The sequence below is a fragment of the Pecten maximus genome, chromosome 4 (genome assembly GCF_902652985.1).
Source record: "Pecten maximus chromosome 4, xPecMax1.1, whole genome shotgun sequence".
NCBI classification, from domain to species: domain Eukaryota; kingdom Metazoa; phylum Mollusca; class Bivalvia; order Pectinida; family Pectinidae; genus Pecten; species Pecten maximus.
In genome coordinates this window covers 16,459,265-16,565,108 of record NC_047018.1, presented here as the reverse complement: position 1 = coordinate 16,565,108, position 105,844 = coordinate 16,459,265, and the positions used below count along the sequence as shown (strand labels likewise).

Genomic DNA, 105,844 nt, shown 5'->3' with positions numbered 1-105,844 from the left:
CCATCTCGGTGCATATCAATAATTTTCTGTATTATTATTTGTAATGGAACTTCACATGCGTGTCTCCTTAATCCAAGTCTTAATTTCATTCTTTTCAGTGTTGACGTACTTATGAGAACTCCATGAACAAACAAAAGAAAACCGCATATTTCGCGTGAATTATACAAAAGTCCGAAGTAGTATCTGACTAGGTCTTCAACTTGTGCATTATCGCCTGGGTATGGAATAACAGCCTCTGACCGCATTAAACAACACAGAAATATCAGGTACTGAAAATAGAACCACATTATTTTGATATATATAAGCACCTTTATAAGCTTAGTACACATACAGCTATAAATAATGCACGATATACACAAAGAAAACCTCATTTTAAGTTATGGAGATAAGCCTCAAACTGTGTAATATGTGTGAGAATGAACAGTATCCGTCAGGGCCGAGATTTGTTCATTCTCACACATATTTCACAGTTTGAGGCTTATTTCTAACTTAAAACATAGCCATCCTTTGTGTTAATATAGAACACATATACGTTTAATTTAAACCAGAAATGCAGCCTTTTGTTTATTAACTTTCTAAAACAATGCAAACTCTAGAGCAACATACTAGTAATATATGCAGGTGCATTTTGTGCAAGTTAACAAGTTTTGTTCTCATTCAATTTTCCCCTATTTTGCTTTGAAATACAGAAAATGTGACCTTTTGTTTGTTGCTTAATGCGAATACAAGGGGATTATGACGATATTACCTTTTACTTTGTTATATGTTACTGTGTTATATTAGAGTCACATATAAGACGGTAAAAGGTAACATTTAGAACAGGAAAATAATTTTGCATATGTAGATATTTCTTTCTTTTTTTTTAACAAATCAAGAATTTATCGATCTTCAATATAAATAGACAAACAAAAACAATAAAGCTTAGTTATAGTAATTCACTCATATTGTTTTCATCAAATACATTGTATTTTCATTACGTTCATGATAATAAAATCCTTGGCAAACTATGTAAATTACTTGTATCATGCATATACTTATTTGTACTGCATTAACAGTGTTGAACCTACCTTTGATAATTCCATCTTTATTATCAGCGTCGCCAACATCCAGCTATACACTCATGCATGGACATCACCAATGATGACTGTACACGAAGGAAGTTACCAAGTGATTTCACAACAAGACAACATCATGATGTCGACTTCTTTATGTTTCAAAGACAAGTCAATTTGATCATGTCGACATGGTGTTATAACTTTTGTTATACGGGCGACTTTATTAAGTCGTCTTTATGTCTAGATCGGTACAAGTCGATTTTGCACTAAGTCGTCTGTCGACTTTCGAAACAATTATCGCGATGGTTCATCTCGACATTCTGTGTTCTTTACTGCCAAGTCGAACAAAACATATCGCCAAGTCATGATAAATGCTCGTCATGTCGTTTTATTTAAGTCAATTTAAGTAAGTTTTATCACACCAAAAGAAGGTCCAAATACGTTTCCATACAACACAGTCATCGTCATGTGTCGATATAGGGGACCGACCAGTCATCGCCATGTGTCGATATAGGGAACCGACCAGTCATCGTCTTGTGTCGATGTAGGGGACAACACAGTCATCGTCATGTGTCGATATAGGGGACCGACCAGTCATCGCCATGTGTCGATATAGGGAACCGACCAGTCATCGTCTTGTGTCGATGTAGGGGACAACACAGTCATCGTCATGTGTCGATATAGGGAACCGACCTGTCATCGTCATGTGTCGATGCAGGGGACCGATCAGTCATCGTCATGTGTCGATATAAGGAACCAACCAGTCATCGTCATGTGTCGATATAAGGAACCAACCAGTCATCGCCATGTGTCGATATATAGGGAACAGACCAGTCATCGTCATGTCGATATAGGGAACAGACCAGTCATCGACATGTATCGATATAGGGGACAACACAGTCATCGTCATGTGTCGATATAGGGGACCGACCAGTCATCGCCATGTGTCGATATAGGGAACCGACCAGTCATCGTCTTGTGTCGATGTAGGGGACAACACAGTCATCGTCATGTGTCGATATAGGGAACCGACCTGTCATCGTCATGTGTCGATGCAGGGGACCGATCAGTCATCGTCATGTGTCGATATAAGGAACCAACCAGTCATCGCCATGTGTCGATATAAGGAACCAACCAGTCATCGCCATGTGTCGATATATAGGGAACAGACCAGTCATCGTCATGTCGATATAGGGAACCGACCAGTCATCGTCATGTATCGATATAGGGGACAACACAGTCATCGTCATGTGTCGATATAGGGGACCGACCAGTCATCGCCATGTGTCGATATAGGGACCCGACCAGTCATCGTCATGTGTCGATGTAGGGGACCGATCAGTCATCGTCATGTGTCAATATAGGGAACCGACCAGTCATCGTCATGTGTCGACGTAGGGGACAACACAGTCATCGTCATGTGTCGATATAGGGAACCGACCAGTCATCGTCATGTGTCGATATAGGGAACCGACCAGTCATCGTCTTGTGTCGATGTAGGGGACAACACAGTCATCGTCATGTGTCGATATAGGGAACCGACCTGTCATCGTCATGTGTCGATGCAGGGGACCGATCAGTCATCGTCATGTGTCGATATAGGGGACCGACCAGTCATCGTAACGTGTCGATATAGGGTACAGACTTGTCATCGTCATGTGTCGATATAGGTAACCGACCAGTCATCGTCATGTGTCGATATAGAGAACCAACCAGTCATTGCCATGTGTCGATATAGTGACCAAACCAGTCATCGTCATGTGTCGATGTAGGGAACAGACCAGTCATCGCCATGTGTCGATAAAGGGAACCGACCAGTCATCGTCATGTGTCGATGTAGGAACAGACCTGTCATCGCCATGTGTCGATATAGCGAACCGACCAGTCATCGTCATTTGTCGATATAGGGAACCAACCAGTCATCGTCATGTGTCGATATAGGGAACCGATCAGTCATCGCCATGTATCGATGTAGGGAACAGACTTGTCATCGTCATATGTCGATAAAGGGAATAGACCTGTCATCGTCATGTGTCGATATAGGGAATAGACCAGTCATCGTCATGTGTCGTTATAGGGAACAGACCTGTCATCGTCATGTGTCGATAAAGGGAACCGATCAGTCATCGTCATGTGTCGATATAGGGAACCGATCAGTCCTGTAAGTATGTGTGATGCAGTGTTATATTCATTGTTCAGTAATACGTATGTACTATTTTGTGATAGCTGGCTTTCAACATATTGAAAATCATTTACAGGGAGATCACTCCTAAGAAAACATATACCTAATGATACGTATAAATCTGTATTATACAGTTGTTTCGTCCTTCTATGTCTTGTCATCGATGACTTAGGCATTGGCAACGAGTTTAGAATTTCACCTTCTCCATCTAGATCTAAAAGGACAATGGTTAAGAAGACGCATACGACATGTCACACGTATCTCATACTGATTATATCTGTAGCGGAACTGGACCGGGTCGATCGTCGGCGACCAGGTAGCTCAATCGGTAGAGTATCCGGCTAGTGTTCGGAGGTCCCGGGTTCGAACCCCGGTCTGGCCGTGCATTTTTCCACTCCTACTACATTTGGTGCCTGTGACCAAACCTTGTTTCAAGTAAGGTGAATACTTGACAAGGGGATACCCGAACATGGGTTGTGAGTTGTGAAGTCTTCGGGTCGAAGACTTAAAAAAAAGGGAGGGAAGAGTGTAGCGGAACTGGACCGGGTCGATCGTCGGCGACCAGGTAGCTCAATCGGTAGAGTATCCGGCTAGTGTTCGGAGGTCCCGGGTTCGAACCCCGGTCTGGCCGTGCATTTTTCCACTCCTACTACATATCTACCCTGTCTGATATCCTCAATTTATTTATTTTTCTGCATTTTGTATGTTTCATTGTATCTTTAATTTCCTGTCTGATATCTACAATGTATTTAGTTTTCTGTATTTTGTATGTATCATTGTATCTTTGTTACCCTGTCTGCTATCTATAATGTATTTAGTTTTCTATATTTTGTATGTATCATTTTATCTTTATTACACTATCTGATATCTACAATGTATCTAGTTTTCTATATTGACGTCTTGTTACACACATGCGTGTGTCCATTGAAATCTTAGCATGCATCAGGTGAAAACAACATAAGGTCATTGACCGGTTTTAAGCGGGAGATGTCCCCCTCCCCCTCCCCCAGCCCCTGACATCTCGATCATTCACCCTTTTAAGTTGTTTACAATAAGATGTCACAGCAATATAAGTAATCAGACAAACAGGATCTGACGTTTGACAGCTAATGAAGAAACTAGGAATCGTTATCCACTTATTTCCTCCTGTCTGTTGACAGAAGGGCTGTGTTTATATCTGTAACATTGATCTTGCCACCAGCAGACGTACCGGTAATGTTGCTGCTCAAGGGGGGTCTTTGTAGGCTAAACAAATAACAGTACTTTTTGACTGTATGAAGACCTTGTTTAGTCCTGCCATAGATATGGTATCCGTTCCATATTTATACGAAAACGATTATTTTTTCGACCCTTTTAGGCAACTAAAACATTTTGGAATACCAATTGTTCAGGGTAATGGGGGAAAAAGTTACAGAGAATACAGATACAATTATTTTATTATTTACCTCGTGGCCAGTTAGGCTCGAGTTCGCTGTAGCATAGAGACAAGACCAGTACAAGTCACCAAATCGACATAGAGACCAGTACAAGTCGTCAAAACGTCCAGTACAAGTCGTCAAATCGACATAGAGACCAGTACAAGTCGCCAAATCGACATAGAGACCAGTACAAGTCGTCAAATCGACATACAGGCCAGTACAAGTCGCCAAATCGACATACAGACCAGTACAAGTCGTCAAATCGACATAAAGAACATTACAAGTCGCCAAATCGACATACAGACCAGTACAAGTCGTCAAATCGACATAAAGAACATTACAAGTCGTCAAATCGACATACAGACCAGTACAAGTCGTCAAATCGACCTACAGACCAGTACAAGTCGCCAAATCGACATACAGACCAGTACAAGTCGTCAAATCGACATAAAGAACATTACAAGTCGCCAAATCGACATACAGACCAGTACAAGTCGTCAAATCGACATAGAGAACAGTACAAGTCGTCAAATCGACATAAAGAACATTACAAGTCGTCAAATCGACATACAGACCAGTACAAGTCGTCAAATCGACATACAGACCAGTACAAGTCGCCAAATCGACATACAGACCAGTACAAGTCGTCAAATCGACATACAGACCAGTACAAGTCGTCAAATCGACATACAGACCAGTACAAGTCGTCAAATCGACCTACAGACCAGTACAAGTCGCCAAATCGACATACAGACCAGTACAAGTCGTCAAATCGACATACAGACCAGTACAAGTCGCCAAATCGACATACAGACCAGTACAAGTCGCCAAATCGACATACAGACCAGTACAAGTCGTCAAATCGACATAGAGAACAGTACAAGTCGTCAAATCGACATACAGACCAGTACAAGTCGTCAAATCGACATAAAGAACAGTACAAGTCGTCAAATCGACATACAGACCAGTACAAGTCGCCAAATCGACATACAGACCAGTACAAGTCGTCAAATCGACATACAGACCAGTAAAAGTCGTCAAATCGACATAAAGAACAGTACAAGTCGTCAAATTACGGAAGCGTATAGGGGACACGACATACTTATTTATAATACATTATGTATAGTTATCATATCCCGTTTTACACACATATTTACTGTTATCTTGAGATAGATATGTCGACATAACATACTTTATCTTCACATTTTACAGTTAAATAATCTAACTTATACATATAAAATCATCTATCTAGAGTAAACATATGTCGATATACATAATGTCATTATAAGTCCTTATAACACTATCTTGACTTGTTGCATTATATCTATTATGTTAATTTTACCGAAATCGACTTGTATATATATTTTCCCTGAAGTTGAATCTTTTTATCGAGTTTTCGTGACATATTTAGTTTTATCAAGATGTGTAATGTCGATAAATCGTCTTGCAATATGGCTATTCGAGTTACGTGGAATCGTTTTTACAACAACTATATCAACAATTCGAGTTTGACATTTCGAGAAATTCTACAACATCATGACAAGTTGAGTTGACGTAAGTCAAATTCATTAAACAAACACAAAAATTTGACATAAAATAATGCGAGAATAATATATGTACTGTAATGTATGTCGAAAAGATTACCTGGCGTTCTATAGATACATTTGAAGGAAAATGATGTGGACCCTTCGAGAAAAGGGGTAAAATTGGAGAAATCTTTTCATGAACCAACAGTCCAATTGACTTCATTATTGACATCTAGAGTCCAAAGGAACAAGGCTTCAAAGTTTGTAAACAAAACGGGGGGAAACCTAGGGGTATTGAAATAGTGCAAAATGTGGGAGGAAGCATCCCCATGTGAAAATATTACATTTATGTATCATAAAAGGTAGTTGTGCTCACATTTGCGTAACATGGGGGCAAAATAGGGGTAAATGGTCAAATGGTTTTCTATATCACTTTAAAGAACCGATTAGCCCAATTCAATAATGTTTGGTGGGAAGTATCCTTCTGTAAAACTGCACATAGTTTGCAGCCAATATATTTTTGACATTTTGCAGTCATTATATCTGCACATTGACAAGTGGTTACTCAAAGCAATATGTGATATTTTATGACAAACGTTTTGTGATATTACACTACCAGATGCTTGTTTATAAAAAAAAAACCTACTGAGTATATTTATGCATATTTTTTTCTGATTGTTTTGTGTATACCCGGTAATATGAAGGGTCTATTATGCCTTGTAAGTTCTTTCATATTGTATACCAAATATTGTTTCCCTTGCAACAAGGTTGAGGGAATGTAGATTTGTGCTCGTCCATCTGTCCTAAGGTACACAGTTTGGTTGGTATGTTTGCTTGGTGTCTAAATGTGTGTTACAGGCATATTCTTGACCTACTTTTTATGCTTCATTTAACCATGTCGTTTGACTTGTTGATATGTTGTCACATATGCTGAACGTTATTGCTGCTGATTTAGAACATTCACTAGGTGTGACACAGGTCTCAATTGCTTCTTTTACTGTTATTCTTAGTTAAAGGGTACGAGGGTCAGTATGATTCCAATTGTTTTGAGGTGTTCTTGTCTTATTGTGATTGAGAAGCATGCTAATTTTTTTTCAAATAGAATATTTGTTGATATATATTCTCTTATGTTATGTTTTCATATCCAGTTTTCATCAGTTATATCGAGAAACTCATGCATCCTATCCTTACATTACATACATTGTTATTAATCTGTATCTAATATGGTGACGATTTATACCTGTTGAAGTATACAGTAACTGAGTACAATGTATACAAAAAACTGTGCATGTGCTGAACACTAAATATGATATAATGCAAGATACAAAATGTACATGGAATACAGTTATGAACCAAGGTTGTGTTCCTTGTGAGATTGGGTCGCTGCGATATCGTAGCTCTAACGACGGACGGACGATTTCTGACAGATGGTCGTCGTTAGAGCATAGTGTAGGGAGCGTATGAATATTCGTACTAGAGATTGGGTAGTTCCTTGAACGTACACATTTTTAGAACAATTAATAAGTAGAAATATCAAAGGGAGGGTATTTTACAGTTTGTATTATAACTGTTACATGCGCTATATATGTGCTTACCGGAGATATTTGATATGTATATGTTATGGAGATAAGTCTCTAACTTAAAACATAGCCATCCTTTGTGTTAATATAGAACACCTTTATTTTTAGCCCGCCATCATCAAAAATCGAACAAAAACGTACACTACTTCGTCGACGACATCCATCATGCAAATCTTGGTCACATTCAAGTAAAGGTCACATCCTTCAAATCAGAACCAAGGCATAAACAACATGACAACACTGGGCATGAATAATCAAACGATAAAACGTCCACTTTCAAATCAAACAAGGAGACCGAATATTCCATGATGAGATGAAAGTGGCGACCGTAAAACTTGCCCAAAGTTTTCATCAACCAGAATCTCTCAAGTATTTTTAGTCAGCAGCCGAAATATATCAAGGAAATGAGCTTTAAAAAACTGAATCAACTGCAACATGTAAATATCTTTGGATCGAGAAGCAGGAATGATGCTGTCGAGAAAGGGAAATTTACGACCGGAAGGTCAAAATCGTCACGTTTAGGACCTATTGTATAGCTTTGTGGTTAGCTGTCCATGTTGATCATAATTGTGAGTAAAGTCTGTAGTTTCCGGAATGAGCATACTCAAAATCTTATCCCTTCAAATAACGAAATGGTATAGAAAATTTCCAAATAAGATGAAGAGCCCAGCAATACAACATATCAATTTAATTACAGTGAAACATCGGTATTCAAACCTCATTAGAGACTTGACAGAATTGGTAATAGTGAGTGTGACCATGCGGACAGGTCTTTCCAGTTGCTATTTTTCAGTATATTTTCATTATTATTTAATTAGCAAGTGGGCTTCATTATATTAAACAGTAGTTGCTTAAGCATTGAACTGCATTCAGTTGCAATTAATGGGTATATGAATGCCAACTAAACAAAGGCAAATATTTACAATTTTTGCAATATGTTCATCACATAAAAAATCACTGCATTATTATTTTTTTATCATTTGTGATTGTGCAGTTAGAACAGCCATCGTCCATCAGGTTATGTGGTCTCCAACGTTACAATTATAACGTCGTAATAATGATGATGTCAACTATAGGTCCATGATAGCTATTGAGTTTGGCAATGATATATCAGTCTATGATGAGGTCCATATAGTGTTATACCGACCTAGTAGAATGAAATATTAGCCGAGAGCGAAGCCCGAAGTCAATATTTTAGATATCAAAATATCGACATCTACATGACTAGGATTTAGCCAATGAGAATTGAGGAAAATCGGAGCATATCAATATTGTATGCATTTAGGTTTATGTTTTACATATCCGGCGGACCCGTATATCAGTGCAAAAGCCTTCCTGCGATAGTGTTTTAGTGTGGTATTTTTTATCTTTAATGATATATTGAAAAAATATGTATGATCTAACCATATCATTGTTTTTTAACATTAACCATCTTGAGCAGTTTATTACCCTGTGCATGGGCTCTGCTTCAAAAGTATCCATTCACATCAGCATATCGGCTATAAGATATGTACAATGCAACAATGATGAATTTTTAGAAAACGTAATGATTTCATCAGGGTGATTTTTGGACAAAGTGTGTGTGTTTTATTGTCGTTATAATATGATAATTATAATAAAGATTTGCGGTTTTCTTTAAATTCATTTTTCTCAGTGATTATTTAAAGGATAATTTAGGTCGATAAGCCAAATATCTTGCTCACATGCGGCGTCAGATCAGTCAATAGCGGCGACGAACATTGATGTACAATGTTATTGAAATATTCGTTTCTATATTATTAACCAAAGGTGAAATTAGGCAGTACATTTGTACCTACTGTTAAGATTTTCAAATCAGGCGTTAACAAAGATATTTTCAGCAGAATGGTCAAAGCACAATGTTAAAAACAACACCGCATTTGAAACAGACTTTATTTTATTTCATTTTAATGCAATATACACAATGTATACAAGTAATCACTCTGTAGTACTAAAAAGTATCGCGACATTGTACTTATTCGTCTACTAGTATGTATAAATAGTCACTCGTTACCACAGTTTCATTAGTCTAGACTTTGGGAGACAACATTACTTCAAAACGTCTAGTAAAGCTGTAAACATTCTTATTGCTTCATTGGCCGTCCTTGGTTGCACAAGCTCGTCGCGATTTGTATCTGAAAGTAATTCCACAATTTGCAGAAAATCGTCATTGCAGTCAAACTTTGGAAATGGGACGGTATAAATATCAGCAACACGTTCCACGTCTTGTTGTTCAAAGGGAACAGGGAGAGAATAGTTAATTGTACCACATAATTCTGGTTGGAAATACAGTACATTTGGTATTCCACAGTAACAGTCACTTAAATGCTGTCGTCGTATGCGGTGCCTGTTCCACATGTATCTAAACACATCTAGTTGTCTCTGTATTGCGTCAATAAAACAGAATCTTACGCACTCAATATGAATAGGGTCTGTATCTTGCAGTATCCCAGAATCCCTCAGGTCTTTGAAAAGTGACTTCTAAAACTGTATTACATGTCTGTTAAGCAAACCCCAAAACTTTTCGATCCTTTGAATGGCTGTGGAACGTCCTTTCAGAAATACGGGCTGGCCTGCTACTGCATCCGGATGACGTGATCGCAGAGTTTTATGCAAGTCTTCGATTGTTACATTTTCTGTACCGTTATCAGAACGAATACATCTAGGAACAGTCATGGTTCGTAAAACCTCATCTATATAAAATCGTGCAACATATCGTGGGTTGTTGTTGGTGAAACCAGCTTTCAACCAAACAATTCGTCGATTGAACCATGTATCGCAATACCGTAAGGTTTAAGCTTATCGAATCCATCGATGTGCATCAGGAAATTCGGTCCCTTATTGTAGTATAACCGTCTCCGTAGTCTGTGACTTCTGCGATTATTTACGCCTTCATTGTCAATTAGTCGTAGTGCATGTCGAGTCATTAACTGTGCAACGCAATCCACACCTAGTATTCAGCAGTTTCCATACCGTTCTGTACCCGACGTCAATTAGACCTGCATCCCGGAGTATTCGGATTCCCCGTATAACATCTCGAGCCGGGGCTCCTGCGTTATAACGACGCAGTCGTTGTCTACGAAGTATTCTTTTCAGCTGCCGTCAACTCAAAACAACATCATAATGGATCAAAAGAAATCCAATGATTTCATTATACGTATAACCATCATTGAAGTAAAACGTGACCATTTCGTCCAGAGTTGAATCATCATTTATGAATATGTCAGGGTCATCTGAGCCGTTTACTGCCACCACAAGGAATATTGACAACATCAGTACAATCTGTAAAATACAAAATGACCACAATAATATCTCAAATAACAATTGGTGTAAACATGTTTCGCAATAGATCTTCTTGAAAACTTCAAAATCTCGGTAAAAGACACTTATTGTTCTTATTATTTATAATAACATTCCAGTAAGTTTTCTTTATTTAGAATAATTAAAATTGATACCAATGTCTATGCATTGGATATGCATTACGGAAAATAATTCATTAGCAGTTCTCGATTATACAAATAAATTTAATGCAATTGAAGGAAATTTCGCCCCCTGTTATTTTCGCTCTCGGCCATTAAAATCCTTTTTTCCCCAGTCTTAGATTTGCCCTTGAGTCAGCCGGTCTTTTGTATGATACCATCTATTTTAGCCGACTTTTCATTTTCACCCATTAACTAAGAGGCCAAACCGGTATATGATTCAGCAACTCTGTTGTTTAGTCTCAATTTGGTCCTCTAACTTCTAAGATTGTTCAGAGGTTATCCAAGGCAGAATCATGTGCCGTGATAATTTAAAAAATATGATAATTATTGCTTATTATATTTACCTGCTTCAGTGGCAGCATATTCCAAAATTATTGTTGTACGTCCACACTCAATAGTAGCAGCTCTCCCTTCTTCAAACGCAATGCAAATGCCCTTGTATATTATTAATTTTATTGTGCTTTTGTAGAGGAAAACATTAACAGTACTAAATCGAAATACATCATTATGAGATATTGTAATAACCAGACAAATCGTTTTACGACAATTAAGCAATTAAGATTTAACTTGCCAAGTCGAGAAGTTTACCTAAATGTAGCCGGGTATAAGTTAATATCTCAACAACACCTACGTCGAACACGAACTTTCAAACTTAGAATTCGAGATAATATAAATCGTGTTCAAATGTTATACCTTATTCTTACCGGTTTTTTTTCTTGGGATGGAAAGATATATTTCGCAAACACGAGTTATAGTATTTTGAGATATGAAAAAAACTATAAAAAAAACCCACAAACATTAAGTTAAAATGTGAAAGTACAAGGCTCTAATACAACAAATTAGATATTGAAATAACTAAGTATATGGATAATTCAAGATAGTGTTATAAGGACTTATAATGACATTATGTATATCGACATATGTTTACTCTAGATAGATGACTTTATATGTATAAGTTAGATTATTTAACTGTAAAATGTGAAGATAAAGTATGTTATGTCGACATCTCTATCTCAAGATAACAGTAAATATGTGTGTAAAACGGGATATGATAACTATACATAATGTATTATAAATAAGTATGTCGTGTCCCCTATACGCTTCCGTATCAAATCGACATACAGACCAGTACAAGTCGTCAAATCGACATACAGACAAGTTAGACGAAGGACGTTAGAAGCTATTGTACTCATTCGGAAATATACCGATAAAACATATTGTCTATGTGCTTGCCAGTTTAAGACCGATATATCAAGTATCCGAGACGTAATGTAGCATGAGGAATGGCTCTCTAATGATTGCATTTTGATCAATTCAAGGTTCATAGAAACTCTCACATTGATTGATGCTGCCCCATGAAGAAGAGAAATGTGGTCTTGGAATGTTTAAATCCTGTTATGTTTTTAAAATTGAACTCACGCGAATATTACAGATCAACTTACATTGTAGGTATATAGGTAACGACCGAACTCATTCTCATCTCTGGTGAGCTGAGGATTCGAGTTGATTCGCATTGCAGTTTTAAAATTCTATGAGAGTGTTGTCAATGCAATCTTACCTCCCGGTACTGTCCCCGAGGTTAACATTGCGCGATGAAATACCTATGAATATTGGCACCAGCGTTCAGGTACATTTTTATTTCACTGACTTCCATCTGGAATTTTATTTACATTTTTCGACCCCTAGCATGCGTCAATGACGAGTCCTAGAAGGACGGCACAGCTGTATGGTGTCCCTGACATCAGTGGCGAGTCCTAGAAGGACAAAACAACTGTATGGTGTCCCTGACATCACTGACAAGTCCTAGAAGGACGACACAGCTGTATGGTGTCCCTGACATCTGTGGCGAGTCCTAGAAGGACGACACAGCTGTATGGTGTCCCTGACATCAGTGACGAGTCTTAGAAGTATAAAGCAGCTGTATGGTAGATCCCTGACATCAGTGACGAGTCCTAGAAGGACAAAACAGCTGTATGGTGTCCCTGACATCAGTAACGAGTCCTAGAAGGATGAAACAACTGTATGGTGTCCCTGACATCTGTGGCGAGTCCTAGAAGGACGACAAAGCTGTATGGTGTCCCTGACATCAGTGGCGAGTCCTAGAAGGATAAAGCAGCTGTATGGTGTCCCTGACATCAGTGACGAGTCCTAGAAGGACGAAGCAGATGTATGATGTGCCTGATGTCACTGACTAGTCATAGGAGGGCGAAGCAGCTGTTTGATGTGCCTGGCGTCACTGACGAGTCCTTGGAGGGCGAAGCAGCTGTATGATGTCCCTAACATCAGCTGTATGATCAATTTGTGTAAAAACCACCAACTTAAAACGTAAACTCGCCTATCACACGACAGTTGAAGTATAGATTTGGAACTAAAAATAGCAAAAATCGCTTAGACAGTAAAATTTGTAATAAATTATTTAAAAGGCGATTTAATTCATAAGGTAAATAATATTTTACTAAAGACGCTTACTGAAAGCGTTAGCTACTTATAAACTTGATGCTACGTCGGAAGCATTGCATTAATTTTTCTTACTTTCCAACGTGCAAATGAATTTTATTTTGCATTTTTATGATTTTTCGTGACTAAATATATGCGACTTGGACGAAACAAATTTTAAAAAAAGATTGGATTTTGGCTATTTTAAGTAACAAAGCTATACCTCAAAAGGTTTGTGGTTTCCCCCTAACTTGATGATGTCCCTCTAGCATCACTGACGAGTTCTAGAGGGACTAAATAGCTGTGTGGTGTCACAGACATCACTGATGAATCGTAGAAGGACAAAATAGTTGTATGGTGTCACAGACATCACTGATGAATCGTAGAGGGATGAAACAGCTGTGTGGTGTCACTGATGATCGTAGAAGGACAAAATAGCTATGTGGTGTCACAGACATCACTGATGAATCGTAGAAGGACAAAATAGTTGTATGGTGTCACAGACATCACTGACGATCGTAGAGGGATGAAACAGCTGTGTGGTGTCACTGATGAATCGTAGAAGGACAAAATAGCTATGTGGTGTCACAGACATCACTGACGAATCGTAGAAGGACGTAACCGCTGTATGGTGTCACCGACATCACTGACGAATCGTAGAAGGACGTAACCGCTGTACGGTGTCACCGACATCACGGATGAATCGTAGAGGGATGAAACCGCTGTATGATTATTCTGATATTCGTGATTTTACAAGGCTGCCCTGTAGGTAGGGCGTAAAAATTGTACCTGCTGCCCCCATTACATGATCGTAAGAGGCGACTGAATTTGGGATATTATCTTTTCTCTTCTTTCTTACAAACTTTCTTCTTCCTAATGTCTCCCTTGACAATGCCTCACTTTTGGCCTTTAGTTGAGCGTTCACCCCTGTGAGGAAGGCTTTGGGTTCTGTCCCCTGGCCGAGACATACCAGAGTCTTTAAAAATGGTAGTTGCTACTCCTGCTTAGCGCTCAGCATATTAAGAGTGGGACGACTGGTTCACCCGTTGTCAGTATAATGTGACCGGGTGGGGTGTGCTGCTGGGTGTCTTCGGCAGTATGCTCCAGTGAGGTAACACTATAATCGGCAAAAGTCCCGGCCTACCACAAGGAGACTTCACACAAACATACCGCAGCCTCCCAAAACACACATACGCACTCACCACACGCATACATGTCGCACGCACGGGAGGCCGTCCTTAAATGACCTTAGCTGTTAATAGGACGTTAAACAAAATAAACCAAACCAAATTTTACAAGGTCCCTATGTCTTTTACTAGACTCATATCTGATCAATCATAACCGAAATAGCTTTATGATTTTATATTTCTATGTATATTTGGGTCTTTTAAAAGTAAAGGATATCGGTTTAAGAATAAGGTCATATATTAATCGTCTATTACATTAGTTGTGGAATTGGTCTTCATAAACTAAGGGAGCGATGACGTCATCTGCAAATGACCGTACATGTACTTTGTGTCTCGTGCGCGACAATACTTGTTGACTCCAAACTGTCCCATTTGCCGATTATCACTCCCGATCTTCCAATTCTCTGTACTTTGATTTAATGACCAAAATAAAGCCGTGTTTTATCGGTCACTTCCATTTTGATTCCTGACAGATAAACCTTTGAGTTGTTGCTGTCGAGAGACGCGAAACAAGGCTGGCAATAAAGCAGCTATGTAAGCGTCAGGTCTACACTAGTAATTATAACCAATCACTAGAGGGCTTATTGGGGGCAATCCCCGGGATCGTATAAACGAGACCTGGGACACAATAACAACACGGACGATGAAACATACCTAGTCAACACATTTGTGTGATGAAACACTAAGCGACAAACAGTCGTCCCCGGGGTGACGCTTTGTATATGTAATCGGAACCAATGTGCTGTTTTGACGACGCCATGTTATTAGTTTTGTCTCCATCGTATGCAGAGGTCAATTAGATTTACATTACAATCAAATATCTACATAACTCAGGCGTAAAGGTATGACAAACACATCCGGTACAGAAAGGACGAAACATTGGTGGTACTGGAGCGAACCAAACAAGATGATCAAACATCTGTCACGGCGTATTTCTTATCCTTTGACGAGCGGGAGTAATATTGATGTAACGTGTCGTTGTCTGTGGTACATGGTAAAATCTTGTCTTTGTCAATTTAATTCCACGATCAATAATGAGAAGACGCGCGTTGGCCTAGTTCTGGTATCCATTAAGTCAACACGGCGTTACATGACAAGTTCTTACCCATCAAGCTTCAGGGTTTCAATTAACCCATTTAATTAAGAAAATGCAAAAGTTTGATAAAAAAATATATAATGGTTGATGGATCTAACATAAATCCAAGGAATAATAATGGCAGGTTCCCCTCGTTTGTTTCAGTTTCCAAGAGTCCTTAAGAGCACTAACCGGCGTGTTGCAGTACATCAAATTCCTGATGGCGTTTTTGTGTTGTCTTGCCCTTCAGGTTGTTCGGAGATCGTCAGCATTACTTTCTCTAAAGTACACGAATTAAAGCGACATCAATAGTGGCCGAGATTTCACCCTTTCACTCTACTCCCATTGATCGGCAGGGTTTTACAGTAATTGGTGATATCCATCTTTGAACGGGCCGTGGAGGAAGTATGTAATCGTGTAAGTAATTTAGTGTCTACCAGCGCGCTGTACAGTGTCGGCCACGACGGGTGTCTGTAATCATCACAGCTGCTCAAGAAACTGCAAATCAGCCAATTACCATGGGACGATATTTAGGCGATTACAATGTGGAGTATACCGTTTTTGTTATTAGAATATTTTAACATTTTTAATTCTACGCGGAATTATTCCTACGAGGACTCATTTGAAATAAAACGTCAATGCAGAGTTTTGTTGAAAACGGATTTTTTTCTTCTTTTATAATCGAAAGGATCGATGATTAAACATGACGGGGTCTGGACTTTTGTAGGCCATAAACAACCCGAGGGCATGCTGCATTGGATTCGCTTCCGGGGGAAATTAAATCCACTGGGTCTACCATCATTAAAAAGAAATAGCAATGAAAACAAAACACAATCGTGTGTTTCTTGATCCCAATGTCCAGACAACACTTAAGATCTGAATCAAAGGCACATACATGGTGAAAGGGGGAAGCATCTAATAACTTTGTCTTATACAAACAATTAAAATACCTGTTTAAAAAAAGTTTAAGCCATAAAAAAATCCTACAATTACTTTATCAATTTTCCCAGAGACGAAACATTACGTAACTACGCCTCAGCATTAAACTCTTCCAAGATGTTCATACATTTCAAAAATGCCATTAAAAAACATTACCGCTGACTCAGCTACTAGTTCAACCAACCGTTTATCAAGCCTTCATAGTTCCATCCTTAGTACAACCAGAGCTTTAATCGTGTCGTGGTTCCCTATACCCTCACCGAGAAGGGAGCCTGAAGTTGGTTCCGAGTTCCGTTTAAGTAAAACGGAACTACTATGTATAAGCTTTACTTGACTTGGTCCAAGTTCCCAGCTCCGTTTAAGAAAATCGAAACCAGGAACTAGTTTCCAGTTCCGTTTAAGAAAAACGGAACTAGATTCTAGCAAGTATAAGCTTTACGGAACTTGGTCCAAGTTCCGAGTTCCGTTTAAGAAAAACTTCCTAGTTCCGAGTTCTGTTTATGATAAACGGAAATACCATGTATAAGCTTTACGGGACTTGGTCCCAGTTCCGTTTGAGAAAAAATGGAACTCGGAACTAGTTCCTGGTTCCGTTTTTCTTAAACGGAACTCGGAACTGGTTCCTAGTTCCGTTTTACTTAAACGGAACTCGGAACTCGGAACAAACTTCGACCTCCCCACGGAGAAATGGTGTATAGATCTTGAAAGGGGAAAACAAACTTTAAAGATATTTTTTATCAATCTTGAATAATTAAAGAATTGATTTTTAAATCTGCGTTACCATGCTTACGCCTCTGTCCTCTGGTGATACTAGTTTCATTGTCTTAGTAAGGGGAACAATATGTTACACCAGGGCCAAGATTAACTGAACTGAAAACCAGTGTGAATGATTGGATTATCATTGTTGAGTTTTGAGGCCAGACTTTCAAGATTATAGGCATACCTTAGGGAGTCTCTTGGTGGAATTTCATAAGAGACTGAATCCATTGAAGAGCTACTCAAAACAAGTAAAAGGTACCCATGTCTTTCAATTTCACCATACTTAATAACCATTTGTCGGGAATACCCTAAAGATGTTAAAACTAATGACACTACAGACTCTTCTACAGCAGCTGCTAACCTCAATCTTACGTACACTGTGCAAACGTAACCAACAAAGACAGTTTACAACTGAGCTGTATGATAGGCTTGATGATTTCAATTAGTGACATACATGGTTCCCCAAGCTACAACATTTACATGTAAGGGTGGATTTGATATTCATGGTTTTGTCTTCAATATTTTGTGATAGGTGTCGAATCTTGGCGTAAAACCTTGTAAGGTTTTGAGATATACAAATTATTATAATGTAGTTAGGTTGAGGATGAAAATGAGAAGCAGCATTATTACTATCATGACCATTTTGGGGTAATTGTGTATTGCCTACGTGAAGTAAAGAATGAGAAGGCCAATGGTCGTTGTGTTTTTCCGGTAGATTCATTCACTATCCTGATATTCACGGTGAGAATGTGACATTACATGATTTTTTCCTAGATTTACATGTGTTAACGAGTCAGAAGACGCTTACACTTCCGGGACACTTAGTCTGCTCGAGGGTTTTTTTCAACGGTATAAATGTATGTCCACCTTTTGTTTATATTTTGCCTTGGTTTGATTTGTTTCCACATTAGTATTGTCTTGATGTTTTCTGTGGCTCGTTTACTTGTTTTAACAACCAGGGTCATTTAAGGACGTGAACGATTTTGGAGGTGGAGGAAAGACGGAGTACCCTGAGAAAAAAAAAACCCACAGACCTACGGTCAGTACCTGTCAACTGCCCCACGCAGGTTTCGAACCCGCAACCCAGAGGTGGAGGGCTAGTGATAAAGTGTCGGGATACCATAACCACTCTGCCACCGCGAAGACCACGGGATATTGTTATGGTCGGTAACATATTCTCATTCAGAAATTGTATTTCCTTGTGCAATGGTATGACGTACGACTTGTTTGTGGTCCGCCCAAATCGATCCAATAAAACCTAATTAAACAATGTTTGAAAGACCCACTGCATCCAAATTGCGGTTGGTGGTATCAATGTGAAAGACTTCAGAAATATTAGTAGGCGATATTACAAATTCCATGCAAGTGAACATAATGGATGGATCTTTACAACAAGGAAGAAGTTCTAGTGGCAAAAGTAGAAGCAGTTTTCTTTTGACCTAGGTCAAAGGTCAAAATGTAGTTCAGAGTGCCTTATTTTTAGTTCATGACATGGTACACCGCCTTACCTAGGTGACCCCAATATTAATTTCGTTCTTTTGATATCAGACAAAATGATACATTCAAACTTTTAAAACCCCTATTGCCCATCTCCATATCAGCGCATCATAATTTGATACTGTAGAAAGTTTGGCCTTCTGTAAGGGCCATAGGTGATGTACTTTTGACAGTGTATTCCAGGTTCTATACCATTTTAAACCTCTATAATGTGCATCTACATTTCATTGAATCACCAGGTGAAATTTCACAAAGTTTGACTTCGGAATGGGCCCTTATATGATGTATTTTTCGCAGTATTTACTATTATATTTTTGGTATTAGTTACATTAACTTTAACCTTAGAAAATTTTTCAAACCCCACATCAGTGAATTTGTGTTGGAACCGATCCAACATACTGACTGTTTTGATGACCCAGCGAATTCAAATTCCGGTTGTGGTATCAATGTGAATGAATTCAGAAATATTACTGATCTTAGTAGGCGATATCAGAAGTTAATTGATAGTGAACCTCAAATAAGATGAACCAATACCTAAGATTTAAATATGATGTGCACATCTGCACATCACAGTTTATTATATTAAGTTCGAGAAAGTTTGGCTTTCTGGATTCTGAGATTATCTTTGGAGACTTGTGCTGATGTACAGACACAGTAATTACTATAGGACACTCAACGTGTGGGCACTTATATATCAATTCTTAGTATTGTCATTGCCTTCAGCAAGATGAGTATGACTGTAAGGAGTTAGAGTATAATGTGTGTGGATGAGGTGTTATGCTACCACATCCAGGTAATGACCTATGATAATGCTATTAAACAATCCCCGAGTTGCCCAATTAGATGCAGTCTTCATATGACATTATTTGCTTCCATGACGTAAATTAATTGTCAAAATCCAAGATGGTCACATGTTGGCCATTTTGTTTTCCTATCAAAATCAAAGTAATCAAATTAACACAACTAGGGACCAAGGGGAACTTCCATGTGAAGTTTGTGCAATAACCCTCCAAACCTTTTTAAGAAATAGCAATAACAAGAATTGTTTACGGATGGATGGACCATAGACATTTGGAAATTTGAATAACCAACCATCTGGTACACAACAAAATAATTGTCTAATTATGTCGCTCAGGAAGTCACTACTAGTTATCATAACAATAGACAATAGTTAATGTATGAGAAAGACTTTGAAGTAACAGAACTATCGGTTAATTAGTGATCTGATAATAAGTAAATGAAGTTTCAGGACAATCTGATATAATCAATGAAGCTGGTAGAGCAAGGATTTGGATAATTAGTTATGATCTTATTAATGTATCCATATATCCCTTCAGCAAATCATACCTGGAAGATGATTAGTCACAAATGAAATATCAGCTGGCTTAAAACTTGCATAAAATAATCACAACGAAAAATCTTTAATGCATATTTATTTAATATGATTATCACATCCACATGTCATCTTTACATGAGCAAGCTTTTGAAAATTAACAAATGAGTTCACGTAACAACCTGGTCCATTAATTGTTTACATGGGGAGTACACATTGTATAAGTTCCCAAAGCGACGACAATACTTACAAAGGATGATTCTGATACACCTAAGTTGTTTTAATGCGATGATGACAATATCTATAGCCACTTTGAAATTCAAGTTTAAATTTTTTTAAACACATGGATGGCAAAAATTGAAGTTTGACAAATAACAGCAGATAAATTGGATGCTGACTAATATTTCAATATTCCACATATGGAATAATGTTAGCACTTGGAATAACATATAGCACTTATTTGGTTAGATAGACTGTAAAGAAGTCAATATGGGAAACAGAACAGCTTATAGTACAAATGATTGTAAACGTCCCCATGTGTGTTATGTAAAACAACTGATCACATCTTTCAAGAAATAATGTTCCCCAAAGAAGGGTAGATACTTTGATAAACTCAATTTCTTCCAGCAACAGAAGTATATACTGTCCTATGCCTATAGGTGTTTCATAGAAAAGTAGACAAAGAGATTATCAACCAACTCCAGAGCTTGTAGAGTTTATCAACCAACTCCAGAGCTTGTAGATTTTGTCAACCAACTCCAGAACTTGTTGATTTTGTCTACCAACTCAAGAGCATGTAGATATTGTCAACCAAATCCAGAGCTTGTTGATTTTGTCAACCAACTCCAGAACTTGTTGATTTTGTCAACCAACTCCAAAGCTTGTTGATTTTGTCAACCAACTCCAGCGCTTGTAGATTTTGTCAACCAACTCCAGAGCTTGTTGATTTTGTCAACCAACTCCAAAGCTTGTTGATTTTGTCAACCAACTCCAGCGCTTGTTATTTTTGTCAACCAAGTCCAGAACTTGTCGATTTTGTCTACCAAATTCAGAGCTTGTTGAGGATTTGTAGATTTTCTCCGGAGAAGTTTGAGTTAGGAATAGGGGACTTTGTCGACATCAACATAGGTAACTACTGGCTATTGTGTCCAGGCAGCTCTTCTCATGGACAACATATGTAACTGCCAATATGGCCAAATTCTTCATTATCCACTACGATTCCATTGGTGTTTCCTCCTCAACTTTATCCTCTTTCACCAGAACCCGGGGTCCATACAGCAGAACATAAGCACAATGCCAATCACCTGGAACCCAACAAAACATCATTACTGATGATAGACATGTTCCTCTTTTTATCTCTTGTTCTACTGAAAATTATTTGTGCACTTCAAGAGGATAAGATGTTACAGGATACAAAATAATCAAGGCAGTTCATTCCTCATTTATATCCACCATTTAGAGACAGGTGTAACATAAAACGTAACCAAACATGTAATTAATTTATTTACAGACAGAGACCTTACAAAGAACAGGACTAAAGATGTCATTAATTTATTAACAGACAGAAACCTAACGTAGAACAGGACAAATGTCATCAATTGTTTTCATCTATAAGATACTGAGAAGATTTCATGCCTAGCTTCCTTCATCTGAACTGTGATAAGCGCAACTACTTACCGCCTCCTGATAGTTTTAACACGTCCTCAGATGCCACTGCAGTCACATGGTCATCATCGTACATGAACCACTGATCTGAACAAAAAAAAACAAAAACAACAACAGTACAATTAATATACAGAGTCTAGATCTTCTGCATCCCTTATTTCCAGATTCACTGGATCATAAATTTGCAACGATATTCCAAAAATGTGAAAAGTGGAATGTTTCACCTTTGCAACTTTTCACTGCAGGCGAGACAGAAACTGATAAGTTGCTATTTTACTGTGGCAGTTTCTAGTATGATGGCAATTCTCAAAAGGTAACAAAAATTTCCTCACAAATATGTATCTGGCTAATTTCGTTGTATTAGGTTAATTTCACCACAATTATAAATCAATTTCATCCAAAATGTGTATGCAGTAAAGTTCCTTTCATTTACTTCATATTAAGTTACAATGCAAGTCAACAGAAGAATTAGATAATCAAAGTGATAATATAATGTTAACTTGCTCAAATTAAATATTGGTCCGAGCCAGAACATACCGCTTGATAAATCATATCTCAGAATTCAGTGTACAAAGGGAGCTAATCCTCGTTCTAAAATGGTAGTTCCTATTCAGTCAAAAAAAAATGGTTTCAAATTATTTTAATGGCTGATCAGCAAAGTAACTCTACCATGTACCCATTAGGGAATGCTTTCTTCAAGATGGTAAACAAAGATGATCACAGAAGGAAGGTGTGCACTTTAAGCTACGTAAGATCATTTAATTATTAGTATACTCTGACCGAGATAAGTCTAACTTAGAAATAGTTGAAATTCATGATGCAATATTTATCTGTGGCTATTTAGTTCATAAGCAACTGTGAACCATTAAAATGTTAAACTTGAGGCATAAATTGCCATGAGTTTCTGCTCATATTGAATGATGAAAACAGCCTTATGTTAATGTTCATTGTCAGAAAGACTCCCCAATGACATCTGCTTTAAAGCAATATGATGTTTATGCTCACAGCCCTATATAAAAAAGATTTGTTCATTTAGGATTTGCCTTTAAAAATTTGTAGCAAGCTCAGCAGTAAAAGTTTTGGTTATGAATTGGTCGCCACCTTCGTAAATGACAAAATGACAAAAATTATATACAATGTAATATCTTTAGTTGAGTGTTGGGATCTCAGAAGCATGATTAATATGCAGATCATACAGTCGAATGCGTACATAATGGATGATCGAAATAAAGTGTATGCATTAGCTATCATGGATGTTGTAATCATATAATTTGTACATGTGATGTGTGTAGTATGTGCTTGCAATTGGTACATTGTGTGATCCCCCAACTTAACCTTTTTTTTTATATGTCAGTTTGAAATCCTTCATTTGCCACAATGTAGCTTTATAAAATAAGTATCTTCTAATATAAATTTAAACAGTCTTAACATTGTAAAAGATTTTGGTTTTCAATGCTTACTTGTACATATTTCCAAATTTTTGTCTTATAAATCAGAATGCATATTCAAAGTGTCTGGGCATCACTTTTTGGAACCGTCCTTACTATTTTCTGCAGGACTTACAACAAATTTTGGAAGACCAATATGTAACATAAACAAAATGAATTTCCTTTTAAAACTGATATCATCCAGGAGTCTTTCTGAAAATGATGATAAACATAAAGCTGTTTTAATAATTTAATATGAGCAAACACTCACAGTAATTAACAACTTTGCAAAGGATTCACAGTTATGAATTAAACAGCAGTAGACAGATGTTGCAACATGAATTTGAACTATTTCTGAGTTAGACTTTGTACTTGTAGCTTAAAGTGCACACCTACGAAGTTGTGAGCCTTGTATTGAAGGAGGTACTCAAGGATGTTCTTTTTAAGTCCTACTATACTCTGACTATATAGGGCCATGTACCCAAAGACTGGTCTTATTTGGTTAGTTTATATCGCCGAGGTACATATGTAGCACTCTAAAGTAAACAAGACAAGCAGCTTTTGCAAAATGGACAAAATTGGTTAGGGTTAGGGTGAAAAAGTCTATCATTGCCATATCTGCCATTCATGACTGTGCCTTTCATCTAGTTCCAAAACTGAAAACAGCTATTTCAGACAACCTATCCCTAAGCCTAACCCTAATATGCAGTGGATGACTTTCTGAACAGCCAAGAAAAGGAGTTCTATAAAAGTGGCATTGAGGCCCTTAAACACCGCTGGCAAAAATGTATAGATGATGAATGAGATTATGTTGAAAAATAATACTATATGTCCAGTATAATTTAAATCCTTCAATATGCGGCTCACAACTTGTCAATCAGCCCTCATCGGTTTTATGAACATCTTGATCTGTCATCTTGAACAGACCATTCCCTAACAGATGAACACTGAGTAAGGTAACTAAGAATGAAAAAAAGAGCTTGTTCATTGCAGTTTGCGCTACAGAACCTTACTCACCTTCTTTCCGCTTGACCCATGCAACATAATGGCCACTGGAACTGGACCTTCCCTTGTGTGTTAGGACAGCATTTAATTCATAGTAACCACTGTTGTTAGATCCGGGATCTAGGTAAAACAAATATAAACATGCCAGTTAGAACTGCATTGTTACAGCTCTTAATTCATAGTAACCACTACTGTTAGATCTGGGATCTAGGCCAAACAAATAAATAGAGGATATTGAATGGTTTCCTATTTAATATAATGTATATTTCACGAGTATGACAGAATATCAATATTTTCACTAGTACAAAATATTGAAATAATCTGTCATACGAGTGAAATATTATTATATTTAACAGGAAACCATTCAATTTTCTATTTTTTGGATTTCATATACGGTACTTAAAAAACAAAATTGAAAACATAAAAAAAAAATAGTGTCAAAAAGTGCGGGAATCAGTAATGACATTATCTCTTGTGATGTTATACTCCACGTCAACTTGACGGCGCCATTTTGAAAGGACTGAATATTTCAGAATTACAGCAAAATAACCAATTTATCTATCTTCGCTTCGACTGGGAAAATCAGCAAGTTTCTATGAGGTTAATACAAAGGTTAGCTCTGATTTGTCAAAAACGAAAAACTTATATTTTCATTGCAAAATCTTATATTTCCACTGCTCATGGCTGCAGTGAAAATATAAGTTTTATTGGTTTGATTAATTCCTATATTTCACTGGCAAAAATGCAATAAAAACAGTTAACTTGTATGTTAGGACAGGTTTTCCTTCACAGTAACCACTGTTTAGATCTAGGCCAAACAAATATAAACTTGTGTCTAAGGACAGCTTTCCATTCATAGTAATCACACTCAAGTAAAATGATATAACACTTTTATATGTTAAAAGGAAAATGAGTCCCTTCTTACTTTCAAATGATACAAATATGCAAAAAAATATTATGCTCACCATTTTCAAATTCATAGGGTTCTGTTGGTCTTTGATCAGATTCCTTTTTAACAGGAAGTGCTTTACCTTCTTCTTTTGCCTGTACGTGAAAGAAAAAAAAGCTATTTTGAATGAAGAATCTAGGAGTTATTTTACAATACATTTATGTTAAACCTGGTAAAGCTTGAGTACTTTGACCAAGGACACCAGTCAGTGTTAAGGGTATCCACAATACCTGTCAAAGTCAAGGGTACCAACAATACCTGTCAGCATTAAGGGTATCTAGGATAATAGTTAGATATCAACAAGGTGTAACACTTGAAGATCAGACAATGCATTGACTGTGGAACAGAAGTAGGCTATTGATTGGTTGAGTATTGTTTATAGAGCTGACGATCCGTCAGATTGTCCCTTGCATGCCACTCCTAAATATACAGACTAGAGCTGTCGACCAATCAGATTGCCCCTTGCATACCACTCTTAAATATACAGACTACTTCGTTACACAGTCAATGCATCGTTGGCTATGACGACCGCTTTTAATCTATTTTCTCATCTTTATATCATCACACGACAAAAGAATAACATGCATTGATATTTAGGGATTCTAAATCAAGGTACATTACTGAAGTTTGTGTACATTTGATACTTCAGTTGGATTGAACTTAAATTCAAAATGAATCGAAGCTCACCCCCGACTTCCGACTTTTCAAGTGTCCCACCTTGTTGATATAGTAGGAGTAGGGGCCCACATTTTTTTTCTGTCAATATTGGCCAGAAGCAGATACCTGTGATACACCTATGCTTAACAGGCAAGTAACGCGAAGGTGATTCACAACATCTTAAGACATCACATAGGAATGAAGGCATGTTTATCTTAAAGTCTCAAGATGTCACAAGTACAGTTAAGTGGACTTTTTCACATTTTACTGGAGTACTTTTTAAAATCTGCAACTGATAGATAAATAATTTGTTAGGTATGATATAAACCAACACAAACCTTTTGCATCTTTTCTGCTTCCCTGTCCTCCATTTCCTTAAACTTATCTCTAGCTGTTGCCAACCTTTCCTGTAGTTCTGGTGTACACAGTTCATATGTGTCAAGACTGAGGGGAAACTTTACATCCTATAGAGAAAAACTCATCATTACAATCAAAACTAAACAAAGTGTATACCTATCAGATCTCTGTGGGATCTGCAACATGACAAAGGAGACCGCTAATTAGCAGCAGATGAAATTTACTACCCTACATTTGAACACTTTCTGTGTTTCCAATTAAAAATCTCGAGACAAAAATCTAAAATTCAGTCTCTTGCTGATATATGTACCATATGTAATTTATTGAATCTGAAAGTAAGAAATTTGTATTATAAAAATTCAGACTTTTATTTATAACAAAATTACAGCTAACAATTTTTATTTCCACAGAATATACATAATTCCCTTGTACTTCAATTGTCTATATGAAAACCTAATATCTCTATGAGAACTTTAATTTTATGTACATGTATTTAATTGTTGTCTGAGGCTAGAACTTACCTTTAAGATTTTTGCATTAATGTTGTCTTTTTCTTTGTAATAGAATCGCACAAATTGAATAGCTAGGTAACCAGGTAACCTGCCTATTTTACTCTGAAAGAAGATTAAGACATACTTTTTTTTTATTCACGTTTTATCATGATATGAAACAAAACCATTTTCACATTTTAACATATATCATGAAAAAAACATGTAAATTTCAAGTTTATGCACATAAAGACTCTTCATAAGTCATTTGTTTAATTGATTACATAATATATATCTATTTTGATATTTGATCAGATCCCAAAGAAGTAGTGAACATTTAGTGAGACACTTCAAACCTTCATTTATGTTTAAGGCATTGAAATGATAACAGTTTTTTAAGTACAATCTCAAGGTTAGTATCCAAGTGCATATTTCTGGAAAAAAAACCTGTTTACTCTTTAATAATGACATTATCTTCACTTAAAAAATGTTGATACTTACACTTTTCTTGTAAACTGCATCTCTACCTAATGTTGGGGAATGCTTAGTTATACTTTCTTCAAGTCTCTACAACATAACAAATGAAAAATCGGCATAAATTCCTCAGCACAACTCTTTTGTATTATATAAGATGTTAGATCTTTTCTTCTTAATCATCTTCTAATCTATATATGTCTACTCAGTGATTGTTTATGGATGAGGGGCAAACTGACCATCATCAAAGCGTGAACAGATTCAGGAGAATTAAGAGAGAGATATGGAGATATGGCTGCAGGTAAAACTGGTAAATACATTTACAAGGAGCTACAACTTACACCACTTCATTCACTGAGGTGCTGGTAATGTATGCTATTTAAGTCCAACTTAAGTATTTCTATGACTTTGTCTTCCTTTGCTTCTCTTTGAACATGAATAGGTTCTGTTACTCATAAAGTGGAATATTTTTTTTATAAATCTGTTTTTGCATTGTGTAATACATGACTATTGTATAAACTTACATTCCGCAATCCACTGTGCATATATTTCACCTCTGAAAAGAAAAAAAATAATGATAAATTTAGCAGAAAGATAAGCAGATCTCAATTCAGATTATCATTGCCAACTAAACTGTTAAAGAGTTTCTCTATATAGGCTTGCATTGATAGAGAGTATTTTTACCTACCTTTCTCTATGAAGCAGCTAAGCTGGTAGAGCTTCTCTATAGACTTTGAAGAAGGTTCATCGTCTGCCTCTTGACACTGCAGGGTAACCTCAGAGTCGATGCCCATATATTTATCTATAAATGAGGCACCTGACATAGCTCCACCTTCTGCCCCCTGTAGATTCAAAAATTTGATTCCCTATAAATCAATCCTGTCAGTTCTACATATCAGGGATTGACACTAACAGTGGCCAAGCAACCCTGATCTGCCAGGATGCCACAGTTTAGTGGGCTGCTACTGATTTCACTCATATGTATGATGTTCATTTTGTTTCAAAAATTAAAACTGATTGCTATATGAAGTCGTTTCTCCACACAAAGTCAGGTATTTTGATTCTAAAATGAAAGTAGAATACTTGTGATTGACTCTGATGTAATTACTTTCAATATTCTCTGGATTTACACAAATAAAGACCAAAAGTGATCTCAAATTAAAAAGTCTTCTGCGAGCCATGACATAATCATCAGAAGGGTCATTTGTGTGAATTATAAAATTAATCAAAAATATCACCTTTTCCCACTACCTGTATGAACACTTGTGCACTTGACTACAAATTAATTGCAACATTGCAACAGACAATATAAGATAAAATAGATATAACAACAAGTATTTTCCATAAAACTAACAGAAATGCAATACTCATTTGTTAGTTTTGTTTTATTTCAATTAAAAAATATCTCCAATCAAAAGCCAGGGCTGAAGTCAGAGACCCACTTTGTTTTTTAACCTTTGGACTCAAATGACCTTGACCTTAAATCCAGTGATGGGCTGTGTTAGCTCAGTCAGTGAGAATGCCAGCCACATAATGCAGGTGAAAATATGAGTTAAGTGGTTTGACACTCCCTACCCATGGCAGTTTGTATTTATTGTGTTTTGAGAAGTGAAGAAATGGACTGATCTGTGCTAACTTTTTTGTACCACATTACCCTAATTTTTCAGGAAGACATGAGACGGGCCTCGGGATGTCATTTGGTGAAGTAACTAATAATTACTCCAAACAGATCCCTGTCTCAAAATGAAACTGGCTGTTTGCCAGGTGATTAACCCAACAAACAAACTTTGATCCAGTGACCTTGATCTTTGGTCTGCTGATTTATCCTTTGATTCAGATCAATTTAGCTTCATAATGTCATACTAAACCTTACTGACCTTGATGTCTGACACAGTGACCTTGAGTTTAGGTCATTCGACTTCTTGTTAAAATCCAAATAACACTACTTCAGTGTCATAAAATGTTCATCAATGAAAAGATACTGTACAAAATTTGACCTTGACCTCTGACTCGATGACCTTGACATTTGATCATTTAAAATATTTGTTTAAATCTGACAAAAGTTTTTAAAAAATGACCATGACCTTTGACCTTTACCTCTGAACAAATAACCTTGATATTTGGTCAATTAACTCCTTGCTAAATTCAGAACTTTAATTATCATGTCATAACTAAATGTTCATCAGAGAAGAGCTGCAAAAATTGACCTTGACCCTTGAACCTGATGCTCTTGACCTTTACTTCTCATATCCATGGGTATTGCCAGGAACATAATTTGTAGACGGACGAACAGACAAACTATCAAACTGATTACTGTAGGGCACTCAATCTCTGATGTAGGGCCTTAATGAAAATTGTCTGATAATATCAAATCATTATTTTATGTAGAATCTTACCTCGATTGCTGGCATTTTCACCTTTTGTTGTAAGCACCTGACTATTTCAGTCCAACATTCATTGGCGTCCTGTAAAGATGTAACAAGGACACTGTTAGTCATCCTATTTGATTACAAATTTAAACTGAAATTTCAAAAATGACCAGGTCAATCCTTCATCTAGCGAATAATGGACATGTCTATATCATCTCAGAATGAAGTGAACATGCAACGTAACAAAGATATGAAGTGAAAGAATTAATCTCCAGTCAAACAAAGGATTCATTCTAATGGTTATTGATGCCAAGTAAATGTCAGACTGGATGGATTACCCAAGTTCTACTGTTACAGATTTTCAAGTTAGCAAAGCTTTATTTTGGAGGTAAGGTAAACTCTGTTGAAAGCTAGAGCCAATCAGCCCCAGCCTGACAATGTATAACATGTGATATCAGTCCTCATGCTGTATGGCAAACTAAGAAATCATCCGTATATTATCAAATACAGTATTATCTAGTTAAGAATTTTTAAGAATTTTGATAATTTCATTGCGACTTGACCTCTCTTAATTATTGCCAATGAAGGTATTACCTGCACCCTCATGCTAGGTAGACAGGCAACGAGAGGTGTCACTCATGTTATAGTTGAAAGGATCGAGTGACATGATAAGCACTCATAAGCAGCCTAAACAAGACACAGATGTCCCTATTAGCGATCAGCATTTTTGAAGGTGTCAAGTAAGTTTGGTAGATATTAGCTATAGGACAATTTAAAATCAGACATGATGATCTGACTTAATTTTGCTAATATATATAGACCTTTATTTGCAGTAGCACCTTCGTAAAATCAACAGGTTGTGTAGACTGTGTTTTCAATATAATGAACAGATCATTCATTATGAAATAGAATATACAATATAACTTCTGATTCAAATAAAACATGCAATCATGTAATCTAACTTTTATGTCACAAATGAAACATGTACTGTTTAGGGGCCTATAGGTACACAATGGCCAAGCTGCCATGTACCAAATTTGAAGGGTATGAGGTGTATACTTTTGGACTTAGAAGCTTTCCAAAAACTGATCCCAAAAACTTTAAAGTGGGGTGGGACGCCGACACCGACGCTAACGTACCGCTACTGCTACTCGTAACCGATGAGCTAATAACAACCATAATTATCATGAAATGAAGAAAGTGTAACGATCAATTAACATTGAATAAATAAAAAATTAAATCATTTTACCTATTTATAAATGCCCCATTATTCACCCCATTATTGTTACATATTGGCCTTACAATTGGATATGCCAGGTTTATGCTTGTTTTACTGTACATGTTTGCCTGAGATTTTTTGCCGATATCAACTAGGATAGTTCGAACTCACTTATTTCTAAAGCATAATTTTGCATAATTCAAACAGGTTCATCAACATTAATTTAATTTTGCTTGAACTGACCGAAGGTTTACCATATGTCCATATAGCATAGCTCATAAGAAAATAAATTAGAGAGGATTTTGTGCAGACTTACTGCCCTATCCAGTACTCTGATGTGGGGACTAATAAATTGTATACAGCATTATGAGTAGAGAATTAGTTATTTATGGAGAGTGGGTTAATGATACAGACCTGTTGAGCATAGCCTCCGTGTTCTGACTTTTCAGCAAATTGAGGGTAGGCCATGTGTAGTACTTGGAGGAAGATGATAGGAGGAATGGCTGATCCTGACTTCTCTACAGAGACACACAGGTCCCTCATGGCTACAACAGTTAATTGTTTAAGATTAAAAAGGGTTTATAACATCTTACATATTCTCTCCTGAATAAATATGTAATCATAGCTGCTACCAAATAAGCAAAACGAAAGGACTCATCCAGTATCATTAATAGCAGTTCAGGGTTTTCAATTAATTCTAGAGAGTATGTTTTTGACCCTCTAGAATCAATTGTGCCTCTTACTTGTCGAATGTTTGGAGGACATGTCCATATGACATCATTTTAACTCGAGATTTGAAATTTAATTTCTAAAATCAATAAATGTCAACGGTCAACTGAAAGTGCCATAGTAGGTATCATAAATTTCAAGTTAACTAGTAGATATAAAACGACATTCTTACTCCCAGAGCAGGTCTCAGAAAGTCACTAGTCAATATAAAACAACATTTTTATCCAAAATACTCCCATAGCAGGTCTCAGAAAATAATTAGTCAATATAAAACAACATTCTTAGACAAAACACTGTACCCGAGGTGATATATCTTGATACTATGAACAGGATTGCATTAATGTACAGATCAAATTATCTCAAATGGAAAATTGTAAAAAGCTATGGAGTCTCTGCTCACTCTAGGCCTAAAAATCCTTTAGCAAAAGTTGCTAAAATACCTTTTTTCTCTTTAGCAAATAAGAAATGGTTTTAGCAAGACAATGTTATTGCTTAGAATTTAATAACTAAATATAGCACACGCATATTTGTTTGATATATATATATATATATATTAATACAATGTGTTTAACTATTTTATTAGTAAAGGCAGGCATTAAAAGTGTTCATTATTTAAGAATTTATAAATTACAAAATACTGCCAAATATCATGTATTACCTCAGCGTAAACAAAAAATATTCAACCAACTAAAAAAGCATTGTATCACACCAAAACAGTTGTGTTTTAGCTGCTATTATTTTCATATTGAACAAGAGATCCCAGAGGGATCTTGGCGCCCACCATTGAATGATCTTTATAGGTTCCATGTCAGATTGATCTTTTCCCTACTTTTCCCTTCCTCTAAGTCTTACTTATCTGTGTAAATTCAGAAACAGCCCTCTAGTACTTTTCAAACAAGGGGAACCTATATACAGAATTTAAGATTTAGCTATAATGGCTGTCTGTCGGCCATGTTGTTTTCGTATTGGTCCCAATATGCAAAACTAGGCACTGAGGGGAACCTACATATGAAATTTGAAAAAGATCCCTTCAGTACTTTCACAGAAATAGCGATAACAAACTTCAATTGTCAAAATCCGAAATGGCTGCCTGTCGGCCATGTTGTTTTCTGATTAGTCTCAAAATGCAATATGCATAACTAGGCACCGACGGGAACATGCATATGAAATTTTAGAAAGATCCCTTCATTACTTTCTGAGAAATAGCGATAACAAACTTCAATTGTCAAAATCCAAGACGGCTGCCTGTCAGCCATGTTGTTTTCTGATTGGTCTCAAAATGCAATATGCATAACTAGGCACTGAGGGGAACCTGCATATGAAATTTGAGAAAGATCCCTTCATTACTTTCTGAGAAATAGCGATAACAAATTTAAATTGTCAAAATCCAAGATGGCTGCCTGTCAGCAATGTTGTTTTCCTATTGGTCTCAAAATGCAATATGCATAAGTAGGCATCAAGGGGAACCTACATATGAAATTTGAGAAAGATCCCTTCAGTTCTTTCACAGAAAAAGCGATAACAAATTTCAATTGTCAAAATCCAAGATGGCTGCCTGTTGGCCATGTTGTTTTCCGATTGGTCTCAAAATGCAATATGCATAACTAGGCACTGAGGGGAACCTGCATATGAAATTTCAGAAAGATCTCTTCATTACTTTCACAGAAATAGCGATAACAAACTTCAATTGTCAAAATCCAAGATGGCTGCCTGTCGGCCATTTTGTTTTCCGATTGGTCCCAAAATGCAATATGCATAACTAGGCACCAAAGGGAACCTACATATGAAATTTGAGAAAGATCCCTTTAATACTTTCTCAGAAATAGCGATAACAAACTTCAATTGTCAAAATCCAAGATGGCTGCCTGTCAGCCATGTTGTTTTCAAATTAGTCTCAAAATGCAATATGCATAACCAGGCACAAAGAGAAACCTGCATATGAAATTTGAGAAAGATCCCTTCAGTACTTTCACAGAAATAGCGATAACAAACTTCAATTGTCAAAATCCAAGATGGCTGCCTGTTGGCCATGTTGTTTTCCGATTGGTCTCAAAATGCAATATGCATAACTAGGTACTGAGGGGAACCTGCATATGAAATTTCAGAAAGATCCCTTCATTACTTTCACAGAAATAGCGATAACAAACTTCAATTGTCAAAATCCAAGATGGCTGCCTGTCGGCCATTTTGTTTTCCGATTGGTCCCAAAATGCAATATGCATAACTAGGCACCAAAGGGAACCTACATATGAAATTTGAGAAAGATCCCTTCAGTACTTCCTCAGAAATAGCAATAACAAACTCCAATTGTCAAAATCCAAGATGGCTGCCTGTCGGCCATGTTGTTTTCTGATCGGTCCCAAAATGCAATATGCATATCTAGACACCAAGAGGAACCTACATATGAAATTTGAGAAAGATCCCTTTAATACTTTCTCAGAAATAGAGATAACAAACTTCAATTGTCAAAATCCAAGATGGCTGCCTGTCAGCCATGTTGTTTTCAAATTAGTCTCAAAATGCAATATGCATAACCAGGCACAAAGAGAAACCTGCATATGAAATTTGAGAAAGATCCCTTCAGTACTTTCACAGAAATAGCGATAACAAACTTCAATTGTCACAAGAGATCCCAGAGGGATCTTGGCGCCCACCATTGAATGTTCTTCATAGGTTCCATGTCAGATTGATCTTTTCTCTACTTTTCTCTTCTTCTAAGTCTTACTAGTCTGTGTAAATTCAGAAGAAACCTCTAGTACTTTTCAAACAAGGGAAACCTATATTTGAAATTTAAGATTTAGGCACCAAGGGGAACCTTTATATGGAATTTGAGAAAGATTCCTTCAGTACTTTCTGAGAAATAGCGATAACAAACTTCAATTGTCAAAATCCAAGATGGCTGCCTGTCGGCCATGTTGTTTCCTGATTGGTCTCAAAATGCAATATGCATAACTAGGCACCAAGGGAAACCTACATATGAAATTTGAGAATGATCCCTTCAGTACTTCCTCAGAAATAGTGATAACAAACTTCATTTGTCAAAATCAAAGATGGCTGCCTGTCGGCCATCTTGTTTTCTGATTGGTCTCAAAATGCAATATGCATAACTAGGCACCAAGGGGAACCTACATATGAAATTTGAGGAAGATCCCTTCTGTACTTTCTCAGAAATAGCGATAACAAACTTCAATGGTCAAAATCCAAGATGGCTGCCTGTCGGCCATCTTGTTTTCCGATCGGTCCCAAAATGCAATATGCATAACTAGGCACCAAGGGAAACCTACATATGAAATTTGAGAATGATCCCTTCAGTACTTCCTCAGAAATAGTGATAACAAACTTCATTTGTCAAAATCAAAGATGGCTGCCTGTCGGCCATCTTGTTTTCTGATTGGTCTCAAAATGCAATATGCATAACTAGGCACCAAGGGGAACCTACATATGAAATTTGAGGAAGATCCCTTCTGTACTTTCTCAGAAATAGCGATAACAAACTTCAATGGTCAAAATCCAAGATGGCTGCCTGTCGGCCATCTTGTTTTCCGATCGGTCCCAAAATGCAATATGCATAACTAGGCACCAAGGGAAACCTACATATGAAATTTGAGAATGATCCCTTCAGTACTTCCTCAGAAATAGTGATAACAAACTTCATTTGTCAAAATCAAAGATGGCTGCCTGTCGGCCATCTTGTTTTCTGATTGGTCTCAAAATGCAATATGCATAACTAGGGGAACCTACATATGAAATTTGAGAAAGATCCCTTCTGTACTTTCTCAGAAATAGCGATAACAAACTTCAATGGTCAAAATCAAAGATGGCTGCCTGTCGGCCATCTTGTTTTCTGATTGGTCTCAAAATGCAATATGCATAACTAGGCACCAAGGGGAACCTACATATGAAATTTGAGAAGCTCCCTTCAGTACTTTCTCAGAAATAGCGATAACAAACTTCAATGGTCAAAATCCAAGATGGCTGCCTGTCGGCCATCTTGTTTTTCGATCGGTCCCAACATGCAATATGCATAACTAGGCACCAAGGGGAACCTACATATGAAATTTGAGAAAGATCCCTTCTGTACTTTCTCAGAAATAGCGATAACAAACTTCAATGGTCAAAATCCAAGATGGCTGCCTGTCGGCCATCTTGTTTTCCGATCGGTCCCAAAATGCAATATGCATAACTAGGCACCAAGGGGAACCTACATATGAAATTTGAGAAAGATCCCTTCTGTACTTTCTCAGAAATAGCGATAACAAACTTCAATGGTCAAAATCCAAGATGGCTGCCTGTCGGCCATGTTGTTTTCCGATCGGTCCCAAAATGCAATATGCATAACTAGGCACCAAGGGGAACCTACATATGAAATTTGAGAAAGATCCCTTCAGTACTTTCTCAGAAATAGCGATAACAAACTTCAATTGTCAAAATCCAAGATGGCTGCCTGTCGGCCATGTTGTTTTTTGATCGGTCCCAAAATGCAATATGCATAACTAGGCACCAAGGGGAACCTACATATGAAGTTTGAGAAAGATCTCTTCAGTACTTTCTGAGGATTAGCGATAACAAGAATTGTTTACGGACGGACGGAGGGACGGACGGACGGAGGGACGGACGGACGGACGGACGACGGACCACGGACGCAGGGCGATTTGAATAGCCCACCATCTGATGATGGTGGGCTAAAAAGAACACACTTGAGATTACACTGAAATAATGTTATTTTCAACTTGATTTTCAAACCACAACTTATGTTTTAATCTTATCGTTCCCGGGACTTTTTTTTTTTTTTTTGCGAAAATTGAATTGACTGTTCCTATTCCTTTAGATCATATTGGTGATAATTATAAGTTATTGGATTTGGAGAATATCTGCTGCATAACCCATTCACAGCATTTCCAAACAGATGCATTTCCAAATAGATGCTTCATACATAAATCACCCTGAACAAATAATTTTGCAGCCCTGTCACAACGTGGAGTTTACCGTGAATTGTACCTTATGTAATGTTCGTGATACAAGACATTGAATAATACATACTTGTGAAATACTAAATAATAATGTACATACAATTAATGAAAGTTGAAATAACATTGAACAGACAATTGTCATTTTGTTTTTAGAGCAATGTAAGCTTGCGGCACAGCCAGAACATTCGTCTGCCATAGGGTCACAGCTGCCATGTTTTTGCCCAAGTTATCTAAACGCTTTACAAAGCATTGCCCATCAAACAAACGCTCAAATGATTCAGATTTATTTAAGTACTTCCATTTCCTGACATACATGACATGTGCTAATCATGTAGTTCGATCACAGGATAAGTTAGATGCAATGACATCGTAATTAGTGAAAATGTAAGTGGTTGAATTAAAGATTGAAGACAGGGGGATATTTATGCAGTCTATATATATTATGTCTTAGGTTAAAAACAGTTTCGCAAAAGTTGCGAAAATACTTAATTATATTTTCGCAATTAGTGATTACATTTCGCGAAATGCGCAAAATGCGATCGATAGCGTGAGCACAGGGAGTGTATAGACAGAATGGAGCAGTGATTCAGTATGGAATGGGTCAAATCAATAAATAATTACATTATCTACTGATATATGTTATGCAGGTATTATATTATTGCAGATCTACTTTGTCTGCACACAAAACTTTTGTGCTACGCTCAGTGTCCCAGAATTTCACAAGCTCTATATACAAAGCTCTATATACAAAGGTATTCCAAAAACACAAGATTCCTGTTTCTCAAAACTTGTACCAAACATAATCTATTCTTAATGTGACTTATAAGTGAAGTTGTTTAGGCACAAGGCATACAGTTTTGAGTAGATATCCATGACATTGGCTTCTATATTTCATCCTTTGGGTTTGTTTGACAGCATACATACCTCATACCTAGGACGGAGTCAAATCACACAAAATGGTGTTTAGACTAATATCAGGATTACCTGCAGTAATGGAATCAGCAGGAGCAATGGCTCCACCCATGGTTATGTCCCCTTTATACCTGTAAGTTATCAGGTGTAAACACTTATTATATAGGACTGTTACTGTCACACAGATTACCTAAAATCACAGGTATTGTTAAGTCACACAATAAACTAATGGACACCAACCAAACTTAAACATTGGACACTTTTGTTAAATATTGTATTAATACACTAAATTAACAATGACAATTTCACAAACTGATAAATAGTTTTTAATTGGTTGTATGTGTGTAAAACACATCCTTACATAGAAAGCAAAGTAAGCAGATCAATGGCTCACATAGATATACTGCACTGGCCAAATCCCCACTTAAAAGTTGGCATTAATTTTTACCCTCAACCTTGACCAATGACAACCAAAATCTTATCTGGTGTATCATGTATAATTTGATAGTGATATTATGAAGTGAAGACATAAATATATCCAGGGATTCATGAAATATCTTACCAACAAACTTTGCACAGATGGATGGCAAGTTAAAAGTTAACCCAATCAGCTATATATAAGTGGAGGTATAAATTAAACAATGAAGATGAAAAATATGTATCATTTACTTTTTCAGGGCCTCTGTGAGTTCTGGAATTGATCGTAGACACTGGATGGTAGCATTCATATAGCAGGTGTTTCCTAGATTGGTTAAACCACTAGGAAGCTCAAGCTGAAAAATATGATGTTATATTACTGGTAAAAGAGATAAAGCATTTGGTATCTGAACAAATGATGGCACCTTTTTATAGACTTAATTCATACATACTGATACCTAATACTGAACAGTATGTTTCTATTAATGATACAGGGGACAATCATGTCCCACTTCTTTATCATTCAAAGTTAATTTCCTTATTAGAATTTTTTCCCTGACCTTAAAAATTTGCCTACAAGCAAGTAAAAATTCTCTAAATGACTGGTTCATTTTTCCTCATGAAAAGAATTTTTTTAATCAATTATTTTACCAAATTGAATATTCTTCAGTTCTGACAACTTCACTAGTATCTTTTTCTTTCAAACAGATTAGATAAATACCAAATCATCAAATTTAATTTGCATGCCTGGATCATGTATGCTAACAATGCAGAAAATAAATGGCAAGCACTTATAAACACATTTCACTGGTTGGGAAATAGACTCCCTGGCCTTGACAGAGTTATCAAGACTACCCCCAATCTAACTACAGTACTTACTGCTGTCGCCAGCTGCTCCTCACTCATATCCTCCATAAACACTGTCTTCTCTACTGGCTCCTGGGGCAGCTCCTCAGCTGTTCCCATCATCAGGAATGTAGCACCCTGATCAGATAAGAAAAGTTTGTCAAGGATTTGTTTACCTCAATATCAGCAGTCAAACTTCTTTTGACAAATAATAGCAAATCACAAGAATCACATGTAACGATATGTCTTGTGTGTCCTACTTTGTACTAAGTTAGAAGTAAACTCCACTAAACTTTCAGTATTTTTGCCTAAAATATTAACAACCAAAAAACAACCTCCACTTAATAATATGGAAGTACCTTGTATGCATTGATATTACAGACATTTGTAAATATTGATGCATTACAAAATCACTAATTCTCAAATTCAACAAAACATGTCAGTTTAACCCCAAAAATAACTCTCTCTGAAAAATGTGGAGAATTCCAATTAAATCAAATCACCAATGATTAAATTGTTTTCCCGAAAAGAATTATGATTCAACAATGTTGAATCAAAGTTCTTTGACAAACGAAAAAGTTAACTCTTGATGGACAGGTATTAATACTCTCGTCAAATTTGACAAGCCTATTGTATAAAAACAAAAACACAAAAAACGAACGTAAATCCAGATTTACAGTTTTCCAGTTTAGCCAATTACTATACTGTGTACACCATGTGCTTGCCAGTTGCGTTCTGTAAGATTTGCTTATGGTTGTTTCATTATGTAACTAAAACAATTATGACAGACATAAATATGGCTTTGCCCCTCTTTTGTTGATTTATTTTAATGATGATTTAATTATCAACTGACCATGCTTGTTATCTATGCCTTGGTTGATTGGCTAGCTATAGCTATCACCTGTGGTGTTCAGTTTAACAAACACCTTTGCTGATCACTGCCAATTGTTAGACATTAGTGAGGTGTCCTCTATATATATAATAGTAATATAGGGTTTTTCACTGAGGATTCCTGGCACTCTCTGTTATGGATAGGTGTCCATTATATGAGGGTGTCTAGTATCTACTATTACAGGTTTGACTGTAGTACTAGGTAAATATTTCATTAATCAATCAAAATGATGTGTAACTATATATGAATTAGTCTGTACTTACATCCTTCAGCTTCACTTTTCCCCATTCATCATCCTGTCAAAGCAAATTAGTACAATAAAATCATCAATCAAAATTATCATTTTAAGGAAATACATGTACATCACTCATTCAGGATGCCATGTAATCTGAAAATGACTCCACTAACAAAATAGTACCCAGTGCAAACTCTAATAATTGAACTGAAAACAGAGATAAATTTATACATTTAAACAATTTATGTATTATAAGGTAAGCTAAACCTTCTTGAATTAAAGTTAGTCAGTCCAACTTGCCTTCAATACAGCTCCCTTCATCATAACTTTCTGTCTCTCTGGCTGGACACCTGATAGAGCAAACAGCTGAGCCTTGAGTACAATAGGAGGCTCATCTGTGTCACAGTCCACATCACTGAACTTTTCCTTTCCCCACTTAACATTTACTGAAAGGATAAACATTAATTATCATTAAATTGTAATATTATATCAGGATGGCCAAACAAGGGTCATGCAGACTAGGGTGATGCCGACATGGAAACAAGTCTGATTGAAGACTATAACAAATCCCCATTCTATATATGTTAAAGATATGTATAATGTAATTGGTAAAAAAACACATGACAAAAAATAAATTATAGGGTAGAAACCTTTTACATATCATTGGCTAACAAACAAATGTGAACTGAATAAGAGCAGGCCTAGGGCAGGCATCTTTCTGTATTTGCTTATAATTACAGTATATATATAAACATATCTTAATATATGCTACAATTAATGGATCTTGTATTTAATAACATTAACCAACAGTTGACATATTTAAAGTAGGGACTAATATATTTCTTCCTTTAAAAACTAACCAGAAGCAAATGCTGTTCACACCAAATTGCCACAAAACAATTTGCTACATCATTAATATTCCATCTATCTAAAGTAACCTCATTCGAACATGTCAGCATTGGCTGTGTGGCATGTTTAAAAAATGGAATGAATGTACCCAGCGAAACAAATATAAAATGAGAAGTATTTACTGGACCACCATTTTCAATCCAATTGTTATGTAGTTGAATGAAGCCTTGAATGTAAATAATCGTGAGTTGGGTCTTCAATTGCTATTTTTGACACTTTTAAACATTTAAAATTTAGCTGTTTAGTGTTTAATATAATCAAAATCCTAATTTGGTAGTCTGCTCAGTGTAAATCTGCATAGGGAAGTTAGAGGTTACACGGCGCTTGCAATTGTCATAAGCTACGGCGCGTGATCCTCTAACATTGTGGAAATAGAGTCACACCTGATCATGATTTTTGAAAAGAGTATTTAAACATGTACATCATCGCACGGGTTAATTGTAGTCATCACAGAAATATTAGAGGAAATTAACTAATGGCCTTAGAATGTTTAATTCTATATCGGAATTCTGATCGCTTTTACAACAAGTGTGCATGGAAATTGTCACAAATATACTTCAGTAGGGACCCTAAATACTAGAATACCAAACAAAACTCCATGAGCATGTTACAGTGTTACCACACATGACAATGCATTTTGTGAGTGAAACTCGGTCCGTATTTTCCATTTGGAGATATGAGTATTTCTAGTGATTTTGTGTATATTATTTTCAATGATTTTAAACTAAACCGAAAAAAATAACCTTTGTATGATGGCATGTTCTACACTTTTAGTCTCCTCCTCAGTGAACTTGCTTCTTTTCTACAGGAAGTTATCGTCTGTCCGCCGGCTCTGTGCGCATGTCCGTCAATATAATAGTAGTTCCACAGTGACGTTATGAGAATTTGGGGAAAAAATAAATATTTGAACGAACACGATTGTTCCGTTGTATATTTCTATATTTTAATAAATATTTTCAGGACATGTGATCATAAATATTTTAATGTGATCATAAAATACACATTAGTCACGGACTGAATAATATAGCTTCCGAAGAAACGGGCACCTGCCATTGACTTCTAACTGGAACGTTAACAGTTTAACAAACTTTTGGATTGATTGTAATTTGTCACAACGGTTTATTCGTCAGATCTTTGATGTTATGGTAAGTTTTATGTTATGGAAAAGTTGATTACGTTAAACTTTGAGGTGGTCATATTAAAATGATCATTTGAAACTTTGTTTATAAACTTTACGATTCACCTGTTCAACTGTTGTGGCCAGCCTGTTACAGGTGTGTACATAATATTAATCCAGATAGCAATGTTGGGTTTTGTATTCTATATACATATATTAATTTTAAGGTTTTAGTGTTAGATGTATTAAACTTATTCAATAATTATTTTTTAATGTAAGCATAATTGTAGCCCCTACAATTTTTTTCTATGACAGAATTTGTGTGACGAACATGGATACTTACCGTTTTGTTTTGAAGTAAATTCGACAGTAGTTTTACAATTCACTTATTTTTTCTTTATTCCATACTGTAATTCTAATAACTTGTCAATTTTTCCACATTTTTTCCTGTACACACTTATGTTCAAACACACAGCTTAACTTTGTTTTGAATGTCCATTTGTTTCTTGTTTCTGTATTTCAATGTATATGTGATATATATACTTGTAATATTATTAGTTGATAGAACATCATATCTGTGAATTATGATATTATCATTTCCCGAGTATGTTTTGTCTAGTGCGGTTTGTACAGCAGTATCCAGAGGGCTTGTTTGGTAGGGGCTGTCCTAGCCTGAGTTTCCTCTCGCCCTGCATGAACCTACATTGTATGTCCAGTGTACACAGCCAGATTATATATATATATATATGAATCATCTATATAGGTGTTTGGGGGTAAATAAATATCTCATGTGTCCGAAAATGTAAGGTAGGTGTTATGTCTTACCTGATTTGATTTTATCTACACCAAAATCTTAATGACACCAAATGGTGTCAGAGAATACCACATTTCCATATATATAGTAGTGTTCTATGGTCCTTCACCAGACATGGTGTCAGTGCCAGAGGAAGTAAATTTAGTGCCAGATTTTGAACAGCATGATTACTTTGCCTCCTTACCTTAGTACTTTCTATTGTAGATACCTAAGTTAAAGTACCTTGTGATTTGTTTTTTGCCTTTACATTGGTTTAAACATATTTTATTTGCCTTTGATTGGTTCATAATGACAAATAGGATTGGGGCACAAGTTCTAAACCTTTGCCTTATATAATTAACATTGTTTCAATGTTTTACATTTTATATACTGTACATGTTTATCGACATACAATCTCCAAAGAGCTTACATTAACTATGGTTGATATATTTAATGGGAAATAAAAACTCTTCTTTCTGGCTAATGTAATATCATTCATAGAATAATAATCCGTCTGAAAATAGAATTTTTAATTTAAGTTGTGTTCATTAATATTATCAGTGAAAACATACATCTGACAAAATTGTCCAAATGCTGTTTCTGTGTCTGTGACTGAGGAAACTGAAAAGCTGCATGGAAAACTTTCCTATATACACACATACAATAACAACTTAAATCTCCAGGTATTCCATGGGAATATAAAATATCAAATTCTTGGGAGAGTGAATGGTCTGAAGCTCTACTTGCAAGCTGTGAATAATAAACCATTTGAGATAAAAACAATAACAACAAGATATATACTAAAAAAAAAAAAAAAAAAAAAAGACTAATTATGATGTAATAGACACCACTCTATTAATATATTATTATGATATAAATAAAACACTGAACCTTTGCATTTGGTTTAACAGACTTATTGACACCCAAAGGAAATTCTCCCTCGTTATAAGTTGGCAGGAAAATGGCTAGTAATTATAATGTACCAGGATTGCATATACTCCCTCTGACACTCTATTATTTCTGTCAACTTTGCTGGAAGCAGCAAGCATTTTACAAGGAGCCTATGGAGCATCAGTCTGTGTCTTGTTCAGTGAGTTAGCCACCAGCTACTACAAACAGAGCTATACATTGATCACTGTATACTATAGAGTCTACTATATATATTACACTGTGTATATACAGCTCTTTCTGCCCATCTGATACTCCAAAACTTAATTGATTACTTCATCATTATCAGTACTTAAAGATTATAGTATATGTATATATACATGTAACCACCATAGTATGTATATTTCATGTTCTGACTATATATTGAACAAAAGGAATTTTATTGTTGATTCCTTTTCCTGCTGCATACTGCTAATTGACTTAGGCCCATGTGCCTTTATCTACAACCATTGTATATGTTCCTCTGTATTGCTTTTAATTAGTGTGTTGTTAGATCCAGGTTTTGTGTTACACCTAGCCAGGTATTGTTGAGGCATACTAATAAGCTTTACACCTATTGTACCGGAGAATAAACAGAATCGTCTGCATTCAGAATTAACATGTGCCATAATTTTATCCACTTTGTTAAACGTCTCTGCTAAGTTTTGAAAAGTGACCAGAAAATCTTGGATTAATCATGAAAATCTCTTTCTATCAGAGTTTGTGTTATTATTGTATATAACTGACATCCTACACTACTTAGATAATCTGATGTCTTTCTGAAATCAAATATATCAGCTCTGTTTTCAATTTCACTATCTATAATTACATATAATCTATGCTTCAGCTTGTTAGTAATTTTAAATAGGCTATTTTTATGATGTCTTAAATTTTGTTGTATCTGTAAATAAATCTAAAAGTGTTTGATAAATTTAAAACTTAACTTGCTGACTGTTACTCCTATCCAATTTCAGTTTTAGAAAGCTGAAGTTGTAATGATAAAATGATCATGTTTGGACTGATTTAGATAACTAATTCAAGTATTTTCAGCATTGTTAATCTTGGCTAGGTGTAGGGAGAGAAAAGTTAATTTTTCCTCAGTTATGATTAGACGTTGGTGGTACACAGTGGTCTACATGTTTACTACACTATTATAGTAGTCAATTCATCAACTTACAGAATAAATACTGACTTCTTTTATAAATGTTGGATATTTAAAAGGAAAAAATGAATTTAATTTAATTTAAAAGGATTAAATTCTATAAATGGTTTACTCAAGTTTTCCAAAACTATAATAATTGTTTTTATAAAAGAACTCTTCTAAACAAGTCGAACAATAGATTCATTGTAGTCCTATTGTATACTCATTCTCGTGTAGTTGTAGAATTTTTATATAAGTAATGTAATATTTTAATTAAACATATTAAGTATTTTACCTGTTGACACAGAAATTAATTTACAGAGAAATATTTTACCATTATACATGATTGTACAAGTAAATTTCTGAGATCTGTCATATACGTTCCACAAAAGAATATACAGGTTGCAATGTAATGAATATCAATGATTGAAATCAATTGTGGTCATAGGGAATGCTGGGGTCATTTCATTACAGTATTGTATATAACTATCTTGTCTCATTAGCTCTGCCTTATACACCACACAAGACAACTTTTTTGTGTCAATGAAAATGATAATTTCATGAATAGCTTGCATACACTGTTTAAATTATTATAGAAAATGGAGACATGCAAACAACAGGGGTGTGGTAGAAAATCCAATACTGGAGGTAATTATGTGGCTGGTAGTGGTATGGGCCCAGTTTACTTATTGATTTGCAACAAACATTCAGGTTATAGGTCCAGCCTTTAAGTAACTGACAGTCGGTGATGTAGACCGTATAGACGTTTTACCTGCCAGGTGAGTATCTGCTATCACTGTTGCATATCTGCTGCTTTGTCGCGGTCACAATAGTCCTATTTACTGTTTACGGTGCTGTATTGTTTTGGATCGTACCTGTGTACTGGTGCCCACTGTATTTTTTGTGATTTTGTGTACACTGGTGTGTAGACATTGTGTCTAATTCAATCACGCCAATTCATGTTTGGTCTCCCTTCTGAATGGTATGGAAGCTTAAGATTTATGGGATACTTGAGGTGAGTTTATAAATATACAAAATATTGTTTATACTTTCTGGTATAAATCTATTGTCTTTTTCATCTTGGTAATGCAACAGTTACCTGTCTGTCATTCTACATAAAAAATGTTTAATCAAATTACTCCAAATGGTCACACATATTGCAGTATATTATAGCTTCAGTGCAGGCTAATTGTAAGGTTGAATTCAAAATCTCTGTATCAACCAAAATCAAATAAATGAAAGTAACTGACATAAACAATTCTGTCGCAATTTCCTCATTAAGTGTATACACACTATGGTAGAGTGATTCCTTATGAACATTTTATGTTGAGATATTGACATGTACAGCTACCAGGGTTTTGTACCTACAGGTACAGATTATGTATCAATGGTGTCATCATGAGGATATATCTCGTTTTAAACTCTAGTGTGTACTATAGTGCTGAGTGATTGTTTACAAATTGTTGTTCATATATACTTGGAATTTTGTTTTATTCTCAACTCTGTGCTTGTATATAAGAAAACAACAGATTAAAATTGTATATATATTGTGATATAAACATACTCTCACAATCCTGTATTTAATGAAATTTGAAGTATAGTCACGTTAGATGAAACCAATGTTAAATGTGAAATCAGACTTGTCATTGACTGTATGGTGAACCGTTGAACACTAGAGGGCTTGGATGTTCTATTCCGGATCTATTCCATCTAGGTAGTTATATAGATTTATCTCTGGTTTGCCAAAGGATAAATGAGATTTTTACTGTAGATCATATATCAGCAGACAGATATGCAAATTTTTGCTGAGAGCGATATACTTCCATTACCTGGTTGTTGATATCAGATGAGCTAGATGATTCAATGAAGGTTTGTAGTATTCCATGTGCATGTTAAGTAAGTTTAAAAGTCAATGTTTGAATGATACAGTGAATAATTAAGTACAAAAATGCTTCATGTGTCAAGCTTATCAGAAACTTTGTACTGTTGACCGTCTACTTCCCTTATACATGTAGCCTGTATCATAAGTTATTGCCCCTATTTCAAAAATTATCTCCCCTGATTTGCATATTATCTCCCTTGATTAAAAAATTCTCTCACGACTATTACCCCAATTTTCTCAACCTGTTCTCACAGGTTCATGACACATTGTCCTTCTATTATGTAAGGTTAGCGGCCTCACAACAAAGGTATGTAATATATCCCCAGTATCGATGTCACTGCCTGTGGTAGACTACATGTATATGTATAAAGGTACCAATATCATCCCCATACCAGGTAGAAAATGAAGGTAGTAATGAAGTGGGTGATGATTGGTGTGTGACTACATCGTCAATGTGTAGGTATTTAGGGTTAGCCATGTTATTGTAGACCTGATATATTTACTGACCTGTCCCACTCCAGGACACTTGTAGTCTCACACATTTATCACTAGTCTTGTCATTAAACTCCAACACTAGCCCATAAGATTGGACATGCTATCTAGTGTAAACATGGACACCACATTGTCCAGAGATGGCAATTGCTTGATGGCAGGGTTAATAATGTTGATAACATTATTAGCTGTAGCTGTAGAGGGGTGATAAGGCATAATTATAAAGTCAAACTGACCAATTTACACACACTAGTTCAAATTTTAACTTCTTGGATTTCAGATCTGTTTGTACAAACATAGTCATTAACACCACTAAATCTAGCCTATATTACACATACATATTTATTACATGTATACATCTTATGTAGATTCCAAATACTGTAGCATTGTTTTGTTCTTAATAAATTCTTAAAAGCTGGAAAAAAAAAAATACATTAACTTCAACTAGCTATAGTGCAGGTATTTTCTTTGTTAAAATAAACTTCATCAATATATGTGTAAAAAAAAAAAAAGGAAATAAATAGCAATTTGTACTAGCTAGATTTGTTTAGAAATTTAGAAGAGGAAGAAAACTATCAGTATACATGTAAAATATATAAGATTTTAACAAATGATAGTAACATTATATAGCTACTGCATTCAATATAGCCAGGTTTGTTACTGAGGATCTGGTTCACCATCCATTGATGCTTTAATTTAATGTCAGTAAAAAGTTGGTGATATAATTCAACCTGACTGGCCTCGATCACTACATAAGGCCTGACTCTTCTACCTGTAAACAAACAGGGACAGAACGTACTGTTGATCAATGAAAACATCAGTGTCTGTGTATCGAAGTCCTCAGTGAGCCAGGTTCAATCTCCAGGTATTGTCCTGTGTTTGTCATCATTCTAAAACACCGGAAGTGATTCTGTTGTACCAGTTGAGTCATAGATATGTATCAAACATAATTCTGAATAATATCAAGAGCACCTGATGATCCACTTGATTCAGATCACACACAAAAAAAATACCACACACTGCGGATAAATGTTCGGTTTAAAGTATTTTTGTGTGTACAGTAAAAACATTGAGAATGTGTTGAATACAGAAATGAAAAGTTGGGTGGGGAGCAAATTAAAGGAGGGATCTATATACAATTAGCTGTATGAACTGGTTGAACCAGTAGATGATCATTTAGTCACTGGAGTGGTAGGACCACTAAAGGAGTGCAAAAAGTAAGATAGAACCGAGTATAAACAGGAGTAACGGGTTATGTGTTATACAGAGGTAGAGTGATCACTTGATACTAAACACCTTGTCTCCATTAACCATATAACTCATACAATTATGTAGCAGTAAATCAGTATTTCAAAGCACTTTATATAATTGTTTGATGGAAAGTTATTTGAAGCATCTCAGTTTTGTATCCAGATTTTATCATTTTAAAAATAGGCTGCAGGTGCATTTTCATTAAGTTGATGATTAAACTGAATTCGTTTTGGTGTTTATGTTTGAAGTACGTATACCTGTAGAACAAGTTTGGGCTATGCAGGTGAAATATGATGATCACCAGTCTCCATAGCCAATAACATCATGTCTCTATAGTTTATATATATAATTAAGTTACAAGTGAAAATTGCACTGGATCTTAAGGTGAGATGTATCGGGTGTAATTCATTCACACCTTATAACCAGCTTCCTTAGTCTGTTATAGGTGAGATGTACAGGTGTAATTCATTCACACCTTATAACCAGCTTCCTTAGCCTGTTACAGGTGAGATGTACAGGTGTAATTCATTCACACCTTACATGTATAACAAGCTTCCTTAGCCTGTTACAGGTGGGATGTACAGGTGTAATTCATTCACACCTTATAACCAGCTTCCTTAGCCAGTTACAGGTGAGATGTACAGGTGTAATTCATTCACACCTTATAACCAGTTTCCTTAGCCTGTTACAGGGTGGGATGTAGAGATGTAATTCATTCACACCTTACATGTATAAAAAGCTTCCTTAGCCTGTTACAGGTGGGATGTACAGGTGTAATTCATTCACAACTTATAACCAGTTCCTTAGCCAGTTACAGGTGAGATGTACAGGTGTAATTCATTCACACCTTATAATTATAACCAGCTTCCTTAGCTTGTTACAGGTGAGATGTATCGGGTGTAATTCATTCACACCTTATAACCAGCTTCCTTAGCCTGTTACAGGTGGGATGTACAGGTGTAATTAATTCACACCTTATAACCAGCTTCCTTAGCCTGTTACAGGTGAGATGTATCGGGTGTAATTCATTCACACCTTATAATTATAACCAGCTTCCTTAGCCTGTTATAGGTGAGATGTACAGGTGATATTCATTCACACCTTATAACCAGCTTCCTTAGCCTGTTACAGGTGAGATGTATCAGGTGTAATTTGTTCACACCTGATAACCTGATGTTTCTGTAGGAGATATAATCACCCTATAATGTTCCCACTGTCACATAGCCCTGATCATTCTACAGACACAGCTAATTACACTCATTGAAAATCAACAGTGCTAAAAAGACAAATTAAGAACTTCAAACATTTTGTGGTTCACTTGTCATACTTCAAAAATGTCATTTTTCATGCCAATCAATCTCGTGATACATATAAAAGGGAACAAAGGTTCATTGTCAGTCTTCCTTCCTAACAAGTAATATTTGCTATCAGTTTGCCCCTATTTAGCTTTCCATCAACATCAATTCTCTGCCACAGAACTCTTCTTCTTACGGTTTCCCTTCTGTACCTCACCTGATATGAAGACACAAATCAAAACTATGTGGTGTTCCTTTCCAAAAGCTGTATCATTAACAATCACTTTAAAGATTTGTTCAAAAATCTATTTTGCTCCTGAAAAAATCTTTCCCAATCCATGCGTTTTCTTCCCAAAATGAGACAAAAAGGCCCCATCCAAAACCATGCAGTGAGAAAAAAACTCTGGTCAAATTTGAAGGGAATATTAATATTATGGTATGGCGTACTTCCAGCATAAACGTTTTTTTTGCTCAGAGATCTCCTACTATAATTTTTGACCGATATCTTTGTACGTGGTATACATTATAATGATCATGACATCAAGTAGTGTTTAAGGAGTTGGAAACTTTTGATTAATTGTTTTCTGCTAACCATTATAAACTTAAACATTTACTTTGTAGTGAAAGGTAGCATGCCACCTAGCCACTCTTAAGGTGATGTAGATCTTAATTTAATTCCTGATAGTATTTCTTAAGCTTGTTTTGCTGTATTTTTGGGTTAAGAACCTTAGATTTGTAGAAAAATAGATACAAATCTTAATACGGTAGCTTCATTTTCCATTTGGTTTATAAGTTAGTTATAATTAATAGCCAAATTGAAATGAATTCTATTATAAATCATATGTATTTTCTGCTCATTTACTAATACAATGTAGGTGAATTTAGAGAATCAGTGATGTTGCAAAATTTGATATTTGTTTTTGCAATGCATCAATGATCACACATTTCTATAACATATACAGAGTGCTTCGGATCAAGTGGAGGTTTCAAGTGAAGGATTTTTGGTTGTTTTTGTAAAAAAAATTAGAATTTTAGTGAATTTTGGAGTTTGCTTAAAACTGAACAGAGGAGACATAGTATCAGTTTGTCCCCGTCCATCCCTCCTTTACTTTCCATCAATTTCCTCTTTCCCTCTGCCCCCGTTCCTTTGATCCAACATCTTCATTTGTCTCCCCTTTCTTCCCACTGTCCCCACCTCCTCTCTGGCTCTTGTCCTTTACTTACATTTTCCATACACAGTATATGTCTGCCCATAGCACAAGCTATATATAACATCTACATATATATTGTTAATTCCCCTGTTTGTAGGTTTGCTATCACTTCATGCATTTATCCTTGTCATTGGTTTCACTGACCTAATACCTGGACTGAGAAGTAATATCATTTGTGTATTGAACCTCTGTCTGACAATAGGTGTAGCTGGTGGCCATTTGTCTATATCACAAAAACGATAACCCTAAGCTACACTTTCTGGTCGATTGCATTTAAAGGCAATCAGTCATGTGTATTACACAGCAGACTGACCAGAGCTGTGTGGCCACTCCTGCCCCAGGCCAACCAAAGAGGGGGTACATCAATATTTAGTGGCCAGTAAAGATGATCCCTCTGTGACAGGTGATGGTTGACTGGTACAGAGTAACGTGGATGTTCACCTCATTGATTAATATCATATTTACTCCTGGAATGACATATAAAGGTGATATAAAACTGAAGCAGAGTCGCGATCGGCAGTTCAAGCTGGTAATGAACAACTCATGTTTTATTTCCGTGGGTTTACATGTACACCACCACATACTCGCATGGATGTGGATTTTATAAGGTACAGGTAAGTTGTCTCAATGTCTAATTATAAAGTACTGTCAGCAATCTCAAGTCAGGCCATTAATTAATATGATCTAGATTCCACATTAACGATGGCCAGCCACCCTAATCTGGATGCCCCATTAACCAGCCACCACTAATCTGGCTGTCTTACTTTGTATAGTTAATGATCTATCACTATTCTGTTTCTGTTTGTCCTGTTAACCACTAACCAAATCTTTCTGATTGTCCCATTAACCAGTTACCACAAATCTTTCTGTTTGCCCTGTTAACCAGTTACCACTAATCTGTGTCTGTTTGTCTAACAGCCAGTAGCCTCCATTAGTCTGGCTGTCCCATTAATTAACCACCATTTATAGCACTGTCCCACTATACCAGCCACTAATATGACTGTCTCACTAACAAGTCACTAATATGTCTGTCCCACTTACAAACCACTGATATGTCTGTCCCACTAACAAACCACTGATATGTCTGTCCCACTAACAAGTCACTAATATGTCTGTCCCACTAACAAAACCACTAATATGTCTGTCCCACTAACAAACCACTGATATGTCTGTCCCACTAACAAACCACTAAAATGGATGTCCCACTAACCAGCCACTAAAATGGATGTCCCACTAATATATAACCAGCCACTAAAATGGATGTCTCACTAATTATATAACCAGCCACTAAAATGGATGTCTCACTAACCAGCCACTAAAATGGATGTCTCACTAACCAGCCACTAAAATGGATGTCTCACTAACCAGCCACTAAAATGGATGTCCCACTAATATATAACCAGCCACTAAAATGGATGTCTCACTAACCAGCCACTAAAATGGCTTTCTCACTAACCAACCACTAAAATGGATGTCTCACTAACCAGCCACTAAAATGGATGTCTCACTAACCAGCCACTAAAATGGCTTTCTCACTAACCAACCACTAAAATGGATGTCTCACTAACCAGCCACTAAAATGGCTTTCTCACTAACCAACCACTAAAATGGATGTCTCACTAACCAACCACTAAAATGGATGTCTCACTAACCAGCCACTAAAATGGTTTTCTCACTAACCAACCACTAAAATGGATGTCTCACTAACCAGCCACTAAAATTGATGTCTCACTAACCAGCCACTAAAATAGATGTCTCAATCACTAACCAGCCACCACTATAATTTGTCTGTCCCATTAATCAGCAACCACTAATCAGTTTGTCCAAATAAGCAACCAAAACAGAATGCCCTTAACCAGGAAACCAGTAATTCTGCAGCACTACTTTGTAAATTGAAAATCTGAAGTCTCGACTATAGAACCTGCGTACTGTGGTTATCATACTCTGAGGGGCAACATTTAGGATGGAGAGAGTTTTGAAAAAGTTGAGTACAGATTGACATACCAGCTGTGATAATTCAAGTTTCCCTTTAGGCTAGTGGTAGGGAATTCTTAAAGAGAACAATTAACAGCTAAAGTTTTGATTTCATCTATACCATGACATTTATATACAATACATGACCACTCTTGCATAAGTATGTATTAGGTATACATTCAATGTATGTCTCAGATTTATTAGCTCATAACTTAAATTAGTAATATTATATATTAGTATAGGTTTATTATAGTACAAAATGTAAAATCAGCAATGTCTGGTAGTAATATACCAACTGGTGTTGAGTATAGGGACAATTACTGAGCATGTTTAATTTACGGATCACACACAATCAATAGGCTCTAACCAGCGGCATCTTGTTTGCATTGTTTGTCAGACAAAGACCTCCTCACAAACATCTCCTGTCAGAAAAGCATTAAAGAATTTCTTTAATTGATGTTTTACTTAACGTTTTTTGCATTGAAATTAATCCTTTTGAAAGTAAATCTGGTATTTCAATCAGTATCATTTAGTATTTAACTGTGATATGTACAGTACACATTGAATACTGCCACAGAGAAAGTCTTCTTGGTAAATACACATTCCACTTGAATTAGTGGACTGGAGTTTTTGATTTTGAGATATGAACAGAAGATTTATCATTGATCTTGGAAAGTAATAAGATTTGTCAACAGTACATAATTTTTTTGTGTAAAATCAGCAAAAGCATATATACAAGCTGATTACATGTTCAGTGTTGTACATGGATGTTTGTCTTTCCTTTGGCCATGTCAATGCTCCATATAGGCCTTGAATGATTTTCTGACTGAAAATTTACATTAATGTTGTGACATTGTGAATCTAAGATCACATTTTTATGGTAAAGATTGTTCCTTGATACAGTGAGCAATCTTCATAATCATGAGGATCCAAGTCCTTAGAAAACCCTGTTAATTGTTGAAATTTGAATTATAAAGTGTAACAGAACATGTGTAATGGGTCTGAATGTGAGGCATTAGTGGAATTATAAGGTCACAAGGATCAGATGAAAGCTAGGTTCTGAGATTAATGTGATATTTACAGTCACTGTGGCAATGTTAATTGTTTCTCTTTACACATTATAATGATGTACTAGACTCTGGGAGATTTCGTGTTTGACTTCAATCAATTCTGGCCTATGTTATAATGAATCAAAACACATCAGAACCACTGTAGGGGCCAGAAAATTGACACCTCTCTCATGTCCAATATATTATTTATATAACTGGGAATCATAACAAGTCTAGTCCCTTTGATACATAATTCATATATTTGTAAGATTGATTGCTCACCTCCACAAGAAAATGTATCCTGAGACATGCACTCATACGTATAGTAAGCAATAAAGTTTGGGGGTTGGGTGTTGGTCTGGGGTGTTTGCCTATACATGTATATAGATCTAGGTTGTTGGTCTGGGGTGTTGGCCTATAGGTCTATGTTTTGTCCTATCGGTGTGGGAGTATTGGTCTGTTGGGCTAGGGTGTTGACCTATAGGTCTGAGGTATACGTATTGGCCTATAGGCTGGGGTATTGACTTATTGGTCGATCTAGGGCCTTGGCATATAGGTCTGAGGCATTGGCTTATTGGTCTTGGGTCATGGCTTATTGGTCTTGGGTCATGGCTTATTGGTCTCGGGTCATGGCTTATTGGTCTTGGGTCATGGCTTATTGGTCTTGGGTCATGGCTTATTGGTCTCGGGTCATGGCTTATTGGTCTGGGGCATTGGCTTTGTGGTCTGCACTATTGGCGTATTGATCTTGAGCATTGACCTATTGAAAGCTATAATAAGTCCAAGGAGCATTTTGACATGCATATAATCAAAGGCATCCCTATTACTTAATGTTACTCTAAATGATTTTGTATGATGTTGTAATGTTGTATTGTTAATAGATACCCTAGAGTACAATCTTACGGTCAATGATGGGAGTATATAATACACATACTCAGTAATGTCAACACCTTCTTAGCCTAGTTTCCAATGTCATTGTATCACCTTTTATCTACTGGGTACCTATACACTTACAAAACTGGACACCTATATTTACCAGTACCCGATACCTGTATAATTGTGCCCTAACCACCAGTGATAATGACGTACCAACAATATTTATAGACCATTTTAAACAAGTGGAGTAACGGATGCTCAACTTACAGATTGGTGGGAACTTGTCCACAGCTGTACATAGTTCATTGAACTAGAAATTCAGTGTAAACCCTAAAGCAGAACAAGTCCTCGATGGCCGAGATAGAAGATCTCAATATGCTGATTCATGTCATTAAACCAGAATAATTGAACTGGTATCGGACACTTGACTGTAGATAAAGCAGCATTGTGGGCCAGTAGTGAAGGCTGGTTCTATCTTTGTCGGGGCCATTTTACCATTGAAGAGTTAATGTGAGTCAAAGAAAAAGTGAACATGGTGCTTGGATCAATTATATCTCTTAGTCAATATCGTAAAGAAAGCCTATTGTCATAGAGTGATTATGCCGTGCTTTTGTATACAGAAAAAAAATGTAAAAATGTGTGACCTTTCACTCCCAGGGACTAGAGCACAAGTGAGAGAAAACATATATACATACTTAATTAAAGTCTGACATTGAATTTGATCACTTTGCCATTGTAATGGTTGCACGTATGTGTAGGTATACTTTTGTAAGTGTGAAACATGTCAGTGTAATATAAGGACTGGTCAAAGCAATTTGAGAGTTTTCTGCTGTTATCGGGGAATTTGTGCATGAATAGCGAAACGTCAAGTTAGTATTTTGTCAAAAACTAGTCTGAATGTTTCAGAAATACAGCAAAATAACCAATTTATCTACCACTGCTTTGATTGGAAAAATCAGCAAGTTTCAATGAGGTGATAACAAAGCTTAAGATTGACTCTGATTGGTCAAAAATGAAAAACTGCTCATTGCTGCATTGAAAATATAAGTTTTATTAGTTTGATATTTAACTGGCAAAAATGCAATAAATGTATATATTATTCAAAAGCTGTTTTGAATTGACCTGTATATATATCATAAGCACCTAATGTTTATTTTCTGTGCTGTTTCATATATCTATCTGGTTCTTTTACTTACATTATTGCTCTCTATTTTATTTACCCTATATTATATTTTTATCAAAATAACTTGTCATGTTAACAAAATTTCTGATTTTGCCCTGACTTTTCTGCCCTGGAAATTGTCCTACCTCAGCCAGAAGTTAGAGTGCAGTATAATAAAAGAAAGGAGAATGTTACCACAGAACAGGACTCTAAACATGTTGTTGATGAGGATACAAGCTAAAGGGGCATTTTACAAATATCTCCACTATTTGATAACGACTCAAGGCTATTTCATTTTTCAGACTTAATATATCTCCATTATATTTTGCCTTCAGTCAAATTTAATGGGTTGTAAAATGCTGTCATGCAGTAAACTTCCCAGCCGTATATGTCTAGGATCATCTTGATGTCTTTAATATGTAAATGGGACTTTATTCAGATATCCAGGGTTAGTTGGTGAGGATGGGACCTTTGCTGGTTTCTGTGGGTATATGGACCATTCTACAATTGAGTAACTAGGTATATTAATTCAATTGTCATATCACTGCATTTGAATTTACATAATTTTATCATATTTATCAGTCTTAAATGAAATAATTTCAAGCTTAAATCAGCCAGATAAGAATACTTAAGTGTGTAATATGTAAGATGTAAAGAATTATCAAGGATCATCTTGTGTGTTATCTGATACAGCTAAACGCCTGGGTGACTTATACGTGCCTGTTTCTGTATTTCCAGGTCTACTGTAGGCGTACCTGGATGTGATGGAGGAGACCAGTTCTGTATCTGTTATTTGTGATTTATGCCTGAAACCTGTCTACAACTTTGCAGGCTCTAAACGGGATCAATAGCAATATAAATATGTAAAGACCAATATCTTGTCATGTGATATCAACAAGAAACCGTGTGGAATTTTTCTTTGTGTTTTTGTACAAAACTAGAATGTGTGACCTTGACCTCTGTGTCTTTAATGACCTTGACCTGTGTGACCTTTAAACTTTAATCATGCGGGAAGAGGATATGGAAACGGCCATCAAGGTCGTTATTGTAGGGAACGGAGCTGTGGGAAAGTCCAGCATGATCCAACGCTACTGTAAGGGAATCTTCACCAAGGAATACAAGAAAACCATTGGTGTGGACTTTCTGGAGCGGCAGATAGAGTAAGTACACAGCAATTTATGTATGGCTTAATACCATTGTGTATTGTAAGGTAAAATGTCTCAAGTCTCACAGTTAGTGTTTCCAGATATGATCTGATAATAGGGAAAACCAATGAGATTGGCTTTAAATGATCTATTACAATATATATATAACTACATGTACAACCAAATAATGTTCCACTGAAGAAGTTAGTATCAGCTGGAACCTAAAACTATTAACTATATTTATTGATAGAGACTTGTGAGGTTATCTTACTAAATTATATCTCACCCTACTTTTCCTACGATTATAAAAGTTTGTTACATGTATTACAGAGTAAACAATGAGGATGTGAGACTGATGTTGTGGGATACCGCTGGACAGGAGGAGTTTGATGCTATCACCAAGGCTTACTATAGAGGTAAGGCCAAACTGTACTACATGTGTGGCATTGATCAGTGGTACCAAGGCTTACTATAGAGGTAAGGCCAAACTGTACTACATGTGTGGCATTGATCAGTGGCACCAAGGCTTACTACAGAGGTAAGGCCAAACTGTACTACATGTGTGGCATTGATCAGTGGCACCAAGGCTTACTATAGAGGTAAGGCCAAACTGTACTACATGTGTGGCATTGATAAGTGGCACCAAGGCTTACTATAGAGGTAAGGCCAAACTGTACTACATGTGTGGCATTAATCAGTGGCACCAAGGCTTACTATAGAGGTAAGGCCAAACTGTACTACATGTGTGGCATTGATCAGTGGCACCAAGGCTTACTATAGAGGTAAGGCCAAACTGTACTACATGTGTGGCATTGATCAGTGGCACCAAGGCTTACTATAGAGGTAAGGCCAAACTGTACTACATGTGTGGCATTGATCAGTGGCACCAAGGCTTACTATAGAGGTAAGGCCAAACTGTACTACATGTGTGGCATTGATAAGTGGCACCAAGGCTTACTATAGAGGTAAGGCCAAACTGTACTACATGTGTGGCATTAATCAGTGGCACCAAGGCTTACTATAGAGGTAAGGCCAAACTGTACTACATGTGTGGCATTGATCAGTGCCACCAAGGCTTACTATAGAGGTATGGCCAAACTTTGTGGCATTAATCAGTGCCACTAAGGCTTACTACAGAGGTAAGGCCAAACTGTACTACATGTGTGGCATTAATCAGTGGCACCAAGGCTTACTATAGAGGTAAGGCCAAACTGTACTACATGTGTGGCATTAATCAGTGGCACCAAGGCTTACTTTAGAGGTAAGGCCAAACTTTGTGGCATTGATCAGTGGCACCAAGGCTTACTATAGAGGTAAGGCCAAACTGTACTACATGTGTGGCATTGATCAGTGGCACCAAGGCTTACTATAGAGGTAAGGCCAAACTGTACTACATGTGTGGCATTAATCAGTGGCACCAAGACTTACTATAGAGGTAAGGCCAAACTGTACTACATGTGTGGCATTAATCAGTGGCACCAAGGCTTACTTTAGAGGTAAGGCCAAACTGTACTACATGTGTAGCATTGATCAGTGGCACAAAGGCTTACTATAGAAGTATGGCCAAACTTTGTGGCATTAATCAGTGGCACAAAGGCTTACTTTAGAGGTAAGGCCAAACTTTGTGGCATTAATCAGTGGCACAAAGGCTTACTTTAGAGGTAAGGCCAAACTTTGTGGCATTGATCAGTGCCACCAAGGCTTACTATAGAGGTAAGGGAAAAATTTGTGGCGTTGATCAGTGGCACTTAGGCTTACTTTAGAGGTAAGGCCAAACTGTACTACATGTGTGGTATTAATCAGTGGCACAAAGGCTTACTATAGAGGAATGGCCAAACTTTGTGGCATTAATCAGTGGCACAAAGGCTTACTTTAGAGGTAAGGCCAAACTTTGTGGCATTGATCAGTGCCACCAAGGCTTACTATAGAGGTAAGGCCAAACTTTGTGGCGTTGATCAGTGGCACTAAGGCTTACTATAGAGGTAAGGCCAAACTGTACTACATGTGTGGCATTGATCAGTGGCACCAAGACTTACTATAGAGGTAAGGCCAAACTGTACTACATGTGTGGCATTAATCAGTGGCACCAAGGCTTACTATAGAGGTAAGGCCAAACTGTACTACATGTGTGGCATTAATCAGTGGCACCAAGGCTTACTTTAGAGGTAAGGCCAAACTTTGTGGCATTGATCAGTGCCACCAAGGCTTACTATAGAGGTAAGGTAAAAATTTGTGGCGTTGATCAGTGGCACTAAGGCTTACTACAGAGGTAAGGCCTAATTTTGTGGCATTAATCAGTGCCACTAAGTCTTACTACAGAGGTAAGGCCAAACTTTGTGGCATTGATCAGTGGCACCAAGGCTTACTATAGAGGTAAGGCCAAACTTTGTGGCATTGATCAGTGGCACCAAGGCTTACTATAGAGGTAAGGCCAAACTTTGTGGTGTTGATCAGTGGCACTAAGGCTTACTATAGAGGTAAGGCCAAACTTTGTGGCATGATCAGTGGCACCAAGGCTTGCTATAGAGGTAAGGCCAAACTGTACTACATGTGTGGCATTAATTAGTGGCACCAAGGCTTACTACAGAGGTATGGCCAAACTTTGTGGCATTAATCAGTGGCACCAAGGCTTACTATAGAGGTAAGGCCAAACTGTACTACATGTGTGGCATTAATCAGTGGCACCAAGGCTTACTATAGAGGTAAGGCCAAACTGTACTACATGTGTGGCATTGATCAGTGGCACCAAGGCTTACTATAGAGGTAAGGCCAAACGGTACTACATGTGTGGCATTAATCAGTGCCACCAAGGCTTCCTATAGAGGTATGGCCAAACTTAGTGGCATTAATCAGTGCCACTAAGGCTTACTACAGAGGTAAGGCCAAACTTTGTGGCTTTGATCAGTGCCACCAAGTCTTACTATAGAGGTAAGGCCAAACTGTACTACATGTGTGGCATTGATCAGTGGCACCAAGGCTTACTATAGAGGTAAGGCCAAACTGTACTACATGTGTGGCATTAATCAGTGCCACCAAGGCTTACTATAGAGGTATGGCCAAACTTAGTGGCATTAATCAGTGCCACCAAGGCTTACTATAGAGGTAAGGCCAAACTTTGTGGCTTTGATCAGTGCCACTAAGGCTTACTACTGAGTTAAGGCCAAACTTTGCGGCATTAATCACTGCTACCGATGCTTTTTGTAAGGCCAAACTTTGTGGCATTGTTCAATGCCACCAAGCTAGACTTACTGTAATTAAGGTCAAACTCTGTGGAATAATTTAAATATGAGGACATGCAATGTTGTATGACTTCATATAACTAAAGAATTTTGAGGTAAAACCAACATGAATGACACCATCATAAATTACTTTAGTGGTTTTTACATGTCGTTCTGTATAAACACCAAAACCACATAAAAACAAAACTCTACAGCGCTTTATATCTCAATTACTGTGTCTCCTAAAGTCTTTGCCTTCCAGAAAAGAAGTTTGTGTATTAAGATAAACCAAATCATTGCATATACTTATTAGAATTGTGTAATTTTCATAGTCTATTGGGTATTCACATTTGGAAGTGTATATGCATATATGGAAGGAAATGTAGAGGAGGCTATTTGGGTATTTGTATATATATATATATATATATATATATCTACATAATTCCAATTTGTATACACTTGTACCTAATTCACTATTACCAAATTAGAGGAGGGGGGAAGGGGAGGGGGGGGGGGAGATGTCGGGGAGTGTTGATATGTCTCTACTACAAACCAGGCCAATTTAAAGGTCAAGATTGAACTTTGTTCACTATCTCTACAACATTGTTCTGATGTAACCTCACTATCATTACAACATTGTTCTGATGTAACCTCACTGTCTCTACAACATTGTTCTGATGTAATTATATAACCTCAGTCTCTACAACATTGTTCTGATGTAACCTCACTATCATTACAACATTGTTCTGATGTAACCTCACTGTCTCTACAACATTGTTCTGATGTTACCTCACTATCTCTACAACATTGTTCTGATGTAACCTCACTATCTCTACAACATTGTTCTGATGTAACCTCACTATCTCTACAACATTGTTCTGACGTAACCTCACTGTCTCTACAACATTGTTCTGATGTAACCTCAGTCTCTACAACATTGTTCTGATGTAACCTCACTATCTCTACAACATTGTTCTGATGTAACCTCACTATCTCTACAACATTGTACTGATGTAACCTCACTATCACTACAACATTGTACTGATGTAACCTCAGTCTCTACAACATTGTTCTGATGTAACCTCACTATCATTACAACATTGTTCTGATGTAACCTCACTGTCTCTACAACATTGTTCTGATGTAACCTCACTGTCTCTACAACATTGTTCTGATGTAACCTCACTGTCATTACAACATTGTTCTGATGTAACCTCACCGTCTCTACAACATTGTTCTGATGTAACCTCAGTCTATACAACATTGTTTTGATGTAACCTCACCGTCTCTACAACATTGTTCTGATGTAACCTCAGTCTATACAACATTGTTTTGATGTTACCTCAGTCTCTACAACATTGTTCTGATGTAACCTCACTATCTCTACAACATTGTTCTGATGTAACCTCACTGTCATTACAACATTGTTCTGATGTAACCTCACTGTCTCTCTACAACATTGCACTGATGTAACCTCAGTCTATACAACATTGTTCTGATGTAACCTCACTGTCTCTCTACAACATTGTTCTGATGTAACCTCAGTCTATACAACATTGTTCTGATGTAACCTCAGTCTATACAACATTGTTCTGATGTAACCTCACTGTCTCTACAACATTGTTCTGATGTAACCTCACTATCTCTACAACATTGTTCTGATGTAAACTCACTGTCTCTACAACATTGTTCTGATGTAACCTCACTATCATTACAACATGGTTCTGATGTAACAGTGTGATCCTTATCTGTATCAATGTTGGGCCCAGGTGAACAGATCCATTAAGCATTGTATTTCAGGTTGCCTCTGCACATAAAATATACTATACTTGCCAATAATTAGAGTGAGATTCTCAATTTGTCACACCAGTGATTATTAGATCCTCATTTTGAAAAAAAAAACACTGCCTATAATATTCATTAAGATCCCATTAATAGCAAAAAAATGAACAGCATAAAGTGATGTAATAAAGATGGCTTTAAACCACAGGCCAGTAAGTTTGAATTTACATTTCTTCACTTGTGCCTAATATGTAGAACCTTATATTAAGTTATTAAATTTAAACTACAGAAATTATCAATATTGATAGATTCATTTATACACATATTAGTTGCCAGGTATAGTCTCCATCAATATCTGGATTTCTGTATATGCTTATAGTTATATGGTGTCATATAGTGGTCATATAATGAGCAATGGCATTTGACAATGATATCTGGTAGGTTTATCAGATATTAGGATACATGTAACACTACAGCATTAGATATGTGTAACATGTAGATCCTATAATTATGTTTAAAGTGTACCTCTACTTAATATACTCTATACCAAAGTAACGGTTAAATTCATTATCATACCTCTACTTAATTTACTCTATATCAATTCAAACTATCGGTTAAATTTGATTATTTAATCCCATAACTTTGCTTAACTGTGTTTTAGTCCTGTGTGATAGTCATGCAGACATAGCAGACTAATAGTTTCAGTTGGCATTCATAGTCAATATGAATGCCAACTGGACAGAGGCAAATTCCATGAAGCGCGCTAGCTTGTAAATATACAATGATGTCTAAAACAAAGACATGGTAGACTGATATATATATATATATAGGTCTTATTGTCTAAAACACAGACATGGCAGACTTACATATATATATAGGTCTGATTGTCTAAAACACAGACATGGCAGACTGATATATATAGGTCTTATTGTCTAAAACACAGACATGGTAGACTGATATATATATATAGGTCTTATTGTCTAAAACACAGACATGGCAGACTTACATATATATATATAGGTCTTATTGTCTAAAACACAGACATGGTAGACTGATATATATATATAGGTCTTATTGTCTAAAACACAGACATGGCAGACTTACATATATATAGGTCTTATTGTCCAAAACACAGACATGGCAGACTTACATATATATAGGTCTTGTTGTCTAAAACACAGACATGGCAGACCCATGTTAGTCATTTTTACTTGGTTCCAATTTGAATGTTTAAATGTATAGAACTGGTAGGTAAATATTTCTCCGTTATCAAACAATGTACACAAGACATTGGTGGGAGAAGTTCCCCTAGCATTGTTACTTACACCATTTACAAACAAACAGTGTATTGTGATTTTTCAACTGAATACTGTAATCCTAGTAATGAATGTAGCCTCTCTGTGTCAACAGGCAGTGCCACCTATATACCCGAGGATTAATCCGCTCTCCGGGGGCTGCAGGTGTAAAGATTTACCTATTGTTTATTATGGGTCATTAATTTCGCTATCAAATTTGACCTTTTGTCACCTTGAATAACCACCACAATTAAAATAGGACTTACCTGCCATAGTCCATATGTAAAGTAGTATACACAAGGTATATAATTACCATTCACACACAGGGGACAAATAGCATTAAACCATCAGTAATCCACAGTTACCCATCTACTTAATGTTTCGTTTTAATTTGAATTATGATATGAAGAATAATGGAATGAAATGGATAAATTGGAGACAGGACCCATATATTACACTGATAAATTAAATACTTTAATTTGATACATACAGTACAATGTATATATGTGTCAAATCAGTGTAGAAATCATACAAGTCCTGGGATTGGCCGGACCCAAAGGAAAACACTCAAGTTCTGAGATACATCTAGATCTGTTTGCGTGTCACAAGGGGGATAATGCTGCAGTCATCACTGATCTCCCGCAGAGCTCCTGCAGCTAATCGGTGGTGTTAAATTTAGTATCAGTGTTAAGGTATACAGACTCAGTATATGTAAGGCAATGACACATCAGTGTAACAGATTCTGACGAAGTATAACAAACCCAATAGCTGTTTATAGGGGAGTGTTTAAATCAATAACCGGGCCATTATTGGTAATATTTTAATCACACATTTGACCTTATAAACACCCCAACCATATACTTATATATATGTAAGTAAATAGTCTGTCACATTTTTGGACAAAGTAGTCATGTACATTCTATGCTTTGTGAATTTCTTAATCTTAATAAGTCTTGCCATTGACATGATAGTCCCATATCATCATCTGTTTTAATACAAGTGTAAAAGTGTCTCATTCTTTATTGTCCAAACAATGTCATACTAATGTACACTGCTCCCAAATCTTGATTGTTATTGTATATTTTCATTTCAGTCACATTCTTTTTATAAGAATATGGTAACAGCGTAATCTACAGTCAAATACGGTAGTGGAGCACTAATTTTATTGATAACTGAGCATTTATTGATATTTTGTACCAAGTATTGATACAGGCAGTCTGGTGTAATTAACACCTAGATTTATTATATCATTATAAACAACAATTATGTACAATTATATTGAATTTAATATGATGTATGTGATAGGTCAGGGAGTATCTAACCTTATATCACCAACGTTATAATAAGTACATAAAATAACACCAAAGGGCTGCTGATTCCTTTGTCAGAATCCCCACTGTCATGTTAGTGTTAGGGGCATCTATAAGCTACTATTTTAAACAAATTCTAAGTTGATATATAACTCTGTACAAGATCTGGTGTGGTTGTAATTGATCAGTGATGCCCTTGGCTCTCCAGATCTTGTTTAGTGTGACTTTAAATTAAAACATCTGTAAGACCTGGATACAACATGTAATTTGGTGTTGATATGTGCCTGGTCTAACTTTTTAATGCCACATTCTTACACAAGGTCATTAGAAGTCCAGCTCTATACGTGACCCATTTACATGGCTAGTATATATATATATGTCTCAATTAGGAGTTAATGAGTTTAACTCTAGGCCCAGCAGGTGACTTTCTAACCTGCACACTTAAAAGAACCCTCTGATTAGCTGACTTATGTTTTGAATATGAGAGCCGCAGGACCTAATCTTCTAGACGGACCACAGCACCATACAGATTATCACCAGGTGTCGGGCTAATCTGATCCCACTGTGATGTTCTCAGTAATTAATACGTACCTGCTTTGGTAAATCCTGTTCTACTAATATTCCCAGCACAAAATATTGATTTCCTCATATTATATTGTTTTGTATCCACCTACAAATATAAAACTCCATGTATGTATTTTAATCAATTCAAAGGTTTGATAGCAATTGTTTCTCTTTTCCTATCAAGTCAGATTAAAGTAGAATTGATCTTTTTCTTATTGTCGATTGTCTGTTTTAGGAGCACAGGCCTGCGTGCTGGCGTTTTCTACAGTTGACCGAGATTCATTTGAAGCTGTGGAATCATGGAAGAAAAAGGTAGTTTACTTATGGGAAATCATTTGAAATAAATTCTGGAGGAGTTACAAATTTAAAAAAGCAAACTGTAAGTCTGTAGCTGTGAAACAATGAAATACTAGTAACATTTTCATTGAATTGCAGTAGACATGGGTACAATTTCTTCCAGGTATAGGAAATGAACATCTTTCGATAAAATCTGGAGTTTGTGATACATTTATTGATTTCATGCACCTACCTATGCAGACAGGTACATATAGGTGTGGGACTGTCTTAATGACCCTATCATCCTCTAACAAATAAATACAACTGCAGCATGAGATGACTTAATATAGCAGTGTACAGAAGATAAAATTTGCCGTCCACAAACAGGGACTAGATATAGTGGACCAATTATAGTGACTGAAGTAACTTTGGCTGAAACATAGTATTTGTGGGACAAACAGATAAGTGGTGACTAGTTTGTATTTGTGGGACAAACAGATAAGTGGTGACTAGTTTGTATGAGGGACAAACAGATTAGTGGTGACTAGTTTGTATTTGTGGGACAAACAGATAAGTGGTGACTAGTTTGTATTTGTGGGACAAACAGATAAGTGGTGACTAGTTTGTATGTGTGGGACAAACAGATAAGTGGTGACTAGTTTGTATGTGTGGGACAAACAGATAAGTGGTGACTAGTTTGTATGTGTGGGACAAACAGATAAGTGGTGACTAGTTTGTATGAGAGACAAACAGATTAGTGGTGACAAGTTTGTATGTGGGACAAACAGATTAGTGATGACAAGTTTGTATGAGGGACAAACAGATTAGTGGTGACAAGTTTGTATGAGGGACAAACAGATTAGTGGTGGCTAGTTTGTATGTGGGACAAACAGATTAGTGGTGACTAGTTTGTATGTGTGGGACAAACAGATTAGTGGTGACAAGTTTGTATGTGGGACAAACAGATTAGTGATGACAAGTTTGTATGAGGGACAAACAGATTAGTGGTGACAAGTTTGTATGAGGGACAAACAGATTAGTGGTGGCTAGTTTGTATGTGGGACAAACAGATTAGTGGTGACTAGTTTGTATGTGTGGGACAAACAGATTAGTGGTGACAAGTTTGTATGAGGGACAAACAGATTAGTGATGGCTAGTTTGTATGAGGGACAAACAGATTAGTGATGGCTAGTTTGTATGTGGGACAAACAGATTAGTGGTGACTAGTTTGTATGTGTGGGACAAACAGATTAGTGATGGCTAGTTTGTATGAGGGACAAACAGATTAGTGATGGCTAGTTTGTATGAGGGACAAACAGATTAGTGGTGACAAGTTTGTATGAGGGACAAACAGATTAGTGATGACAAGTTTGTATGTTGGACAAACAGATTAGTGGTGGCAAGTTTGTATGAGGGACAAACAGATTAGTGGTGACAAGTTTGTATGAGGGACAAACAGATTAGTGATGACAAGTTTGTATGTTGGACAAACAGATTAGTGGTGGCAAGTTTGTATGAGGGACAAACAGATTAGTGGTGACAAGTTTGTATGAGGGACAAACAGATTAGTGGTGGCTAGTTTGTATGTGGGACAAACAGATTAGTGGTGACTAGTTTGTATGTGTGGGACAAACAGATTAGTGGTGACAAGTTTGTATGAGGGACAAACAGATTAGTGATGGCTAGTTTGTATGAGGGACAAACAGATTAGTGATGGCTAGTTTGTATGAGGGACAAACAGATTAGTGGTGACAAGTTTGTATGAGGGACAAACAGATTAGTGATGGCTAGTTTGTATGAGGGACAAACAGATTAGTGATGGCTAGTTTGTATGTGGGACAAACAGATTAGTGGTGACAAGTTTGTATGAGGGACAAACAGATTAGTGATGACAAGTTTGTATGTGGGACAAACAGATTAGTGGTGACAAGTTTGTATGAGGGACAAACAGATTAGTGGTGACAAGTTTGTATGTGGGACAAACAGATTAGTGGTGGCTAGTTTGTATGTGGGACAAACAGATTAGTGGTGGCTAGTTTGTATGTGGGACAAACAGATTAGTGTTGATTGGGTATTTGTACAAACAGATTAGTGGTGACTAGTTTGTATGTGGGACAAACAGATTAGTGGTGACTAGTTTGTATGTGGGGCAAACAGATTAGTGGTGACTAGTTTGTATCTGGGACAAACAGATTAGTGATGGCTAGTTTGTATGTGGGACAAACAGATTAGTGGTGATTGGGTATTGGTACAAACAGATTGATTCCTGTTTCTGTATTTTTTATCTACTGTCTGGTATCCATACCTTTGATTTAATCATTAATTTCCCTGTAATCACTATCTAACCTTGTCTACCTTTCAGGTTGAGGATGAGGTAGGGGAGATCGGGATGGTCATTATCCAGAATAAGATTGACCTAATCGATGACACAGTGGTGAATGAGTAAGTCAAGAACTATATAATGGTTGTCATTTGTATTCAAATTGTCATTGTAGATTTAACTATCTAAATCAACCAGTGAATTTAAAGTCATCAACAGGTTGATTCTGACCTTAATTCTATTGTACAAAAGGTATTTGTGTATTTCTGACTTTTCTTAAAACTGCCAAATTTTGGAATACATTTACATTTGTTGCAAAACTGAATCACATAAATAAAGATTAGGAACTATATAGTACAGGTTATCATATACACTATTGTTGCTACACAGAAGATGTTTTGAAATTGTTGCAGTGAAGAGGCAGAGGACCTAGCGAAGAGGCTGCGACTACGGTTCTACCGGACGTCGGTCAAGGAGAATCTCAATGTGGACGAGGGTGAGATATAGAGAGATAAGGGAGGGGTGGGAAAAGGGAAAAATGAGAGAGGGGATGGGAAGGGGAGGGGAGGAATGAGAGAGGTGTAGGGTAGGGGTGAGAGGTGCAGCGGAGGTGTGAGAGAGGTGAAGGGGAGGGGTGAGAAAGGTGCAAGGAAGGAGCGAGAGAAGAAAGGGACCAGGAAGGAGAGATGAGAGAAGGGAAGAATGGAGAGGGGCAGGGACTTTCACTACATTCTTACTGGGTGGACAAAGTTAACAGGTGGTGAAAATTCACATAAATCTTGCATTAGGACTGCTTTCTATATGAAGTTTATCTGTTAACATTCTAGTATCATCAACACTCTAACCTCAGTATTATGATTTCAGTTTTCCGGTACCTTTCCGAGAAGTATTTGGACCAAATCAATTGTGAAGTGGAAGAACCAGAGCCAAAAATCTCCATTGGACAAGGTATATTATCACCAACTGTATATATGACATTGTGAATGCATCACATTTATATCAGTACTAGCATTTACAACTGTTTTTGGTGTCATGTTGGCGTATTGTTGCTTAGATGGCTCAGAAGTCTGTAACACCTAACAAGGTAATATATATCTGTATGATTTGATGATGTTTTCTGTTTATCAAATTGCATGTCATTATATTAAGATTCGAATATATTAAAGTATGGTACATGTAGCTATATATATAGTTTGACTGTATTTTGTATTTTTACTTTATATTGTAGTTTATATGGTAGTTTTACTTTATATGGTAGTTTATATGGTAGTTTATATGGTAGGGTAGTTTATATGGTAGTTTATATGGTAGTTTATATGGTAGTTTTACTTTATATTGTAGTTTATATGGTAGTTTTACTTTATATTGTAGTTTATATGGTAGTTTTACTTTATAAGGAAGTTTTACTTTATATGGTAGTTTATATGGTAGTTTATATGGTAGTTAGTATGGTAGTTTATCTGGTAGTTTTACTTTTTATGGTAGTTTATATGGTAGTTTTACTTTATATGGTAGTTTATATAGTAGTTTTACTTGATAAGGTAGTTTATATGGTAGTTTATATGGTAGTTTTACTTTATATGGTAGTTTATATGGTAGTTTGTATGGTAGTTTATCTGGTAGTTTTTCTTTATATGGTAGTTTTACTTGATAAGGTAGTTTATATGGTAGTTTATATGGTAGTTTTACTTTATATGGTAGTTTGTATGGTAGTTTATCTGGTAGTTTTACTTTATATGGTAGTTTATAAGGTAGTTTTACTTTATATGGTAGTTTTACTTTATATGGTAGTTTATATGGTAGTTTATATGGTAGTTTAACTTTATATGGTAGTTTATATGGTAGTTTTACTTTATATGGTAGTTTTACTTTATATGGTAGTTTATATGGTAGTTTGTATGGTAGTTTATATGGTAGTTTTACTTTATATGGTAGTTTATATGGTAGTTTTACTTTATAGGGAAGTTTTACTTTATATGGTAGTTTATATGGTAGTTTTACTTTATATGGTAGTTTTACTTAATATGGTAGTTTATATGGTAGTTTTACTTTATAGGGAAGTTTTACATTATATGGTAGTTTATATGGTAGTTTTACTTTATATGGTAGTTTTACTTTATATGGTAGTTTATATGGTAGTTTGTATGGTAGTTTATATGGTAGTTTTACTTTATATGGTAGTTTATATGGTAGTTTTACTTTATATGGTAGTTTTACTTTATATGGTAGTTTATATGGTAGTTTTACTTTATATAGTAGTTTTACTTTATAGGGTAGTTTATATGGTAGTTTTACTTTATATAGTAGTTTTACTTTATAGGGAAGTTTTACATTATATGGTAGTTTATATGGTAGTTTTACTTTATATGGTAGTTTATATGGTAGTTTTACTTTATATGGTAGTTTATATGGTAGTTTTACTTTATAAGGAAGTTTATATGGTAGTTTATATGGTAGTTTTACTTTATATGGTAGTTTATATGGTAGTTTTACTTTATATGGTAGTTTTACTTTATATGGTAGTTTATATGGTAGTTTATATGGTAGTTTTACTTTATATGGTAGTTTATATGGTAGTTTTACTTTATATGGTAGTTTATATGGTAGTTTTACTTTATAAGGAAGTTTATATGGTAGTTTTACTTTATATGGTAGTTTATATGGTAGTTTTACTTTATAAGGAAGTTTATATGGTAGTTTTACTTTATATGGTAGTTTATATGGTAGTTTTACTTTATATGGTAGTTTTACTTTATATGGTAGTTTATATGGTAGTTTATATGGTAGTTTTACTTTATATGGTAGTTTTACTTTATATGGTAGTTTATATGGTAGTTTTACTTTATATGATAGTTTTGCTTAGCTCAGGTTTGTTTGTTTCAGGTTTAATGGATAGCGGAGGTATAACTAATCATTCCAGGGATAAAGACAGTTCAAAAAATAAAAACAAAAAAACTGGAAATGGTAAAGCTTCTCACAAACATCGATTTAAAATGCGAAACGGTGAGGATACCACAATTAAACTGGAACCCAGCAAACGGAGGACACAGGGCAAGAAAGCAATAGTGACTACAAAGTGTGTTATATTATAGAACCATGATTGTAAATGTTACTAAGGAAGTGATAGACCTATTGTACACCTGGAGTCTTCTGATCATGTGACTACATCCAGGAGCCAATCAAGAGAAGAGGTTCCTTCACAACGAGCTTCTGAAGTGTTCATTGTTTGTGGACCAGTAACTCTACTCACTGTTTTGTTTCAATGTATTTTGTGATTTGAAGTATGTAAAATGCTATAGGTATACGTACCGGTCGTAAAGTTCAAATTAAATAATGCTGTATGTAAAATGCTATAGGTACCGGTCATCAAGGTCAGATTAAATAATGCTGTGTGTAAAATGCTATAGATACCGGTCAATCAAGCTTGGATTAAATAATGCTGTGTGTAAAATGCTATAGATACCGGTCATCAAGGTCAGATTGAATAATGATTTGTTCAAGCAGATACCGGTCATCAAGGTCAGATTGAATAATGATTTGTTCAAGCAGATACCGGTCATCAAGGTCAGATTGAATAATGTTGTGCTTCAGGTCTTTTACAAAACATTTATTATCACATTCAGCAAATCATAGCATTGGACCAAATTGAATTTAAAAAAAACAACACAGACTTTAAGTAAAGTAGACAATATGTTCCCCTGTTAAAAAAGACAACATGTGAGACTAAATTCAAAATAACATTGGTTATATGAACAAGGTTACACTTGTGCCGTGTTATAAATTACATAAAATTGTACCTGCATAAAGTTCAGGGTGAAAAATAATGAGAATCTGAAAGACATTGTTTTCACCATCAGTCACAAAAAAACTACATGATCTTGCTGTCACTCTTCCCATGCCAACTTTTTGGCAATAGTTTTAGTTTGGTTTTAGTAAACCCCAAACTCAGCATTCTGACTTTGTGTGGTCAGAACAAGTCTTAATGAGACTGACAGATTTTACTCACTGAAAAAGTGTTCTTAACAAAATTTACCTTATATAATCACCCAAGTTGGAGTGTGTAAAATGCCAAAATTTTGTAGTTCCGAGCTTTAAAACAAAACTTACAAAAAGACAGCCTAACTTTCCATAATTGTGTTGCTTAAATAGTCAGGATTGATAATTACATTTCAGATTGTTAGTCACTTAATAAAGATAAATATTTGTGCCTAAACAGAAAGTTTGTTTTAGTAGAGAAAGAAAAAAAAGAAAGTAATATTACATAAAACAACATTTATCCAGTTTTAAATAGTTACCTTTTGTCAAATGTGTATCCGGCCATTTTCTTTGATTTTATACAGAATAAACAAACGTAAACAGAACTTGCCAGAAAATACAAACAAATCCTACCAATGATGTCTGTGCCATTATATACATAAACATGCTAGATAGCTAGGTTTTGTTGATTTCTAACATAGCCTGTAGGAGATGTGTATTCTTGCCTTTGTAAATAGTAACTTGTCCTAATGAACTAGCCACTAACTGTAACTGGTACGCCAGAATTTTTTTTTCAAAGTTAGCTATTACAAAATTATAGAATATTGTGTGTATGTCATTCCAACTCAGCTTTATCACTTAAAAATACTAGTTAATGCTAATGTGTAAATAGGTCCTGTGTTTCTTGTACTCGAGTACAGAATCTTGGATGATGTTAAGACCTGCTCAAATACAACTTTAAGCTGCTGATTAAGAACACAAGATTTCAAGGATTAATTATTAAACTGATGTTCAATCATGATCAGTTCATTGGTTACTGATATAAAATAGATTTATGTGATTGTGCCTTTCTTTCTGAAAAAAATGTATTGATGTTTTTTCAGTAGTTGACCGTCCATTCCAATAGGAATTTTACAGAATCTATGCAAAAAACATTTCTGTAAGATCTGATTTCTCTGTAGATCTCTATAGATATTATCTAATTGTTTACACGTTACGGCTATAATCTATGTGTTCCACTGAGGGTTTGCTACATAGTGCTCCAGTATACTGACAATGCTGATACACAAGGCTGTGGCCAAGATAGTTTGTAATTTTTACAGAGGCTTAAATCCTTATATATGTTTATTGTTGCTGTACTTAATGTAGACTATACAAACAAATATTTTACATTGCTGTAATTAATATACATTATACAAACATGTTTGATATTGCTGTAATTGATTTACATTATACAAACATGTTTCACATTGCTGTAATCAATGTACATTATACAAACATGTTTCACATTGCTGTAATTAATGTGCATTATACAAACATGTTTGGCATTGCTGTAATTGATGTACATTATACAAACATGTTTGGCATTGCTGTAATTGATTTACATTATACAAACATGTTTCCCATTGCTGTAATCAATGTACATTACAGTGATGTTTAAACTATTATCTACCAGACAGATTTCGAGTACTCATTTAGAACTGTCAAATACAATTTATACTAGACATTTTTAGGTACAAGTTACTGGTGATTTCTGCCAAAACCATTGAATTTGATCATGGTCCAGTTAGGACATTCTAGATTGTCTCCCCTGTCAGCCTTACATTGTAGAACGTGTGACGGTTATCTGCCCTTTGTATGATTGTACACAATGTTGTGTAAATGTTCTCGTTTACAATATTCTGAGATCTTATTACAAGGATTCCCTGTTTACTTGTACAACGTTTATAAAACCTAAAAGTGCAATATCTATTTTTGATCTGACACTGACTGATGGTAATATCAGTTTATTTTTTGTGTATTTTGTATCTCTGATCAAATGTTTTTATTTTCAATTTTAATTTTGGTATATATAATTCTGCACAGATTGTAGTGTATCTGTCTGCTTTGGTGAAATGTCATTATTTATAGTAGCTATCAAATGCCTGGTATTTTGTGAGAAAAATCATTTATAGGAAATTGAGTTAATTTCACGGTCGTTGTAGTTATCAAGTCATCAAATGAATGAACTTTTTTTTATTCTTCATAGGTGAATTCCTCATCTTTCATTTTAAGTGATATTTTAATTGAATCACAAACACCATAGTTCTGTATTGTGTATTTACATATGTGCATTGTCTGTACATGTACTGATGCATGTATTGTATATTGGTAAAGTCTAAACAGGATGAAGTTGTTACAGTCGGTGTAAGACTTTCAAGGACGCCAATATTCCAGGGAAATTCTGGCTAATGTTAGAAATATTTTGGATAAATTTGTAAACCTGGAAGTTATAAGTGAACCCGAGGGTATAGTAGGGACATATTTTACATTGACAAAGCAAACTTTTGTCTCCGACTTTCTTCCCTAAGGAGACTAAATATTAATGTAGTAATAATGCATGTGTTGTGAATAATGCATGTGTTGTGCTGTTACAGCTAGTTTTAAATATGCTTTTAGAAAAAAAGATGTCAGAATCAGTTAACGTTCTAGAGATATTGGTATATTGTTTACAGTCGTACATTCAAATGATCTGACAGCAGTTTTGGATGCTATGGCGACCTGATAAAGACAGTTACTATTGTGACAAGAGAGGTTGTGGTTGCTATGATGACTGACCCAAGAAGTTGTAGTTGTCATGATAACAAGAGAGATGTTTTAGTCCCTGTGATGACTTGACAAAATTTGTAGTTGCTATGGTGACAAGAGAAAGGGTGCAGTTGTTATGGTGATAAGAGAGAGGTATATAGTTTCTATGGTGACAAGAGGTTGTAGCTGCTTTAGTCTGTTCCTGTGACATGATACGGGGAAGTGTCTCAGCTGTGTAGGCATGTTAACAGTAGAACTGTAATTAATGGGAAAGGTTTTAAGGGTAAAATGAATAACATCTGCGTTTTAGTTTATCACAAATTTCAGTCGGTCTTATATTTTCCTTTGTGACTGTACAGTTGTAATTTTGTCATACCAATTTTTGTAGATCCATATTATCTGAGTGATTTTTATATGTAATAGAATGAAATAAACAATATGAACTCCATCTAAACTTTGTTTTTCTCTTTGTAAGAATGAACTGTTTTAACTGTTAGTACTACGCTTTAAACAGAAAACTTTAAATCCAAAAGGGGGCATTCTTAGTTCACCAATGATGTAATGTGAAGTGATAGGGGGCCATGAATCTGTTGTCAACATTTGTTAGCATCGTCTTCAGAACCCTAACACCCTACCATTTTGACATGTACATTGGTGGAATAAAGGACTGTCATATTTGATATGTTTGTAAAAATTCTTATCTGAACAATGTTATTTATAAATGGCATTTCCATAGTATGGCCCTAGTCAATGTAATTTGAAGTGTGCATGCATGGGCCTGATCAAGGTCATCAAGTGTATGACTCTTTACAAAGGTTAGAACTCTATAGAGTGAGACTGGAGACCTAATCGAATACACCAAACAATCATGTACATACTGACTGATGGATTAAGTAGAAAACCAATATAATAAAACCAACCATGATGATTTAGAAAAACAACATTTATTTTATAACAGACGTGTACATGTACATCGCCTCAGTATTTTCTGGTAACTTGTAAAATTAAAAACTTTGGCATATTAAGCAATTACAAAGATTAGGCATCGTAGGTTGAATAATAACTAAAATATTACCTACAAAAGGTCTTTGAGCACATAAGGATTTTCAGGATTGTTGCTACAAATATACATATTAAGCTTTCAAAAAAAAAGTAACCTGCAGCCATCATCTACAAAAAAAATTCTCTTTACAAAGTGAGTGTGGATCCTAAAAACAAAAAGTGTCTGAGCAGGCACTCCTCATCAGATACAGGTATACTCATCCTCAGGTAACCACTAAATATAAACAGCTACTCGTCAGTGTATGAGTGTACACTCCTCGTCAGGTGTACTCGTCCTCGGGTAACTACTAAATATAAACAACTACTCGTCAGTGTTTGAGTGTACACTCCTCGCCAGGTGTACTCGTCCTCAGGTAACTACTAAATATAAACAACTACTCGTCAGTGTTTGAGTGTCCACTCCTCGCCAGGTGTACTCGTCCTCAGGTAACTACTAAATATAAACAACTACTCGTCAGTGTTTGAGTGTCCACTCCTCGCCAGGTGTACTCGTCCTCATGTAACTACTAAATATAGACACCAACTCGTCAGTGTTTGAGTGTACACTCCTTGTCGGGTGTACTAATCCTCGGGTAACTACTAAATATAAACAACTACCCGTCAGTGTTTGAGTGTCCACTCCTCGTCGGGTGTACTAATTCTCGGGTAACCACTAAATATAAACAACTACTCGTCAGTGTTTGAGTGTGCATGCTAGTCCCATTTCTGAACTGGTATTTTGAAATCATCTACAACAATATTGTAAACTTTTATTACTGAACTGATGATTCTGATGTTCTTTAATACAGTAATGTTTTCTTACTGCATTGATGGTTCTTACCTTGATTATAATTAGGGTTTTATTACTGAAATGATGGTTCTGTTCTACATCATAACTACAGTTTTATTACTGAATTGTCAATTGATGGTTCTGATCTAATACTGTAATTAATAACAAAATAAAACACATATACTGTTTTGATATAGTAATTAGTATTAATGATAATTCATACCCACTCCTAATTATGTCAGACTAATTGCCTTTTCACCTGCTGTGTATACATAAACAAACCACAGCCCTAGTGTTTGATAAAGACCAGACATGATGGACGCCATGCAATCTGGTATATATGTTTAGTAATGGCTTGACGTGATATGGAGGGAGATTTTTTTGAAAAATGTGAGATTTTGTCTCACGTTGCGTGAGACAGGTCTTCGTGGGAGAAAGCTTTCAATATCGTGAGTCTCCCATCGAGGACGTGAGAAGTGGCAACCCTGTACCTATATTGATGCTTTTGAAACTTCTTTATTGGCTGATCATTCATACATTTACGAATCAATGATCATTCATACATTTACGAATCAATCTTCATAATTACTACTGATTTCATTTTCAAGTATATAATTAATGATCCCTGTAATGAATTCAATTTTAGGATTGATACATATTTGACCATTCACAACACCTACATACTCTACATTAATTAGCTTATCAAATCATTCCCATAACCAATATACAATGAACACATAAAACATAATGCATTGAACATCAAACCGCGATCTACTGTCTTACTGTCTTGGGTTAAGACTAATCCATAAATTACTCTAAATTCACAAGTGATCAGCTATTAGAGATATGGACTCCTCAAGACTCCTATATCGCCACTGATATTAATATAATATCGGTCACCATTTCGTTAATAGCGTCATGTGACTATACCTGAAATGTTGTGTGTTTAAGTCAAGTAATACATACCTGAGTACAGGCTAACTCACACATATAGTAAGTTGACAAATGTGAACTTTCCATGTGCCTTTATGTTTGAAGAGGGAGTTGAGTGGAGGTTTTCCAAATCCATTTATTTTGACATACATGCTCGACTTCTGACATTTCTACAGATGTATATCTACAGTCAGCAATACTGAGATGTCATATAAAAGTACATTCTAAACATGTCTGAATTTAAAAGTAATAGTTGCCTAGCAGATTTGCTTGTGATTATGCCATATGCTAAATAATCAACAGAAATGGATGCCATCTAGAGTTGTGATTTTTGTACAAATATTCGCAAGGAATTTAGATTCACTATTGATTCTCCTCGCTTCTTAACATGAAGATAAAACCCACATGAAATATAAGCGATTTACAGTATATGCTGTTGGAAGGTTCAGAAGTGGCCCCGAGCCCCCCTCTACATCAGTACACTATGATGTTGGAAGGCTCAGAAGTGGCCCCCAGCCCCCCTCTACATCAGTACACTATGATGTTGGAAGGCTCAGAAGTGGCCCCCAGCCCCCCTCTACATCAGTACACTATGATGTTGGAAGGCTCAGAAGTGGCCCCGAGCCCCCCTCTACATCAGTAGACTATGATGTTGGAAGGTTCAGAAGTGGCCCCCAGCCCCCCTCAGTATGATGTTGGAAGGTTCAGAAGTGGCCCCCAGCCCCCCTCTACATCAGTACACTATGATGTTGGAAATCAAACAATATCCAATTTTCAGCCAATCTGAAAGTTCATTTGTTTTTTTGTGGTGAAATCTTGAAAAACAAGAGTTATACATTATGTATATCACCTTGGATTCACAAACACATATTTGTTTTTTTTTAATTCACCTTGATTGCGTTTTAAAAACGGAAGAGAAAACTCCACAACAAAGAAAATAGAAAATAAAAGAACAATTTATAAGGCAAACAGTTTCCCCAACTCATTTGAGAACCATATATATAACTAACAGTATAACAAGGAATTATAGTATTTTTAACAATGAATGACAATGTAAATGTTACTATACTGATCTAAGAATGAAGTAGCTTTATAACACCTGGTTACTTTTACTGAGTTTCTGTAGTAACCTTTGTAGCCTACACTTCACTTTCTTTTGATCATCAACAGTACAGCCCAGGATGGAGCCTTGGAATCGTTGGTCTATACTTCCCGTAGGTTCTGCTAGACAAGCATTCAGGTAAGCTTCAGTTCTCCTAATGGCCTTCTCTGCTGAACATGCACATAGATCTTCCAGCTGCTGCAACAACTCATTAACATGCATCAGTGCACTCTCCTGGGATTCATTTCTAGGTGTTGTTACCCCAACCTCAACTGTCAAACAGCGACAAACAAGTCGTTCTGCCAGAGCTTCAATTTCATCTCTTTCATCTGTGAAGAAACAATACAATCAAGTGCATCTTAAAATCTTAAGACATTTGCAAGAAAACCATGCAAAGTGATGTCATATCATAGATTCTGACTGTAAAGAAATACAGTTACTGTTAATCCAATATCCATCAATAAACTTGTGCCAAGGCTGTGACATACTACCATCAGGTCATTCAATGTCCTGGTACTTGCTGTTCTCTGCCTGATGCTCGGCACTGACAGGGTTACACAAGGACACATCACTAGCCCACTGACAGGGTTACACAAGGACACATCACTAGCCCACTGACAGGGTTACACAAGGACACATCACTAACCCACTGACAGGGTTACACAAGGACACATCACTAGCCCACTGACGGGGTTACACAAGGACACATCACTAGCCCACTGACAGGGTTACAAAAGTACACATCACTAGCCCACTGACAGGGTTACACAAGGACACATCACTAACCCACTGACAGGGTTACAAAAGGACACACCACTAGCCCACTGACAGGGTTACACCAGGATACATCACTAGCCCACTGACAGGGTTACACAAGGATACATCACTAGCCCACTGACAGGGTTACACAAGGACACATCACTAACCCACTGACAGGGTTACAAAAGGACACACCACTAGCCCACTGACAGGGTTACACCAGGATACATCACTAGCCCACTGACAGGGTTACACAAGGATACATCACTAGCCCACTGACAGGGTTACACAAGGATACATCACTAGCCCACTGACAGGGTTACACAAGTACACATCACTAGCCCACTGACAGGGTTACACAAGGACACATCACTAACCCACTGACATTGTTACACAAGTACACATCACTAGCCCACTGACAGGGTTACAAAAGGACACAACACTAGCCCACTGACAGGGTTACAAAAGGACACATCACTAGCCCACTGACGGGGTTACACAAGGACACATCACTAACCCACTGACAGGGTTACAAAAGGACACATCACTAGCCCACTGACAGGGTTACAAAAGGACACATCACTAGCCCACTGACGGGGTTACACAAGGACACATCACTAACCCACTGACGGGGTTACAAAAGGACACATCACTAGCCCACTGACAAGGTTACACAAGGACACATCACTAGCCCACTGACAAGGTTACACAAGGACACATCACTAACCTACTGACCAGGATACACAAGGACACATCACTAGCCCACTGACAAGGTCACTCAAGGACACATCACTAGCCCACTGATAGGGTTACACACGGACACATCACTAACCCACTGACAGGGTTACACGAGGACACATCATTAACCCACTGACAGGGTTACACAAGGACACATCAATAGCCCACACACAGGGTTACACAAGGACACATCACTAGCCCACTGACAGGGTTACACGAGGACACATCACTAGCCCACTGACGGGGTTACACAAGGACACATCACTAACCCACTGACAGGGTTACAAAAGGACACATCACTAGCCCACTGACAGGGTTACAAAAGGACACATCACTAGCCCACTGACGGGGTTACACAAGGACACATCACTAACCCACTGACGGGGTTACAAAAGGACACATCACTAGCCCACTGACAAGGTTACACAAGGACACATCACTAGCCCACTGACAAGGTTACACAAGGACACATCACTAACCTACTGACCAGGATACACAAGGACACATCACTAGCCCACTGACAGGGTTACACAAGGACACATCACTAGCCCACTGACAGGGTTACACACGGACACATCACTAACCCACTGACAGGGTTACACGAGGACACATCATTAACCCACTGACAGGGTTACACAAGGACACATCAATAGCCCACACAAAGGGTTACACAAGGACACATCACTAGCCCACTGACAGGGTTACACGAGGACACATCACTAGCCCACTGACAGGGTTACACAAGGACACATCACTAACCCAATGACAGGGTTACACACTGACAGGGTTACACAGGGACACATCAATAGCCCACTGACAGGGTAACAAAAGTACACACCACTAGCCCACTGACAGGGTTACACAAGGACACAGCACTAGCCCACTGACAGGGTTACACAAGGACACATCACTATTCCACTGACAGGGTTACACAAGGACACATCACTAACCCACTGACGGGGATACACAAGTAAACATCACTAGCCCACTGACAGGGTTACACAAGGACACATCACTACCCCACTGACAGGGTTACACAAGGACACATCACTAGCCCACTGACAGGGTTACACAAGGACACATCACTAGCCCACTGACAAGGTCACACAAGGACACATCACTAGCCCACTGACAGGGTTACACACGGACACATCACTAACCCACTGACAGGGTTACACGAGGACACATCATTAACCCACTGACAGGGTTACACAAGGACACATCAATAGCCCACACACAGGGTTACACAAGGACACATCACTAGCCCACTGACAGGGTTACACGAGGACACATCACTAGCCCACTGACAGGGTTACACAAGGACACATCACTAACCCACTGACAGGGTTAAACAAGGACACATCACTAACCCAATGACAGGGTTACACACTGACAGGGTTACACAGGGACACATCAATAGCCCACTGACAGGGTTACAAAAGTACACACCACTAGCCCACTGACAGGGTTACACAAGGACACAGCACTAGCCCACTGACAGGGTTACACAAGGACACATCACTATTCCATTGACAGGGTTACACAAGGACACATCACTAACCCACTGACGGGGATACACAAGTAAACATCACTAGCCCACTGACAGGGTTACACAAGGACACATCACTACCCCACTGACAGGGTTACACAAGGACACATCACTAGCCCACTGACAGGGTTACAAAAGGACACATCACTAGCCCACTGACGGGGTTACACAAGGACACATCACTAACCCACTGACGGGGTTACAAAAGGACACATCACTAACCTACTGACCGGGATACACAAGGACAAATCACTAGCCCACTGACAGGGTTACACAAGGACACATCACTAGCCCACTGACAGGGTTACACACGGACACATCACTAACCCACTGACAGGGTTACACGAGGACACATCATTAATCCACTGACAGGGTTACACAAGGACACATCAATAGCCCACACACAGGGTTACACAAGGACACATCACTAGCCCACTGACAGGGTTACACGAGGACACATCACTAGCCCACTGACAGGGTTACACAAGGACACATCACTAACCCACTGACAGGGTTAAACAAGGACACATCACTAACCCAATGACAGGGTTACACACTGACAGGGTTACACAGGGACACATCAATAGCCCACTGACAGGGTTACAAAAGTACACACCACTAGCCCACTGACAGGGTTGCACAAGGACACAGCACTAGCCCACTGACAGGGTTACACAAGGACACATCACTATTCCACTGACAGGGTTACACAAGGACACATCACTAACCCACTGACGGGGATACACAAGTAAACATCACTAGCCCACTGACAGGGTTACACAAGGACACATCACTACCCCACTGACAGGGTTACACAAGGACACATCACTAGCCCACTGACAGGGTTACACAAGGACACATCACTAGCCCACTGACAAGGTCACACAAGGACACATCACTAGCCCACTGACAGGGTTACACAAGGACACATCACTAGCCCACTGACAGGGTTACACACGGACACATCACTAACCCACTGACAGGGTTACACGAGGACACATCATTAACCCACTGACAGGGTTACACAAGGACACATCAATAGCCCACACACAGGGTTACACAAGGACACATCACTAGCCCACTGACAGGGTTACACGAGGACACATCACTAGCCCACTGACAGGGTTACACAAGGACACATCACTAACCCACTGACAGGGTTAAACAAGGACACATCACTAACCCAATGACAGGGTTACACACTGACAGGGTTACACAGGGACACATCAATAGCCCACTGACAGGGTTACAAAAGTACACACCACTAGCCCACTGACAGGGTTACACAAGGACACAGCACTAGCCCACTGACAGGGTTACACAAGGACACATCACTATTCCATTGACAGGGTTACACAAGGACACATCACTAACCCACTGACGGGGATACACAAGTAAACATCACTAGCCCACTGACAGGGTTACACAAGGACACATCACTACCCCACTGACAGGGTTACACAAGGACACATCACTAGCCCACTGACAGGGTAACACAAGGACACATCACTTGCCCACTGACAAGGTCACACAAGGACACATCACTAGCCCACTGACAGGGTTACACAAGGACACATCACTAGCCCACCGACGGGGTTACACAAGGACACATCACTAACCCACTGATGGGGATACACAAGGACACATCACTAGCCCACTGACAGGGTTTCATGAGGACACATCACTAGCCCACTGACAGGGTTACACAGGTAAACATCACTAGCCCACTGACGGGGTTACACAAGGACACATCACTAACCCACTGACAGGGTTACAAAAGGACACATCACTAGCCCACTGATGGGGTTACAAAAGGACACATCACTAGCCCACTGACAAGGTTACACAAAGACACATCACTAGCCCACTGACAAGGTTACACAAGGACACATCACTAGCCGACTGACAGGGTTACACACGGACACATCACTAGCCCACTGACAGGGTTACACAAGGACATATCACTACCCCACTGACAGGGTTACACAAGGACACATCACTAGCCGACTGACAGGGTTACACACGGACACATCACTAACCCACTGACAGGGTTACACGAGGACACATCATTAACCCACTGACAGGGTTACACAAGGACACATCAATAGCCCACACACAGGGTTACACAAGGACACATCACTAGCCCACTGACAGGGTTACACAAGGACACATCACTAGCCCACTGACAGGGTTACACAAGGACATATCACTACCCCACTGACAGGGTTACACAAGGACACATCACTAGCCCACTGACAGGGTTACACAAGGACACATCACTAGCCCACTGACAAGGTCACACAAGGACACATCACTAGCCCACTGACAGGGTTACACAAGGACACATCACTAGCCCACTGACGGGGTTACACAAGGACACATCACTAACCCACTGACGGGGATACACAAGGACACATCACTAGCCCACTGACAGGGTTTCATGAGGACACATCACTAGCCCACTGACAGGGTTACACAGGTAAACATCACTAGCCCACTGACGGGGTTACACAAGGACACATCACTAACCCACTGACAGGGTTACAAAAGGACACATCACTAGCCCACTGATGGGGTTACAAAAGGACACATCACTAGCCCACTGACAAGGTTACACAAGGACACATCACTAGCCCACTGACAAGGTTACACAAGGACACATCACTTACCCACTGACCGGGATACACAAGGACAAATCACTAGCCCACTGACAGGGTTACACAAGGACACATCACTAGCCGACTGACAGGGTTACACACGGACACATCACTAACCCACTGACGGGGTTACACGAGGACACATCATTAACCCACTGACAGGGTTACACAAGGACACATCAATAGCCCACACACAGGGTTACACAAGGACACATCACTAGCCCACTGACAGGGTTACACAAGGACACATCACTAGCCCACTGACAGGGTTACACAAGGACACATCACTAGCCCACTGACAGGGTTACACAAGGACACAGCACTAGCCCACTGACAGGGTTACACAAGGACACATCACTATTCCACTGACAGGGTTACACAAGGACACATCACTAACCCACTGACAGGGATACACAAGTAAACATCACTAGCCCACTGACAGGGTTACACAAGGACACATCACTACCCCACTGACAGGGTTACACAAGGACACATCACTAGCCCACTGACAGGGTTACACAAGGACACATCACTAGCCCACTGACAAGGTCACACAAGGACACATCACTAGCCCACTGACAGGGTTACACAAGGACACATCACTAGCCCACTGACGGGGTTACACAAGGACACATCACTAGCCCACTGACGGGGATACACAAGGACACATCACTAGCCCACTGACAGGGTTACACAAGGACACATCACTAACCCACTGACAGGGATACACAAGTAAACATCACTAGCCCACTGACAGGGTTACACAAGGACACATCACTACCCCACTGACAGGGTTACACACTGACAGGGTTACACAGGGACACATCAATAGCCCACTGACAGGGTTACAAAAGTACACACCACTAGCCCACTGACAGGGTTACACAAGGACACAGCACTAGCCCACTGACAGGGTTACACAAGGACACATCACTATTCCATTGACAGGGTTACACAAGGACACATCACTAACCCACTGACGGGGATACACAAGTAAACATCACTAGCCCACTGACAGGGTTACACAAGGACACATCACTACCCCACTGACAGGGTTACACAAGGACACATCACTAGCCCACTGACAGGGTTACACAAGGACACATCACTTGCCCACTGACAAGGTCACACAAGGACACATCACTAGCCCACTGACAGGGTTACACAAGGACACATCACTAGCCCACCGACGGGGTTACACAAGGACACATCACTAACCCACTGACGGGGATACACAAGGACACATCACTAGCCCACTGACAGGGTTTCATGAGGACACATCACTAGCCCACTGACAGGGTTACACAGGTAAACATCACTAGCCCACTGACGGGGTTACACAAGGACACATCACTAACCCACTGACAGGGTTACAAAAGGACACATCACTAGCCCACTGATGGGGTTACAAAAGGACACATCACTAGCCCACTGACAAGGTTACACAAAGACACATCACTAGCCCACTGACAAGGTTACACAAGGACACATCACTTACCCACTGACCGGGATACACAAGGACAAATCACTAGCCCACTGACAGGGTTACACAAGGACACATCACTAGCCGACTGACAGGGTTACACACGGACACATCACTAACCCACTGACAGGGTTACACGAGGATACATCATTAACCCACTGACAGGGTTACACAAGGACACATCAATAGCCCACACACAGGGTTACACAAGGACACATCACTAGCCCACTGACAGGGTTACACAAGGACACATCACTAGCCCACTGACAGGGTTACACAAGGACATATCACTACCCCACTGACAGGGTTACACAAGGACACATCACTAGCCCACTGACAGGGTTACACAAGGACACATCACTAGCCCACTGACAAGGTCACACAAGGACACATCACTAGCCCACTGACAGGGTTACACAAGGACACATCACTAGCCCACTGACGGGGTTACACAAGGACACATCACTAACCCACTGACGGGGATACACAAGGACACATCACTAGCCCACTGACAGGGTTTCATGAGGACACATCACTAGCCCACTGACAGGGTTACACAGGTAAACATCACTAGCCCACTGACGGGGTTACACAAGGACACATCACTAACCCACTGACAGGGTTACAAAAGGACACATCACTAGCCCACTGATGGGGTTACAAAAGGACACATCACTAGCCCACTGACAAGGTTACACAAGGACACATCACTAGCCCACTGACAAGGTTACACAAGGACACATCACTTACCCACTGACCGGGATACACAAGGACAAATCACTAGCCCACTGACAGGGTTACACAAGGACACATCACTAGCCGACTGACAGGGTTACACACGGACACATCACTAACCCACTGACAGGGTTACACGAGGACACATCATTAACCCACTGACAGGGTTACACAAGGACACATCAATAGCCCACACACAGGGTTACACAAGGACACATCACTAGCCCACTGACAGGGTTACACAAGGACACATCACTAGCCCACTGACAGGGTTACACAAGGACATATCACTAGCCCACTGACAGGGTTACACAAGGACACAGCACTAGCCCACTGACAGGGTTACACAAGGACACATCACTATTCCACTGACAGGGTTACACAAGGACACATCACTAACCCACTGACAGGGATACACAAGTAAACATCACTAGCCCACTGACAGGGTTACACAAGGACACATCACTACCCCACTGACAGGGTTACACAAGGACACATCACTAGCCCACTGACAGGGTTACACAAGGACACATCACTAGCCCACTGACAAGGTCACACAAGGACACATCACTAGCCCACTGACAGGGTTACACAAGGACACATCACTAGCCCACTGACGGGGTTACACAAGGACACATCACTAGCCCACTGACGGGGATACACAAGGACACATCACTAGCCCACTGACAGGGTTACACAAGGACACATCACTAACCCACTGACAGGGATACACAAGTAAACATCACTAGCCCACTGACAGGGTTACACAAGGACACATCACTACCCCACTGACAGGGTTACACAAGGACACATCACTAGCCCACTGACAGGGTTACACAAGGACACATCACTAGCCCACTGACAGGGTTACACAAGGACACATCACTAGCCCACTGACAGGGTTACACAAGGACACATCACTAGCCCACTGACAGGGTTACACAAGGACACATCACTAGCCCACTGACAAGGTCACACAAGGACACATCACTAGCCCACTGACAGGGTTACACAAGGACACATCACTAGCCCACTGACAGGGTTACACACGGACACATCACTAACCCACTGACAGGGTTACACGAGGACACATCATTAACCCACTGACAGGGTTACACAAGGACACATCAATAGCCCACACACAGGGTTACACAAGGACACATCACTAGCCCACTGACAGGGTTACACGAGGACACATCACTAGCCCACTGACAGGGTTACACAAGGACACATCACTAACCCAATGACAGGGTTACACACTGACAGGGTTACACAGGGACACATCAATAGCCCACTGACAGGGTTACAAAAGTACACACCACTAGCCCACTGACAGGGTTACACAAGGACACAGCACTAGCCCACTGACAGGGTTACACAAGGACACATCACTATTCCACTGACAGGGTTACACAAGGACACATCACTAACCCACTGACGGGGATACACAAGTAAACATCACTAGCCCACTGACAGGGTTACACAAGGACACATCACTACCCCACTGACAGGGTTACACAAGGACACATCACTAGCCCACTGACAGGGTTACACAAGGACACATCACTAGCCCACTGACAAGATCACACAAGGACACATCACTAGCCCACTGACAGGGTTACACAAGGACACATCACTAGCCCACTGACGGGGTTACACAAGGACACATCACTAACCCACTGACGGGGATACACAAGGACACATCACTAGCTCACTGACAGGGTTTCATGAGGACACATCACTAGCCCACTGACAGGGTTACACAGGTAAACATCACTAGCCCACTGACGGGGTTACACAAGGACACATCACTAACCCACTGACAGGGTTACAAAAGGACACATCACTAGCCCACTGATGGGGTTACAAAAGGACACATCACTAGCCCACTGACAAGGTTACACAAGGACACATCACTAGCCCACTGACAAGGTTACACAAGGACACATCACTTACCCACTGACCGGGATACACAAGGACAAATCACTAGCCCACTGACAGGGTTACACAAGGACACATCACTAGTCGACTGACAGGGTTACACACGGACACATCACTAACCCACTGACAGGGTTACACGAGGACACATCATTAACCCACTGACAGGGTTACACAAGGACACATCAATAGCCCACACAAAGGGTTACACAAGGACACATCACTAGCCCACTGACAGGGTTACACAAGGACACATCACTAGCCCACTGACAGGGTTACACAAGGACATATCACTAGCCCACTGACAGGGTTACACAAGGACACAGCACTAGCCCACTGACAGGGTTACACAAGGACACATCACTATTCCACTGACAGGGTTACACAAGGACACATCACTAACCCACTGACAGGGATACACAAGTAAACATCACTAGCCGACTGACAGGGTTACACAAGGACACATCACTACCCCACTGACAGGGTTACACAAGGACACATCACTACCCCACTGACAGGGTTACACAAGGACACATCACTAGCCCACTGACAAGGTCACACAAGGACACATCACTAGCCCACTGACAGGGTTACACAAGGACACATCACTAGCCCACTGACGGGGTTACACAAGGACACATCACTAGCCCACTGACGGGGATACACAAGGACACATCACTAGCCCACTGACAGGGTTACACAAGTAAACATCACTAGCCCACTGACAGGGTTACACAAGGACACATCACTAGCCCACTGACAGGGTTACACAAGGACACATCACTAGCCCACTGACAGGGTTTCATGAGGACACATCACTAGCCCACTGACAGGGTTACACAAGTAAACATCACTAGCCCACTGACAGGGTTACACAAGGACACATCACTAGCCCACTGACAGGGTTACACAAGGACACATCACTAGCCCACTGACAGGGTTACACAAGGACACATCACTAGCCCACTGACAGGGTTACACAAGGACACATCACTAGCCCACTGACAGGGTTACACAAGTAAACATCACTAGCCCACTGACAGGGTTACACAAGGACACATCACTAGCCCACTGACAGGGTTACACAAGGACACATCACTAGCCCACTGACAGGGTTTCATGAGGACACATCACTAGCCCACTGACAGGGTTACACAAGGACACATCACTAGCCCACTGACAGGATTACACAAGGACACATCACTAGCCCACTGACAGGGTTACACAAGGACACATCACTAGCCCACTGACAGGGTTACACAAGGACACATCACTAACCCAATGACAGGGTTACACACTGACAGGGTTACACAAGGACACATCACTAGCCCACTGACAGGATTACACGAGGACACATCACTACCCCACTGACAGGGTTACACAAGGACACATCACTAGCCCACTGACAGGGTTACACAAGGACACATCACTAGCCCACTGACAGGGTTACACAAGGACACATCACTAGCCCACTGACGGGGACACACAAATAAACATCAATAGCCCACTGACAGGGTTACACAGGGACATATCAATAGCCCACTGACGGGGTTACACAAGGACACATCAATAGCCTACTGAGAGCCCCTGTCGTAGTTGGCTTTCATCCTGGACTTATATTGATAGCATCTTGTGTTTCCCGAGTAGAACGATACATATTCGGGGTTCCCATATTGATGGTTTATAACATCCGTTTAGCCCCCGACTTTCCCCTGCTCAAATTTTCACACTGTATACCCCCCATTTTGTAACTAACCACCTGATTTAAAATGCAATGGACTGAAAAAATGTATTGTGTTTCAATTCTAAGATAGCTTAAACCAAATAAACTTAGTAAGTTAGTTTCTAAAACCTGTTATATTTAATGCAAGAATACAATTTTTTACATTTTAAAGCTGGTAGGCTATATGAAAATAGATGTACTTTTTTTCTTTTTGCTCCATTGTGCCCTGATTTTGACAAGTATCTAGCATAAAGCATGGGATGATATGAAGGGATAGACCATCAATTTGGGACTAAATTGCAGTTTTGGGTAAGTGTGGCACCATATATATTTATGTATATTGCCTGGCCAGGTTGTCGCATATTATGCATCTCATTTATACATAAATGTAAGGTAGATGTTATGTCAGGCCCAATTTTATTTTATCTGTATCAAAATCTTATTATTCTTAGTGACATGGAATGGTGTCGGAGAATTCCACGTTTTCATATAACAGTTATGCTAGCAGTGCTCTCTAACCCCACACCAGATATGGTAAGGCCAAACTCGGGCTACACTGCAGTATCCTGTCCTATTAGGCTGTTTAATTTGAGGAGATTCCCTAACCTGTTGTTAAGATTTTCCTAGTATATATATATATAGAGATATGGTATATGATATGGTATAGAGTGGGGATACGTAATTTGGCACACTTTCAGTATGTATCTAAATACATTTACATCAAATTAATTTCAAATCGAAAAAGAATACCTCACTTTGTGTGATATACAATTGCTTTAAAACATACAAGTGTGTAGCCTGATGAGCATACATGTATCACTGCACACGGGAGCTGTTGTTAACTTGTGTTTATTTCTGGATTTGAAGACATCCGGGAACATAATTTTGCACACCCATATAACTTCTTTCATTCTGCTGGTAAAAATAGTTTTCAGCCATTTTTTAGATAAACATCACCATAAACTAAGATTAAGCCCAATGGCAAGATTAAAATAATCTTTAAAAACAAAAAAAATGTAAAATTGGAAAGTGTCAATTTACCGGCAATTTTGCTTTAAAGAATTTCCTTTCCCTACAAAGGTCACGCGCCGAAAATGACGGGGTGTCTGCAGGTCAGTGCTGTTATTAGTAAAATGACGGGGTGTCTGCAGGTCAGTGCTGTTATTAGTTATACTTGGTGGATTTGTATTCTGTTTTTATCTTATTCTGATCAAATGATATTTTCCTTAAATATTTACAAGTGCACACACATCCCAATTCACAAATGGGATTATCTTACAAAAAATATTTGATCATTTGGTATCAATTTTATCAGAAGAGAGTTGTATATATATGCATATGTAGCAGGCCGGGGGCGAACACATTTGAAGGAGGAAGTAGTATAGCAGGCCGGGTTGTAAGTGTAAATACTGTACATAGTTGTATGGTCGCCTTCTACCTTCCGGCCAGGGGGAATTTCCCTTTAGCTCAGTCGGTAGAGCGGCGGGCCAGTAAGCCGAGGGTCGCGGGTTCGATCCCGGCTGGCTGCACACTACTACTCCTTGAACTTTTACACATATATCTATTATCTATACAGCTGCTATATGCTTTACAAATTGGTCAAGCATATCTAGATAATAGATATGCATATATAACTTTTCTTCTACAGAAAATAGCTTATAGCAATTCGTCCTATATGTCAATTACCTTCTGTAAATTCAATATTTGTATCGTTATCCTGTATTCGCTGTAACTCCTGTAGCAGAACACACTTTTCTTGTTCTATTTCAAGCGCACGTTCTCGAAGCTTCTCAACTCTACTTTCAATTGAATATAAGTGACCAACAATCGTATTTCGGTCAGCCTCCTCTACTGGTGACATGTTCATGTGTTCAAATTGTGTATCCTCTTTCCGAGGTGAAGAAGATTCCGCCCCTAAATTAGGGACTTTTTCTAAGTTTGACATGTTGTTTTCGTTCACGACCGCCATATCATTTGTAATTTTTCTACCTCCTCGAGCGAAAGAGTGTTCATCTATGTTAACGTCAAGCTTTGAACGCCATGTGTCACTTCTTCGACACATTCAAACATTTCAGTGCTTTTGACATTTCTCAAGGTTATCGACAGAAGCCAATATCAGTACGGTTTGTTTTTCTTGCAAATGAATGATTTAGTTTAGCTAAATGTTTATAATCGTTAATTTTATTATAACAGGTAAAGTAAGCTTCATTCGATGGAGTCGGAATCTGCACTGGATTTTCCAACACAGTACTAGACTTGCTCCGTTGCACCTCATAGGATTTTGGGCTATAAGTTCGGATTTTAATTACTGTAATATGAAATAAATATTACATTACTATTCATGTAACGATGAATAAAACTGATGATGATAACAATAATGTCAAATTTAATGTATAGGCCAATATTATAGTCCAAATCCAAATATAAATAGACGGGTGCAACCATATACCCCTCCTCCCCCCGCCCCAAATTAAATGGAAATGTAAACATATAAACACCTTGCAACATAAATTATGTATTATATCTTTATGTATGTCGGCTGAAATTCTTACTGCTTGTCCTAACGTGATATGCATTGTGTTCACTTTAATTTGCATCATTGGATTGAACAATATGTCGTCACGCTGGACATTAATACAGCACCATTTTGAATGGGCTGCTATACTCAATAGTATTGCAGGGTTTTCAGCTGTTAGATGTACCTTGAAAATTTATGCTTACCAAGCTGTTATCTAATGATATTATACAATTAAAAACTTATGTATATAATGCACATATACAGCAAAATAACTTTTTATCTAATCTCATGATCACTTCATTTTGATCTGCACATAAAATTAGGCGGGTTCCGATTTAGGTAACCAACAAAATATCTCAAACCAAGTAATTTGGCAAAATACATTTACCTAGTCAGTCATAAGAAAAATACAAACGGTAACTTTTAAGTGAATCAGGCCTTTGACATGTGTAAGCTGAGCTCTTAGTCTTATAAGAAAAGTTATTTGAAGTAGACCTATAGTACATGTGGCCAGGATTTAAAGTCACTTAATACTATTTTTACAAAAGAATTATGCAAATCATCGAGATGACATTTACATATCATATATAAATTTTGATATTGAAAACAATCATTCAGACAGAATCTTCCTTGATATTTTTGCTACATTTGAAACCTGTAGATATTCTGTCATACATATGTACTTAAAAATATTCAATTGAATATGTTGTTTCTCTTCATTGTACATAATGTAAATATATAATGTAAATATCTTTGTCTTTCACAGTGAATTATCTTTAAAGTATAAATACTAACTCTATATATTGTTATACTGATGCAATATCATTTTTTCATTGTAGAGATGGTGGAACCAAGACTACCAATTGCTTATCAAACGCAATTAGCAAGATATTCAGGCAATTTGTTCCCAATGCACGAGACACATCCAAAGTGTCAGGGCCTGGAGCGAGAATATTTTACATGCCTCAGTAATTATGGCTTTGATAAGGGAAAAGAAAAATGTGCTTCAGAAAAACTCAACTTTATTGAATGCAAATATTCAATTAAAGCGGTATGTCATTTGTTTGAAGTGTACATATGCATGAAGCTAATTCCTTTTAACTATATATTTATGTTATTTGGTTATTACCCATATGTCAGCAAATCTCAGCACTGTCACTCATGCTTCTATGAACACTTAGGTTAATTACAAGACCACTAGTCAGCATTCAGTCACAAAGAACTGAGTTAGTCATATAAAAGCACTGAAATTTCACAATATCCATGTACAGTACATATACGGTTGTTTCACTGTGTTTCTTGGATACAACAGAGTATAATAATAATATCAAATTTTACTTTGACATAAATATTAACACAGAATTTTCCAAGGTAATAACATGTATATGTACCCTTTAATTGTAATATTCAACAATACCTTAAAACTCAATACCTGAGTATATGGTTTATTATGCATTACAGTACAATTAGTGTATTAGTCCATACATACAATACCTGTGTATATGGTTTATACTGTAAAGTTATATTGTATTAGTCGACGTCCATACATACAACACCTTCGTTTATGGTTTATTAGCATAATGTGGTATCCTGAGTCCGTCGTCTGTCCGTTTTACTGTCAGAGAAGCCACATAAATGTTGGAAAGTATAATGTTTTAAACAGGATTCATTGTACTTTTTAACTCTTTTGATCTTGTTCCAGACTGTGATATTTTTTTATTTGTCTCTTGCTATGTTCAAAGTACGACTAAAGAATACTATTTTCCAACATTTTGGATATATAAGTCAGTGTTACATGCATAAGTGACTGTGATATTTTATACTTATGTTGTATTTGATAAAATTGAACAAAATTTGACTGGTAGAATCCTTATGAGGTAGGGATACTAAATTATACAAATGGTGGGCCTGACCTCCTTGGGCCCGAGAAGTGGGGCCAAAAGATTCAGTTTGGCTAAATTCATGTAAACAACTTCTTTTCTGGAACTAAGCAATGGATATCACTCATATTTGTCTGGTAGCATTGTTATGGAGTGGAGATTCAAAATTGTACATATGGTAGCGCTGGCCCCCCAGGGGCCTGAGGGGCAGGGCCAAAAGGGGTCAATTTGGCTAAATTGATATAAACGACTTCTCATCTGAAACTGAACATTGGATTACACTCATATTTGACTGGAAGCATCCTTATTGGGTTGGGATTCAAAATCTTATAAATGGTGGGGCTGACCTTCTTGGGGCTTGAGAGGCCATGCCGAAAAAAGGTCAATTTGGCTTAATTGATATAGAAGGCCTCTTCTCTGAAACTAAGCAATGGATATCGCTCATATTTGACTGGTAGCATCCTTATGGGATAGGGATTCAAAATTGTAGAAATGTAGTGGCTGACCCCCTGAGAGGGGAGTGGGCCAAAAGTGGATAATTGGGCCTAATTGATATAAATGACTTCTTCTCTGGACCTAAGCAATGGATGTCGCTCATATTTGTCTGGTAGCATTGTTATTGGGTAGGGAAGTAAAATTGTACAAATGATTGGGCTAGCCCCTTTGGGCCAGAGGGAGGGGCCAAAAGGGGTTAAATTGGCTTAATTGATATAAGCAACTTCTTCTCTGAAACTGTAAGCAATGGATATCGCTGATTTTTGTCCTTATGGGGTAGGGATTCAAAATTGTACAAATAGTGGACTTGACCCCCTCTGAGGGGGCAGGACCTGGGTATATGGTTTATACTGTAAAGTTAATGTATTGGTCCATACATACAATACCTGTGTATATAGTTTACACTGTAAAGTTAGTGTATTAGTCCATACATATATATGATTTATACTGTAAAGTTAGTGTATTAGTCCATACATATATATGGTTTATACTGTAAAGTTAAGTGTATTAGTCCATACATACAATACCTGTGTATATGGTTTATACTGTATAGTTAGTGTATAAGTCCATATATACAATGCCTGGGTATATGGTTTATACTGTATAGTTAGTGTATTAGTCCATACATACTGTAAAGTTAATGTATAAGTCCATACATACAATACCTGTGTATATGGTTTATACTGTAAAGTTAAGTGTATTAGTCCATACATACAATACCTGTGTATATGGAGGGGCTTCGGTGGCCGAGTGGTTAAGGTGTCCCTACACTTTATCACTAGCCCTCCACCTCTGGGTTGCGAGTTCGAAACCTACGTGGGGCAGTTGCCAGGTACTGACTGTAGGCCGGTGGTTTTTCTCCAGGTACTCCGGCTTTCCTCCACCTCCAAAACCTGGCACGTCCTTAAATGACCCTGGCTGTTAATAGGACGTTAAACAAAAACAAACCAAACCTTTGTATATGGTTTATACTGTATAGTTAGTGTATAAGTCCATATATACAATGCCTGGGTACATGGTTTATACTGTGAAGTAATGTATAAGTCCATACATACAATACCTGTGTATATGGTTTATACTGTATAGTTCGTGTATAAGTCCATACAAACAATACCTGGGTATGTAACAGAGCACATGATTAATTTAATTTAAATCACTGCTTCCGCTGGGGATCGAACCCGGGACCTCTGGCTTACTAGTCTTACGCTCAACCGATCGAGCTAAAGAGAAGATCTCTCTAGCCAAGCGGTATATTGCGGCTAGTATTTACCAGGGTTACATACTCCCCCTCCAGGAAAGAACTCGTCCTCGAGTTTCCAGGAGTAACAGCGATGCTTGTGGAGCAATCCTGAGTATTTCCCCCGGGTCCCTACATGGGCGCCAATGTAACAGAGCACATGATTAATTTAATTTAAATCACTGCTTCCGCTGGGGATCGAACCCGGGACCTCTGGCTTACTAGTCTTACGCTCAACCGATCGAGCTAAAGAGAAGATCTCTCTAGCCAAGCGGTATATTGCGGCTAGTATTTACCAGGGTTACAGGTATATGGTTTATACTGTATAGTTAGTGTATAAGTCCATACATACAATACCTGTGTATATGGTTTATACTGTAAAGTAATGTATAAGTCCATACATACAATACCTGGGTATATGGTTTATACTGTAAAGTTAGTGTATTAGTCCAATAGCTAGTGTATTAGTCCAAACATACAAATCTAGCGTGGTACCATCCTAAAATGAGAGCCTGTTTCTTTCTCATTTCAGAAAAAGAGAAGAATCATAATGACAGCTGAGAGATACAAACAAGGGAAAGAACCCCTGCCAGAAGGACCTGCTCATCACTATGCTACCCCATTCTTGTGAATTGACATTGAACGCCTAATTAAGATGTTAAAAATGGTACACATGCTCTGTACGTTTCCTGAATGTGTTGATAAAATTAACAACAACAAAACCAAGACTTGTTATGTTTGGACATGTTGAATTTTCCTTAACAAATGATAAACACATATCATCACATCTGTACATCTCTGAGGACATATATCTCAAGTCACACAAGCTTTAACAATCAATACACAACAACAAAAGACAGAAAACACATTTTGCTTTAGGTTTTCCACCTGTTTGGGACAGGTCTTTGAATCCAGTAAATTGTTTTTTGCTCTTTTGTATCCCATATATTTCATGGCCGCCATGGTATTGTAGGAGGAGTATAAAGTTACAATTGTACCCTTGGTCATTATGCCTTCTGCTCATTTATTCTTTAAGGGATACAGTTGTATACAATGATAATATTCAGGTCACATGGCAATTCAAATTACTCTATATCTATTGTCCATCCATAAGCAATAACTTATCACTGTTCCTTAAAAAGTACTGGAAGGATATTACTCAAACTCCACCTGTAGGTTCACCATGGTCCTAAGTTGTGTGTGCTTGATTTTTAGTCTGATCCAGAGAACAAATAGCCACCAGACAGCCATCATTCATGTTGACAGTTAGTTTGCTATCCCTACTTCTTGAGGAGTGCTGGAAGCATTTTTCGCAAACTTCATATATAGGTTCCAATTGGTCTCTAGTTGTGCCCTTCAGTTATGAGTCTGATCAGGAAAACAAAATGCACACTGGAAGTCATCTCTGATAGGGATCGTCTTTTGTCCGGCATCACAAACAACTTACATTTTCGACTTCTTCTCCAAAACCGCTCAACCAAATTCAATGAAATGTCAACCAAAATTGTCAACCCCCACCAACAGTTGTCTGTGAACAGTATGTAGTACACAGTTGTCTGTAAACAGTATGTAATACACAGTTGTCTGTAAACAGTATGTAATACACAGTTGTCTGTAAACAGTATGTAATACACAGTTGTCTGTAAACAGTATGTAATACACAGTTGTCTGTAAACAGTATGTAATACACAGTTGTCTGTAAACAGTATGTAATACACAGTTGTCTGTAAACAGTATGTAATACACAGTTGTCTGTAAACAGTATGTAATACACAGTTGTCTGTAAACAGTATACAGTTGTCTGTGAACAGTATACAGTTGTCTGTAAACAGTATGCAGTATACAGTTGTCTGTAAACAGTACAGTTGTCTGTAAACAGTATACAGTTGTCTGTGAACAGTATACAGTTGTCTGTAAACAGTATGCAGTTGTCTGTAAACAGTATAAAGTTGTCTGTAAACAGTATACAGTTGTCTGTGAACAGTATGTAATACACAGTTGTCTGTAAACAGTATGTAATACACAGTTGTCTGTAAACAGTATGTAATACACAGTTGTCTGTAAACAGTATACAGTTGTCTGTGAACAGTATACAGTTGTCTGTAAACAGTATGCAGTATACAGTTGTCTGTAAACAGTATACAGTTGTCTGTGAACAGTATACAGTTGTCTGTAAACAGTATGCAGTTGTCTGTAAATAGTATACAGTTGTCTGTAAACAGTACACAGTTGTCTAAACAGTACACAGTTGTCTGTAAATAGTATGCAGTTGTCTGTAAACAGTATGTAATACACAGTTGTCTGTAAACAGTACACAGTTGTCTGTAAACAGTACACAGTTGTCTAAACAGTACACAGTTGTCTGTAAATAGTATACAGTTGTCTGTAAACAGTACACAGTTGTCTAAACAGTACACAGTTGTCTAAACAGTACACAGTTGTCTGTAAATAGTATGCAGTTGTCTGTAAACAGTACACAGTTGTCTAAACAGTACACAGTTGTCTGTAAACAGTATGCAGTTGTCTGTAAACAGTATACAGTTGTCTGTAAACAGTATACAGTTGTCTGTAAACAGTATACAGTTGTCTGTAAACAGTATACAGTTGTCTGTGAACAGTATACAGTTGTCTGTGAACAGTACAGTTGTCTGTAAACAGTATAAAGTTGTCTAAACAGTACAGTTGTCTGTAAACAGTACACAGTTGTCTGTAAACAGTATACAGTTGTCTGTAAACAGTACAGTTGTCTGTAAACAGTACAGTTGTCTGTAAACAGTACACAGTTGTCTGTAAACAGTATGCAGTTGTCTGTAAACAGTACACAGTTGTCTGTAAACAGTACACAGTTGTCTGTGAACAGTACACAGTTGTCTATGAACAGTGCACAGTTGTCTGTAAACAGTACACAGTTGTCTGTAAACAGTACACAGTTGTCTGTAAACAGTATGCAGTTGTCTGTGAACAGTGCACAGTTGTCTGTAAACAGTATACAGTTGTCTAAACAGTACACAGTTGTCTGTTAACAGTATGCAGTATACAGTTGTCTAAACAGTACACAGTTGTCTGTAAACAGTACACAGTTGTCTGTAAACAGTACACAGTTGTCTGTAAACAGTATACAGTTGTCTGTAAACAGTGCACAGTTGTCTGTAAACAGTATACAGTTGTCTGTGAACAGTACACAGTTGTCTGTAAACAGTATACAGTTGTCTGTAAACAGTGCACAGTTGTCTGTAGACAGTACACAGTTGTCTATGAACAGTACACAGTTGTCTGTAAACAGTGCACAGTTGTCTGTAAACAGTACACAGTTGTCTGTGAACAGTGCACATTTGTCTGTAAACAGTATAAAGTTGTCTGTAAACAGTATACAGTTGTCTGTAAACAGTGCACAGTTGTCTGTAAACAGTATACAGTTGTCTGTAAACAGTACACAGTTGTCTGTAAACAGTGCACAGTTGTCTGTAAACAGTATACAGTTGTCTGTAAACAGTACACAGTTGTCTGTAAACAGTACACAGTTGTCTGTAAACAGTATACAGTTGTCTGTAAACAGTACACAGTTGTCTGTAAACAGTACACAGTTGTCTGTAAACAGTGCACAGTTGTCTGTGAACAGTATACAGTTGTCTGTTAACAGTATACAGTTGTCTGTAAACAGTATACAGTTGTCTGTAAACAGTACAGTTGTCTGTAAACAGTATATAGTTGTCTGTAAACAGTACAGTTGTCTGTAAACAGTACACAGTTGTCTGTAAACAGTATGCAGTTGTCTGTAAACAGTACACAGTTGTCTGTAAACAGTATACAGTTGTCTGTGAACAGTATACAGTTGTCTGTAAACAGTATGCAGTTGTCTGTAAATAGTATACAGTTGTCTGTAAACAGTACACAGTTGTCTAAACAGTACACAGTTGTCTGTAAATAGTATGCAGTTGTCTGTAAACAGTATGTAATACACAGTTGTCTGTAAACAGTACACAGTTGTCTGTAAACAGTACACAGTTGTCTAAACAGTACACAGTTGTCTGTAAATAGTATACAGTTGTCTGTCAACAGTACACAGTTGTCTAAACAGTACACAGTTGTCTAAACAGTACACAGTTGTCTGTAAATAGTATGCAGTTGTCTGTAAACAGTACACAGTTGTCTAAACAGTACACAGTTGTCTGTAAACAGTATGCAGTTGTCTGTAAACAGTATACAGTTGTCTGTAAACAGTATACAGTTGTCTGTAAACAGTATACAGTTGTCTGTGAACAGTATACAGTTGTCTGTGAACAGTACAGTTGTCTGTAAACAGTATAAAGTTGTCTAAACAGTACAGTTGTCTGTAAACAGTACACAGTTGTCTGTAAACAGTATACAGTTGTCTGTAAACAGTACAGTTGTCTGTAAACAGTACAGTTGTCTGTAAACAGTACACAGTTGTCTGTAAACAGTATACAGTTGTCTGTAAACAGTACACAGTTGTCTGTAAACAGTACACAGTTGTCTGTAAACAGTACACAGTTGTCTATGAACAGTGCACAGTTGTCTGTAAACAGTACACAGTTGTCTGTAAACAGTACACAGTTGTCTGTAAACAGTATGCAGTTGTCTGTGAACAGTGCACAGTTGTCTGTAAACAGTATACAGTTGTCTAAACAGTACACAGTTGTCTGTTAACAGTATGCAGTATACAGTTGTCTAAACAGTACACAGTTGTCTGTAAACAGTACACAGTTGTCTGTAAACAGTACACAGTTGTCTGTAAACAGTATACAGTTGTCTGTAAACAGTGCACAGTTGTCTGTAAACAGTATACAGTTGTCTGTGAACAGTACACAGTTGTCTGTAAACAGTATACAGTTGTCTGTAAACAGTGCACAGTTGTCTGTAAACAGTACACAGTTGTCTGTAGACAGTACACAGTTGTCTATGAACAGTACACAGTTGTCTGTAAACAGTGCACAGTTGTCTGTAAACAGTACACAGTTGTCTGTGAACAGTGCACATTTGTCTGTAAACAGTATAAAGTTGTCTGTAAACAGTATACAGTTGTCTGTAAACAGTGCACAGTTGTCTGTAAACAGTATACAGTTGTCTGTGAACAGTGCACAGTTGTCTGTAAACAGTATACAGTTGTCTGTAAACAGTACACAGTTGTCTGTAAACAGTATGTAATACACAGTTGTCTGTAAACAGTACACAGTTGTCTGTAAACAGTACACAGTTGTCTGTGAACAGTATACAGTTGTCTGTGAACAGTGCACAGTTGTCTGTAAACAGTACACAGTTGTCTGTGAACAGTGCACAGTTGTCTGTAAACAGTACACAGTTGTCTGTGAACAGTACACAGTTGTCTGTGAACAGTGCACAGTTGTCTGTAAACAGTATACAGTTGTCTGTAAACAGTACACAGTTGTCTGTAAACAGTACACAGTTGTCTGTAAACAGTGCACAGTTGTCTGTGAACAGTATACAGTTGTCTGTTAACAGTATACAGTTGTCTGTAAACAGTATACAGTTGTCTGTAAACAGTACAGTTGTCTGTAAACAGTATATAGTTGTCTGTAAACAGTACAGTTGTCTGTAAACAGTACACAGTTGTCTGTAAACAGTATGCAGTTGTCTGTGAACAGTGCACATTTGTCTGTAAACAGTATAAAGTTGTCTGTAAACAGTATACAGTTGTCTGTAAACAGTGCACAGTTGTCTGTAAACAGTATACAGTTGTCTGTGAACAGTGCACAGTTGTCTGTAAACAGTATACAGTTGTCTGTAAACAGTACACAGTTGTCTGTAAACAGTATGTAATACACAGTTGTCTGTAAACAGTACACAGTTGTCTGTAAACAGTACACAGTTGTCTGTGAACAGTATACAGTTGTCTGTGAACAGTGCACAGTTGTCTGTAAACAGTACACAGTTGTCTGTGAACAGTGCACAGTTGTCTGTAAACAGTACACAGTTGTCTGTGAACAGTACACAGTTGTCTGTGAACAGTGCACAGTTGTCTGTAAACAGTATACAGTTGTCTGTAAACAGTACACAGTTGTCTGTAAACAGTACACAGTTGTCTGTAAACAGTGCACAGTTGTCTGTGAACAGTATACAGTTGTCTGTTAACAGTATACAGTTGTCTGTAAACAGTATACAGTTGTCTGTAAACAGTACAGTTGTCTGTAAACAGTATATAGTTGTCTGTAAACAGTACAGTTGTCTGTAAACAGTACACAGTTGTCTGTAAACAGTATGCAGTTGTCTGTAAACAGTACACAGTTGTCTGTAAACAGTACACAGTTGTCTGTAAACAGTATGCAGTTGTCTGTGAACAGTGCACAGTTGTCTGTAAACAGTATACAGTTGTCTGTAAACAGTACAGTTGTCTGTGAACAGTGCACAGTTGTCTGTGAACAGTACACAGTTGTCTGTAAACAGTACAGTTGTCTGTAAACAGTACAGTTGTCTGTGAACAGTGCACAGTTGTCTGTAAACAGTACACAGTTGTCTGTAAACAGTATGCAGTTGTCTGTAAACAGTACACAGTTGTCTGTAAACAGTACACAGTTGTCTGTGAACAGTGCACAGTTGTCTGTAAACAGTACACAGTTGTCTGTAAACAGTATGCAGTTGTCTGTAAACAGTGCACAGTTGTCTGTAAACAGTACACAGTTGTCTGTAAACAGTACACAGTTGTCTGTAAACAGTACACAGTTGTCTGTAAACAGTATACAGTTGTCTGTAAATAGTATGCAGTATACAGTTGTCTAAACAGTACACAGTTGTCTGTAAACAGTATGCAGTACACAGTTGTCTGTAAACAGTATACAGTTGTCTGTATACAGTATGCAGTATACAGTTGTCTAAACAGTACACAGTTGTCTGTAAACAGTATATGCAGCAGAGGCTGTAAACTAGAGTGTTGTCTGTAAACAGTAGACGGTAAGCAGTGAGGAGTAGACAATAAGCAGTAGGCAGGTGATGTGTAGCAATCTGTAAGCAGTGGATATATATAGCTGACACAACGCAGAAAGCAGTTGGAAGTAGTTGAAATATCGGGACGCTGTCTCTCATGGAATTCCATAATCTCTCGATCGAGAGAGCACTGTAATGACAATATCTGGGTTGCAACTTTAAGTGACTTCGCCTTAAATGAGAATTTGAACAAGGCCAATAATGAATATTTTTTTTATTATCATAACCGCATTAACAAATGTTCCGTAGAGGAGAGGTGCATTTCTTATTTCGGGTATAATTGATAATCTACATAATAGATGACATGGAATGTGTGTGTTTATTCTGAAACGTTGCAACTATTCACAGGAGTTTAAATGTATGGTAAATATTTACCAGCAGAGTTTACCACCTAGCAATCTCCAAAGATTGCATGAAGACACACGTGGAAAGCACCTTAAAACTTGTCACACAAATGCAGAAAATGACGCCGATTATACTGAAATACAAAATGTATATCAATACTGAAAGGGAAAGGAAACGCAATCCGATATCAGGGGCGTAGCGTCCATAAGAAAAAAAAAGCCCGGGCTTACACATAAAAATTCCTACAATGTGTGTTGGGCCAATATTTCAAGTAACAATCAAATTGAATATGAGTAATGATCATAACATCCAATTCTTGTATCAAATGAGTAACTAGTCTACCATGTACAATGTACCTTAATTGATGTAAGCCTAGTAATTATGGAATATCAAAAACTTCATATACTTTGTCTATGACTAGCCAATCAATTCTATGTTTCCGATTTTATAAAGTTGACAAGTGTATTTATTCAAAATGAAGACAAAAAAAACAACATACAAATACTGTGTGTATTGTTCAAGTTTTCGTCACAGCGACCCAAAATTGAAAACTTTTATTCAAGTTACACGCAAATTACATTGACATCAAATTGTCAAAAAGAATCGATTGTCTTAAGTCTAGATCAGTCTTATTCAGAATAAAAAGCAATAAAATAACTGTCTCTGAAAACAATTGCATAACTTTACAAAATCCTTAAAGCAATTTTCCGTTCCCGAACCCTTCGCCTGGGCTTACACAGTCTCATTGGTCTGGATATTAACAGATTTACTCGGAAATGAAAAGATGTGATAGAATGTAAAAATGGTGTAATTGAAAGATAGCGAACCACTCCGTCTTCGGTGTTATCCATGTACTAGACACGTTCCTAGGACCCAGAATGAAAATTGATGAGTGATCTAGGGGTCGGACCATATATTTTCAGCGTCATGAAACCGGCCGATTATATAAAGTCGGAGTGCTATTATGCATTCACTTTGAATTTAAAAGATAACGGAGAAGCTCAATCATTTGGAGGGTGGTAGGCCTAATAGTGTAAAGTACGTTTGGTATTGTATAAATTTGTATTTAATCGGTCATAATCATTTACTGCTCTGAATAGTGTATGATGTATTCTGACCAACTGGGTTTAAAGTAATTTTTGTGTTACCTGCGAAAGCAGGAGACGTATAAGGATCACAATGTCGGCGGCGGTAGCGCCAAAAAATCCATATGGTTTGTTACTGAAGTTGTGTTTGACGTGATCTATGATTAACCTAAGCTTATTTTCAAAATGGATGAAAAGGTGTTTATTGGTTGAGACTGCCATAACAATGAATTTAATAGAGAATCAAAAAGATAATAGAAACAGGATAAAAACAACAGAAATAAGGCCAGCGGTTAGACCACCGAGATCTGATGACACCCAGCAGGTGATCTGAGGTGACGATGTCTGCTGGTTCCATTCAATGACGGTGCGTGGGGAGAACGAGAACCACCTATATTCACTAACACGTGATTGAATTGGTAAGAAAGGCTTAGTTCCTCGACAGTCTGCTGGGCGGAAATGGCATGTTAGGGATGGTATACGCGAGACTATATGGATCTTGTACAGCATACATAATCCTACTTGATGTTTTCTGACCTTCAACGACGCCTAACATTTGTGCTCTAGTAAGCTGGTGACACCACAGGCGTTTGCTTCTGGTTAGTATTTATAGATAAAATATTAGCGCCTACTCCTACTATATTAACGTTGATATAGTAGGTTTGTCTATAAATACTAAACAGAAGCAGACGCCTGCGGTGACACTAGCTGCCCGTAAGAATGTGTTAATTGGTGGCATATCCAGCAGCCCGTTGTTGCACCATTTCCAACCTGTCGGTGTCTTTCTGTTTAATTCGTAACCGGGCTAATTTGGGGGATGTATGCCGTTGATTTGATGCTTTCGGAGTGTAACGTAATCAGAAGCCTTGGCTAGCGAAGATGGAGTTGATGTTGACATTCCATTTTAGGATGTGCTGATGTGTTAGCTCCATTTGAGACCTTGCGTGATGGTGCATCCAAGATATTTATCTGATGTAACCGCCTCTAGTTAAAGTCCATGAAATATGTATTTGTGGTCGGTTTTATTTCAGTTTCTGGTGATAGATAAGACTTGGCACTTTCCCTGGTAGAATTCCATCTTCTATTGCTGTTCCCGTTCTGATATTTTTTCGAAATCCCGTTGAATTTTTTTTTTTTTTTTGCGTCAGTGCGCGATGTAATCGTAGTATAACAAACAAGCACACTTTAGATGCGATGTGAGTACATTATTGTAGTAAAGAGAAGGGACAGACAGGATAGGATGACT

The 105,844-nt window shown here is 37.7% G+C and overlaps 4 protein-coding genes across 8 annotated transcripts; 2 read left to right on the top strand and 2 right to left on the bottom strand.

Moving 5' to 3' along the window:
- Positions 1-20,571: 20,571 nt before the first annotated feature.
- LOC117325379 (ubiquitin carboxyl-terminal hydrolase 14-like) lies at positions 20,572-41,846 on the bottom strand. Its single transcript, XM_033881550.1, has 17 exons — positions 41,751-41,846; positions 40,399-40,544; positions 40,127-40,159; positions 39,005-39,109; positions 38,378-38,481; positions 37,781-37,839; positions 31,512-31,642; positions 29,906-29,974; positions 28,198-28,351; positions 28,034-28,065; positions 27,537-27,602; positions 27,069-27,161; positions 26,529-26,654; positions 25,550-25,628; positions 24,597-24,704; positions 22,165-22,239; positions 20,572-21,791 (listed from the first exon to the last, which is right to left on the bottom strand). The coding sequence occupies exons 1-17, from the start codon at positions 41,764-41,766 to the stop codon at positions 21,700-21,702; spliced, it is 1,488 nt and encodes a 495-aa protein (XP_033737441.1). The 5' UTR covers positions 41,767-41,846; the 3' UTR covers positions 20,572-21,699.
- Positions 41,847-42,040: 194 nt separating this feature from the next.
- LOC117325377 (ras-related protein Rab-23-like) lies at positions 42,041-75,078 on the top strand. Of its 5 annotated transcripts, XM_033881546.1 has the most exons (9): positions 42,041-42,152; positions 56,617-56,696; positions 56,916-57,337; positions 57,653-57,738; positions 65,727-65,803; positions 68,130-68,209; positions 68,501-68,583; positions 68,952-69,035; positions 70,971-75,078. In XM_033881546.1, the coding sequence occupies exons 3-9, from the start codon at positions 57,183-57,185 to the stop codon at positions 71,177-71,179; spliced, it is 774 nt and encodes a 257-aa protein (XP_033737437.1). In that variant the 5' UTR covers positions 42,041-42,152; positions 56,617-56,696; positions 56,916-57,182; the 3' UTR covers positions 71,180-75,078. The 5 variants fall into 5 exon arrangements, with proteins under 5 accessions (XP_033737437.1, XP_033737436.1, XP_033737440.1 ...); XM_033881545.1 differs by lacking the exon at positions 56,617-56,696; XM_033881549.1 differs by lacking the exons at positions 42,041-42,152; positions 56,617-56,696 and adding an exon at positions 45,980-46,000.
- A 3,253-nt stretch (positions 75,079-78,331) lies between these two features.
- LOC117325375 (BAG family molecular chaperone regulator 2-like) lies at positions 78,332-92,084 on the bottom strand. Its single transcript, XM_033881543.1, has 2 exons — positions 91,765-92,084; positions 78,332-78,825 (listed from the first exon to the last, which is right to left on the bottom strand). Exons 1-2 carry the CDS (start codon positions 92,045-92,047, stop codon positions 78,485-78,487), a joined length of 624 nt encoding a protein of 207 aa, XP_033737434.1. The 5' UTR covers positions 92,048-92,084; the 3' UTR covers positions 78,332-78,484.
- A 95-nt stretch (positions 92,085-92,179) lies between these two features.
- On the top strand, positions 92,180-96,930 carry LOC117325376 (NADH dehydrogenase [ubiquinone] iron-sulfur protein 5-like). Its single transcript, XM_033881544.1, has 3 exons — positions 92,180-92,201; positions 93,436-93,647; positions 96,741-96,930. Exons 2-3 carry the CDS (start codon positions 93,438-93,440, stop codon positions 96,837-96,839), a joined length of 309 nt encoding a protein of 102 aa, XP_033737435.1. The 5' UTR covers positions 92,180-92,201; positions 93,436-93,437; the 3' UTR covers positions 96,840-96,930.
- Positions 96,931-105,844: the final 8,914 nt, after the last annotated feature.

Excerpts from the sequence above, each read along its gene's own strand:
- LOC117325379 (XM_033881550.1), bottom strand. Across the intron at positions 38,482-39,004 it reads AGGAGCAGCTGGCGACAGCA|CTTGAGCTTCCTAGTGGTTT; the intron begins GTAAGTACTGTA and ends CATATTTTTCAG. Across the intron at positions 27,603-28,033 it reads TGCACAGTGGATTGCGGAAT|AGACTTGAAGAAAGTATAAC; the intron begins GTAAGTTTATAC and ends GTTATGTTGTAG.
- LOC117325377 (XM_033881545.1), top strand. The coding sequence starts at position 57,183 with ATGCGGGAAGAGGATATGGAAACGGCCATCAAGGTCGTTATTGTAGGG. Across the intron at positions 68,210-68,500 it reads GATGACACAGTGGTGAATGA|TGAAGAGGCAGAGGACCTAG; the intron begins GTAAGTCAAGAA and ends AAATTGTTGCAG. Across the intron at positions 69,036-70,970 it reads AAAAATCTCCATTGGACAAG|GTTTAATGGATAGCGGAGGT; the intron begins GTATATTATCAC and ends TGTTTGTTTCAG.
- LOC117325375 (XM_033881543.1), bottom strand. The coding sequence starts at position 92,047 with ATGGCGGTCGTGAACGAAAACAACATGTCAAACTTAGAAAAAGTCCCT. Across the intron at positions 78,826-91,764 it reads AAATATTGAATTTACAGAAG|ATGAAAGAGATGAAATTGAA; the intron begins GTAATTGACATA and ends GTTTCTTCACAG.
- LOC117325376 (XM_033881544.1), top strand. The coding sequence starts at position 93,438 with ATGGTGGAACCAAGACTACCAATTGCTTATCAAACGCAATTAGCAAGA. Across the intron at positions 93,648-96,740 it reads GCAAATATTCAATTAAAGCG|AAAAAGAGAAGAATCATAAT; the intron begins GTATGTCATTTG and ends TTCTCATTTCAG.